The sequence below is a fragment of the Photinus pyralis genome, unplaced genomic scaffold, assembly GCF_008802855.1.
Source record: "Photinus pyralis isolate 1611_PpyrPB1 unplaced genomic scaffold, Ppyr1.3 Ppyr1.4_LG2, whole genome shotgun sequence".
In the NCBI taxonomy this organism is placed as follows: domain Eukaryota; kingdom Metazoa; phylum Arthropoda; class Insecta; order Coleoptera; family Lampyridae; genus Photinus; species Photinus pyralis.
In genome coordinates this window covers 12,272,248-12,415,792 of record NW_022170403.1, presented here as the reverse complement: position 1 = coordinate 12,415,792, position 143,545 = coordinate 12,272,248, and the positions used below count along the sequence as shown (strand labels likewise).

Genomic DNA, 143,545 nt, shown 5'->3' with positions numbered 1-143,545 from the left:
AGTATGAAGAAGCACTTACGAGTATTTACTTTGAATTTTGCAAGTATAAGCATTTGCTTACCTTTATTCATACGGGCCAATGTTCCGCTTTCAGTTATGCATCTGAATTGTGTTAAAATATATTATTACTAGCCTGGCCCTCCTAATATAAATAAGTATAGTTAGTATAGGTAATAAATAGCAGTTAAGAATCTAGAATGTAAGTAGTTAACAAAGGACCTATTCTCGTCTAAGCATTTTATATTTTTCGTTAAGAGTCTTCTGTACCCACTGCACCCAATGTAAATTTCCATAAGAGCGCCCGCCATAAAAACTCTAGTTGTTTTTAAAAAAAAAATTTTTTTAAAGAACTATTTTATAAATTTAGACCTTTATCTACAAAATGTTCGGACTATTTTTTTTAAAAAGTGTATAGCAACTGAATATCAATTTTTTAAAGATTAGCTGTTTTGCACCGATTATTGCGCTAATCTGTTTCATTTTTTTACTCGCGATCAAGACGATTTTTGGAAAAAGTAAACCGACAGTTTTTTAGATAAGTTAATTCTAAACATGACCCCAAAAAATGAAATCATATTTTTTGTAAATAAAGTCTGTATCTTGGCGGGCGGTAAATCAACAATTTCAGTGTAACAAGTGGCGCCGCTGCTCAGTGTCGGCGGAAACTAACTAAGGACCAAGACAGGAGTTGACAAAGCAAAAATACCATCTTGTCTCTTGCAACTATAATCGTCTATATACTATAATGTAAAAAAGTTGCGCTTGGGTAAAGAAGACTCTTAAGGGTAATTTAACTAAGAAGAGTGGTAATGTGCTTACATTCCTGAACTGTCCGGTATAAATGGCTTTGTGACCTCACTCCGTCCAACTTCATACTCCACATTCTAATGCAGTGACGTGAATTTTTGTGGGAAGTTGATCTGTTATATTTATATTTCCAATTGCTGATGAAAATACTTTTCGACGTCTAACTGCAAAACTAGCTTGTTCAGATATTCTGTCAAAAATCGGAGATTACTTTCGTCCCGGCCAGTTGGGTTTTGCAACTAAAAGAAGATGTGCTGTTCACGCTGCAAGGACTTATTTAAAATTAAACTGTAACTCTGAAAAGATCTTTCAAAAAGTTGACTTCAAAAACGCATTTAACTCAGTGGAGCGAGACGTTTTACTTCATGAAGTCAGAGAGAAGACACCAGCTCTCTCCTCTATTATGGCAATCCTATTCATCTCCTACTTTACTGTTCTATGGAAAGGATGCTCTACTTTCGAGAGTTGGCGAGAGATGACGGAACGTTGGGAGAAAATCCTGAATCAGTATTAAAGGATTTCCAGAATATTATTGATAAATCCATAAACTTGGTCTCTTTCCAAATGCGAACTACACTTTTGCTCTGATATGGAACCTCGAGTGTTAACAAATTTTTTCAAGAACTGTCCCAGGGAATCAAGGTCGTTTCAGAAAATCTAAATTTGGTAGGATCCCCTTTAACCTTGAAGGCTTCCGACATACGTTGGAGGAGAAACTAGAAGAACTAAAAACGACGTTCATTTTAAAACTGTTTCGCATCCCATAACTCACATACTTGCTTCGTACGACTCCTTCGTGGATACTACCTAAAACTATACTACAGTTTGATGAAATCATCAAGATTACTTTGGAAGAGATTTTGAACACTAAACTTGAAGAGAACAAATTTATTCTTGCTTTTTTGCCAACGCACTACGGTGGAATCGGCATACGACAAATTGCGGATATCGATTTGCCCGCGTTTTTATCTTCGGTAAATGGCACTTTTGCTCTTGTCTGTGACATGTTACCCCTCTCTCTAACAGACATAAGCATGATTGCATTTTACAAAGATGCTTTAGCGCAATGGACTATAGTCTTTGTCCTGATTACATGGAACCCGAGGTACCCCAATACCAGAAATATTGGGACAATCTAAATATAGTTCGGGTTATTTCAAACCTGCCTTTGGAGTTACAATCGAACAAAGCAAAGTTCCTTGCTTCAAGAACACCAGAAGCTTTGAATATAAAATTAGCAGAAGCAAGTGCATGGCTCACTGCAATTCCATCAAGGACAATAGGAACCATGTTAGACAACAATACGTTCCGAATTGCAGTTGATCTCCGTTTAGGATGCAAGTGTGTCCCTCATCAATGCAGATGTGGAGACAATGTTGATCGTACCGGAGTACATGGATTAAGTTGCCAGATGAGTGCAGGTAGATTTGGTCGCCACGCAGCTTTAAACGATCTGATAAGGGCTTTGTGTTAGTAATAGAAGGTTGGCAATATGATGTTGGTAAGATTGGGAGTAACAAAAAGGATGTAATGTAACCTCATGTATCATCGTGTTTAGAATATTATTAAATATAGTTTATCCAAACTCATCCACATTTATTTCATTGGTTATGGGCCCAGACACCTACAAGTAAAGTACGATGGATATGGAAAAAGCAACGATTAGTGTAAATAAGTTAGAAGGAGCCACTAATTGGAACGTGTGGAAATTTCAACTACGAGTACTATTTAAGGGTCAGGGACTGTTTGAAGTTGTGGATGGTACGGTACAAAAGCCGGAAGGCGATGAAGAGAAAAAGAAATGGATCGAAAATGATGCAAAAGCTCAAAGTATTATCGTGAACCGTTTGTCAGAAAGTGCGATGCTGCATGTAATAACATGTGAGTCGGCATGTGAGATGTGGAAGCAGTTGTTAAGTATATATGAAAAACGATCGACGGTGAGTGTACACTTAGTACAGCAACGTTTCTTTGCATTCAAATATGGTGGAGAATCCATGTCTGTTCACGTAGCGAAGTTACAAGAAATTAGTAACGAATTAAAGCAATTAGGTCAAGAAGTACCGGAACAAATGCTTATGACAAAACTGTTAATGTCACTACCACAGGAATACAAATATTTCGTTTCTGCATGGGAGTCCGTAGCAGAAGACAACCAGAAACTTGACGAGCTGATTGCAAGACTCCTGATGGAGGAGGATCGAATGAAGAACCAAGAGGAATGCACAACATCTGCGTTGGCTGCAAAAAGTCTGCAAAAGGAATTACGGTGCCATCACTGCGGCAAAAGAGGGGCACATTAAGAAATTCTGTAGAAGCGGGAATTCAGAGGGTAAAACAACATTGTCGTGTTACTACTGTAAAAAACCCGGACATAAAATCAGTGAATGTCGATACCGAATTTTGAAGGACAAGGGGTGCGATAACGGTAGGGTTGTACGTAGATGTTTTACTAATTTTTGGAACTGATCAAAAGGAAGTTAGTGAGCTTAAAGTTATTTTAAATAGGAATTTTAAAATAAGAGATTTAGGTTTCATATCAAATTATTTAGGAATTAATGTAAAACAGCATATTGAGAAAGGAATTGTTGAAATCTCACAAGAAGCATAATATCTAATGGAAGTTCTTAAACGTTTTCAAATGTATGATTGTAAACCAATGTTAACACCAATGGAAAAAAATTTTAAATTAGAAATGAGTGACAAAATCCCAAATGAGAATTTAGTAAGACAATGTAGAAAATTAATTGGTTGTTTAGTTTACGCAGTTTGCGGCACCAGACCAGATCTGTGTGCTAGTTTATCGTATCTGAGTCGTTCTCAAAGTTGTGCTAATGATGAATTGTATAAAGCCTTGAAATGAGTGCTTCGATATATAAAGGCCACAATTGATCTAAAATTAGTATATAAATGTAAAGATTTAGGTTTGTTAGGGTATGTTGATGCTGATTGGGGTGGGGATTGTAAAGATCGGAAATCAACAACGGGATACTTTTTTAAGCTGTGCGACTGCACTGTGTCGTGGTGTTCCAAGAAACAGCCGAGTGTAGCGTTATCGTCAACCGAAGCCGAGTACGTTGCACTTAGCATGGCAGTAAGCGAAGCGTGTTGGCTCAGCAATTTAATTGCAGACTTTAAATGTGGGTTATCAAATAAACCGATAGAAATTTTTGAGGACAATCAATCAGCAATTAAGATAGCAAAAAACTCGGAGAGTCATAGTCGACTAAAACATGTAGACATAAGGTATCATTTTGTAAAAGATAAAGTTGCTGAAGGTCTTATTAAATTAAGTTATATCATTGAATAAAAACACTATAAGAAGCCTAACCCCGTGGAAATAAAGCGCGACAGAGTTTGAACTGAGAATATAATGGGAACACTGTCAATAGAGTCGATTCTTGAACATAGTGTTTTTATTCAATGGTTATATTAAAACGGAAGATCAAGCAGCAGATTTGTTTACTAAACCGTTAGGAAAAGAGTTATTTTGTAAATTTAGAAATAAGTTGGGCTTAAGCACATATTAAAGTTTTATTTTTTTTCTTTCTTGTATTGTTCATAGTATAAGAATCATCACATTGAGGGGGTGTGTTAGTAATAGAAGGTTGGCAATATGATGTTGGTAAGATTGGGAGTAACAAAAAGATGTAATGTAACCTCATGTATCATCGTGTTTAGAATATTATTAAATATAGTTTATCCAAACTCATCGACATTTATTTCATTCTTTGGCATCTGCGTATATCCCTACTGTTCTCGAGCCAACAGGTTTATCAAGAACCGACGAAAAGCGACCTGATAGAATGCCACCACTGACCTCTTAAAAAAATTGACTGCCAATCACCATAATGATGATATCATAAAAATGTCCAACCAGTCCAACACATCTTACAATAGACGCCATCGCCTGCTTTTTTAAATTGGTAGTGACTGATTCTAATCAGCTTTATGTTGGTATAACTTGCAAAACTAAACTAACCTAGTTTATTTACTTAAAATTGTTGTTTATTAGAGAATACAGCATCTTCTGAATACTGATGATTAGCACTTGTTTTTAATTACTGACAGTCCCTATTTCATACAATTAAAAACAAATACATAACCAAACTTCTTTTAGTGGCATTTATTTGTATCTACCTATCAATTATCTAAAATTTATAGGTCATAAATTACCTACCTACTACCTGTACTTTAATTAATTTTAAGTTAATTTTGCAAGTTTGCCAATATAATAGTTATTTATATAACAAGAGCGCGAAGTTCAATTTCGCGCATTGAGACTGAAGGTATTTTGACGAGGCGAAGCCGAGTAAAATATCAGTCAAATGTGCGAAATAACTTCGCGCTAGCGTTATATACAATATTTTTTCTACAACTGAACCGATTGTTAATTAAATTTGCTGTTTAAGTTCAACTTTGTCACGTGCGCGAAATACTTTTTTTCACTGTTGACAATTTCGCGCACGTTGTCAATGGCAACCTTACTTATTAATTAACCGTTTCAAAATCTAGTACTTCGCGTTTCGAAATTCGTCAGAAAATGACAGGTTTTTTTGACAGTTGTAGAAAAAATTAATTAATGTCTGTCACTCTCAACTTAAAAAAACACGCGATGGCGTCTATCACATATTAGTGCTTGGTTACAATGAACGTATACGTAAGAAATACATAAAACGTATAGAAACATACGAAGGGGTTTATAATGAACGTAATTTTTACGTACGAGACGTAAGCGATATGTCAGTTTTGTGCATAGTCGCAAAAGTTGAAAATGGTTCAAAGTTACGTACGGTCAAACGTCATACTACTATGCAGTATGATCTTTGGTGTAAACAGCGAAGTAAATTTACGGAAACGATACGAATATTTACGAGTTTACGGTTTATGAAATATTTACGTTCATTGTAAACAAACACTTTGAGGGCTGATTATCCTTAGACCATACAGTACAATTAGCAGTCCATGTACTATATGGTCTAAGTACTCTAAGTGATTATCCCATCCTATTTTAAAAAAGGTTTTGCCCTGGCAATTTTTTCAAAAAGAATCGAAAATTTTTCCAGTAGATGGGGAGTAGTCTAAGGATCAACATCGTACATATATATCATGCCAAAGGGTGCTTCCACCCTAGAGGTGGTTGCCACCCCATCTCGGGAGTGGACATTCTTTATTGTAATTTGACCGCAGGAATAAATAGAAAAATGAATTGAATATATGACTTTTTCATAGAAAGAATCAATGTTTTTAATTGGTTATTCGCGAAACACTCGAAAAGTAGACATTTTATTTTTAAAAACTGCAGAACGATTTTCGTAACTACTAAAAAAACAAAGAAAATTATTTTTTTATTATTGCTGTATGATCAATACGAACCGAGTTATGGCTTGTTAAAGGTTAGCTCTTGTTCGTCAAACGCTAAATTACAGGGCTTCAAAGTCAAAGAACGGCAAAACTGTGCATTTTTCGAGAAAAACTTGTAGAATCCTTTTTAAAGTGTTTAAAAAAACCTTTCTCCTTTTTTTAAAGACAAAGAAAATAAGGTAGATCCGAGGGGAGATCTCTATTTTTTTCGACGAAAACAACACCCTAATTAAACTTAGTCTTCCCCCTTTTCCAGTTTTCTCTAATTACGTATTATTAATAGATTATAGAAGTGTGACTAGTTTAGAATACATACTTAATTTTGAAATAATTGAAGCGAAAAGTGAAAACACCTTCTCAAGAAATGCAGCGAACAAAACATACTGTGCGCTATGGCATTGGGACGCAGACATTAGGACGGGAACATTGGAACGTAGATATTGAGATGCGGATATTAGAACGCAACATGGGCTCTGTGAAGTAGGCAAGCACAGTTGAAGCACTAGACCTCGGGTATGGTCCATTCATTAGTGCTTCGTTAGTGCTTTCTAGTGCCTTATTAATTTTCTAGTCAAATAATAATAACAGTAAAACGTAATCCTAAGAATCACGATCTTAAAATCATGATCGCGAAGTAACCGAAAGAAAGCGCCTGATTACCAATAGGACGTTTAAGTTTTTGCGAAATGGACTAAATTTGATTCATTTAAATTAAGTATTTTGGAACATTGTGATCCCGATTTGAATTTGCAGTTACCCATCGAACTTTATTACTTTACTCTATTATTGAACGATATTATCGATGAGCAAGAGTTAGCTTTGATATAATAAATAAATATAAAATGTCCAAAATCATCTACTCTTTAACTCTTTAAGATCCCAACACTTTTGAACAAAAATTTTATTTTTTTTTCATTTTTAAAAAATGCGCTAAACATTTACTTCTGCGCACGTTGCTTTACATGTTCAATGTAATTGATCAATTTACTTTTATTAACTGGTGCTTATGTTTTGGTCCATAAATAAGAAATTTAACTATGCGCATGCGCGCACGCAGCATTTGAAACGTTAATATAATCAATAAATTTAATTTTATTAACAGGCGCTTCTGTTAAAATTTCAGAAAGAGGAATCCACAAATAATAGTTTATTATGCGCATGCGCGCGCGCAGGTTTTCACATGTTTAGTATAATCAAACGAATTGCCTTTATTAAAACTGTTCAAATTTCAGGATGATCGGCCTATAAATAACAAAGTTCCTTCTGCAGTCTATAAATTAATAGGTGTCATCTCCAGGCGGCAAGCAATACGCCTGCAAAAATTTAGGCAAATTACACAGGTATTTACCCATACATGGGTGCGGAAAAGAAATATAGTATGTCTTATGTGGTACCTAGTCCTCATTAATATTCTTACTCACTATTACTCGCAATAATTACTCTGTATTACTTTCCTATTGAACAAAATTACTCAACTATGACTCATATTACTCCAGCAATTTATCTCTTGGTGAAAAGTTTAATTGTTTACAAAAAGATTATGCGACATGTTTTTTTCCAAAAAAATGTTATCTGGATCACCATTTATTCGCACATAGAAGATAACTTCATAATTCTCTGATATTAATGGAATAACTCTTGAAAAAAAGGTGAGTGACTAAACTTTTGATTCGAAACTCAAAATTACAAAACAGTTTAGATTAGATTCAATTTTTATACAAATATTTAATTTTTTGGATTATTGATAACTTAAAATTCGATTGATCCAAATCAAGCAATTGATTGAAATCATCAGGTCAATCCTGATCGAGATCCTGATATTATGTCAATACAATACGTACCATATCATTGGGAATTATCTTAAGAGTTGGTATGCTGCAAATAGAATGCGAAGCTTTTACTAAAGTTCCCCGAAATTCGATTACCTGAAACAAGTACAAACAAAATGTAGCACAAATATTGATACCGATGAATACTTAACTTTGTCAAGCTCCATTCCGTTGGTGCATGTTGCTAAAAAGAATGTTAACGCCTTTAAACGTTTGTACGAATCGGTTCTTTTCTCTTAAGAAATATTTGGTGAGGCAAAAGCCTCGGGAGAGGAACTGGATAGTAGGGATAGGGAAAAAGTATGAGGTGGATAATGGAAACGAGTGATTTGAGACAGGATTTTATTCTGGTAAGGTATCACAGATTTTAGGATGGAGATGATTGTGTATGACAATTTTTTTTTATATTGCTATTCCATGATTTTTCTTGATGTAGTGAACACTTGAGATCTGACGTTTCTTAATTCTAAGCATAACCTAAACTGTATTAGAGATTTGTTATGTGCTGCAAAAATTTGAAGTACTCGTGATAAAAAACTCGGAAATTTTGTTGTGCGTTTGTAACAGATCGAGAATTTTGGAAATAATATTCGAGCGAATTATCTCTAATACGATTACAAATATGAGTAAATAAAATAATCAGTTAACACACAGTTTACACAATTGCGCATCACTACATATTGTTTCATTGGCATTAGTGGAAGACAAATTCGTATCTGCCCGAACACAATATGGTAGGATGACAATTTCTGCAAGTATACAATTTTCCCTTTTTGCAAAAAAATAAACTAATATATGCGAAATGTACAGATATTCCGAAAAACAAAATAAAAATAAATTTCCAATTCAACTGTAATCGTTCCAAACAATTGTATACTCGCCATCTGTACCTACACCTACATTTTTACACTGATTACATTTGTACTGCGATTAATAAAAATAAATGTCGTCATAAGACGTATTTTCTCTCAATTATATCTAGATGTTTGTACTTGCAAAATAGCATTTAAATTTTCACGTAATATGTAATTTCTAATTCTAGGTACTTTATGTTGATATACTGTGAACAGATTCAATATAAAAAGGAAAAAATATATTAGATGATAAGTCGTCTACTTCAATATTCCTATATCAGTACTTGCCAAAAGCTTTAGCATTAGGAATGAATATTAAAATAGACAAAATAAAGTTCCGATTGGGAAATTCCAAATTTAACTGCTAGTTTGTTATATAAATATCGAGCAACGAGTAATTACTCAACTTAAAGTTGACTTTCTAGATCGCATTATGAGCACCGCTCACGACAATATAAACTCAAATTTATACTCTTACAATTCGTAACATCAAACAAAATCACATTTAGAAAAGACTTATTTTAAGTATCTACTTTCTAAAGCAATCATTATTGGATTAACGATCGCATATCACCAGTGCGGCTGAACAGGACAATCTTCGTTCGTTACTATGAAATGCTGAATGCTTGCGAGATTGAAAAATATACTTTTCTAGATAAAAGTTTACTTACGTTAGGATAATTGTCGTGTTCACTCGCCAAAATTGACTTAAAATTAATTACAGAGTTTATGTTCACTCATCACATTAATAAAATGGTATCAAATATGTCCTGTCATATATATTGCAACTTTTTAAGATAGTTATTGATCAGGCCTGCACATTAAGCAAAACTTTTAACTGGTAGGCATCAGGTTGTGATGGTTTATCGGAACGAAAAACACATTTAACTGGAGATGTTGACATCCAATGAGGTGGTGGTCGTGGTAGAGCCGAAGGTAGCGGAGGCTCTGACCACTTACAACCTGCGTAATGCCCTGCTAGCACACCTGGAGACATACGTGGGCTCGTACCTGGACTACCTGCTGACGGCGGCGTCCTGGAGGGGCTCAGTCTTGAAAATACTTTGTCATCTACTTTCGGAGATGAATTATTAAAGTATACTGCATTGTGATTTTTTGGTGAACGAGATTTGCCCTGGCAGTCTCCTCCGTTTATTTCTTGATTTTTCCTTGCCATTTTGGTCGTGGCTACATTCACTTTCAATGAATTACACTCAATTTACAAAATGCGGACAGCAGATACTCGATGATTATTTCAAAAGTTATTTGGTCCGCAAAAAATATAATATTTAGGTGTATAAGAAAATGCTCTTGTATATCACAGACCTTGAACACAGAATTTTGCGTTAAAAACCTCTGCCTTAAGTACGGCGTAATTTTGCTTACACAAAATGGACGCGACCAATAACAAAACAAAGAACTGTAAAATTGTCCAACTTCACCATATGTATTTACTAATTTCCCACAATTGCACCGTTTCCATAACAATATTATACTAAATACCGTCCGTTCGCGTATAATGAAGGCCGATAAATTCGATGCTTTTGAACGCAAAATTCCCGAAGTCTCCAATAATAATAAAAACAAAATATCTCCTTCCTTATTCGTTCGACTTTCACACAACCACGTACAACTAGAAATTAGGGACAAAACAACTACTGCGCCGATGCTTCGCGTCAATCGATTTAGCTCTCACCTACTTCTACCAAATTGTACTATTTTTCTTCTCAAATTCCCATTCCTTATATACCCAAATAACGACAATATGATAGTGAGTGACGGAATTTTATCAAGTTTATCTCCAAAAACTCCGGTTACAACTGCTTTCGCTTTATACCACGGATACGAAAATATGATAAAAATTAAGTAGGCGTTGCATAGTAACTAAGCTACGAGTAAAAAATAACTCGTATATTGTAACTAAGTATGAATTGTGCATAATGTATGTACAATGTGAACACAAGGGTTTTTTTTAATTTTTAATATCCGACCGTTTACCGACCTACTCAAACAGTATTATGAATTTTTAGACGCGCCGTAATGAAATAATGGGCGATAATTGAAGCAGCAATGTTTCGTTCTTAGCTGTATAATACCGCAGACAAAAGCAGTATAAACCTTGATTTATGGTAGTCACCCCGAGCATTGATTGTGTAACGGGTGATCAAAAATGAGTTGCTGTCGAGTGGCCTTTGGAAGTTCAAGTTAAATACGATTTCCCATGTAAACAAAAATTCCAAAGGTGACTCGACAGCAACTCATGTTTGATCGCATGGTATAATCAAATTATCAAATGCCAAGAATTTGACAGTCACGAACTTATAAATTTAAGTTCGTGTTGACAGTATTCCTAATAAAGTTGGTTAGTTATTGCACTCATGAAGTTGGCTACTACACTGTGATAATCCTGATCCACCCTTATGGTTAGGCAACACACCTTTACATCGAAAACAAAAATATGATATGCTGTATACCGGGTGGTGCCTAGCACGACGCAGCATAGGGTTTTCAATAGTAATTTCTTTATAGTTATTTATGGTTATTTACTAGCTCCCCTAGTTATTTTAGAGCAAAAATCTAAATACGCATTTTTTTAGAGAAAAAAATACTGCATCTGTTCATACTATTAGTTATAATTTTCCGTTTTTCAAAGTCGTAGAAATCGACAAATTAAAAAGGTTCATTTTACAATAAATCAAATATGCCTTGGAATTTCCTTAAAAAAAATCACGTTTCATTATTTGCCTTTGACGTATATTAAATTTATACTTGTTTATAAATTAGTTAAAGAACTGCAAGAACAATAACGTTCAAAATGTCCGTCAAAACCATCAGGAAAACGACAATACATTCAACGTTTTGGCTGCAGTAGCGGAAAATCCGAATATAAGTTTAAGAACAATTCTTCTTCAAATCAGTTTTTTTTCTTCGTTTATGTAGGTACTCTGGTTCGAAAAATGATAAACAAATAGTATCTGATGCAGATGCAGCATACATTCTCTAAAAAAACATTACCCTAAGATGCCCACAAAACGGTAACGGCACGAATTGACGCGCGCGATATATCGCGCCGCATCCGCTGAGTGCTCGCCCACTACGCCGCAATCTTGCGAATCTGTTTAGATTAATATTCCGTGTTGCCAGATCGACTTTAGTCAGTTGGTGCTGTAAGCTTTGAAGTGATGGATCGAAGGAAATTAATTTTATTAGCGATGGTTTTACGTAGGCGCCGAAGAAGGCAAGCTAGACTCAAAGGCCATATTGAGTCCATCCTATTTTGAGGGTCAGATATGTGGAAGGGGCGTTTTATCAGGGGCTCGGACCGGACCGAAAAAGAACCGAAAACCGGACCGAAACCAGTATTTTTTTCTGGACCGAAAACCGAACCGAAACCATTATTCCTTCAGAAATGGAAACGTATTGAGAACCGGAACCCATATTACTTTTTTCGGTTCTTTTCGGTTTTTTACAGTTCTTAACAGATGATTGAAAGTTGAAGGACGCACCGGCAACCACGTCCTGAAAATTGATAAAATATTACCCTATGATTGCCATCGATGGATTATAAATTTTTAATAAGGTGTGGAAATTGAAGGCATTACGGGTGGCGGTGGCGCCAATTTAGCCAGTAGGTACTTAAAAAAAAATAAAAAAGGAGGGGCAAGGTTTTAGAAAATAAAACTTTCTGTTTTTTAGTAATAAATTAAGTGTAAACACATATTTCCCTCTTCATCCTTTATTCCCCTTGTCGTTATAGTTTAGCTACTCTGACGATACGTCACGTTTTGGTATTCATGACTTTTCTTCACACCTATTAATTAACAAATCACGTTGTTATAATGAATTTTTTTAATGCCATACTTTCTGAAAAACTAGAACCGAAAATAACCGTTATGGACCGAAGAAAACGCGCAGAACCGAACCGTTATTTCTTTTTAGAACCGAAACCGGACCGGAACCGTTATGGATATTTTCGCTTAAATATAAACAGAACCGGAACCGATATTTCATTTGGGTCCGGATCCCTGCGTTTTATACATTATTTATAGACAGCACGCACCAAATGACAACACAGTACTAAATATATCGTTGACAATTTCGACATGTCGGCTAGAAATCATTTAACCCTATTGGCGTTCAAAAGTCGGGCGACACGAATTTGCGCGCTTTTTGACAGCCAAATCGCGGGTGTGTGCGGTAACGTCCGGCCGCGACGGTTTTAAATATCGTCGCGACATTTTTTAACCAATGGGCGACCACTGCATTTATGATATGACAAATTTATGAATTTTGGTCGTTGCGATATCGAGTACGATTTATCGCGCGCGTCAAATCGTGCCGTTACCGTCCTGTGGGCAAACGCCCTAAGATGCCTTTTATTGCGTCGGTTAGTTGAAACAGAATTAAATATGAAAATCGTTCGACGTCAAACAAGATAACCTATTGTAGATGCGATGCGCTTCTAGTTTGTTGAAAGATTCCAAAGCATCACTGATTTATAAAAAATGTAATTTTTTATTTTCTCGATTTCTACGGTTTTGAAAAATGGAAAATTATAACTAATAGTCTGAACAGATGCAGTATTTTTTTCTCTAAAAAAACGTATTTAGACTTTTGCTCTAAAATAATTTGGGGAGCTAGTAATTGACTAGGTATAAAGAAATTATCATGTAATTCCTATGCTGCGTTGTGCTAGGCACCACCCTGTATAACCAATCGACCGTTTTGCGCAGATGCCGAATACTACGGGATTTTCGTAATGAAACTAGGGAAATGTTCTGTGAGGGAAATGAATATGGCGACGAGGTCGACGGAAGGCACAGGCTTTTCCGTTTTTTTTTATTCTTGATTATTTTTTGTGGTGGTGTTCTGAAGGTGAAGGTATATTTACAGGTAGTAAAACTAGTAACCATTTTATTTTTTCTTGTACTAGCTATTTAATCATTGAATTTCTTGCCACAATTTGATATTATTTACATTTTGCTGATTTTGCATAAACTACGTATCTGAATCATGGCGTACTCCATGCCTTTGTTTTGAGTAAGTACCGTTAAATGAATCATGTTTGTTTGTTATACTGTACAGGTGATTATGCCATTGTTTTGTTTAATTAAGTATTTATTTCTGTATTCACGAGGAGTTTATTATCAGTGCGATGTTGCTCTGTCCGAATCATCCGTAACTATTGCGTGAGGGAAGTACCTAATACAGTTGGATTGTTTGGCTGTATGTATCTGTTACTTTCTGATTCGTGGCGCGCTGCAGTTCTTGTGCGTTAGCTATACGAAGGGGGGTTCTTTTATTTGTTGTTTCGATGTTTGTGTGTGCGAGTGGGTCATTCTGTCTCCGTGGAGTAGCTGCCTAATGCAGTTCGATTTTTCGCTGTATGTGTATCTGTTGCCTACTCGTCTCGTGCGGATTGTAGTTCTTAACATCTTAGCAATATGAGTTTTGTTTTGTTTGAGCGATAATCTATTTTCACATGAATACTTGCTATTGGCCAATGGCATTCTCACATGTACTTTTCGTGGTAAATTAAATTATATTAACGGAAGGCTGGAGTAGAGCCATACCATTTACATGTTTCCTATGTACATGCAATTTATTATTTTACGAGTTGTGTATCTCAATTGATCGTACAGGTATTTTGAAGTGTTTGTGTACTGAATTGATTTATCATGTTTTCCACTGCACTGCATTTATGATGTCTTGTGTATTTTGATTTTATGAATTTGTTTAATTGCATTTCAATTGATTATCTGATTTTTATCATACAATTTGAGATGTTTTATTTATGTGTATTTTTCTCTTGCATTTTATTGCTGTAGGTGATTTATTTCATGTATTTGTGTGGCCTATGCCAGGGTTTTAGTCCCGTAGAAGGTTTCCCTGGCATGGTCTTGTTGTGTGCGTTAATATATTTACTTATTTGTTCTTGTCATTTCTTACGCACCACAGTTCTGTATTTTATTTAATTCCCTTCCCGATTATGTCTCACGTCCCAACACATAAAAGAACCGATTACACAACGTTAGGAATCCATTCGTGCCACCCATATCGAGCCGACTCCAAATTCAAAAGTGCCGCGAAACGTACGTCCATCGTTTCGACTTTGAAAGGTAGGTGGCTCTGCTTGTAGTTTCTTGCCAGAATTGCCAACGGTACGGTAAGTATAGGGTAAGTCAACGTTTTCAGTGTCGGCTTGGTAGACCCCATAGGAACATTACAACACGACAGCCCTTCAAGTTTAGATCATTGTCTAGCCTTCAAGGCTTTCTTTCGTTTTACCCGTTTTGTTTCCTACTTCACTTCAGTGCAATCAGTTCAAAACCAACGCGACCGACCGACAGAGAAACAAGTGAGAAACGTTTTAGCGGTTTGCATTGAAAAAGCGGTTTGAAAACGTATGTAAAAAACGAATGTTTGAGGTTAGAATTTGAAACTGATGTACTACAAAGCTTAGAGTAGGAATCATATATGGTAGAAATAATTAATAAAGATAGGCCACGCATACGCTATATTAACACGAACGTTTGTTTTGATCACACAGTTGTATATATGTAGTAAATAGAGAAGCAGTACATAGGACCTGCGCGTGGAAAAATAACTCCAACTACTTAGTAACGAGCAATCAAAAATGAGTTGCTGTCGAGTCGCCTTTGGAAGTTCAAGTTAAATACGATTATTTCATACTATCCGGTATGTATGTTCGATTACACTATCATTTTGAGTCCGGTAGGTGAGTTATTACAGCATCAGAGTCGGTAAGTGTCGCTAAGCAACACTTACTGTTATTTGTATACATCAAATTTGACATCTTCACACAATTAATTAAAAACCCCAACATTGGCTGTAATTCTTTATTTCAAACATTAACATTGATTGTAATGAAACAATTTGTATTGCCCTCAACACTAACGCCTGGGTTATTACTGGATGTCCAGTTAGTAATGTTTGATCCCTTCTGCTGTAGAACTTCAATGAAATTTTCGCCGCCTTGTATAAGTTGTATCATACGGACAATCTTAACTTTTCCTTCTACCGAGCCGAGAACATGTATTTTTCTGCCGTCGATGAGCTTTTCCATGCCCCATGACGCTTTAACACCGAAACCCACGCAGAAAAATCTCAATTCAAAAACTTTACTGCATCCAAAAAGTATGCCAACATGACTTTTTCCTCTACTTGTTTCGCCCCATGTTCGTTCCTCCATTGGCAAAACTTAGTACCTACTCTTTTTCATACCTTGCGGCCGACTTCTTAGGAGCCAACTTTTCGGTTGCTTCATGAGATTTCAACAGGATTGTATCGGGAACAGTGGAACATCCCACAACGTTTATAGCGTCCATTTTTGGTGAAAACAATTCAATGTAAACTAACTACAAACTATAGCAACGGCCGTTGCCACAGAAACAAGGTAATGCGATTTTTACAATATAATGAAATTTTGTAATCTTTGAAATGAAATAATTGATACAGAACAGACTTACAGTATGAAATAATAGTATATTTCATTACGAGTCCGGAAAGCAGGCTTTTTCCGTGCGCGCGTGACAAATTCCCGTGTGAGGCGTAGCCGAACACGGGAAGTCATGCAAGCACGGAAAAAGCATTTCTGGACATGTAATGAACGATATTTTTTATTATACTTCTTTTAAATCGATAACAAAAAACAACAAACTCGCCAACACTTTTATTTTGTAACAGTTATAGAAAATGCGTTTTCATGGTTACTCTCCTGGAAAAGGCCAGATACCATTATTTCTAATACAGGTGTAAATAAGGTGATTTCAATGAAGTATAATAAAAAATACGTTACGATATACGTCCGGTGGTACTTGTAACAGTACTCGTTTAAGACATTCTTGACTCGGCTCCTGACGTCGCCTTGTCCATAATGTCTAACTCGTACTGTTACTAGTAGTAGGGGAGCTAGCACGAAATCCACTGAACGAGAATGATCAAAATTTTAACCGATGCAGTTCCATTTTGCCCTATCAGAGTATGCTAAAATCGATCGTCTGCCGCCTCAGGTCATATGACTTAAGGCGCTGCGGGTACTTCTTGCGGTACCAATTCTGAAAGATGGTTTTTCGAGAAAATAAGTTATACACCAAATGAAAACGTTGATAATAGCTCTTAACAAAATATTTAAAAAAATCGCGCGCATTTGATAACTCCGTAAAAAAACAATTCTTAGTCGGTTTTTCACGAACTTTCTACGGATATAACTAGGTTACAATTGGACGAATGAAGCTGATTTTTTTTACAGACTGATGATAGGTACTACTAATGACTTAACGGTGTTTCGTTTTTAAATTTTTTCTCTAATTATAAGATTGTCTTATTATCTTAACATTATAAGATATCTTATAATTAGAGAAAAAACTTAAAAAAGAAACACTGTCATAATCATTGGCTGTACCTATCATTAGTCTGTAAAAAAAATTAGCTTCATTCATCCAACGGTAACCTAGTTATATCCGTAGAAAGTTCGTGAAAAACCGACTAAGAATTGTTCTTTTACGGAGTTATCAAATGTTCGCGATTTTTTTAAATATTTTTTTAAGAGCTATTATCAACGTTTTCATTTGGTGTATAACTTATTTTTTCGAAAAACAACCTTTTAGAATTGGTACCACAAGAAGTACCCGCAGCGCCTTAAGTCGTATGACCTGAGGCGGCAGACGATCGATTTTAGCATACTCTGATAGGGCAAAATGGAACTCCATCGGTTAAAATTTTGATCATTCTCGTTCAGTGGATTTCGTGCTAGCTCCCCTAGTATAGTAACCTACCGGACTTATAACGTAAATAACTATTTTCCATGTAAACAAAAATTTCAAAGGCGACTCGACAGCAACTCATTTTTGATCGCATAGTACTTATACATACAGTGAATTTTTTTAAAATGCGAACATAGGAGTTTACATGCAATGTAATTTCCCTATGTTCGATTTTAAAAAAAAACACATCAATCTATTGAGTAGTTCAAATGAGTAGTAGATACAATTGACAGCTGTCACATTTTTAAAAATACCGCCGTCCAATTTAATTACGAAATCGGTTAGGTTATTGTTTAGATTGTCAAGGAGGACACTTCGAACATTTATTGTAATTGTTTTCGGTATTTATTTTCTTATTTATGTATTGAATGGATCAAATTAGTAGAATACCAGGTGCACATGACCTACAAATAATTGAAGGTTGGTTCACAATCAGTTGTCGTGTCAGTGCGTGGTCTGTGAGGTCAAGTTATCGTATCTTAAAGTTGCTATGGCTTCACATGGTTTCTTTAAAAAAATCTTACAGAGTGCTTTTCATCATAAAGACTATAGAGTTGCTGTTCATAGTCACACAAGTTGCGCGATTTGGGAATGTGAACCGCGCACACCTGATAGATTGATGTGTTTTTTTTAAAATCGAACATAGGGAAATTACATTGCATGCAAACTCCTATGTTCGCATTTTGTAAGGTAACAATGTACCCGTGCCTTTATTTATGGAGCGTGTAGACGCTCCTTTACAAATGCACTACATTGACATCAATAGATGTCGCTAACTAATCACAAATGATAACCTAACCAAGTGTCATTTCCACTTCCTAGACGTAGTCCTAATCATGGCTGTATAAAAGGAGGATCCCTTGATTTTAGAAGGACTTCTATCCTGGCATTTGATGACCGAAAACCTGAATCCAGACCTGAAACTGATAATCATTCATCCGATTTCCCGTTTGCATTCGATACCGTTTCCGTTCCGCTTATATCCTTAACCCACCTGTCCCTGCACCCTTAACCTCGCCATTCATTAGAAATCATCCAGCCCTTGAAAGACGAACCCTCAAACACCCGGAAGTTCGATACCTGTGGGGCCTGTGACCCGCATGTAGCCAGCTCCCGCTTGCTTGATTTAGTCGTAAGGTTGTGAACGTTAAGCGGAGGTAGTGGCCGTGTCACATCTTGCTTTTCGTTACCATACTGTCACCAGTCCCTTAGATACGAGGCGAGTCAAAGTACGGGAACTGGGAACTGTGGGGCCTTCGACCTGCATTCCTCCAGTTTGCGACCGTTGATTCCGCTTCAACCTAGAGCGTGGTGTACGGGGGTAGTGGCCGTGTCACATCCTGTGTACCACCTCTAGCATAAGTACCATACCGCACTGACGGGCCGAGTATTCGGAAGTGCTGGTGTCATTCACCTGGAATAGAACCCGGCGGCACCAATCATTCGCACCCCGATTCATCGATAGCTTACCAACTCCCGGATAAAAACCCGCTAATCGATAAACTTACAGCTACCGGCCAAATTAGAGTACCGCTGAGCCGAGGCGATCAGCTCCGACATCTCGATACCTGAGATCGTGCCTGAGATCGCCGCCATTGCCCTTTTGCCGCAACCCGAGGCAACGGCATAGCAGAATACTACCGTATCGACAACACCAGGGATACCAACTAAATAATAATTCTGTATTCTGTGGTGTAGATACACGGTGTCCAAAAATAAAAGGAAACTGGTGTGTAAATAAGTTTTATTTAGAAACCCTGGGGCACGACTGCAGCTACCCGCGTGCCCACCGAAAAACCCTTACAATTTAAAAAAAACCCACTGTATAAGCCGTTCTTTAACCGTAAAGATCAATGTAGTCCAGGGAATAGAGGGTTTTAACTTGCAAAATGAGAAGTAGTTCCGATTTCTTTTGCATGTCATAGACAGTCATCTGGTGGTTAAGAATCTAAGTTTTCGACCTCCCACCTCTTGTGTTTCCCCCGTACCACCCCCAAAACCTCTGAAATTTGGTTGGTTGCTTAGTCTTTCAATCATATCTTTTTAATGGTTCACTTTAGAAAAAAATATTGTTATCAGAAATTGTAGACCATAAAATTCTACACAACTTTGATATATACTTTTTTATGAAATGTTTAGTAAAAAAGATGCAGAGCTGGAGAGTTGGTTATATTTTTAAGAATTCTGAAATTTCTATGTACTCGTAGATGTTTTAACCAAATTTTATACTTTATCTCCATAATTAGAAGCGTGTTATGAGAAAATACCTTGAATTTATCGTGGTATAAATCACCCTACCCTGCATCCTTACCAAAGGGGAGGCATAATAATGAAACTTGCTACCCTTGTTAGTGAGGATATTTGAATCACTGTGAGATTGCAGCGCTTTCTAATACTATACCATTGAATTTACTATACGTTTGAAATTAAAAAAATTGTCTCACTTCTGTTCAGCTTTTAAACGCTCTTGTGGCGATTGATAAGTTAGTCAGAAAGTCACATAATTTTCCAATCCTCATTTAAATATCTATTCCTACCGTGAGAGGGGGGGGGGGGGTAGAAGGATGAAGCTGAACTGAAGTGGGATCACGTTGAGAAATTAATTAATTAAAAGACAAATTAGGTCTTTTATTTAATTAATTTCTCAACGTAATCACATAAACTACGATAGAGAACTTCATACCACGAATGAAGTGAGATCATTTTTGTTTCAAACGTATATTAGAAAGCGCTACAATCTGACAGTGATTTAAATATCCCCACTAGCATGGGTTGAAAGTTGAATTATTATGCAGCCCCTTTGGTAAGGGTGTAGGGTAGGGGGATTTATACCACGATAAGTTCAAGATATTTTCTCATAAAACTCTTAATTATAGAGATAAAGTATAAAATTTGGTTAAAACATCTCCATACAAATTTTAGAATTCTTAAAAATATAAGCAAATCTTAAACTCTATATCGTTGTTAATAAACATTTCACAAAAAAAGTAGTGTATATCAAAGTAGTGTAGAATTTTATAGTCTACAATTTCTGATAACAATATTTGTTTGTAAAGTGAACCTATAAAAAGATACGATTGAAAAAATAAAAAAACCAACCAAATTTCTTTGGTTCTAAGGGTGGTACGGGGGAAGCACAAGGGGTGGGAGGTCGAAAACTTGGATTCTTAACCACCAGATATTCTCCCATGACATGAAAAAAAATTGGAACTATTTCTCGTTTTGCAGGAAATGGTCCATTTTCAGTCTCTATCTCCCGGACTAATGGTAAGGATAGATAAAGTGATCACTTTAACCGTAAGCGTAGATAAAGCGAAACAGATGACTGTGTATTCTAATGACATCTGTCATTCTTATTTCAAATGCATGATATAAAATGACGTTCAGAACATAATGACAATTCTGTTTCTATGGAAACGATCTTGCTATTTTTGACGTCTCCAAATTAGTTTGCTGTTCAGTTGATTGAATGTAGTTTTGGCTGCTGGTGAATGATACCGCTGCCATCTTGCTCTGGCTTTCCTTTTCTCTATAATCAGTTTTTTTTATTTCGAATGAAATGTTGGGAGATCTTCCTTGGGTTTTCGATTTTGGTGTAGCATGCGAGCAGCTGCTACTTGAAGCAGTGAAATTAGCTGAATAAAAAGTTAAATAACAAACGGCAAAATAAAAACAAACATCAATTGAGCTTTTGATCTACGTGGCCACCGTTTTTTCAACACATAATACCATCCTCTGATGAACTCCGTTGATACTCGCCTGTCGAATTCCTACTCCATTTCATTAAAAGTTCATCTCGCCATAACTTCTAGTTTTTCACGAGAAACAACTGGTGTAAAATAAACTTTGTTTTTTATATGACCCCACCCCCACACATAAATGTCCAGTATAGTTATATCTGGAGCCCTAAAAGACCAATACCGCCGATTTGTATAGGCTTAAAAGAGTGGCGTTAAGCATTTCTGGGAATTCATCCATACTAAGCGAAGCAATTCTAGGATTGCAACACGTATGCACACGACTGGCTGCGTCTTTTCAACGCCGCAGGAGATTGTTGACGGTTTTGCTGATAATTTTGCAAGCACTTACCAGTCCTGCCATACTAGTGGCAACTATAACATCAACTGCCATGGAAATATGCCGTGTATTTCTATAACTAATATTACTGAAACAGAAATAACTGATGCGATAAAATAAGCTGCCTAATAAATATACTGCTGGTCATGACCAAGTTCCAAGTTTCTTAGTTAAAGCAAAGAGTATCCATAATAAGAGATACAGCGCAATGGTATAAACGCGTGTTGGCTATAAGAACCGCCTCTTTAAATATTGGCGCGAATTGAAAATTTACAGAATTCTTTATAGAATTTCGGTTTAAAATATTTGCGCGGTTGTCACATTTAATTTTCTTTCTTATTGGCTGTATAAAATGTGGACATGATATAATTAGAAAACATTACTTAAGTATAAAAGAAATCAGCAACGATTCAGTACCTATTGTTAATTACATTGGTATTTTCCTATTTAGTTGGCGTCTATTGAATAGACAGTAATTACTATTTAATTTAATAACCAATAACAGGTACAATTGTAAAAATGTAAATTAAATTTGTTATTATCCATCCTTTTTAGATCGTCTACTACAATCAAATTAAAGTAGACAACATATTTCATAAAATTGGATTTTATGATGAGCGTAGCGATTATTTTACAGGAAATTTAGTTTGCTTTAATTTTGTATAGATGCCTACATACGCTGAGTTGTTTAATCATTAACAATCAATCATTACAATGCAATAATCCTTATGTCCTCAGAAAAAAAACATCAGTCTAATCCAATAATCAGTCAAAATATATAGTGCAGTTAAATAATAAATTAATAAATCTGCACCCGTCGAATAAATTTAATTAAATATTTACACGTTATTCTCATTTAAACAATTTAATTAAAAAAATACTCTCGACCCGCATTTTAAGCTGCAGTACTAGCGCGCATCGGTCTCCTAGCAACTAAGCTTCGTACACATGTTTTTCAGTCACCATTGGCTAGCGGAGAAAACACAAGTATATGTATTTAAATTTGCCGCTCAACTTGAGCCACCGCGCATTCTGCTAGTGATTCATCCATCTAAACGATTGATAATGAAGTGTATGTTTTTATTTTTGAAAACAAAATTATCTTCCACTTCAAATATAGGGTTTCTGGAGTAGTAATTGACCTGTAATTGGATGTATTTATATCTGTCGGTCAATAAACATTATTATTATGGTCGGTGTTTCTTGTGAGAACTCAGGTCTAGCCTGGTTAACTAATCGCACGGATTAAAATCAAGTAACGATTAGTGTCTGTGTCTGTGTCTGGTGAAGTTATGTAGGGTCCTTAAAAAAAAAAAAAAAAATCACACACGTACATTGGACATCTAGGGATAATGTAATTCGTACTTACCAACATACCTATTGATGGGCACAATAGCCAACGCTATCAGGAAAGAGGAAAACAAAACAAAAAAAAAAAATCATTATAATAATTCCTGTAATTTTATTAAATGGAGTTTATTGTGTAAGTGTTTCTTTGGCTTTGCGTTTGGGTTGAATACGAGTGGGTTGTGATAACGTGGTGTGTTTCTGTGAAGAAGGAGTTTTGTGTTTTTTATTTGTATTTATGGTGTTTCTTTGTTCCTGAGGTCGTATTTGTGAGGTTGCTTGGGTTTTTGGTGGAGATATTGCAGTATTTTGTGAGCCTGTGATGCTGTTAAGGTTTTTGAGCTTCGGTTGTATACGAGTGGGTTGTTTCTGAGAAGAAGGAGTATTGTGTTTTTTAAGTGTGCTAGGGCGTGTAACTTTATTGGGTGGACCTGTCTTTGTGGTGCATGTTGTGTTACTTGTATTTATCGTGGTTCTTTGTTTTTGAGGTTGTATTTGTGAGGTTGCTTGGGTGTTTGGTGGAGATATTCCAGTATGTTGTGAGCCTGTAGTGCTGTTAAGGTTTTTGCGTTTCGGTTGAATACGAGTGGGTTGCTTCTGAGAAGTAGAAGTATTGTGTTTTTTAACTGTGCTAGCGCGTGTAACTTTATTGGGTGGACCTGTCTTTGTAGTGCATGTTGCGTTACTTGTATTTATTGTGTTTCTTTGTTCTTGAGGTTGTATTTGTGTGTTTGCTTGGGTTATTGGTGGAGACGTTACAGTATTTTGTGAGCCTGTAGTGCTGTTAAGGTTTTTGCGTTTGGATTGAATACGAGTGGGTTGTGATAACGTGGTGTGTTTCCGAGAAGAAAGAGTATTGTGTTTTTTAGCTGTGCTAAGCCGTGTAACTTTATTGGGTGAGGACGTCTTTGTAGTGCATGTTGCGTTACTTGTATTTATTGCGTTTGTTTGTTCAGGAAGTTGTGTTTGTGTGGTTGGTTGAGTTAAGGGTGGAGATATTACAGTATGTTGTGTGTCATGTTGTGAGTCTAAAGTGCTGTTTAGGTTTTTGCGTTTGGGTTGAATACTAATGGGTCGCGATAATGTGGTTTGCTTCAGAGGTGAATCTCTGATTGTAGTATAATGTTGTATCATTTGTTGTACTTGTTTGTTCGGTAAGTTGTATTTGTGTGTATGTTTGGGTTAGAGGTGGAGATATTACAGTATGTTGTGTACCGTGTTGTGAGCGAGTACTGTTGTTTACATGTATACGTTGTGGATCATTTGTGTATGTAGTATCTTGTGTTATGTTTAGAAATTTACGAACAATATGGCATGTGTTGATAATGACTGCTTTTTGTAAATATTTGTATTTGTTTTTGTCCAAACCTAATAGTTGTAAATTGTGGTGTATTGTCTTTGGTATAACTCCGGTAGCACTAAGAATAATGGGAACTATAACAGTAGATTTCATTCTCCATTGCGTCTTAAGCTCGATAGCTATATCGGTGTATTTGCGGTGTTTTTCTGCATGTGTTTTAGTTAAGTTGTTAGTGTTGGGTATGGCAATGTCTATAATACAAATGGATTTTTGTGTTTTATCTATAAGTGTAATATCTGGTCTATTATTGTGGATAGTTTTGTCTGTGAGTAGTGTCCTGTCCCAATATAATTTGTGTGTGTTGTTTTCAAGTATGATCTGTGGCGTGTATTTGTAGTATGGTGTCTTATCTGTTATGAGATTGTGTTTAAGTGCTAATTTTTGATGTATGATTTTAGCTACCTGATCGTGTCGATGTTTGTATTCAGTTTGTGCAAGTCGTGTGCATGCCGATATTATATGTTGGATTGTTTCTGATGTTTGTGAACAGAGTCGACAAGAATCATTTGTCACTGTTTTGTCTTTATGTATGTGTTTTTTATAGTTACGTGTATTAATGACCTGGTCTTGTATTGCTAACATGAAACCCTCAGTCTCCGGGAAGACATCACATTCAGACAACCAACTGTGCGTTGCTATAGAATCAACACAATCCTGGCTAACCTCTTGTGGAAATCGTCCATGTAAAGGCTTTTGGTTCCATGTTTGTATGTTATTTGTGATGTATGTAATTTTGGATGTGGGTGGGAGTATATTAGTTTCGTGTAGGTTAAGTGGGGTGTAAGATTTGTCTGCATATGTTACTGTTTTGTGTAAGACTGAAGTATCTGATTTGTTATAAAAGTATTGTCGTAAATTGTGTATTTGTGTTTGGTGTAATAGTTTTATATCTGTAAGTCCTCTACCTCCTTCCGAACGAGGAAGGTAAAGTCGTATAGTGGAGGAGTGAGGGTGATGTATATGGTGTTTTGTTAATAGTGTACGTGTGTTTCTCTGTATTTGTTCTAAATCTGTATTTGTCCAACGTATAATCCCAAAAGAGTATGTAAGCACTGGTGTGGCATAAGTGTTAATAGCTTTGATTGTATTTCTACCGTGTAATTTTGTTTTAAGTATACTGCGTACTCTTTGTAGGTATTGTGTGATAAGTGTTTGTTTTATACTCGTATGTTTAATGTGTGTGTTTTGCTGAAATCCAAGATACTTATAAGTTTCATTCTCGTCCATGGAATTTATTAAATTACCCTGTTCGAGCTCATAATCTAAAAGTTGTCTTTTACCAGCTGTGATGTGTTGTGTTTTACATTTATCGATTCCAAAGTCCATTTGTATGTCACGTGAAAATGTTTCCGTGATGTGTAGAAGGTGATTAAGTTTTATGCTTGTGGAAGAGTATAATTTCAGATCGTCCATGTAAAACATTATTATTATTATTATTATTATTATTATGATCGGTGTTTCTTGTGAGAACTCAGGTCTAGCCTGGTTAACTAATCGCACGGATTAAAATCAAGTAACGATTAGTGTCTGTGTCTGTGTCTGGTGAAGTTATGTAGGGGCCTTAAAAAAAAAAAAAAAAAAAACTAATCGCACGGATTAAAATCAGAGACATGGAGAGAGGAGATCGGTGATCGACGAGTGCGCATCCAAGAAAGGGTGCGACCTCATGGGCGCTGCCATTTTTACACCCTTTGTGTCATGTTGTGTTTATAGTGGTGTTATTTTAGCGTGTGTTCGTGTTTAGGAGAGCTTTTTTCGAGGTTTAAGTGTTTATTTTGTAACGTCAACGTCACTGGCATTTTCTTTTGTTCATTTGGATTGAGATATTAGTTTCTTCCTACGGAGCTGCTGCCGAATAGAGTGTAGTGTATGAAGATTGCGTTAGATGTCTCTGGGTTGCGTCAGTAAACCTTTATAGTCCTGTTCAAATTTCGCGCTTCAATGGGTGTCAAAATGGCAGCCCCCTTGTTTTGTAACTTCGCGCAGGTTCATGCGTTATCTCCTCTCTCCATGTCTCTGATTAAAATCAAGTAACGATTAGTATCTGTGTCTGTGTCTGGTGCAGTGTTATGTAGGGTGCATTGGCAATCTAGGGATAGTATGTAATTCATACTTACCAACATAGGTATTGATGGGCACAATAGCCACCGCTATCAAAAAAGAGGAAAACAAAACAAAACAAAACAGAATCATTATAATAATTCCTGTAATTTTATTAAATGGAGTTTATTGTGTAAGTGTTTCTTTGGCTTTGCGTTTGGGTTGAATACGAGTGGGTTGTGATAACGTGGTGTGTTTCTGTGAAGAAGGAGTTTTGTGTTTTTTAACTGTGCTAGGACGTGTAACTTTATTTGGTGGACCTGTCTTTGTGGTGCATGTTGCGTTACTTGTATTTATGGTGTTTCTTTGTTCTTGAGGTTGTATTTGTGTGGTTGCTTGCTTGGGTTTTTGGTGGGGATATTACAGTATGTTGTGAGCTAGTAGTGCTGTTTAGGTTTTTGCGCTTCGGTTGAATACTTATTATTATTATTATTATTGTCGGTGTATCTTGTGAGAACTCAGGTCGCTAGCCTGGTTAACTAATCGCAGGGATTAAAATCAAGTAACGATTAGTGTCTGTGTCTGTGTCTGGTGAAGTTATGTAGGGTCCTAAAAAAATAAAATAAATAAATATAATAAAAATAAAAATTCACACACTCACATTGGAAATCTAGAGATAGTATGTAATTCATACTTACCAACATAGCTATTAATGGCCACAATAGTCAACGCTATCAGGAAAGAAGAAAACAAAACAAAAATATCATTATAATAATTCCTGTACTTTTATTAAATAGAGTTTATTGTGTAATTATTATTATTATTATGGTCGGTGTTTCTTGTGAGAACTCAGGTCTAGCCTGGTTAACTAATCGCACGGATTAAAATCAAGTAACGATTAGTGTCTGTGTCTGTGTCTGGTGGTTATGTAGGGTCCTTAAAAAAAAAAAAAATCACACGTACATTGGACATCTAGGGATAGTATGTAATTCGTACTTACCAACATACCTATTGATGGGCACAATAGCCAACGCTATCAGGAAAGAGGAAAACAAAACAAAAAAAAATCATTAGGTATAATAATTCCTGTAATTTTATTAAATGGAGTTTATTGTGTAAGTGTTTCTTTGGCTTTGCGTTTGGGTTGAATACGAGTGGGTTGTGATAACGTGGTGTGTTTCTGTGAAGAAGGAGTTTTGTGTTTTTTAATTGTATTTATGGTGTTTCTCTGTTCCTGAGGTCGTATTTGTGAGGTTGCTTGGGTTTTTGGTGGAGATATTGCAGTATTTTGTGAGCCTGTGGTGCTGTTAAGGTTTTTGCGTTTCGGTTGTATACGAGTGGGTTGTTTCTGAGAAGAAGGAGTATTGTGTTTTTTAACTGTGCTAGGGCGTGTAACTTTATTGGATGGACCTGTCTTTGTAGTACATGTTGCGTTACTTGTGTTTATGGTGTTTCTTTGTTCTTGAAGTTGTATTTGTGAGGTTGCTTGGGTTATTGATGGAGATATTACAGTATTTTGTGAGCTAGTAGTGCTGTATAGGTTTTTGCGTTTGGGTTGAATACGAGTGGGTTGTGATAACGTGGTGTGCTTCGGTGAAGAAGGAGTTATGTGTTTTTTAACTGTGCTAGGGCGTGTAATTTTATTGGGTGGTCCTGTCTTTGTAGTGCATGTTGCGTTAGTTATATTTATGGCGTTTCTTTGTTCTTGAGGTTGTATTTGAGAGGTTGCTTGGGTTTTTGCTGGAGATATTTTAGTATGTTGTGAGCCTGTAGTTCTGTTAAGGTTTTTGCGTTTCGGTTGAATACGAGTGGGTTGTGAAAATGTGGTGCGTTTCTGTGAAGAAGGAGTTTTGTGTTTTTTAAATGTGCTAGGGCGTGTAACTTTATTGGATGGACCTGTCTTTGTAGTGCATGTTGCGTTACTTGTATTTATGGTGTTTCTTTGTTCTTGAAGTTGTATTTCTGTTGTTGCATGGGTTACTGGTGGAGACATTACAGTATTTTGTGAGCCTGTAGTGCTGTTAAGGTTGTTGCGTTTGGGTTGAGTACGAGTGGGTTGTGTTTGTGATAACGTGGTGAGTTTCTGAGAAGAAAGAGTATTGTGTTTTTTAGCTGTGCTAGGCCGTGTGGGTGAGGGCGTCTTTGTAGTGCGTGTTGCGTTACTTGTATTTATTGCGTTTGTTTGTTCAGGAAGTTGTGTTTGTGTGGTTGGTTGAGTTAAGGGTGGAGATATTACAGTATGTTGTGTGTCATGTTGTGAGTCTAAAGTGCTGTTTAGGCTTTTGCGTTTGGGTTGAATACTAATGGGTGGTGATAATGTGGTTTGCTTCAGAGGTGAATCTCTGATTGTAGTATATGTTGTATCATTTGTTGTACTTGTTTGTTCGGTAAGTTGTATTTGTGTGTTTGTTTGGGTTAGAGGTGGAGATATTACAGTATGTTGTGTACCGTGTTGTGAGCGAGTACTGTTGTTTACATGTATACGTTGTGGATCATTTCTGTATGTAGTATCTTGTGTTATGTTTAGAAATTTACGAACAATATGGCATGTGTTGATAATGACTGCTTTTTGTAAATGTTTGTATGTGTTTTTGTCTAAACCTAATAGTTGTAAATTGTGGTGTATTGTCTTTGGTATAACTCCAGTAGCACTAAGAATAATGGGAACTATAACAGTAGATTTCATTCTCCATTGCGTCTTAAGCTCGATAGCTATATCGGTGTATTTGCGGTGTTTTTCTGCATGTGTTTTAGTTAAGTTGTTAGTGTTGGGGATGGCAATGTCTATAATACAAATGGATTTTTGTGTTTTATCTATAAGTGTAATGTCTGGTCTATTATTGTGGATAGTTTTATCTGTGAGTAGTGTCCTGTCCCAATATAATTTGTGTGTGTTGTTTTCGAGTATGATCTGTGGCGTGTATTTGTAGTATGGTGTCGTATCTGTTATGAGATTGTGTTTAAGTGCTAATTTTTGATGTATGATTTTAGCTACCTGATCGTGTCGATGTTTGTATTCAGTTTGTGCAAGTCGTGTGCATGCCGATATTATATGTTGGATTGTTTCTGATGTTTGTGAACAAAGTCGACAAGAATCATTTGTCACTGTTTTATCTTTATGTATGTGTTTTTTATAGTTGCGTGTGTTAATGACCTGGTCTTGTATTGCTAACATGAAACCCTCAGTCTCCGGGAAGACATCACATTCAGTATTATTATTATTATTATTATTATTATTAATCCACCCGACTTCGAAAATGTTCAAAAACATATAAAAAAACATATATGGGTAGAATGAGCCGGCGCTCCGTCAAGTTGAAACCAGTAGTTTTCTCCATATGTTTCCAAGAGTGGTACAAATGACATCTACTAAGACATAACAGTCACAATTTTAGAAAATCTAAAATAAATCGAAAAGCATTCCAGAAAGGTATAGGGAATCTATAAATAATAATTGATCGATGTGGAATTTTTTTCGACATTTGAAAGTGCAAAAAAATAAAGCATGTTTCATTTGAAAAAATCAACTTTTTAAGGTTTGAAGTTATTAAACCCTGGAGAAGGGAAATTTAAATTTAATATATTCTCATGTAGCATAAAGTCAGCATTGTTCATTGGAAGTAGTCCAACTTCAAAAATTTTGAAAAATCTTGAATAACTTGAAAACCTTTAGGCATAGGGAAATATGGTATCAAAGGACGTAAATTTTTATGCAGATTTCGAAAATGCTATAAAATACAAGGTGTTCTATTTAAAATAAGAAAGTTGCTATCCATATCCGGTAAAACCGGAAGTGAAAGGATCGTGATAATATTTTCTTTTGACAGATAATGAAAAACCATTTTTTTCACTACTAGCGTCTGATCACATGATTATTAACCTTTTTTCCACTTGTAAAGTAGGCTTTCTCGGCATTTGTTCAAAGTGGTTAATAATTTTTTATTATTAACTAGTAGTCAATAATGAGAACTGTCACGCTGTCACTTTTAGAAAACACAACCCGAAATTTCGCTCAATGAACGTTTAGACAAGTTCTCTAAAACGAATAATTGCCACCATTCGCAATTTCCAGAGAAATTACATACCTAAAATTATCACATTTTGAAAAAATTCGAACGAAATTACTCTTTGAAAAATCTCAATGACAGAACAAAATACGGCCTGTTTGACTTGTACTTCCACGTACTTGATTGACATGTTAAATTAAGAAACAAACAATTCTGTCCAACCGTTAACTCTCTTATCAATATAATATGTTAATTTAGAGGATTTCAAGTGCTAGTAGTGAAAAAAATAGTATATATACCACGGTAGAGAAGTCTATTATTGCCTTCGCACCTTACATCCCTCGGCGCAAGCGCCTCGAGATGTAATCTTGGTGCTCAGGCAATAATAGTGGACTTCTCTACCTTGATATATAATGTACTATTTCAGATTCAAATTATCAATGAGAGTCTGAATACTTTCAGGTGACGGTTAATGGAACACAAGATTTTTGCGTGGCAATGTATGGAAGGGTGGGGACGATTTAAATAAAATAAAAATGGTTGGCGAGGGTCAAATACGATGTCCTTTTTTTTATGCTCTTTTCGCATGCACTGTGAATGGATCATTTAGATTTAAAAAAATCAAGTTTATTTAAGGTGCGTTCTGATCACCCTTTTTGTTCTAAAGCGTTGGTTTGGTGCACCAGAAAATAGTTGACACTGTATAGTAATGTCCAAGAATGCTGTATAGGTAAAATAATAAGTTTTCCGTTGCACGTCATTAATTTTCTGACGTCGATCTTATGCAGCGTTGCCAAACATTTAGTATACTATAGAACTATTTTCAAATCATTGTATCTACTTTTTGCACATTTGACCTACTAAGCATGTAGTATCAACAATTTTAGAATCGCTTTTACGTGCCTGAAATTACCTTTAAATTGCCGCCATAAAACCACACGTTTTTTTATAGTACCCCACCCAGTACCTACTCATAATGAATCTACAACCTATACAATCTTCAAAACTGGAATCAAATAAACATTAACACAAGAAAATTATACAAAAATAAACCCACCAGACAACCTGTATACGTTACAATTCTTAACTCTATATTCAGTTGTCATGAAGTACAAGATATCTACGTGTACAGAAATGTAACGATTATCAATTGCTTACAGGCGATCGACTTTTTAATGTTGGAGATTTATGTAAGGATTAACACTTTGTAGTAGGTACATATCGGGAAGTTAAGAACCGACAGCAATTTCGATAAATTCATTAATTAACTTTTCTACATGGTTTAAAGGCTTCATGTAAATTATTTACATGTCATACTTGACCATCAAAGCCAGGGGATAGTATTTTGCAGTAATAAGTCACTTTTATGTAATTATTTTATAATCTTACAATGTAAATAAGTACAAATTACTTAATTTGCAAATTAACAAGAATCTTCTGTGTCACTCTCACTATCTTCCCCTAAATTTATTATAATTGGCAGTATATCTTGCATATCTAACATTTTTTCTCTTTCATACCATTTCATTATTTCACCTTCAGTGTGTTTGATTGAATTTTTCCGGTGTCACGACATTAACTGCTTCTTGCCACATATTTAAACAATCAACCTCTGTTCTCCCATCTCTAACAATACCTCTATGTTTATTATAAGTGCTATCCAAATTCTTCGTCATCGTAATAAATAACACTTCACAGTACGACAAAAAGTTGTTCTGAAAAGAACAGTTTGGTTTGTGGAATTGAGAAGCTTGATAAAAAGGCACGAAACTACGATAAACTAGACGTTTCGAAACACACGCAAGGTGACAGAATGGGTGACAGATAGCAACATACCCTTAAATGCATAGTACAGAGTCGCGCCAACGTCGCATTTCTGTACCAACCGTATAATTTCAAATAAACTGTTTTTAAATTATAACAACACATCCCATTTAAATATTTAGGTTGGTATGTGAAATTATTCCAGTAATGACGTGCAACGGAATATAATATATAATATGGAATAGAGTGTATTCCGCACGAGTGGAAAGTTCGTCACACGAGCCGAAGGCGAGTGTGACGGTTCCACGAGCGTTGAATACCTATTCCTTACAAGTAATAGACATAATTTTTTCTACTACTACGACGAATTTTTGCAAAATATGTATAAAACAAGCAGGGTTAACGATAGACAATTCACACATTAGTAGGTACGTCTATGTACGGTGGGTTGGTATAGCAGATCCCTGTGGCATATTTGACAGATTCTAAATGGCTGTATAAACAATTTTCTCGACAATTTCTCTTCGCTCATTATTATCCCAGAAAAGGGATACTAACTTTTCTGTGATATTAATTACAAATGTGCACATTTGTTGAATGTGTCCTGTCCTGCGCAGTGTATGAATCGGCGTGGATCATTTAGATTTAGATAAACGTAAACGATAAACGTATTCGATGTGTGCGACCGGTATGTAATTCATGATGTGCATTCAAATACAAAATGCTACAAAGAGGACGTTATGGATGCAAATCAGAAATAAACTCGAAAAAGTTGTATGTAAGTATCTACCGAGTGTAGGTAACATTTTAGTGAGCATTATATTTTAGGTTAGTTTTAAAACTTCCTGGAGGAAATGTGTTCTGGATGACCAACAATGTTAACTGTTTGGATCTGGATGTTCTTTTTGTATAGTGCAGTGAGGTATATTAATTCATTGTAGCAATATGCAACTTGATGTTTGGTTGTAGGTATACCAACGTGGGTCCCCCGTAATTGTAAACTTTCATTGTACGTTAGTTTTACGTATTGGGTATTCTAATTACAGTTCTACAGTTCCACCTAAGTCTTGTATGTGGTCGATTTTTATGTTCCACGAACACGATTCGTGCTTACGACAAGCACCACTAATGCCAACTATAAGAGCAACCTTTAAATGTAAAATAGATATGATGTAACGAGTAACGATTTGAATGTGTAATGTTATAGTAGATATAAACTGTCGAGGGGGCTTTTTGAATAAACATTTTTACTTTGCTCGTTGATAGAATTTTTGAGCCGCTGGATTGCATTTTTAAGGCCTGCAACTTAGCATGCATAGCTGCTTATATCTACATAAATTGTTCAAAAGTATCGTAGACCTCACCATGGAATACGTTTTCCACAATGTGAATGCTTTAATTTCCTGTGATAGTTCGCTAAAGTAAATTAGCACTACGTTCTCTGAAAATGAGTTGGTTTGTTCTTGATCCTCCACTCCAAAAATTTGCTGTATGTATTTTCCTACACTTTTGGTTTGTCAGGAAGTAAATTTTTTTGCGTGTTCTGCTTCCGCGGTGATTTCCGGGGGAGTATTTGAAAGTTCCATTAAATCCTCACTGGCCACTGCTATTCATTTTCGTGCTACCGGCCCTTAAAATTCAAAATCTGCCGCAAGCGTAATTAAAATTTTGACAGTTTAAGAATTGTGCTTTAGGATGTCCTGTATTAGATGTCGCCACATGTGCTCATTCCATCACAAGAGCTTGAATGAAATTATTCCACTTTACTAGCAGAGAATAGGCGATATTCTGTTGTTCAAAATGAAGCAAGTATGACGTCATTCTAAGGTAGTAGTAGAAAAAACTTATTATTTTACCTATACAATCACAGCCGTCTATAATTACAAGCCGTGCTGAGAATTATGGCAACACTGCATGGTAGGCCGATTTCCTAATTCAACTTGACAGATTTCAGGTGTATTTTATGTGTGTTTTGGGTGTAATATTCCTTTTTACCTGTTTTAACAGAGCGAGATTGCGACAATTTGTGTTACTCTGTACGGAATGAACAGAAATTATTATTCAGGTTAAGTTGCTAAACGAAATATATCGATTTATTGTCATAACCTCTAAAGCAGGCTACTCCTTAGTGGACCTTTTACAAGCACTTGTATTTGTTCAAAGTACCTGTACAAACTCAAATATGACCTACACACTACGTGGTACGTAAATACGGTAAGTGTTTATCGTGAAAGAATACAATAATTATTTTATTAGTGTTGGTATTTCAGATATTCTAGCACGGACATGTCAAGTCGATTTTCTGAAGGAACCTTCCGACTTATTCCCAGGAGTTCACGGTACGGGAATTTGAAGTCTACGGGGCTCCCCTCTTTAAAAACTTCGTACCTAGACCTACTGGAGTACCGACTGGCTTAAAATCTGCCATTCCGAATCACACCTGGTCATTGATAAAACCTCGCTGATGCACATCGATTTACTGTCCTTTTGCCGAAATTAAGTGCCCAAGCATGTGCTTCACCTCGACCTCTTTCGACAGAAGTTCACCAATTTCGAAGATCTCGATGGAAAACACATTATGATGCAGTTACCAATTTACAGCGTTCCGAATTTTAACGTCAAATAAAAATGTTATTATCCATTTTTGTAAATAAATTAAATATATGTACAATTGTAAGCTGCTTAAGTATCTTTCTTCTGTATTAAAACCACCAAGGCGAAACACAGGAGAGAGGAAAATGCAATTTTTCAAGAGCAACAAGACTATTAAAATTATATCGCCCCACCGATTGACTTTCGGACAACGTTGCCAAACTTCTCACCATGGCTTCTAATTATAGACGGCTGTGGTACAATACAGCATCCTAGGTATCTGTCAATGTTATTGTGTAGCAAATTCCCCTATACTGAAGGAAGAGTGTTCAATACTGCACAACAATCCACTTTGAATAATGGGTTGTTTATAACTTTTTGTAGTCAAACTTGAGCGGTCTACTAAATATTTTTTTGTGCTTCCGTCTCTAGTTATATGCATGACTGACAACGTCAAATGTAAGGCTCCAACTACATTAGAGTACTGGTTGCTATTAACAGCAGACATTACAATCTTGTTACTTACATGCCGAGGAAAATAATGACTTATCTGTCACATTTGACATTTGCACAATAATTCATCTCCCGCAATTCCCTTAATAACGCGAAAAATGTAATAAGCAACATGGAATGTAGTTGCTTATTAAATAAATATTAATACCCCTCTGTATTTTTGTAATGAATAGTATTCCCGTTTATTAAAAATCCCCAGTTGAATTTATTCCATGGGAACGTACAGTTTTGAGAATACCCTATCCAATGACCTCACCTCGCTCGCTTGCTCAATGTCCACTGTTCAATGTTACCTTTTGTGCTGGAGTTGGTATTGTGTAGTAAGATGTTATTAGGTGTATAAACTGATTTCACAATTAAGAAAAAGTTTAATAGAAATTTGAGCTTCCATCTTGCGTAAAGTGCTTTCCGAGCTTAAAATAAGTGCAAATTATAAAAATAGTTGTGATGTAGTACTCTTGATCTACAACAGTGTAAAAATTCCTTTCCTTAGTTTTTGTTTTGTGAATGTGCACTCCTACTGGATCAATAGTGTAGTACTACAAATATAAAATTTATTCCACTTGCTCAATAGGGAGTTTGTGTGTGTGTGTGTGCGCCTATGAGCCAAGGTTATTTGTGTTTAAAGCTGTTGATTACCTTTTTTCAACAAAGGTTTATTTTAGGAAGGTTTATGATGAATTCCAACAATCATGGCCCGCCTCGAAGAAATTCTTCGTCCTTCAATCGGCACACTAATAATCATCACTCCACTCGTGCAACTCACGGGCACAGATGGCCGAATCGGTATACAAAAGAATTTGGAAGAGATTATGATAACAATTTTAACAGAGGGTAATGTCAAGGCTAAAAATATACTACCCGCAATTATTATCTAAAAGGTTATGTCATCTTTCAGAGAGTGTTCCGTCAATAACACCCTGCCAAAGGAACAAAATTATGTGCATCCCAAATCGCAACTTAGCCCACCAATTCGTAATAATCACGTGCATTTTGTTGGAAACGAACCTTCGGGTGAGTTGCATTTTTACTTTTTCACTTTCATTGCGGCATCTAGTGCATTGGTCTATCTACATGCTAATTTGCTAATTAATTTGTTATTGGATGTATAATTTTGGTGACAAATGCAATCAACTACTAAGTATTTTAAAAACGATTTGTGACTAATAAGTATAGGCCCCATACACTCTGCATATGTTAACAATGACAAGATTATTATCATTGAAGTACTAATTGTTGATTAATTATCAGTTCATCAAGATCGTCGTCACATGCCTAACTCCATGGATCGTAGAATAAACCAAGGGTATCAACAGAATGGTGAAAGGAGGCATCATTTAGGTCTGTCGGATAGAAGACACATATCCCCGCCTTTACATATAAATGTTTGTGAAAATTCTTCACCGATTTTGAATGGTTCACAAAATGAGGGCTTACAAAGAACTCTTATAGATTTTTCAAATTCACAAAGAAGACATGGACGTGGTATGTATTCGTTGTTTTGTAGTTATATAATCGCTAGGGATAAATCCATTTTATAAGCAACATGTTTTTCATTCTATTCAAATTCACTTCAAAATCATTTATTTAATATGTGTTTGTTGTGCTTATTATAGGATTGCAATTGTTCTTTAAGTGGTTATGTTGAAAATCAATTAAGACACAATTGAATGCTGAAATAATGTGGTAAGTCTCTTGTAAGCATCAAGTTCACAACCAGTCTTGAAACAGAATCAGAGATTGGGATAATGAGACTTATGGTACTGGTTGATACTGGGCCGAATTATTTTACTCACTGGTCCACTTCAGCGTCACAATGATGACGTCTTGTTTGTAATTCCTTTAAAACAGTTTTCTCTGGTTTATTTTATATTCATTTTATACAGGGTGTTCCAGGTAAAAGTAACTATATGAGGATTTCGGAAACGGTAAGACATATAATTTGGTTAAATGAGAGAAAGATGTTATTCTGAGCCCAATTGTATCCTGTATAAAAATTTAAAATATTTACAGGGGTTTTCAAAATATCGAACAAAAGCAAAAATTGTGTTTTTTGAAAAATTGAAATGTTGACATCTTGTAACCAAATTTAATAGTTTTGTTTAGCGACTACAGCCAATTGAATGATGTCTAGACCTAGGTTTTTTTGGAACCATAGCCAACTTATTATTCCTTATGGCCGCTATATTGGATGGATTGATAAATAAGAGGCTGTTCAACCATGTATAACAAGCCAATTTTTGGTTGATGAATAATGTAAATTTATCAAAAAACATTGTTTTTTAACTTACTTAGCTGTAAAACAAATGCTGTAATCGTGTTTGTTGTAATTATTGGTCAAAACTTGTTATTTATTAAGAAGACCTTTATTTTCTAACTTTATGGTAAAAAAATAATTCTTAAAAATTATATTTTATTAGAGATACCTAAAGTTAATGATGCCCTATATCCAATAGGGCGGAAATAAGAAATAACAAAGTTGGCTATGATTGCAAAAAAAAACTCTAGAAAAAACTATAAGGTTTAGAAAAAAAAATTAAATTTATTTTCAAAATAGCTACAATATTTCAATCTTTGGAAAAATGCAATTTTTAGTTTTTGTTCAATAACTAATTTGAAAATCCTTGTAGGTAGATAATAATTTATAATTGGGCTCAGAATAGCATAATTCGAGGCATAATTTTTTCCCATTTTACCAAAATTTTCGTTTTCGAAATCCCTATATAGTAACTTTCTATCTGAGACACCCTGTATTTCTATTTATAAGTATTTTTGAAGCAGTTTCTATTCCAATTTTTCGTATTTTTTGAAGATTAAGTCAATGATGTTCATTTTTGAAACACAGGCGTGAAACTATCATCCAAAATCTATCCGATAAAGGATAACTCTGTCGCTTTTCTTAATTAGTCATAAACATCAATTTGATTCGTTTTAGTATATTTATCTGGCAGTGTCACACTCGGAGCAATAAATAAAAAAGGACGCATTTGTTATAATAACTCAAAACGTTTGTTTTGCAGTCTGTTTTGCATCAACATAACCCCAAAGTTTGACAGTGAGAGGACGAAAGGTATAAACAACATTAGTAAGTAACTGCACTAATACCACAAACAGTACACTCTTTCCCAATTTCAAAGGGTGCAGGTAAATTATTAATAATAATAATGGCGTTGTGACACACTGATCATCATAAATTTTCTTATTAAGTTGTTTAATTTCAACTTATAATTGTTTGTTCTTGATAACTCATCTAAGTAAATATTTAGAAATCCATTTATTCCAAATATATGTATGTATTGTTGGCCTGTGTGACGCAATTGAGTTGATACTATTCAACGGTACTAAGTGTCCTGGTTCGAATCCGAGTTCGGGCATGGATATTTGTAAATGTATAGGGGTTGGATTGGTAGAGCAGCCTTCGCTGAAACTCCGCTCACTCGAAAATAAAGGTAAAACTGTCCGTTTGTTCCCCATCTAACGAGAACGAAAAGATATAGCGATGTCAAAGTTCCGTGAATCGATTTCTACAAGTTCAAGGATCAGTGCTATTGAATATGAGCCGGATTAAAAGTCTGGTTTCCAAATACGAGCTGACTGGCAAAAAATTTCCCTACTGAAAATCGTATGCGATTCTTCGTATCTTTTTCATTCTTATTTCTTAGTATCGGTTTAATTGGGACATAATGAATTTAGCATATGACACTGTCAGATCAACGTACTAAAAGGAATCAAATTAATTTTTATAAGTGTAACTGAGAAGTCAACCAACACTGGATGAAAAAAGTAGCAGAGAAATTATTTTGCAGATAGCTCTTGGGTTATTACGGAAATTACTGAACGGTTTAGCATGTTGAATCAATGTTAATTCACTATCATTAATGAAATGTAAAATTTAATTATAATCTATTTTTTCAATTGTATAGTGTATAGAATGCAGGCAGACAACTTGCAATAAAGGACATCTGATTCGTCCGCCATATTGGAGTCAGACCTAAAGCAAAATTTAAATGAAGAAGGATGTAAGGCAAAATAGTACTTTTTGAAAAAATCGATTAACAGATATATAGGACACCTCAGATCTAGTGGGAGAAATAGCAATTAGGTTAAACGGTCGAAAGTTTTGCAGCTTTGTCTGCTGTTTAAAGCGTTGTGATGATATGCAAATATCTGTAACCGCCACCTTGAATTTCATTTTGATATCATTTTTGAGTTTGTTCTGTAGCAGTGAAAACATTTTTTTAAATAACTTTTGTAGTTATGGAGATATGTAGTTAGTTTTTTTGTTTTTAAAAATAATTTATAAACAGACTTGGTTTTTTGAATATTCTAAACGAAATTTTAGTAAGCACACAAAACTGCCGAATTTATCTTAATCGTTATCTTCAGCAATTACAAACTTTTCTAACGATTTCCATTTAGTATTGGTAGGTACCTAGTAAAAGCTATTCAGTGAGAGTTAAAAGGTTGTGTTCTTTATATAGTTGCTATAGAATGAATAAAAGACTTTTGACACTTCTGTAATTGACATGTTTACATTTGAAGTAAGCAGGTAGTCAAGAAGACCCATGTGTTACCAAAACTTCCCTTGAGGGGTATAATTGGTAGGCTTCAAATTTGTATGCACTTTAAAACATTAAACAAATTAAAACACTTAAAAAAAAACCACTTGTCGTCAACCTCGTCATCAACAGAACACAGAATCTGTACTAAAAAGCTAAAAATAAAATGTTTGTTGAAAAAGTGTTGGGATTTTAAGAATAGATTGAGAAATATCTATATTGAAAAGATTCTAACACTTTTTCAACGAACATTTTATTTTTGACGTTTTCTATTCTGGTGATGAAATGTTTTTTTTATTCTTTTTATTTTTTGCATTTTTAGTATTTTTTATTCTGTCACTCAAAAGGGAAATAGTATATTAAAACATAAGTTGCAGAAGGTCGCCTATTTTAGCACAAGTTCAAGTTTCGAACCTGAGTCGCCCTTCTTTTACAATTTTACAATAGATTAGCCTGTGCAACAACATTGGTGAATTTTATCTTCCTCATAATCATGAATTTACATTGATATTTAAAATATCGTGCCACCATGTTTCACGAAAATGAATATTTTTTTTTACCTATGACTGTTGTGTAACGAAACTCAACATTCACCACCGAGGACTCACGGTACGAAGAACATGGGTAGAGCTCAGGTGCCTGTCATTTTGGCCAGGAAATAACCTGTCTCATTGTAATAATATATAGGGGTATGTTCAGGGTTTGTGTTCTGTTGGGCTAGGACATGACCTGTCTCATCGTAATATAGAGTTAGGGGTTCGAGATCCATTCCATAACAGTTTTCATACAACATATTCAGGATGAAAAATATCACATTTGGTACATATGCAAAATAAGATGGTGGAAAAATACCAATATGTGCAAACAATAAGTATATTATACCCCCACATAAAACAAACAAAACCCTCGACCGTTCTGCCCCCTCAGGCGAAACGTCCCCACGCGACCAATAGCCTTGCGCAATTTGAACTATGCACTTCCCGTGAAAACATTTCCAGTGGCGTAGCGTGCGTTTTTCTACTTTAATGAAATGCACAAAAGCGGAAATGATTCAAATTTCAAAACTGCCAGGATATGTTACATAATAATAATAATAATAATAACGGCTTTATTTAGGCGGGGTGTCAGCCAAAGGCTGCTATTAATCCCAACCTTGATACAAAAAAAAGTACAGAAACATGATGGAGTATTTAAAACAATTTATGGTAATTTATAAGGTGAGAACAAGTAAGCATACAAGTAAAGCAAAAAAAAAAAAAATAATAAAAATAAAAAATATATGATTCAGTGATAAAGAAGTACTCTAAGGTGTTTTTTGAAACCGTTTGGACTTAATAATTTAAGAAAGTTCGGAACGTTATTGTAAATGAGTGGTGCAAAATAAGTAAATGCACCATGAAACTGGGTTTTATGGTGCTTTGGTATGTCAAGAAAGAATGGGTTACGGAGATTACGATCGTGAATACTACTTCGAAATTTTAACTTATTATACAAATATAAAGGTTCACCAGATACTAATATTTTGTGAACCAGACATGCAAGATGTAAATGACGTCTTTCGCCCATCACAGGTTCTTACTTGGACTAACCAGAATCTATATGCCAAGTTTTAAGACCATCCATACGTTCGGTTTGAGAGTGTGCACACTGCACAGTTATCTTAGAGATAGTTACCTTATTTATCGATGACACTCTGCCACTTTACTTTTGAAATTCTCCCATGCTTGTTGATGGGCTTTGGAGCAGAGTACTTTCAAGTTCAGTGGTGTCATTTTACTGACGAGTTTTGTATTACATTTTTCCTGAAATTGCCTTTTTTTAATGTAAAATATAATATAAAATTCCGATTGTCATACAGAATTAAGCGCGATTCATACTATACATACAGACACCGTCACGTCACCGTACTGGTAACGTAAAACATAAAATGTTCTTGATGTGACGGTGTAGTCTGAATATGTCTATAGCTTTCAATGTAAGGATATTTGAAGGTGCAGTGACGAAACGGTGACGGAGCAGTGTCTGTACGTATATACGGTATTCATTTTAAGAAGGTAGCGGTAGAAAGCATAGGGACAGTTTGACCTTCACTGTGATTGGTTAAAACACGAGTCAGTATTTCTCTGAAAAATAAAACGAGTGACGAATTCTGTCTTTTAGAAGTTTCAGTTACGAACTAAACTGTTGAATTGTCATTAGCTGTCAATTTCAAAGATCCAAGCGTGATATCGTTTGATTTATATGTATATTTTTCAAATTTTGTGCCGTTTTATATTTTTCCTGTGTGTGTCGATCTTCAAACACAGCGCCATCTACTACCTTCTTATAATGAATGCAGTATAGTATGAATCGCGCTTTAATATGAATGTGTCGGTGATGAAAGGAGTAATCAGACATTACCAATGTGACAGGCGGCAGGAAAAGTAGTAAGAAAAAGTGTTACCGCCACTGTCATTGAAACTAAAATTTTCTGAGTTAAAGTAGGCATTAAATTGATAGTCTTAAGCCTAGTTCTCATGGCGTCCGACGTTCGACGGCTTAAGAGCTAGTCAGAAGGTCGTATTCTGTGAGCGAGTCTGCATTCATTATAAGAAGGTAGTAGATGGCGCTGAGTGTGGCACCAAATGATTGTAAAGTAGACATATCCAAAACTGCGAATAGAAATATTACGCTTGGATCTTTGAAATTAACAGCTAATGACAGTTCAACAGTTTAGCTGGCAACAGAACCTAGCAGCTTACAAAATTCGTCGCTCCTTTTTTTCAGCATAATACTGACCCGTGTTTTAACAAATCACAGTGAAGGTTGAAGTTTCCATATGCTTCTTTCTTAAAATAAACAGATATATACTGTATTCATTTTAAGAAGATAGCGCTAGAACGCATATGGAAGCTTTGACCTTCACTGTGATTGGATAAAGCACGAGTCAGTGTTACGCTGAAACATAAAACGACTGGCGAATTTTGTAAGCTGGTAGTTTATGTTGCCAATTAAATTGACGAAGTGTCATTGGCTGTTAATGTCAAACATTTATTTCTGTTCGCAGTGCTGGATATTTCTACTTTACAATAATTTGGTGCCGTTTTATGTTTTTACTGTGTGTATTTATCTTCAAACATAGCGCCATCTACTACCTTTTTATAATGAATGCATTTTTATGATTGATGATATTAGGATATAAGGTAGTTACGTCATTACGTGTATGGTAATAACATATCCGAGCGTCTCTCAGCAATTTCGCGGATGATGCGGCGGTGATAGGCGGTCGAAAAGGTTTAAAAATTGGAAAATTCAAACAGTTTTATTATTAATGAATTTTTTTATGCATTAGTTTTTAAATTACATTCGTTGATTTGGCGGACCCACAATCCTCTTCGTATGTGTTGCTGTGAAAGCTTTTTTTGTCATTATTGTATGTATAAAAAAATATGCGCGCGTCCGGGTTTCGAGCCCACGACGTCGCATTCAAAGTCGGCGATGTAGTCATGTGAACCCATCGGATGGCAATGATATAAATAAAATAAACCAAGGTTCAATAATAAAACTGTTTGAATTTTCAAAATCTTCGCACACCCACCACCGCCGCGCCATATGCGAAATTGCTGGCAGGCGCTCGGATATGTTATTAGCATATACAAAACTACCTTATATCCAAATATAATCCAAATAAAAAAATTATATAATCCATGAACTTTTAAAAAACTCTTTTTTCTAAATATTTTGTGACATTTTATTTACTCATAACTTGTACTTATGTCATGATTTGTTTATATTATTTTTATTGATTTTTTAAAAAATGTATTGCCATGATATCTTTTTAGAAGTTCGCGTAAGTCCAGTGCACTTTCAACAGCACTCCCCTCAGTTCTATAGGCAAAATAGTGATGAAAGTATTAAAAGTGAAAGTCCGTCCCGTAAACGAAGACGCTTATCACGATCGGGTCATCACATTGAGCTAAATACGCAACCTGCATCTCCACCAAGAAGATCTCCTAGACAGCACCATCTATCAGCTTCCCATCACAATCTTCAGGTAACGTGCTACTCGTCTAAAATGATGAAAGCAATAGACTAACCACATTTTTCTTTTAGCCCTTTCATATGCAAGGAAGTCCTCCAATTCGTCGTCCCCGTTATAGAGACAGAAATGATTTCCAACACCCTCATCATCAACCTTTCTTACCCAGTCCCCCACCTACGACGCATCCCCATCCTCATCAGTCAACGGTAATGATGGATCTAAACCAGGTGACTTCTAGTATTTAATTTGGAATTACTCAGTATTTTGTTTAGGTATCGGTGCCCATACCTGTCAACCATGAAGCAGTCTGGAGTTATACACCGCCTCATATTTCACTTTGCTCAGCTCCGCCTGGTGCTCCACCTCACATGCACAGCTGCCACGTACATAACATTTACCCGCCTCCCCATCAATTAATACCTCAACAGTATCCCAATTGTTTCCCACCTCAGGGATATGGAGGATTTACGAATACTCCTAATGCGTTACCTGTTTCAAATCAACATTATCCGCATTCACATCAACATTTACCCCCACAGGTAAGTTCTTTTACTCAAATTGTTGTTTGGACCCTTACGCCTTAATTAATACTAACAGAATCGTCAATTATTTTGCCGTTAAATAATTAAAGACGATTTTAGGGTTTTGCGGATCTATGTTTATATGAACTTTTAGTCATAAAATATGCCAAAGAATTAGCCTCTACTGTATTTACATCATATTTAGGACCACCCTGCAAAACACTATGCGTCACCTGGTATCCTTGAAACAGAAATGAAGTTTTGACATTTTCTTAATATTCACATGCAACTCTCTTCCTTTACCCTGATGTGATAAAATAGGAAAAATGAATAAATAATGATAGTGTATTATGCATCAAATGCTAAACTATTTTTCAAAGAATTTTAAGTGATTGTCTGAGAAAAATGACCTTTTGACGAGGTTCGTATACGATTTTATTCACGATCATCATTGTAATCATTTTCTTAACAAACATTAAATAATGTTAAGCGCCATCTGTAACATTGCCCTAGTTAAACTGTTTGTCGATAATACAGATTTGGATATTACCTATAATTAATATTGAAAGTTTGAAAATTTTAGGTTTAAAAATGTCCCATCCCATAGTGAAGAATTTCAATCTACGCCCTCTGAAGTAAGGGAAAGTGCAGTACAAAATTTACTCCTTGAAAAAAGCATAAAACCCACATATTTTTGATGTGTATAAAGAGTGATGCGCAGGAAAGGGTATAGATGCTTATTTTAATGAGCTGAGAAGCCGTCAACGTCAACATGATCAACATTAAATATTAATTATTGTGTCAGTTTTATCCCCCCTAATACTAAAACGTATAGCGATCTTTTTGGGTTACAGGTGTAAATTGGGTGACAATAGTGTGACAGTATTATAATCGGTGTAAAGATGTCAATAATGAAAGATTTGTTTTCCAAATGCAGTTAGGTAAAGTGACTAAACAGCCATTAGGTGTAATACTATAGCAATCCTTAAAAAATATTATCCGTCAAAGATAAAGTCAATTTCTACTCCCCCCCCCCCCCCCCCCCCCCCTCTGATCTCGAAAAGGAGTCGCACAGAAAAGTTATAGTTTGTACAAAACAATTCATTTGAATGACACCTTCCATTAGAATAGAACATTAGAATTGATTAGTTTAGTAACGCTTCCTTAAAAACGACTTACTTCAGGCACCTTAGCACACGCGTTGAGACTGTACCCTCTTTCTTCGCAGAAAAGTTGAAATTGTGCCCATACTGAAATCTCGGACCATTTTCAGCACACCGAAATAAGAAAAATACAACGTTTTACAATGCTTGTTAATTTTGTTTATTAGCCTTTTATTATCATGGCAACTACATTACTTGTATATAATTTGTATATAATACCTTTGTATTCTTTAATTTTCTCGTTGAATTGTCTAGTCAAATACATCTTGAGATCCGAAAATTTTGCTTTAGAAAATCGACACGATTTTCGTCGCATCAAATACTGGTATCTGCAGTATGCAAAAATTACCAACAATTTTCGAATCTCTTGTTGCATTATATATGATTATTATTGCTTTCTGCCATAATTGAGAATCCCAATAAACTATAATAATTCTCATGATGAAATAACCCAACACATACCCAGGCAGGAATTTCACTTTACCACTGAGGAATCTAAACAGTAATGATCACTCCAATCTAACAATTAATTTCATTAACTCAAGTTTGAGTTTTATATAACGTGTCCAGTGGAAGTTTTTCAACTTCAAAAATCAATGTAAAAAAAAACTACATGGTTTTTACTTATTTTTATTTCAATAAAGTATAGCATTATAAAGCGGATGTCAAACAGTTGCGAGCGCCATCCATTAGTATATCAGCAACTAAAATGAGGTTAGTAATGAAATATTACTAACCTTGAGAATCTACTTCACTCCCTCCTGGAGAAACAAGTGTTGTAATATGTAACTTTCTCATCCTTTAAAATGACAATTATGAGACAGTATGATCGTGAATAAAAGAATTTTTTGTTTGCCATTCTAATTTGGGCCCAGTGGTGTAGCGAAGGGAGGGGGGCGGAGTTATCTACGTTGCGCCACTGTTTGAACCATTATCTTACATCCCGCCACTTTTAGAAGTATAATTAAATGTTGGGAGATTTTTGCAGAAAGTTCTCATCAAGGGAGCCACGATTCTGCCTTGGTTTTACTTGTTTTTTTGAGTTGAGGTACGTTTTTTCGACTCATTTTTTATGAAGAAAATGTCAGTTATGTTTAACAAGTTGTATTAAAATGTCTCAATATGGTTTGTTTGTAGCTAACGATGGACAAATTGCTAATTTGCTGAATGAAAATTTAAATATCATATTCCCTTCAGATAAAAATTGTCACATCTAAAACTACCTTGTTTGAATATCAGGAAATAAATTCGATTTGTTGTACATACTATTAAACACGTCTGAGGAAGGAACTCTAACTTATTTTTATTTTTTCCAGCGACCAGATTCATTAGAAATGGAACTATTAAATGACCACCACCCCCACACTCATACAAGTTTACATCCCACTCCATCTCTTCATGTCCCCTCCTTACAAATGTCTCCGCCTGCGTCAATATTTATGCCAGCTGACTCTCGTGGTAACCAACTCGAGCTTCTTCATATGCGCACTCGGCAGCATCGCAATGCAAGATTACCTCCGCCACGAACACGTTGGCATCATAATGGTCCATTGATGCCTACAACTGCACAGTATTCGGGCTTCCTTTTACATTTTCTGTAAGTAATTTGTTATAGGAACGCTGTATGGCCCATCATTTCGTTTTAGTCATTTATTGATGGACAAAAACCAAGCAGATTAAAATAAATTTTTGGAAAGGTTAATTGATTGAATGTTATTATACCTACATATTATTATTATTTCTGTCTAATTTACTCAGTGTATCAACCAGGGCAATGTTTTCCAACCCGCCGATGTCTCCATTCAGTCAAACAGATCTAAGCAGTTCCGATTCGACAGAGACAGAAAATTATGAAGCGTTGCTCAATTTGGCAGAGCGATTGGGCGAGGCCAAACCACGTGGCTTGGGAAAATTGGAAATTGAACAGCTTGTTAGTTACAAATTTAACGCTGACACCCATCAAGGCGATCAAACGTCGTGCGTTGTTTGTATGTGCGATTTTGAAGCTCGTCAACTGCTTCGTGTATTGCCATGCTCACATGAATTCCATGCTAAATGCATTGATAAATGGTTGCGGGTATGTATTTTTTTATCTTAATCTTTTGAATGTTTATACTTATTTAGAATTGTATTGAGTGGGTACATTGTTCAACTTCTGATATATTTATAGATTTTATGTTTGGGGTTGAAGTTCTGTTTGCCAAAATGTTTAACGTTTGTGGAAAAGGGTGTTGGGTGTTGTTGCATTACCGTTAGGTAATTCCGGATTAATTTGCTATATGCCATAAAGCCATAAAGAATTTGATTGGGCTCAAAGGACCAATGACTTTTAACTGTGTGATCTACGGGCGTCCTAAAAATCTGTAATTGGTCTTAAGATTTAAATTAAGACTGCTTCTTTTGAGGCCTCATGTCTTAATCGGATGCTATTTTCTGCATCTCATTTAATCATCTATCGGTAATTACATTTGCCTAATTTGCCGAATAATATTTCTAAATTCATCATTTAATTAACACCCATCTTTTGGAATTTCTAAGGTCGACCAAAGGTCTCTTATCAAACTGATACCAGAGTAAATTTGCATGGCCTTGCAGCGTTAATGCACATTTTAAAATTAACATAAGAAATTAAAACCGTCTAATAAGACTTGACAGAGCTGAAATTCTAAATTCGCCTCATCTTCTGAATGACAAGAGCTTTTGGATGCAATAAAAAGAAAGGCAAATGAAATATCTTGACGTGAATGGTTGCAAACGGCGAATTAATTACAGCTTTTGTTTGCCGTAACGGCGTGTGAAACTCTAGAAATTAAATAAATTACTTTTACCTTCTACCTTTACCTCCTAGAACCAACATAAATACTGGGTGTTCACGTACCAGGTGGTCATGAAAGTATTGCAAACTTCAAGGCGGAAAATAGGTGCTTTGTTACAATTTATGACATTGGTTTACAAGAGGCGATGGTGTTTAAATTTTTTGAAAAAACAAATTTTAGTTTTTACTCGATTTTAAAAAACCCCTGTAGATATTTATTAAGTTCACTACAGTTTAACTGTAGGAATAGCGCAACTCTTTTCCCATTTAACTAAAATTCTATCTTTTTACCGTCTCTCAAATCCCCATGTTACTAAATGTAGTAACCTTTATCTAAAAATCTATAAAAAAAGGGTAAAAGATGCAGTTTTGGTTAAATTAAAAGTTCTGGGGCATTGGGTAAAAAGTAACATTTCTGTTTTTTTTAATAGAAACATTGTCGCCATTATGAAATTTGGTAGTTTCATATTAGTGACTGCGCCCATTCGAATGACGTTAACGAATTTTTTTAGGCCTTTTGGCAAGTGAAATCTATAAATATCCATGTAGTTACTTTTATCTGGGACACCTTGTATCGTCTCTGCTTGCATTTCACCTCAATCCTTTCTCATTTACTTTATACTGTACAAAAAGTTGAATTCAGCAAATTGAATACACATTCAAGAATTTGGATTGTGTATGTGTAACACGTAACTAATCCATGTTGATTACTTACTTTGCTAAAACTAGCAATTTGAAACGCAAATCATAGCACCAGTTACCACAATGTTAAGGTGGTGGATCTTCTAATTTACTTGTTTCTGGATATCCATCCTATAGCTTCCATAGCTTAACACTCGAAATTATAATATCTATAATAGCCCACTTTGTTTTTATACAGTTGAAATATTACAGATGTCATAGCATAGTGGATTGTTTTCAATAGTTTGCAATATTCGTATATAAAAGAAACGCTCGTGCAAATATATGTGTTTATTTTGTAGCTTTGGTGGCGAAAGGTAGTCAACACGAGACGATGGCCTCTCTTATCAACCTCTTTAAATCCAGATCGAGCTGAAGTGAATTTTAATTTTATCTTTTGTTAACAGTCCAACAGAACATGCCCAATATGTCGTGGGAACGCCTCAGAATATTTCAACAATGCGGAGTAGTGCGGCCACAAGGAAATTTAGTAATACTATACTTGGTAGCTGTAAATTTATTACAATATTAATTCTACAAATCTTAAGAGTTTTGTGCAGTGCCATTAGTTGCCAGTAATAGCTTTAAATTGTCGCCAATAAATGTTTCAATGGTTTTCTTTTTATCTTAATAATAGTCATTATGGTAGATAATTAAGCTTTGTACTTGGTTTTATAAATAATTGCAACACATTTCGTGCGTCAATGTGCACCCGTACTTTTTAAGTGTATCTACCTCCAAAGGCGTTACATTAGCTTTACACCAACTTTATTTTAAGACTAATAAGTGTGCTTGGATGTTCTAATTAAAAAAGTTGGTATGAAATTGTTTTGTTTTATTTTTTATTTGGTGAATGTGTAATGCTTGCCCTTTCCGCATTATTAGTGTGAATGTATTTGTTATGGATTGTTATTAGTTTTAATTATTTGATTCTCCTTATTGTTAATCAATTATTGTTATCGGTATTGCAGATTAGGTCTATTGAGTTACTATTCCATTCAGATAACGGAAACTAGCCTGGAAATGTCAATGAATTATAAGTGCAGTAGTAACTCATTTTCAATGTTAGCAATTGAAATATGTGTTAACTGCCAATAGTTACACTCTATTTTTTAAACTAAAGTTAGGTTTATTTGCTTTGTAATTAGCATACTTTCTGTTGTATATTATTTACACTAAATGTTTACCTAACGTAATGCGTTTCTAGATTTTCCAATTAGTCTGTCTCATCCATCCGTACACAACTTTTTCCCAAATACAAATCGTATTTTAAATATAAATACTTATATATGTATACAGAAAGTATTTTAAATTGAATTTAATGAATGTAATAGGTGTGCCTTTGTAGTGTACAATTCATTATTAAAGAGTGTACTATTTCAGTTTTGCTATAAGCAAATAGTCAAAAATCTATTTTCTATTCATTGCCTCACTTAATTGAAGAAGCTCTTATAAACAATGAAGTTGTACAATTTCAAATGCTTTTATTCGAAATTGTTCTTTGGTGTTTATGAAATAAGTTTTGCTCCAAAGGGTAAATCAATAATAATGAGATTTTCACTAGTTTATTATACAATTACAAAAACACCAAAAAAAGTGTGCAATGTACAAAATGGCCTTGTATTTGCTTATTGTTTTTTGTCTGTGTACCTCTACCTTAATGTCAACTACTCAAAAATTGTTTTTATTTGGAATTTAAAATTTTGTTTAATGCAAATTTGTTACAAATGTTATTATCCTTGCCATTGTTAATTGTCATTTGACATATCTACAGTCACAAAGTGCAATATAACACGTAACATTAATGTTTTCATCAGAAATAGCAATATTAACTCTTAAGACATTCACTTTAGTAATTGCAGCAGTAATCAAACTTTACAGTGTATTTTGTGTATGTGAACACCTACGTGATACTTTTTGCTTTTAGTGAAATTTAATATTTATGTATTTATAGGAGCTTGTAGTGCTATAAACTAGTTCTTATTTCAAATAAAATGTTCAACACAACTTTTGACACATTGACCATAGAGAACCAACTGTAATTGCAACATTGGGCATTATTATTATTATTGTTACTTGGAACCATATACATTGTACCCAAGATAAGAATGTCAGGATTTCGGAAATCATAGAAGATACAACCATGGTCAAATTAAAGAAAAGTTGCGCAACTAAAGTTATTATCATGTTTTAAAAAAAACTGAAAAATTCCGATTCAGAAAATAGAAAAACGGAAATTTGCCGTTTTCGTTTTTATTTTTTCCTGGTATTTGCGCAGTTGCAGAAAAATAAGAAAAAACTTTCTCATTGCCACTTTTTGAATTTTACAAGACAGCGTTGAAAGATTTTTAATATAACGTTTTGTGTCGAAGAAATCATCGTCAACTTACTTTATTAAGTCCGGTAAAAAAAATACAGACTGTATTTAGTAGCATTTTGTACTACAAATACAATGATATATGACACACACACACAAAACAACAGTTTGAAACTATTGGTTTCAATATGATGGTGCACAATTAAGGCTCATCCTGGTGAACTAACAGAATTGCCAACTTTTGATTTTTTTGTGTGCTGTACATTGTTATATTGGTAATAAAAAATGCTACTCAATACAGTGTACTTTTTTACAGCCCACATAAACAAATAAAGTTGATTTCTCGGAAATGAAACATTATATTAAAAATATAAAAACTGTGTTTTGTAGAGCTCAAAAGTTAGCAATGAGAAAGTGATTTTTATTTTTATTTAGCTGCTCAAACAACAGGGAAAAAATAAAAACCAAATCGTCAAATTTTGCTTTTTCTGACATGTCTCAAAGAAAGGAACCGTTTCCGATCAACTACTGCCCTTCTATCTGTCCTCTTATCAAAGTACGGGATGGAGGGGGAGTGGAACTAGTTTTATACTTCATGGTACTCTAAGATCGGATTGTCGGAAGAGGGTACAAAGGGCGATTGAGACGTCTGCAAGAAATATATCCACTGATGATGTCAAAACAAAAGCTATTTCGGTTTAAAAAAATGCACAAGTTTACGACCAATAGAAATGCAGCATCACGGGTTCACGACGCATAATTTATGAAAATCAAAGTTTCCATAACAATGACAGATCTAATATTTATTAGTTTTGACAGCTGCTGGGCTGGGTGATTCGTTTTCTTGGTGAATTAATCCAAAGAGTATACTTTGATTAATCATAGGATTCCAATCATATATTTCTCTTATATTAATATATGATTCCAATCTGCGATCATCTTGAATAAATTTGACAGTGACACTCCGCTGGAACGTGTTACCATGACTGCGCATGCTTTGAGGTCGCTGACTTCGTTACCTGCACACAATAAAACCCATCGCCTCATAGGCGTAGAGAAAATAGTGTATGAAACTCGCATTTAATGGCTATGAAGACATATTCGTTACGAAACTCCCCAAGGCTCGTTTCGTAATTCTCGGCGCTATGGCATTGAGCCGAAAAACATTAGAACACAAGCGTCACCTTACAAAGCAGAGATTAAGTCGCAGGTAGCACAATAAAAAAGGTATACTTAACTAAATTAAACCAATGTTATTTTAATTATTTTATCTGTGTATGCGCCCTAACGTCTAGTCCTAGCCTAGGACATTATGTTTCACTTTACCGTCAATGCCAATTAATTGTCAAAAATCGACCATGATCCCAACAAGCGTAAGTTATATCCTTTATTCATTGGTTATATCATTGGCCCGTATGAATAAAAGTAAGCAAATGCTTATACTTGCAAAATTCAAAGTCAATACTCGTAACTGCCCCTTCATACACTTACGAGTATATTTACTTTGAATTTTGCAAGTATTAAGCATTTGCTTACTTTTATTCATACGGCCCATTGTATAGTGTAACCACGAACTTATAAATTAAGATGGACTGCTGATCAAACAGTTGCATAGCAGAGACTTGCTATAACACAAGTCTCTGTTGCATAGAGGTAGAAATGGCCCTAGTATGGATGGGCGCCGCCATGATGTACACATTTTAGTTATTTTCTAGGGGAATTTTCCTAGTGCTCAAGTTTTGAGACTATTGCAGCCTTGGAAAATGACATGTGTCACAGTAATTTATTTAGAAAACGTGAGGTTAATGCTTGCTTATTAGTTGATTTGAATTTCGCGCCAAGTGAGTGCACATCATGGCGGTCCCCCACCGTTCCCCGGCGTTATTTGTTAATTCTCTTATATACATGGTTAATTCAGCATTAGCAGTCCATCTCAATTTATAAGTTCGTGTATGTAACCCTCCTTCCTTAGTCTTTTATTTCAATGGTAAGGATAGATAAAGTGATTACTTTAACCGTAAGGGTAATAACGTCACAGATGAGTGTGCATTCTGATGACATCTGTCAATCTTTTTCAAATGCACGATATGAAATGACGTCCTGAACATATATATGACAATTCTGTTTCTATAGCAACGATCGCGACGGCAGAACCTAAGCTTGCTTTTTGACGTCGCTAAATTAAATTCAGAATAGCCAGGGTCAACATTTTTTTTATTGTACCTAACTGAAATCGAGAGATTTTGTTATTAAAAAACGATTAGAAAAGAATTGGGTGCAAAATATTGATATTTACGTCCGCTGTAAGCACATTAAAATCAAAGGGTCGGCGCGAAACAAGGAGTTGCTTTCGAGTCGCCTTTGGAAGTTCAAGTTAAATACAGTTTCCCATGTAAACAAAAATTTCAAAGGTGACTCGACAGCAACTCATTTTTGATCGTATAGTATAGGAATGTTTCTGGCTACTGACGTCACGCGGGGTAGTCTCGCGCACAGGTACCTTTACTTGCTTCGCGCCGACTCTTGATTTTAAAGTGCTTACAGCGGACGTAAATATCAATATATTTTGCACCCAATTCTTTTCTGACCTTATTTTAACAAAATCTCACGATTTCTGTTAAAATAAAACATACCAAAAATGTCGAACCTCCCTATTGTCAGAAGCTTTAGATTTATAGGTCTTTTGCTATAAAATAAAGTTTTGATGTTTATTATACACGACGATAAAAGTAAACTAACCATCCCGTGAAAGTTAAAATCACTCATCTTTCGCTCAATGGTTAAAATATCCCCTTATATATCGTCTTGTACAATAAATAACAAAATAATTCCCCTGTCACAGAGGATAACTGTACGGGAAGTCAAGCTGTTTATCTATATGGTCATGATAATACATTTCCTCTTTATACCGTAACATAGAACGTTAACCTTTTGTGCATTTAAATTGATGACACTATTTACTGTTATTGACTATAATGAAATTTCAGTTCTTAAACCCACTACATTTCCTTATGACCCATGTAAATCTTATTTCTGGTTTCAATAGGTAAATAGCTTGATTACACATTACCACCCATCATGCATGACATTCCTGTGTAAAAGAGAAACAAGATACATAACAAACAAATAATATATTTAATATGTTTACATAACAGTCTCCTGTTTCATACAAATAAATAGTCTCACTATTACAGGTAATGACTAATAATATATGGCTATTCACAAAGGTGTATAATGAAGAGGTTTCCTCGGTACTCATACCCAATTAAATCTCGCTTATTCAATAATTCCTCTTCATCTTCATAACTTTAGCCATAGACAAATTTGAATTTCATAACATTTTTATACTGAATTTGATGAAAGTAAAGCCACTACAATAAATTGAAAGATGATTATTACATTCAAATGCATAGGTATCAACAACGCTATGTGAAACAGAAATGTGTGTATTGTGAGCGATTATGGAAACAATGAATTAGTTTTGAGTACAAACATATAGTGCTCGAGTAGATGCGATTACGCAAAAGCCTTCAAATTGAGCTGCTAAGTGTCTTCAAGTATATTTTAATTTGATGCGAACATAGTACATTTTTAAGAAAAACATCAGTAAATGATATCATATCAAAATTGCATGCTTTAACGACAAAATTGGGATAATTGACAAAATTTATTCGTTAAGTTATTTATCACAGTACAGACGCGTAATACTAATTGTAATTAAAAAAACATAGCTATCGTGCATTAAACCACAATGTCTATATACTTGTACTCTTTTTGTAAAATTTTGATTTCAGATGGAAAATGGTTTATTGTGCTTGGCAATTTTTCTCTAAAATAACAACTGATTTTGCAGACTTCACAGAATAAGTTAGTGTCATACATATATTACTTTATAATTAACAAAAAATATCAATATTCATACAACCTAATATTTTACGAGTGATACATACACAATAATTACTATAGCAAGGTTTGTACCAAATACAATAACTTTGACCACATGATCAGATACAAGACAACATAACCTTATATGATTAGCAACACGAGGACTTGGCAGGTTCCGCTTCTATTAAATTAAAATCCATACCGTTAGGTCTAGTAAAACCAGTTTTGATGCCGTCCCAACCGTCTTCAACTTTGTATTCTCCAGATTGTATTCGATTATAAACCTCTTGTGTAACAGATCTAAAGGCCTCTTCGACATTGGTGCCTTTTCTTGCTGAAGTTTCTATGTGATGTAATCCGTTTTGATCGGCAAATGCTTTGGCTTCCTCTTTTGAGACTTCCCGATGACCCCCATTGCTTACGAGATCTAATTTACAACCTACGAGAGCAAAGATGGGACGATGCGGTTCAATGTGTCTCTTAGCCTCCGCCATCCACAAGGGGATGTGTTCGAAGCTCGCTCGATTACATATGTCGTACACCAACAAAGCGCCCACCGAATTTCTGTAGTAGGATTTAGTTATCGATCGAAATCGTTCTTGCCCGGCAGTATCCCACAATTGTAATTTAACACGAGTTCCATCCTTTACCTCAATTAACCTAGCAAAGAAGTCAACACCGACAGTGGGATCAGACAGCTAAAACAGAGGGGGGAAATTAGTGGGCTGCCTTTGTTTTGTTGACATTACCTCTGCAAATTTGCCATCCGTAAAGTATTTGAGCAGAGAACTTTTTCCTACAGTACTGTCGCCTATTAAAATTAGACGGAATTGGTAATCGAATATAGGCTCTACCATTTTAAACCCTCATTCCGTAAGAGAAATTATTCCTATTATAACAATTCTTTAAAAACGAAATCAACACTCGACACTGAAAAAATTGACAATTACGACATTGGCGGAGTGTGAAGGGAGGGAGATATCATGTGTTTATCTGCTTGTCGGTAATGTAGGCAATGTTTAAACCCATACAACTTGTCCGGGAAATTTTAAATATTTAGGGGTGGTTTGATGCTGCCCCGCCCTTCTATTTATACGATACAATTTTTGTGATGGGTAATGATTTGGGTTTGTGCGATAAAATAGGCAATAAACTTTCAGAATTAGGAAAATGGTAAGTCAGTTCCCATTTATAATTTTTAATTTACTTTACCCTACACTTTCAGGAAAGTATGGCAGAATGTAATTTTAGGTCAAGTCTTAGCTTTGCTACTGTGTGCAATAAATACACTATCTCATCTCATTAATTCAAGTGCCATGTTGGTCTTACCTACTGGCCAAAGTTTCCCTCATTACATGCTTCTGTTTGTCATTTATACTAGCTGGCTTGCATTTCGTAAAGGTGATCGAGGCTTGATATCAATATTAAAAGCACGAGGATGGCGATACATACTGCTTTGCTTAATAGATGTGCAGGCAAATACCCTTATGAATACGGCTCACCAGTTCACCACCTTATCAAGTATACAGGTTGGAGAAAAAGATTTATTACTGCATCTATAAATAAAATATATACCTTTCAGTTACTCGGGTGCGTAGCAATACCTGTAGCATTGGCACTAAGCTGCTTAGTGCTTGGTGTTCGTTATCGCATGGTGCACATATTGGCTATATCTGTTTGCCTTATGGGAATTGGCTGCCTTGTTTGGGCTAATACAACTGATACATCATTTACCGGTACTTTATTCGTACTCTCTCTCCCATTGAATCTAAATAGGGGAATTTCTGGTGTGCTGTTATACAATTCATTCACCATAAAGCAGTTGTTCATAGCCCACTAACCCAATCTTATACAGGATGTAATAAATAAGAAAACCCACTAAGCAAAGTTAGGTACAGTACGTTTTTAAATGGAATTGTAAGTTATGAGTTTAATAACAGCAAAGTAGGTGTCAGTTTGTGGTACCTACTAGTTAGATCTGCGCCCCGTTTAAATTACATTTGCAAAATCGACTTCTCAAGTTTTACACAGTTTTTTTTTTAAACTTATACAATCAAAATTGAAAAATTATTGTATGCAATAATGAAGTTTGACACATAGCAATCTAGATACGAGTATGTTTCAATTTAAAATGTCATTATTAAGATTAACGCAGAAATTATTTTTTACTTTCCTCATTAGAAAGGCAAATCACGTTTCCTTCACACTTTTTAGAATCGAAAATAGTTGTTTCTAAAGTAGTTTCAGAAGAACAATCATACACTGCCGACAATGTTAATTTTGAGAATTGAACATCTTTTGTTTCATCATGGCACACTTAGGTTCAGAAAACAACGTTTTTTTTCGACTTGGTTTTTCCTAGGGTTTTTCTCTGAAATTTTTTTATGGAATGTGTAAGTTTGTTTATGTCAGTGGAAAATTTGTAGTTTTGGCTACCCAAAAGGTATAATTTGTTTAGGGGGGTGCCATTTCAAATTTTTAAAAAATGTGCCATTTGGCGAAAATCAATCAAAAATTTTATTTTCTCGATAAAGTACCTAAAAAAATTATGAGACTGTGAAAGAGGTGTTAATTAAAGTTAGGGGTATTTCTGGTTGTGTGTAACTTGCATAGAAAACCTAACCTTAGGTTCTATGGGAACTTATAGGTGACCGACGCGCACATGGCAAGTCTAACCACGTACGTACTATTGGTTGCATATCCATAACAAGTTTCACAAAAAAGTGGCACAAGTTTGCGAAAAGCACAAGTCTATGTTTAAAAACAGCTGACATATATACAGTACGGTCTCAACCAAAATAGGGCACATGGTACATACGCAGACTAAAAAAACGTAAAACAAATACCTACTGTGCATGTCCAGACCCTGCACATACTTTATTTGTGAACCAATCCTTTTGAAATTTTAGGGTGGGATTCTTCTTATCTTTGAAACGAAAATGAGTTTCGAAGTTTTTTGTTGGGACATTTAAAAACAAAATTTAAAAGTTTTGACCGTTAGAATTAAAGTAGGCACTAATCAGTAAAAACACGGAAGAGGTAGGCCATCAGAAGTTCCCCTGTCGGCACGTTGCTAAATCACCTGTTATTGTACTAGGTACCTATACATACGTACAACCTATGTGCTATATAATTATGTTTTTTAGGTAAAAATCAATTAGTGGGAGATATGTTGTGTTTAGGAGGAGCAGTTTTATTTGCAATTGTTACAGTTTTACAAGAATTAGCAGTAAAGAAAACTGACGTTGTGGAATTTTTAGGATTGTTGGGACTATTTGGGAGCATTGTCAGCGGATTACAAATGTAAGTACATAAATAATGGGCGATCAAAAATGAGTGGCGGTCGAGTCGCCATTATGGAAGTTCAAGTTAAGTATGATTTCCCATGTAAACAAAAATTTGAAAGGTGACTCGACCGCAACTCATTTTCGATCGCATAGTATAACGGGCGTTCAATAATTGTTATGGTCAGATCGCCTGTGTTTGTCAGTTTTGTCACAAAAAAACGTGTTTAACCGATCTATCTTAATTTGTTCATATAGAAATCAAAAACAAACGAAAATATCACTTATTTGTGGCTATGGGAAAGAAAGAATAATTTAATTTGCAGTCAGCTACCTCTGTGGCAATCTTGGGATAGTGAAAATTAATTTATTGATTTAGATCCAAAATGGATAGACACTAGCCGAAAGAGTAGAAATTCTTGTAATTTATGGTGCCATTTTCCCTAACTCAAAGTTGTCACAAAGGTAACTGACAGCAAATTAAATTCTTTCTTTCCCATAGCAACAAATAAGTGATATTTTCATTTGTTTTTGCTTTCTATCTGAACAAATTAAGATAGATCGATTAAATCAATTAAATAAAAAGTTTTCTAATTTTCTCGAAAACGAATTGACCGATTTCAAAAAATCACACTTCGAAATAAAGGACTTCAAAAGACCTTTCAAACAAGCTACCTATTACTCGATACCAATTGTCGTTTAATATTTCTAAGGGAATAATCCCTGGGGGGGTAGAGGGTGAAAAGAGATGAAGTAGTTTTTGGCTGGTTTCGGCGTTTTTTCCTTTAATCAGTGATAAATCCGTGTTGGGAAGTTTTGAAATGAACACCCTGTATATGAATGCCTCACTCTTGCTACTGTATGATGATGACAGCGTTTTCGTCGAAACGCATTCGGTTTATTAAATTAATTGTGATTTTTGCGGTTTGTTTCAAATGATAATTTGAGCATCTGTACTATAGACTTTCTATAGGAAACTTATGGTGGGTTTATACAATCATTATCATTAGTTGACTATTAATAGATCATTAAGAAATAGCCAATAGAATCAAAGGTTTATTGTGCATCGCTAACCAACGAAACCATATACCTATATATTGGCTATTTCTTAATGATTTATTGATAGTGAATGATAATGGTTGTGTAAACCCACCATTAATGTTAAGTTTATCATTTCATGTTTATTTTTTAAGGGTAATTTTGGAAAAACAAGAATTACTAACCGATTCGTGGAAACAATATATAAATATTTTGACAACATTTTCTATTTCACAATTCGTATTTTGCATTTTATCATGCATATTCTTACAAAATATGGGAACCACTGCCTTACATTTATCACTACTTTCTGGAAACTTCTATACACTGGTGACTGGTACCGTACTTTTAAACTACAAGGTAAGTACAAATTGTGTGTTAAGGTTTACAAAAATAATCATGATGTATTGTTCTGTAGTGCCACGCGCTTTATTTCTTATCCTATTTACTAACAATGATTGGTGTTTATATTTACGTAATCAAGCCGACACCGTTTGCTGCTCAGTACTTGCCTTCCGATTCTCAAAGAACTCGAAATATTTCCAGCAGGTATAAGAACCGTAGATAGTAAGACCTCAAGTACCTCAAGCTGTAGCAGAACTGTTTTCTTTTTTCTATAGCCTGCAATTTCAAAATTATTTCCCTATACATTTTAGGCCAGAGTGTCAAATCAGAGAACATCATATGTCCCTGAGTCCAGATCACAATGGTCATATGCTTTCCACGTTTGGGACAATCAACAGTATGGATACGTTACCGATTACCATAAGCACAAATACCACCTTTACATCTTTTTATGGTAGTCACGATGTTCTCAACAATAAATTGTCTACAAGTACCGCTTAGGATTAAATTAAACTTTTGTACATTGTAAATAGGTGCATGTATAGCGGCGTACTAGAAGTTTGTATACTTAATTATTTATTACTGTTTTTACTAAAGGTATTATTAAATTATTGCAACCGTCCGGACGGATTTTCTTGAATTAGAATTTATATTCTGTAGTACCCTCCTCCTCCCCGGGTCCCACATAACTTTATTTCTGACCTTCGATCAGAACTATAATACCCTAAGAATAAAAACAAGTGTAAATTGTGCACAGGTCTTGTACAGATAAAGCACATTTTTTTAAACCGAAATAGCTTTTGTTTTGACATCACCAATGAATATATTTCTTGCAGACGTCTCAATCGCCCTTTGTGAGTACCCTCTTCCGACAATCCGTTCTAGATGTACTATGCGATCAAAAATGAGCTGTTGTCGAGTCACCTTTGGAATTTTTGTTTACATGGAAAATCGTACTTAACTTGAACTTCCCAAGGGCGACTCGACAGCATCTCATTTTTGATCGCCCGTTATAAGGGAATATACCCGATCACGATATGGAGGTCGAGGAGGAGGGCTATGGTTGGTAGAAATTAGTTGAGTTCCTTTTGTTGAGACCTTTCATTAGAATACCTACCATGAAGGAAAAAACTAGTTCCACTCTCCCCCCTCCACCCCGTACTTTGAGAAGAGGAAAAGGAATAATTTTTATTTGTTACGACACTGGCAGGTGTGCCTTGGTGACAAATTGTCACAGTTTTATTGAAAGTATTACCTGTCCTCTCTCTTTCCTAGTCTAAGAATAATTCAGCATCTATAGATCTGCGTTGCGTTGAGTGGCGTCAGAGCCGTTGCGTCAGGTAAGTATGTTCCTGCCTAGGCCTGCTGGACTTTAGATGCGGCCGGTCAGCATTGCTTTGATTTCAGCAAAGCCATGCGGTGTAGAATTTGCAAGTGCATATGGGGATGTATCATTAGCTCATAGGAGATGAGCAACAAGACGTAAGACTTCCGTTGGGAGACGGTGGGTTGTGGTCTGCGATGATCCATAGCTCGGCGACAGGAGTGCACCTTTCAATAAAATGCTTGACGAGAGCATGTCGTCTAGAACGTCCTCAGTGAAAGTTGGATATAAGTCGCTCGTGGCGTTTCGGTGTTTCTTGGTGGTGGTTTCCAGGTGGTCTATCCCATCACCGACGACGGAAGCTGCGGATGGCGCCTGGGTGCATTTCGTGGGGAGCGGTGCGCCGATGGAATCGTTCCGGTGGTGGCGGTAGACGTTGCTGGTGGTTTGTTTTTCCACGGTAGGGACACTTCGTGTAGTTTATATATGGAGACAGCACCGTATAAAGATTCATGGCAATTATACTGATGTTTCCCAAGTCCAAACGGCTATTCTCAGCCTTTTGCTTGGGGTATGGAAGACTTTCCCAAACTTAAGAGTACCTAATTATATACCTACTCTTTGTCCAAACTTAAGAGTTTTTCGGACCTGCTGTTAGGGTAGTAATCCAATATTTTAACACTGTCCCTTTCAACATGAAATAGTTTAACCCAGAGACTTGCTATAACTAGACTGCGCTTAACGTATCTAAGGTGTTGTCGACACAGTATGCAACACACAATGCACCGCGGGGCAAAAATCGCTGAGATGATATGCAATATAATGAAATAAGCTGTTATTTTAGATGTTCCGTTCATTAATCATTCTCGTGATTAGCTCGAATTAGTGAACAGATAAATTTCTTTTGCGAATAAACCAATGAACTTAGGTTAACTCGTGCGTATCAACATGTACTCTGTCGATAAAATTTTAAATAATATGCAGATTTTCAACGGATAAAAGTTTAAAGGGCCAATGGATTAGATTCGAAGAGAAAAATTTACTCCCACCATAGTGCATTTGCGGGGAATGAAGCCGATTTTAGAAAGGTACCGACGAAGGTGTTAAACAATAATGCAATACCGAGCGTTTTCGACTTTCCCATTCACTTAAAATAACGTAGAACTATTATTCGACATCCTTTACCAGCAAGATAACGGCAGTACCTATTTGCCTATTAGGTATAGACGTAACTAAGTACTTACTGGTACTAAGTATATTTCAGGTTTTGTTACAAGAAAAATAGCTAAGTCTGTTAAATGTTCCATATGTGCATTCGAGAGTCATTCAAAGCTTTTAACTAGAAAAAATCGTGGAGGATTGTTGCACGTATCAAGCGATGCATTAAAAATTTGCCAAATTGCTGAAAATGTGTTCAGGTTTTTCATTCAATCCACACCACACCGCGTTGTAAACAAAATGGTTATCAGCAGTCTAAGAAAAATAAATAACAGTTACAGCCCATTTGGGTTTTTGGATAGGCATATATTGAATCAAAATCCGCTAAATAATCATATCTTACTACTTACATCTTTAGTTTTAAGAGTATATTTTCCCATACGTGTTCACCACCAAAATACACATATAAATCAAATTAGGACTAGAGTAAGGCAGTTATATACCAATTTAGTTCAAATAAAATACCAATAAATTCGATTAAAACAGTTAACAGCTATATGTTATCTTTTTTTGCTACTAAAATTTAGAATAAACATGGCTAAAGCAAGCTGCAGAACGTACATACGTCTGCCCCGCGATGAACAGTTGGTTGCCTATCCTATCTTGACAACAGGCGTTTGTAGTAAAATCTACGTTACGCGCGGTCTAGTTATAACAAGTCTCTGGTTTAACCATAGACTAAATATACATTGGTCCATGGTCCAAGTAAATGGAGAAGTGCAGTGAAGGTTGGACGTAGTAGTAGCGAGCTTTCATTTCTCTCACATATTCTATGAAGGAAAGGTTCTTGTCAATTACGTAGAAAAATACTTGTCCAATCTACCTACTCTTTACAGACGCGTAAGGTCGGAGCAACCGAGCACCCTTTATATTATCGGTACATTTTTGGATTGCGGTGTGTCCTCAGACAAAACCAATGAATGGAAGGAGCATTAATCAAGTTGTATACCAGAGAGAGAGTGCGACGGAAGTCGGCCATTTGCAAAAGCCACTTATGAGTCATTTTTGTTGTGGCTGTTGCAGTGACATAAAAAGAATGGTTAGATTGTTTTCGTGTAATAGTTATTTACATATGAGTATGGTAAATCAAGGTTTACGTTAACGAGTGAGATGTGAGAGGAATTTCGAAACGAGTAACGTACGTAAACTGATTTGACATACAAATAATGTAAAACATTTTTTTCACTACTAGCGTCTGATGACATGATTATTAACCTTTTTTCCACTTGTAAAGTAGGCTTTCTCGACATTTGTTCAAAGTGGTTAATAATTTTTTATTATTAACTAGTAGTCAATAATGAGAACTGTCACGCTGTCACTTTTAGAAAACACAACCCGAAATTTCGCTCAATGAACGTTTAGACAAGTTCTCTAAAACGAATAATTGCCACCATTCGCAATTTCCAGAGAAATTACATACCTAAAATTATCACATTTTGAAAAAATTCGAACGAAATTACTCTTTGAAAAATCTCAATGACAGAACAAAATACGGCCTGTTTGACTTGTACTTCCACGTACTTGATTGACATGTTAAATTAAGAAACAAACAATTCTGTCCAACCGTTAACTCTCTTATCAATATAATATGTTAATTTAGAGGATTTCAAGTGCTAGTAGTGAAAAAAATAGTATATATACCACGGTAGAGAAGTCTATTATTGCCTTCGCACCTTACACCCCTCGGCGCAAGCGCCTCGAGATGTAATCTTGGTGCTCAGGCAATAATAGTGGACTTCTCTACCTTGATATATAATGTACTATTATTTCATACTGCTCTATTTCTATTAAAATACCATTTTGATTAGAATGTTGTAGGTACACGTTAAAATAAAAGCAAAAGTCGATCACTTGATTTGTTTGATCTGACAGTGGTTGGACAAATATCAATGCATACGTTTAGATGGATGTCAGTTGCGGTTGCTAGGCAAAATTTCCAGTCTGGTAAAAATTTTCAGTCTGGTAAAATACGATTTACCAGACTCAAATCAGTCTGGGAAAGCGGCGATTACTAGATAGTATGAAATAAAATTCTTTTTAGTCGATAGCCGGAAAAATGGCATATTATTGTTTTGTTTATGTCATCACAAGGCAGGTGATTTCCGTACTGTCCGGGAATCTTCATTCCCGTACAGTACGGGAAAATATCTATACTCTTGTGAGCATGAAAAAGTAAAAGAACAGTTATACACACAAATGCATAGTTTATTTTCTATTAATATGTACATTAATAGTACAATTATTGCAGTTTCCAATCAAATTTGATAGTCCAGTTGACTCTACTTCATAATTAATTGAACAATTCTTGTTTTGGAGATGGTGAACCCCTACTTGCTTAAATCTTTTACCATTATGGTATTTGAAGAAAAACCTATTGCACTCAAAATTGGATGGTCGAACGGTTGCATATTTACGGTATGCTCCTAAATAAGTGCCGTTTACTATAAACGACCGTGGTTTATTGGCTGTGTTGCATGGAATCTTCACCAATAGTTGTGAACCCAAATCCTCAATGTCCGCAAGCTTTAAGTTACATAACTCCTCTCGCCGACAGGGGCCATAAATTCCGAAAATTACCACAACCTAAAAAAATTAAGTTATAATCTTCAGGCCTTTTAATTAAAATCTTACTTTAGCCATGAGGTAAGTATCATTTGGAGCGTTGATCATAAATTCTCCGATTTGTTCGTTGGTGAAGACTTTCGACTGCTCTTTACTTGATCTATATTCCATAAAACGTTGATAAGCATTTTCATACTTTTCCCTCGATTTAGTTGGCAACAGACTTAGAGTAGCTTCATTGACTGCTTCCAAAACTTCATCAGGTGGTGTTACACAAAATAAATCTTCATCAAAATCACCGTCGATATCCATTTTATACTACTAACTAATATTATAAATTCACACATTCACACAAACGAAAAAATTTTCGATTTGTTTACTTCATGTCCATGGTAACGTTCAAACAATGCATGCTCGGAAAACAAACTTGATGTTTGCATCTTTTAATTATTGTAAATAAAAAAAAGGCGCCGCCCGGGTTCGATCCGCGCACCTATCTCTACAAGCATAGACCAATGACATTATACCAAATGACAATTGGAGAAAATTAATTTAGTTTGAAATGGTATTTTTGGTGTTTAACTATTCGCTATCGACTAAAAAATAGTATGTATAACACGTAGGAAAAGTATATTCCTGGACTCTGATAGTTGTAAGCCTCGGCTAACGCCTCGGCTTACAATCACTATCATCGTCCAGGAATATGCAACTTTTCCTACTTGTCATACAATCTACTATTCTACGACTGTAAGGTAGGTACGCCACTGGAACAGGAAACAACTGTCCGCCATTTGCAAAAGCCATCCCGGTCCAGAGACATGGAGAGAGGAGATAGCGCATGAAACTGCGCGAAGTGACAAAACAAGGGGGCTGCCATTTTGACACCCATTGAAGCGCGAAATTTGAACAGGACTATAAAGGTTTACTGACGTAACCCAGAGACATCTAACGCAATCTTCATACACTACACTCTATTCGGCAGCAGCTCCGTAGGAAGAAACTAATATCTCAATCCAAATGAACAAAAGAAAATGCCAGTGACGTTGACGTTACAAAATAAACACTTAAACCTCGAAAAAAGCTCTCCTAAACACGAACACAATCTAAAATAACACCACTATAAACACAACATGACACAACGGGTGTAAAAATGGCAGCGCCCATGAGGTCGCACCCTTTCTTGGATGCGCACTCGTCGATCAGCGATCTCCTCTCTCCATGTCTCTGTCCCGGTCGCACGTATATTGTTGATATTCTCCTTCTGGTATTCTTTATTCATTGGACAAAACACAGAACTCCAAATTCTGTCTTCGCTGGCCCAGCCAGCCGGGTCTCAACTCACTTGCAGATGTGTTCCACACTGACTCCCTGTACTGCGCAAACGCAAGCGCGCTAAAATTTGAATTTGCTTTAACGTGCCACCGTTTGTTTTGTTTATAATACCAGTTCCTGCTGACCAAATGTCGCTGTATTTTCGGAAAGAATATGTTCTTCTTCTCGAATTAAAGCCTTCGGTCACTACTGTGAATTCCAGTTAAATACATTATAGCGCCAACTTGAAAGCAAACCTCTACTTTAGCTATCAGTCATGATCCTTGTAGTCTGGTTTACTGTGATTCGTTCAGCACCGAACTCTCTCTTTACCATAGGTCAATGTTGGTCTGTAACGTTATTGCTGTAAGTAAAAACTCTTTCTAATTAACTATTACCATTGAATAATAAATTCAGATTTATTATTCAATGCTATTACGGTACTTACCGAAGCAGTGTCCTAATATCGCCTTTGGCATATTCTATGACCATGCACTCCAAATGTAGATAACAACAAAATTCATTTTGATAACATGGCATTTTCATATACCTACTACATATAATAGGTAAGCAGGTAAGGTAAATTATCTTCAATTATAACGTTTGCAGGTTTACACTTGACAGCTGTACACAAATTCAAATTTTAGCGCGCTTGCGTTTGCGTAGTACAGGGAGTCAGTGTGGAACACATCTGCAAGTGTCTCAACTCCTCCTGCGTGACATTTTGTTAAATCTTCGAATCGTTAAACTTTTTGTGCCGTTGTGTGTTAATGTTACCGATTTTAGGACTTCAAAAGAATTTTTTTTATCTGCTAAACATGTCGGCAAAAGTTTCATTAGAAAACGTAAAACGACAGGCAAATGAAGCCCAAAAAACCATTACCCAATTAAAGGATGAGGTTAGTTTAATAAGGTATAGAGTATAATTAGATCATTGTGGAATATTCTATCTAGTTGCAGATAATCACGGAAGCATACAACACTTTAAGATGCCATCAATTGCGAGAAGAAAATAAAAAACTTTTATTGGCAGTAGAAGCTACGAAAAAAAATTTGGTGAATTTGGAAATTAAAAATGGTGTGAAGCAAGTGGGGATTGTCCTCAACAAATCCGCAAAGATCAGCGACACCTGTAAAGAGATACCCAAGCAGCAAGCTGCTGTTGCAGAGAAAAATGAAAAGAAAAGTGCAAGTAAGAAGAAGACCGAGCAGGTTGCAAAACCAAAGAATGACAATGCCAAAGATTCCGAAGAAATTATTGATGTTGGTCGTTTGGACTTGAGGATAGGCAAAATTGAGCATGTCAAGAAACATCCCGATGCAGACAGCTTGTACGTTTTAAAAATTAGCTGCGGTGAAGATCAGCCAAGGACTGTATGTTCAGGTCTCGTTAAATTTGTACCAATTGAACAGTTGGAGAATAAAAGCGTGATGCTGTTATGTAACTTAAAGCCTGCAAAGGTACTATGGTTGGGAGCTTATGTTTTTTTTAATCACTTGTATTGTAGATGCGTGGTGTCACATCAGAAGCTATGATCATGTGTGCATCGTGCTCAGAAGCAATCGAAGTTTTGTCTCCGCCACCTGGTTGTATCGCCGGCGAAGCGGTACATTGTGAAGGATATACTAGAAATCCAGACCTGATTATGAATCCTAAAAAGAAAATATTCGAAGCTATTGTGCCTGATTTAGCCACAAATGAGACTTTGGAAGCTTGTTACAAGGGTGCCCCTTTCTATGTTCCTGGCAAAGGAAAGTTTTTGTCACTCACTCTTAAAAATTGTCCTGTAAAGTAAACTGAAATGTAACTTATTAAGGGGAAATCATAATTGGAAAATTGTTTTGTTTTTGTTCTGTAAAACCATTTTTCCAGCATAATTATTAAAAGTCTATTTGGGCTGTGTGATTCAAGAGTAATGCAGTTTTGAAAGTCAACAGAATAATTTGAAATGTGATTGAAAAATAAGATTGTATTACGGCTAAGCAAAAGTTTAACTACCTAATCAAATGTTGCTACACATCTTCAAAGGAATAGTTCCCTAATGATTTATTTATGAACATTCAATCTGGCTCAAATGACGCCTTTAGGATTTAAAGCTTCTTTATGATATACTTTCAGGTATTTGCCTGTCAGTCTATATGGCCTTGTTAACTTGATAATTTAATACTCATAGCGGAAGATTTTTTAAGTAGTTTAGGTCTGTTGTTTGATGAGCGCAATATGCTAAAAACGAACGCCCATGAACATAGGCGCAACTAGACTTTAACTTTTGGGGGGGCTACAGCCCGGTGTACATTATAAAGCCCATTCCAAAAAACCATCCAATTTTTATCTCTTTTCCTTAGCATTCCCATTCTACTAAGTTGAACATTTTCTGAATTCTGAGCATCACATTCACTTTATTAAAGACATTACCAAATGTAAATTTATCAAATTATTTTATTATTATTATTTTGCGGTGCCTGTCCGTCCGTTAGCACGATATCTCGTAAACGAATGGACCGATTACGATGAAATTTTGCAGGTGGATTCTTTATCATATTTGTAGATCGAAGTTCGTGAATTGGCAATGTAGGCCAAAAAGTAAAGAAGTCCCTTTTGACATCTCCGTTAGTTATGAACCGAATTGCATAAAATTCATTATGAGCATGGCTTTAGTCATATAAGACGCAATTCCAAAAGTTGAGCCTAATCGATCAGCATTCCCAGTGCCCTCTTCGCATCTCGACCATTTATAAATCGAATTGCTAACTTTCTTATTTATGAAGGTATTTAAATGAAATTTGATACATAACCACTTGGAATAAAAGCAAATTTAACGCTAGTTTCAAAATTTGGTTTTCCACATGCTATAGGAATACCCAGAAGCTCGTTTTCTATATTTTTTTACACGTTTATTATTATAAAAAAATACAAGAAGTAAATTTGATTGATGTTACTACAGGCCAGGGTATTTTACTAGTTTTTTTTGCAAATTTATTAACAATTTGTTCGGAATCGACGGAAACGCTTCTTTCTATATATCAAAGAGAAATATTAGAGAAACGGTCTTGAGCCATTGTTGTTTTTAACCAGCTCATAAATTTTGCATAGCCGAAAATGACCTTTCACAGGTTGCTGAAGAAACTGGCAATATGATTGCTCTGTCCATTTAGCAGCTAAAGTGTAAAAAAAAAAACAGCAAGCATTTGATGTGATGTCGGGGATACAGTCGTCGGTCGGTCTCATTTGCACAACCGACAGATGACAACGTTTGCCGGTGTGGGTATGAGTTTTATTATAACAGGTAGTATTATGTAAATGTAATAACATTGTCAGTTCCAGCAGGCCTAGTGTTAACGAATCTGGGGAGGTAAAAGTGACCATTAGGAATGTATGTGACATTGTTAATTTTTTAATAAACAAATGTACATTTTCAAGCTTAACATATGAAGACAAATTATTGATGCGCCCCGTTCCCGATTTAGGTAAATCGTCAATTAACGTAAGTGGAAAATCAAACGGAGCCTTTAACAACACCTGGTATGAGAAATATGATTGGCTCACAGGAAGTGTAGAGTTAAAAATAGTATATTAAGTATGGAGAACGGTAAGGGATTTTTACCGTTCGAAGACAATTGTTTGGAGGAGGAGCGAAGCGACGACTCCAATTATTGTCTGAGAACGGTAACCCTTAACGTTCGACGTGCTTATAACATTTTTTGCGAGATCGAAATTAAAATTATGCAACCAATATAAATATTCACTAAGAAATTAACGAGCAGAATAAATCGAAATGATCGAAGTGGTATGGTGTACATCACTAGGTAACCAGTTTATTTGTCAAAATTGAAATTAATAATTTCATAAAAATGTGCATGTGTCTGATGTAGTTTACTAGCTTTGCACTTTCTTTATGACTTTATGAGCGTCTTACTATAGGAAACAACAGCACAAATTGTACGTTTAATGTACCTAACAGTAATTAAAGATTAAATGTAATGTAAGACTGTTGATTTTTAAAAAGGCGTCGGTAAGTATTTTTGCTGTTCTGTTTTTAGATCGGTAAGTAATTTTGGCGTCGTCGTAATCATAGCAACTGGTAAATAGTCAGAAATGACCGATCGCGCAAAAAATTATTTTTAGGCTATCATCACAAAAACGTTGATTTTGTGGTCGCTTTTGCGGCCATAAAGTTTCACTTTATTGTACGCTTCTGTCAAACTTTACTTTATTGTACACATCTGTCAAACTGTACTTATTTGAAACTGATGTGTGGTGTGAGAACCAGTAATCTGTTTGATAGAAAGCGTCTATCTGGTCTGTCCTCATCAAGGATTGGGTCCATCCACGTGCGTTTTTTTCATTTTCAGACTTGTAGGAATGTTTCACACTATTTTGCGTAATCACAATGTTCACATTTAAAATTATAGTTTGACGTTTCAATCTTTGCTGCTTGCAGAGACCTTTTTGAAGTGTAGAACCAAAACATGAGGAAGATGTTATTGCTTACATTATTATACGAAGAATCACCAGCAATTAACCGAGAACACAAGTACCTACCTATACCTACCATCAAAGTAGGTAATCAGGTTTCTAATAATTGTACGTTAACTATAAGGTCTTGGAAGCCACAGTTACGAAGGACCTATTGCATTTGACATTATTAAAATCTTGTGCAACCGAGGAAGTTGCGATTGTACTTTTACTCTCAAACGCCTGCTTTTATATCATATATGACTTAGGGTCGCAAGCGCAACGCTTGCAGCTTCCAAAATTTCATTTGGGGTATCTGAACTGTCGCTATCACCCATTTTGATACGCACAAAACACACGCAAAGATGCTAATTATAATTACATATGACAGGAAATGCTTTGTTTTTAATTGTCTAAGATAACTATGATTTTCAGAAAAAATATGTTTATGAGCAAATTTTTGAATTCTTTTTTGATGATCGCCTAAAAAATGTTGTGTGCACCTTGGCCAAAAGTGATTTGTTAGGCCTCATCTGAATTGCGGCCTCGGCTACCGCCTCGGCCACAAACAGCAGCTTCGGCCAAAAAAGATCACTTTTACGGCCTTGGTACACAAATAACTATTGCTGGCCTCTTGTACAGTAGTTCCAATTATCGTACAAAAACCATAATTATCGTACATCTGGTAACACTGATCTGACAGTAGTTTGACACAGTTTAGATGGATATCAGTTGATGTTGCTAGGCAACATTTCCAGTTTGGTAATAGTAGATTACATACCGAGCTGGAGCTGGGAAGTGGCCTAAGCCTAAGGCTTAAGGTAGAAGGTACATGAGGTATAAGCGCGAGACGTTGGTTATGAACCACTGACCATCGAGGTTTGTATACTATTTTATTCAAAATTTGTATTAAATAGGTAGTATACCTAACAAATGCCATCAGTGTCAGTGTAACATTGAAATCTAGTCGGCATTGGCGAGCAAGTTGGGATCGGGAAGTACTTTGCCGACCTCGACAAGGTTCGCAAAAGATGTCAAATTGCTCACTTCAAAACAGTTGGTAATTGACATATTACATACTGGGTGAATACTTTCAAACCAAACATAGGGAATTAACATGGGAAAACCGTTTTTCGCAGATTGTTGCTCACCAAATTAACTTGGAGAGTTCATAATGCCACCATTGGAAAGAAGATTTTTTTCCGCGTTTTATGATATGCAAATTATTAACGTCTAGTTGCACGTTTAATTATTATTTTGCGAAATTAGGTAGTCAAAAGTGTACTTTTAAAAAATCAGGGTAGTCATGAAAACAAGGTACGATAACTGTCAATCATTTTAATTTGTAATTACCCAGAACAAAAAACTAATTACCACAAAACTTACGATGTATTCCATTGTGGAAAAAGTGTTTATGGTAAAAAACGTTTACGGCGGTAATAGTTGCCGCAGAGTGCGAGATTTATTTTCCGTGGAATTTAATCAAACTTCTATTCCGTCAAAATCGACAATTTGACAGATAGTTATTCAATTTGACAATTCCGGATGCTTAAATCTTATATGGGTCATGGCTACATGATTTTCAGAGTTAATTTTATTTTGCGAATTTTTGATAAAATAATGAGAAAATACAAATAAAACTTAACTAATTCGCATTTAGTTAGATGAGAAAAAAATCTTCTTTCCAGTGGTGCCATTATGAACCCTCTAAGTTAATTTGGGGAGCAACAGCGAAAAACTGTTTTCCCATGTTAATTCCCTATGTTCGGTTTCAGAGTATTCACCCGGTATATGATTGTGAATAATAATTATTCACATAAGTCAGGAAAATGACATATTACTGGCGAGGAAAGATTAAAGTGCGAGGCCCTCTTTCACTCAATGGTTAAAATATCCCTTTATCGTCTTGTATAATAAATAAATATTATATACCTGAATCACATCTCCGTTTTGAACACTCGAATGCGCACGAAATCGGGCCTCTAAAAGACAAGCTTTATAGTTGGTAAGTAATGTTACTTCAAATATGACTTATGAAACAATTTGTAACTGGATCTGTAATTATAAGAAGGTAGTAGATGGCACCATCTTTGAAGATGAACACACACCAGAAAAATATAAAACGTTACCAAATTATTGTAAAATAAAAATATCCAGCACTACGAACAGAAATAAATTAAACGATTTCACGCTTGGATCTTTGACATTAACAGCTAATGACAGTTTAGTTGACAACAGAAACTATCGCCTTACAAAATTTTATATGCACCCTTAGACCATAGTATATGGACTACTAATTGTAACGAAAGGGCATCACCTGGGTATGTGAGTTTCAGCGTAAACGAGTCTGTCCGATTAGATATGATTTGAGACTGTCAACCTATAAATTAACAAACGTCAATTAATTAATCGCCTAGATATGTAAAAAAAGCAAACCTATTCTTTTTTGTGGACGTATAGCAAATAATGAAGAGTATTTAAAGCTTCCCGTACTATGCGGTTACTATAAAAGCGACTCTTTATGCGATCCGAGTGGTGTTTACATGACTTTATAGTTTACCCTGAGATTCACATACCCAAGACTACAGTGCCCTCTATCCGTGACCACCCATTTTGTATTGAAAGCATAGGGCTAATAGCAGTCCATGTACTATATGGTCTAAGTATGCACCTTATTATACAGTACTTAAAATTATGTAACTTACTGTAGCTATCTCTCTAATCTGCATCGCTTAAAAAATAATTTCTTCATTTGAACTCAAAAAATCTTTTTCATATAGCATTACCACTGTCTACAATGCCATTCCATCGAATATTAAAAAGCTTACAGTGTCCAGGTTTAAATCAGCACTACGTCACATTCTTTTGAACGAGTAAAGTGTCCCATTCTCAAGTTACTTATTAATTAACTTTTTTTTTTCACAGTATTGTCTTTTTGTGTGTGTGTGTGTGCTATCTCTTTGTCACCCGTCCATCGAAATTGTAAACATTTAAATTGAAGTTATGTTATGGGTTAAGTGGAAGAACACTTGGTGGCGATGTTGCCCCTAGGTGAACTTCGCCCTTTAGATCGTCATCTAATAAAGACCTTATTATTATTATTATTATTAAAAATTGTTCCAGGATCTACTTATACCTAAGAATAACCAATAATTTAATTAAAAAAAGCATTAAAAGTATCGAATGTTTATTTTTCAAAAATCAACTTACTTAGCCTTCATATTCCTAAATTTTACAATTATAGACAGCAAAATTTAAATAATTACCCAATACTATTTATTCACTGTAAATCAAATGTGTAGAATAAAACCTGTAGAATAATTTATCTAGCACGCAATAAAAAAATACGTATAATAATGTTCCCCCATAAAAATTAATACTCTATTAGTCTATTATAATTCATCATGAATTTCGTGCTCACTATCTGTCATTGATTCTCTGCAAGCTGCTGGTGTTGTAAAATCAAACTGGTATTCACATTTATTAGGTTCAGTGACCGCTGTCACTTTATTTTCACTACCGCACACAACTCGTACTTTTGTCGATCGCTCTGGACCGTTCCAGCACGACTGACCACCGGTGAAGTGCATGACTGAATATTTATTTTCTACTCCTATCCATTCGCCCCATTTTCCTAAATGAGTTTCGAGAGAACTCGACTTTGGTTGCTGAATGACTTTGTTAAACGGACATAATTTGTAAATATACTCGTGATCTGTATATTCAAAGCATTCACTTTCCAAAATGGCAAATTCGTCGTCTACTCCGAAGTCAGTTTTCAAATACTGTTCAACGTCGTTTATCTCCGATTTAATTTTTGATGCAGCATCGTTGGCGGAGTGATATTCTGTTCGAGCATTACTGGCCGCATCCACTATTTTTTGCGTTTCATCATCATATTTTGGAGAAGGAGGTGGAGGAGGTTTTGCTTCCTCGGCAACATGTCCTTCTTCCTCCTCTTCGTCATCAGCATCACCTTCTGACTCTTCCTTGTCATCTGCATCTAAAGTGAATTATCACCAAACAAGTTTAAGCGAAAAGTTCAGCGTATGTGTCTCTGCATCATTGATTTGTGAATTAATTTCAGACAAATTTTGCACAGATTTCGCACATTTGTTACAAATGGTCCTGTGTGCAAGGTCACAGAATGCTGACTAAATTATACATCTGCTTCTATAATCTTACAACACATGTAAATATATCTACTACAGATAGCTCATCCAATGTTATATAAGTACAATAGTTACTCTAATTTAGATCTAAGATAACGTGAGTTAAATCCAAGGTATGGTTTTTGTACTCACTAATGCGATTTATTATACATGAGTGGGTCTCTGTGGAATAGGTAGAAAGTGTTAGTACCTTAGAAGACAAAAAGCTTTGGAATCGATCACAGAAATTTGATCTAAACACATTTCCAACCTCCATTTTTTAGATAGGTAAATTTGTCAACACGTTACAAAACAAACACGCAACGCAGGCAGGTTAAGGAACTGTAGAATACTATCTGCTGACGATGGTGGCGTTGCAAACTCTTCGAGCTTTAAGTGACTAGGATTGGTTAAACGAAGGTTTATCCCGTTAAAGTTCGTAGCATCAGTGCCATATTCACAGAGGGGCTAACAGAGCGGCAAAAAATTACAACAGAAAGAAAAATCCTGTAATGTCAATTTATTAAAAAGTCGAATAGAGGCGCGTTTGCCTGTTCCGTGATTGTATATGTAACTGCCACTTGAGCTCGACGTCTTGATTGCGATTTGAGCGCGTCGTCGTCTCCTATACTGCATTGATTATAAGAAGGTAGTAGATGGCGCTGTGTTTGAAGATAAACACACACAGGAAAAATATAAAACGGCACCAAATTATTGTAAAGTAGAAATATTCAGCACTGCAAACAGAAATAAATCCTTCACAATAACAACTAATGACACTTCGGCAGTTTAGTTGGCAACATAAACTACCATCTTACAAAATTAAATGAATACAGTATAGCAGTCTGTTTATTTGCGCCTTCAGTACTCACCATAGATTTAGAAGACTAATGGAGGGAATATAATGGTAGAGGGGGTAAGAATTTTTGTAGACGGAAGTTGCCACATCCAGAGGCCACTCTCGTGGATAGGTTCCCGTGTAGGTACATTTTGGCCAAATGCGAGTATCTCCGAAACGCATCAATAGAATTTAAAAAGCAAAGCAGATTAGTAATCACGATTAAATTGGCTTTCAAATAATGTGCCATTTGCCATAGGATTCCATTTAAAATTTTAGGGGTTAAGCTCCCTACGTAGAGGGGTGAAGACTTGGGTTCGTGATTTGTACTCCAAAAGTTGTCCCCCTCGAATACAAAATTGACGTGTTCGAGGATTTTTCGAAATTTATAAATTGAATACCCTAAAAGCCCTCTGTATACTTCTCGTTGGGCCACATATCTCAAGAACAGCTCTCAAAATATGCGTTTGTGCTCTCAATGTTGGTGTGGCTATAGTAAACTGGCCTTAATTATACTACTGGAACACCTCAATGTATATTTAGATTTGTAGTCAATGATTATATTAAATCTGCATACTTTCCCATCCTTGTCTATTTTGTTTACTTTACCATGAGCATGTATTTTACTCTTTCTATACATTTTTAGCGCATTTTTGAAAAAAATACGCTAATATATTCGTTATGGCTGGCTCTGGATGGCCGGCTGTCCGGGTGAGATCTCAGCAACTACAATAGCTATAGAGACTTCATATTTTCACTAAAAGCTTTCTGTTAGAGTGTAGATGTGCAGGCTCTAGTCTATTTTGAGTTAGATTACTCATGAGATGAGATCGATAATTTAAGAAAATAATTTCGATATGGTTTTAGGAGGTGCTATAATTTTACCTTTAGATAGCGCTACCAGTATAAAAACTTAGTTATTTACTTTGTGATTTGTTTTACAAAATAAAGACGTACAATCAATTGAAATTAAGTAAAATTAATTATTTAACGCAGCCAAAATTACTAGTGAGATCGATAATTTTAAACTTCGCTAATAAAATACTGATCTGTATTACCAAAGATGCGCTTTAATCATGCATATGCTGATTTACAACTTGTTTTGTTATTATTAGTGGAAAGAAAATTATATCTCTACGTCACTGAAGTGAGACGCTAATGATAACGGAAGTGGTGTGGTATTTTATTCACAGCCAGAGGCCACTTTTGGATCCCGTGGTCTATGTCTGGGCCAGGATTTGATTCCCTCCATTAGTTTTCTAACTCAATGGTACTCACACTCAGCATAGCATTGAATGTTTAATGAACAGAGCAGTTAGTATGTTTGTGTTTTCGACTTATCCTACAAGTATTAGGTAGGTACAAGGTGCTACACATACAGGGTGCCCGTCAGTGGTGGCTCTGGGGCGACGCCCTCCCTACAAAAACCAGTAAATCACTTCGGAAGGCATATTTCGCATTTTATAAATTTTTGTCATTTAAGACAAATACTATTTTCAAAAATTACACAATTCCGAATTGTTTAGATAAAAATATAGGAGCAATCAGTGATCTGCATGAATGGAGCGCGCGGTCAAGGGGCTATTTATCGTCCGCCCGAAATCCACTGATGTTCGCTAGCCCACAGACGCTATCGCGCCGGCGCGGATGTAGTTTCCATGGGAATGATGCGCGCTTACATCTTTAATGCTGGCGGAAACTGCAGAACCCAGTTGCTCCATATACACGATCAGTTTGTGATACAATTTTTTTGATTCTGCAATCGCAGTTGTAGGTAGTTGTAAATTTGCATCAAAAGCGAAGGAAATGAAGGTTTTAAATTTTAATAATGATAAACTGAGAATTGAAAGGTGTTTCTCTGTAGTAAAATTAATTAACACTTATCTGAGGAGTACAATGATCGAAAAGAGATTGCCAACGTTAACGATGTTATGAGTTGATTATTTCCATCTTATAATAAAAAACCTCGTAAAAAACTAATTAGAATTACGATGGTTCCCCCGTCCATATATTTCAGTGATCATTTGCAAACGTCAATATGTATGTGTTGCGTAATTCAATATTTATTCAGGAAATAAACATGCAGAATATCCCACGTGCTTAAAAATAGCCTGACTAAATTTTGTCGTTTTTTATCAAATTGTTTTGGTAAGAAGAAATACTTTTCAGCAATTTTCCACCCAAAATGTTTTTGTTACGTGTTATGTGGCAAAATAACTCTACGTATTTCAAAGTCAAAAGTTTCACACGTCAAAATTCAATGGGCTATTTCTATGCAATTGGGATATTACTGTTGAAAAAACTTCAGAACATTCCTGACTTTAAAGAAAAAGTCATTGGAAAATTCATAGAAGGATAGAATTTGGTTTCAAAAAGTAACAAAATTGTAAGCATGTAAAAATAAACTCTTGTTCTTTAGACATGTCGAAATGTTACTCAGCGTCCCCCCCCAAATAGAAGGCCCACCAGCCGTCACTGGTGCCCGTTTTTTGAACTCCAACATGGGATCTCGGTTATTTGAAGAGATGCAATGCAGTTTAAATCGCGGCAAATTTGCGTATTTTGGTGCCCAATAATATGCCGTTACGAAAATTCGGATGTCTACAGAGGTTGTCGAGATTTTTGAAAAAAAACAGAAATTTTCAATTTTAGATTTGCCTTTTATTTCGAAAACAACAAAAAATGGACGTTCTAAACTAAAACATTATTAAAGCCCTTTTTTATGTGAGGAATCCAAATATGTTATGGAAAAATTCAAGGCATAATATTTCTTATGGCAGCCATATAGAATTCTATCATTTTTGAATGAAGCTTGTTTTCCTGATTACAATGATGTATAATAATTATTCTATGTTTCAACTTTAAGATTCTGTCAAAGTATGGAAAAACCGTTTTTGCGAAAAGTAAATGACCAGAGCTGGGTTGAGTGTTCTAAAAAACCGCTCGACAGACAAGCTCTCTAATTGTCTTAAAAATGCTCACGAGCATCGAGTTGTTTTGCAAAGCGAAACTGATTGCGAGTTCCAAGCACTCCAAAATTGCTTGAGCAGTTTATCACGAGCGCTCGGGAAAAGTGCTCGTGAGCAGAAAAAACGCTCAAGAGTGGAAAAACGCTCAAGAGTGGAAAAACGCTCGCGAGCGGCGCTTACTCCTTCAGCGCTTAACGACAGTTAAATGCGCTCACGAGTGAAAAAAAACGCTCAGGAACGGAAAAAAAGCTTGCAAGTGGAAAAAACTGCTCGCGGGCAGAAAAAAGCGTTCGAGTACTTTAAGTAAACGCTCGAGTATCGAACACCAAACGACCGCTCCAAAAAGTCGCTCGTAAGCACTTTTTCAAGCAAACGCTCACAAGCAGTACCCAGCTCATTCATTGACTGTATATGTAACTAAATCAAATTTAAAAAAATATTAATGAAAATTACATTGCAGGCCATATGAGGACGGCTTGCGGCCCGGCTGGTTGCCGACCGCAGCTTTAAAGTATGATAATAATTTTTTAATTGCACATCTTTTTCTAATTTGACCATCCTCATATCTTCTATGGTTTCGGAGATCCCCATGATAGACATCCTTATCTTGGACACTGTGTATATTATATTTTTCCTGTAGTTTATTTTTTATTTATTTATGTTGGAACCAAAAATTACTAAAGCCGCATAACCAGAACCCTTAAAAATAATTTTCCCTAAATAGTGCGGAACCGGAACTTACATTTTACATGGAATTCATATTTTCAAGGAATTTTTATGACTTAATTGCCAGAACGGTCACTCAGATCTAATAAGAACTTTTGTCACTGACCTCTATAACTGGACTAGTAATTGGAACACGGGTGAAATCTAATAATTGACAAGTTGCACTAGCTACAAGAGTCAATTTCCCAAATTCCTCATGAGCTATCTGTAGTATACCTACATCTGTGCTCTCACCTTCTGGTGGTTCCAGATCACTAGCATCAGTTTCATCACCGTGTTCTTCTTCTTTATCACCTGCGTCACCAACAGGGGGCTTAAATATTGATTCTTCTACCATTAAGAACGGTTTGATGAGAGACCATGCTGTCGTTACAAAAGTTTCTTCATCTACGCTACTTTGCTCATCTAAAAAGTACTTGGCTTCCTCCTCAGAAACTAAAATAATCAGGTATGATCATTTTAATTACATGTAACACAAGAATCTCACCTTCCCCATTACGGTCCTTATCAAAAGTGGAGTGGGCTTGAATTTCCATAACATCGACTAAACCATCTTGATTTGTATCAAACTTTCTGAATGTGTCGATCGCTTCAGGTCTTGTGCTAGCCAATTCTTCCTCTAGCTTTTGCTTTCTATTTTCCTCTTCAATCTTTCTGTACTGCTCAAGCACTTGATTTTCTAAATCTTCCGCCTCTTTTTTAAGCGCCTCCTTTTCTTGAACTATGTGTTGCGCTTCTGCATCTTGTTTTAATAAATCACTTAATTTATCCTTTTTCTCTTGCTTTAATTGTATACCTTAACAAAAAAGGTATAAAAAAATATGCCTAGACAAAGCACCTTACCTTTTTGACTGAACTCTAATCGTATTTGACTGCCAATTTTTAACAATTCAGCCTGTCTTTGTGCTTCCTCCCTAGCAGATTGACCTAGTTCGAAACAGTTATTCACACATTTCACGTGTTTGTGTAAATATTCATCTGTTCCGTCGCAACAATCACATACCCCATCGTTCACTCTAGACGAATGTAGATTTAGGGGTTTGTGACCCCCGTTTGTGCAGTGGAAAACTCCATTAGGACATGCCGCGGTTCCTGGTTCATCACTACCATCTGGGCAATCACAATAATCATCATTTATTTGTGTAAAGGGAATGATTAAGCTTCCATCAAAACACTTGAAATCCTTTTCAGGGTTATATAAAGATGCTCTGGAAAGCGAAACACCTCTAGGCCTAGGAACTTCAGATGATAAAATTTGACTTATTACTATAAATACAATAAATAAATAACTACGTATAAAAGGTGTTAGTAATTGAGATATTCTCATTGTTACATTTACCGGTACAAGAACGTACACTGTGCAAGTGTTTAATGAAGTTTGGATGGACACGTCAGTGTCAAATGTCAAGATATATTTCTACTACCAACTGTTATAACGCTAATTTCCCTAGACAAATATTAAACTACAAGGCGTTTATGAAAAATTGTATAATAAAATGATGATATCATAGGCGCTTTCTTTCGGCTACTTCCCGATCATGATTCCAAGATCGTGATTCGTAGGATCACGTTTTACGAAAGAACGCGCGAAGTTTAATCAAAGCATGGTTAAGTTTTATGTAGTACACATTTGCGTTCGAATTAGGTATTTTTTGTTTGGATTATGAAAATAATTTAAATACAAGTGGAAGTACTTGTACGATTATGCTCCTCTTCTGTTACAAATATTGACTAACCTAATATTTGAGCAGAAATATCATTGCATTTATAGGTTAGGAATTCGTGATCATAAAACTTTTATGTTCAGTTTGTTCACGATTTTAGCAATCATGTTCATAAGATCATACTTCGAAAGAACGTGATTTGACAATCCAAAAAAGCGCCTCATTGTACAATTGCGTCCCGATAATGTTTGACGCCTATACGGATCAGCATTTTCCTCTTAAGATCTTTTATGGCATACTGTTGTAGTTATGCAATTTAGAATATATAATGTATGTTGCCATGTAAATGAATAGTTTTGTTAATGAGAAAAAATATAATTGTCTGTCAAACGCGCTGTAATTTTTAATTAAAAAAATTACTTCTCAATTATTCATTATCCATCACAAACGGTGCTTCCCAAACAATCTTCACAGGTTATGGGCCTAGACACAGATTGTGCGTGATTAGATATATTTTTGTTCGGATTCATTGAGAAGTGTTGAGCACATCAGCAAGCATAGAATAATAATAATAATAATCGTCCTCACACTTATTATTAGGAAAGAATCGTCCTCAGTGTCCACAATGTGGTGAACTATTAAGTGTACGACATGTCCTACAAGAATGTCAAACTCTGCAAACGTATAGACAGGACTGTGACGTGGGCGGTGGACTCGACGAGTTAGTAAATAAAAGTACGTTTGAAAAAGTAATTAAATACCTAGAGACTATAAACATTGCACGAGAAATCTGACCCCCGAAAACAAATCTTGACCATCGCTGCATGGACATTCAATGATCTAAGTTGTCGAAAATGTCCATGTGGGGATACTAATAAGTGTAAATAAAAAAAAAATAAAAATAATAATAATAATAATAATAACCTCAAGAACAAAGAAACATCATAAATACAAGTAACGCAACATGCACTACAAAGACAGGTCCACCCAATAAAGTTACACGCCCTAGCACAATTAAAAAACACATAACTCCTTCACCGAAGCACACCACGTTATCACAACCCACTCGTATTCAACCCAAACGCAAAAACCTATACAGCACTACTAGCTCACAAAATACTGTAATATCTCCATCAATAACCCAAGCAACCTCACAAATACAACCTCAAGAACAAAGAAACACCATAAACACAAGTAACGCAACATGTACTACAAAGACAGGTCCATCCAATAAAGTTACACGCCCTAGCACAGTTAAAAAACACAATACTCCTTCTTCTCAGAAACAACCCACTCGTATACAACCGAAACGCAAAAACCTTAACAGCACCACAGGCTCACAAAATACTGCAATATCTCCACCAAAAACCCAAGCAACCTCACAAATACGACCTCAGGAACAAAGAAACACCATAAATACAATTAAAAAACACAAAACTCCTTCTTCACAGAAACACACCACGTTATCACAACCCACTCGTATTCAACCCAAACGCAAAGCCAAAGAAACACTTACACAATAAACTCCATTTAATAAAATTACAGGAATTATTATAATGATTTTTTTTTGTTTTGTTTTCCTCTTTCCTGATAGCGTTGGCTATTGTGCCCATCAATAGGTATGTTGGTAAGTACGAATTACATTATCCCTAGATGTCCAATGTACGTGTGTGATTTTTTTTTTTTTTTTTTTAAGGACCCTACATAACTTCACCAGACACAGACACAGACACTAATCGTTACTTGATTTTTATCCGTGCGATTAGTTAACCAGGCTAGACCTGAGTTCTCACAAGAAACACCGATAATAATAATAATAATAATAATAAATGTCTTTAATAAGTACCTAGGTTAAATTACATAGAAATGTGTACAAAGGGCGAGATTCAGTAATGGAATGCGGAATAAGGTGAGAAATTAAGGCGCTATGGCAATGGGCGGCAAGAACGGGATTCATGTGCGCAGAACCTAATAGGCGACCTCCAGAACTAGGTGAAAAGGATTTATTCTGTATTATTGGTTATGGTTACTGATGCTTCATGTTACAACACACCAAAGAATTTCTGCATATCATGGTATAATAAAAACGGTATCGCAACGCGCATCGTGACCCCTTTCCCCACGCCTGTATGACGTCAGGCATAGGCATAGGGAAGAGGTTACAGAAACGCACTATTATTTGTGTATCTGTCGGCGCAATTTAGGTTTATTTGAGTAATTACATACACAAATGCAAGCTCGCACAAAAACGTTACAATGAAATGCAAAGCAGATGAAATGTAGGTAGAGGCATTGTTCAAATGGTGCGCCAAGCGCGTGTAAGAGAATGGAAAACGAAGATCGTGTAGGTCTTCATTTTTTAAACAGTTTGAAAATATAGTACACTAGGGCTTATAATTAATCAAAATGTACCTATTTAATAATTTTATATACTCACGTATGTATATCTAAGTGGTCGAAGCAATAAAAGTATTTCCGCGTACTGTAAATATCCTAGTTTACCTACATCGTATTAATCAGATTAATTATATTAAATAAATTGCTTTCAGCTTATTTTTTTAATTTTTGCATGCAATTTTGTACTAACATTTTCAAAACTAGACAACACTAAAATGTAAATTTGAATTTCACCAGAAAACACAGAAAATTACTAAAATAATTTTTGTGGTGAACTTGAAAAATAGAACAAGCTCTAAATAAAAAAATTGTATGCTGTTTAAAATCGCATACAATTTTGTTTTGCGCGTGGCCTATTAGACGATAGGTACATTATTTTAAAAATTACATTAAAAAAATTTTTTTGCCGAATAATTGTAACGTCTCAATTAAGCTTTTATTCTTCTATTCTAAGAAGTATCTACGTTATTAATCGACTCGGCCACAGCGGCTCCTCGTATGATAACGGATGCCCCAAATTTATGTTTAGTCTACAAATTTTTTCGCATACGTATCTTCACGTCCGAAGTATTTAATATCTTAACCCTTCGTTTTTCGTGAATAATTATTACATTTTGCACTCGCGCAACCAGGTATTATCGTTTAAACGTTTATTCGGTATCCTCGCGGTGTAATAAAAGCAGAAATAAAATGTAGCTGCTATTATAAGAAGCAAAAATTCGAGTGTTCGCATTTTCGCAATGCAGACTATCAAGTACACATATGCATAGGCCCTTCCTGTACGTACGATAAATATAATTAGCTCCACAATGCAGATTATACTTCGAAAACGAGGCCCACCATTGAATCTTTATGGGTTTACGCGCCAGATGTAACTAGAGTGACTGGGCACCCGATGCATATAATTAATTCATGTAACAATCAGTCAAAATTTGGCCTCATCCATTATCCGTCATTCCAAAAATGCATTTCGATGAAGTGTTTTCAAACTCCAAGTAGATGTACAACTTCATTATATCTTGCCTTTAAATATTGGACCATTTTTTGAATTGTGCCAGTTTTTGGAAACTTTGAATACAATATGCCATTGATTATATAATGCCTTGTTGCACCAACCACAATTTAACGGTGGATTAACATTAAACCTAGATTAACTAGCGATCTACGTTGCACGACTTTTTAAACTGCGTCTAATATTACTTAAACTTAGTTTATCTAAAACCGTCCTTGTTGGGAGTTTAAGCGAAGGTTTAGTAAAACCCGTTCCAATGCGCATGACGAATAATTATTTTTCTTTGTTTATTTGCAACATAACCCAATACCTAGACTTGCATTAAAATTTGAATATTCCAATTAACTACGTTTGTATAATGGATGATCAGTATGAGGATATATTTGATGATGATCTTCATATTTTGGAAGTTATAGAAGAAGGATTTCCAAGGCGTATTCATTTACGTAAAAATTATTTTGAAGAAATGAGTGACTTCACATTTTTTAGAAAGTTTCGGCTCTACAAGAATACAGTTTTAAATGTTCTAGAGCAAATAGAACCTGCGCTGGAGTATCCCAATGATGTGTAAATAATGTAATACATAACAATATTATATTCCTAAATTAAATGTGTTACAGAAATAACAGTGTGTCGCCAATTAATCAATTGTTAATGGCGTTGCGCTTTTATGCCACTGGGGGACACTTGAACGTATTGGCAGACTTTGGAGGTATGGATACATCCACCATATCAAGGATTATAGTGAGAGTTTCTGAAGCCCTGGCCAGACTTTATCCTCGACATGTGAAAATGCCTGAAGACGTTGTAGGTGAGCAAGTTCGATTTTATGACATTGCTCGATTTCCACGAGCGATAGGAGCGGTCGACGGAACCCACATAAAAATAAAAAATCCAGGTTTGTGAACTGTATATATTAGAAAGTGCTAACTGCTTTTATTAGGAGGGGACGATGGAGAAATATTTAGAAACCGAAAAGGATATTTTTCCATAAATACACAAGTAATTTGTGATGCCGACATGAAATTTTCAGACGTTGTTGCTAGGTGGCCAGGATCTGCCCACGACGCTACCATATTTATGAATAGTAGAATTTGTGCTCGACTAGAAAAAGCTTATCATAAATAAAACCACCTAATTAATAATATTATGTAGTATTTATTGGTTATGTGCACAAAACAAACACATAACACGTTTGACAAGCAATAGTGCATGTTGTGAAGATAGCCGCATTAGAAAATCCCTAGATTTTGGCGGTTTACTTAACAGGCGCATAATTTCGGGTTGTGCAACGCACACGGACATAATCTTCAATTAACTATTAATCTAAGTTTTAATAAACCTTCGTTAACAAAAGGTTTGGTGCAACAAGCCATAAGTGTATATAATCAATGAATATCCGTATACATTTGTATTTCGAAAGCAGAACCACAGCCGAGATAGATACATACTGTTAGCAGAACCACAGACCGAAAAAGTAACCAAGCAATTCTAACCTAAAATTTGCGTTGTGTTTATAGTTTGGTTTTGTGTGGGATTTCGTAGGTAGAATAAAACATGCACGACGAAGTACAAAGACATTCCGTTCACACTTTGGTGTTTAGATCGTTAAAAAGATCGCATGACATGTTTCTTGCTAACCAGGGATTGCTGCCCACTGTTGATGATGTTGCGTATGTATTTGTTTTACACTTCTATTAATTAATAGTAAATTTTTTTAGCGAAAATGTGAGAAAGGGTATTAAAGCTAGAGACAACTATGGTTTAGTATTTGACGATGTAAAAAAGATGCAAGCTATGAAGCAGTTACAGATCATAGAAAACGGACCCAATCCTCCGCCTCCGGGGACTGCATTTCCAACTGAAACAGATAATTTGGTTGCAAATACTAGCGCTGTAGTGCCTTTCAGTGAGAACAGTTTAATTCAACGCAATATTTCGTCTAGTCAACCGAATCAATTGAATAATTTAATGAGGAAGGCGCCATCAATGCCCAAACCGAAATGGCATGCACCCTGGAAATTGTATAGAGTTATAGCGGGACATTTAGGTTGGGTTAGATGTGTTACAGTGGAACCTGGAAACGAGTGGTTTGCAACAGGTTCTGCTGATAGAATCATTAAAATATGGGACTTGGCGACTGGACAATTAAAAGTATCTTTAACTGGTCATGTTAGTACAGTGAGAGGATTAGCCGTAAGCAGCCGTCATCCATATTTGTTCAGTTGTGGCGAGGATCGACAAGTTAAATGCTGGGATCTTGAATACAACAAAGTAATTCGTCACTACCACGGTCATCTTTCAGCTGTATACACGTTAGCATTGCATCCGACGATAGATGTATTGGTAACTGCAGGACGAGATTCTACAGCTCGCATTTGGGATATGCGAACGAAAGCCAATGTGCACACATTTCAGGGGCATACCCATACAGTCGCAAGCGTTATATGCCAAGCTTCCGAACCTCAAATCATAACGGGCTCGCACGATACCACAATACGACTATGGGATTTAGCGGCCGGAAAATCAGTTTGTTCCTTAACTAATCACAAAAAGAGTGTGCGAAGTCTTATTTTCCATCCGACATTAAACATGTTCGCATCAGGTTCACCAGATAATATAAAACAATGGAAATGCCCCGACGGGAAATTTATCCAAAATTTATCTGGACATAATGCAATAGTGAACTGCTTAGCTGTGAACCCGGAGGGAGCTTTGGTATCAGGAGGTGATAATGGCACATTGTTTTTCTGGGACTGGAGGACGGGTTATAATTTTCAGAGACTGCAGGTAATCACATTTTTAAAATTTGGATGAAAACTACTATACAGGGTGTTAAAATTTGTAAAATCACATGTAGTTATGAGATGGAATTTGAGGTGGAATTAGCCAAAAATCAAAGAGTTACTTATAATGCTTTGTAGCGCTCAATCCAATTCTACCTACCTATCCTTTTAAATGGACTAGAGCAAAGCATTAGAAAATTTAAACAACTAAAATAACATCTATTTATTAATGGCATGTGTAAATTTTAATTATAGTTGACATTTTGAGTGCAATATTTATAAATGCTAAAATCTAAAAGTCTACAAATGAACAAAACAATTCGTTGAGAAGCTTGTGAGCAAAAGGCGAAGACTGCACTTACAAATTTGCTTTTCGATTTTATAGACATTTCACCAATACCAAGTCTGTAAGTAATGTAGTTCCGGAACCTTTGCCAGTCAGACAGGTAGACAGACATCAAAAGCCCAAACACTTTTATTTTTGGAAAGTGAAAGTGCACTCAAAATGTTGGTGAACTGGTATGATAATGTGGTTAATGGTTTCAGAGATCTGGTCCATTTAAAAGGATACATAGGTAAGTTGTACATATGTATTCTCTTAAAAGAATCTCTGACTAATTAATACATACAGCAAGCATGGGTAACCCACGGCCCGCCAATAAGTTTGGTCCGGCCTGCTAATATAAGTCATAGTTAATACTTCATACGGCCCGCCAAGTTATAATAAAAATTTGAATTAATTAATTGATTATGATTATGTTACACGTGCAGCATCTGGTGCAAATTCAAGGTGCCAAACCGAAATTGGAAGACGAAACCTTAAAATTTCAAATGAGAATTAGATTTTGACTATTCTTTATTGCAAGTTGTACAGATACTGCCTTCGCTCGGAAAACGGGCTTCTAATCGCAAAACTGCGCGTAGCACAAAATCATTTGTGGCGGGGAAAATACAAAATTTTCACCATTTTCCGGCCGCCTTGAAATGACAAAATTTAAAGCATAACATGAAAAACATAATCTCGAACAAAATCAACATTCATGTACAGTAACAGAAAATAATGTCTCAAAACAATAAAAATAAATCTTCACTTTGCTGTGTATTGTAAGCTGGATACGCAATTCACAATAAGTAAATTGTTTAAAATGTCTGTAAAACACATTAAATCAACTAGAAGGTTTCTTGGTTCATGGGCAGCACGCACAGCTGATGTGTTGCGCGTTTCACACAGTTTCCTCCTGGTAATCTTACAAGGACTACCCTGATGATGCCATCTTTTCCGGGGTAAACTTCTTTAACGCGACCCAGAGGCCATTGAAATGGTGGAAGGTTATTATTGGAGAGTAGAACCAGAGAACCAATGTCTATTTGTCCATGACCCATAGACTGCCATTTGGTACGTTTCTGTAGCTCTGGTAGCACTTCCTTTGACCAACGCCGCCAGAAGTGGGTGATGATTTGCTGCCGATGCTGATATTGCTCTAGTCGAGAAACAGGTACAGCGTCTAGTTGTGGCTCTGGAATTGATGTTCCAGATCTCCCCGTAAGAAGGTGAAAAGGAGTAAGAGGGTGGAAATCATCTGGGCTTGTAGATAAAGGCGACAAAGGACGTGCATTCATTATACCTTCAACTTGAATTAAAATTGTATTAAACGATTCGTAGGTCAATTTGGTGTCACATAAAATCTTAAACAGATGACTTTTCATTGATTTAATATTTGATTCGTATAAACCTCCAAAATGAGGTGATCCAGGCGGATTAAAGTGCCACTTTATTGCTGCATTAGTAGTAAAATCTAAAATTTTATTTTGGTAATTTTGGTCAAGGTAAGACGCATAAAACTCTTTCATGGTACTCGCAGCTAAAACAAAATTGCCCCCATTGTCAGAAAAAAATTGCGATGGCTTTCCTCTCCGCGCTATAAAACGTTTTAGTGCCTCTAAAAAGGCGTCCGCACTTAAACTGGTGAGGAGCTCTAAATGTACAGCTTTTGAGGTAGCGCAAATAAAGATACAAATGTACGCCTTGATTAATTGAGCTTTTCTGGAGTAACCATTTTTAATGTAAAAGTGCCCTGTAAAGTCGCAACCGGTAAAAGTAAAGCATGGGACGAATGGTTTCAGTCTACATTGCGGCAAATCTCCCATTTTTGGGGCAGAAAGCACGGGCTTGTAACGAAAACATTTGACACATTTTCGAACCACTTGCTTGCATACAGATTTCCTTGAGATTATCCAAAATTTTTCACGAATAATTGAAAGTAATTGTTGCGCTCCACAATGTAAATGTTGCAGATGATAATATCGCACTAAAGACCAAACAAATGTCAAATGTGTGATTTTTTGGTAACAGGAGGGGATGGATTTTTTCATATAATAAATTAGAGTGACAAATCCGACCTCCAACGCGCAACAGCCCGTGGTCGTCCAAAAACACACTCAATTGAGAAAAAATGTAACTTTTAATTTTGAGCGGCAGATTTTGCCTTAGCTTTTTAATCTCTACGGAGAAAAATTCATGCTGAACGAAACTTACAATGGTTTGTAAAGCGCGAGCAAGTTCAAAAGTGCTTAAAATGGTCAAGCGTCTATCGACAATTTCGTGCTTAATATTATGTATAAACCGCAACATATAGGCGGTGACCCGTAACATTGTTGAGTAATATGAATATTTGTTTATTATGTAACATATGGGATGTCCGTCAGAGCTGGTAATTACCACATGAGTAGACAATGCTAACTTTGTTTCGGGAAGCTGTTCATGATGCTTTGTTTCGGGAAGCTGTTCATGATGGTTAGGCTCTCCTTGCTTGTGAGGCCAATTTTCAAATGAACTGGTTAAAAAGGTAGGGCCGTAAAACCATAATGAGTTGTCCTGTAGTTGCTGAACTGTGGCTCCCCTGGAACGAATATCCGCAGGATTTGATGCACTAGATATATGGTTCCAGTCCTCAACCCTTGTTAGCTCTTGGATAACTGCAATGCGATTTGCGACAAATAATTTGTATTTATCCGGAGGCGAACGTAACCACGCTAATGCTATTGTAGAATCAGACCAGAGAAATGTTCTACTAAAATGCAAATGTAGCAAAGAAGTTACTGAGTGAATTAGTTGCGCCAATAGAACGTTAGCACAAAGTTCTAATCGCGGTATAGTTGCTGTAGTCTTTATAGGAGCAACTCGTGATTTGGAACACAGTAAATTAACGAATACTCCTGTTGGTGTAGCACACCGTATATAAACACATGCATCATATGCAAAAGTACTTGCGTCGGCAAATCCATGTAATTGAACATCAAAGTGATCAGGTAATACCACAGAGCGAGGTATTGTAATTGTAGATATTTTATGAAATTCTTTAATTATGGAAATATAATCGTTCTCTAGATCTACTGGCTCTGGCTCATCCCATTGAAGTTGGGCCGTCCAGAGTTTTTGAATTAGCACTTTTCCCCTTATAATTAAAGGAGTTAATAAACCCAGTGGGTCAAATAGCTTAGAAATGTTTGAAAGAACCGATCGTTTAGTAACGGTGGCTGAACAAAATGGATGAGTATATTGATACGATAAGCTATCACGAAGTGGATCCTATCGTACACCCAAAGCTTTAGCGTGGTCGTTAGGACCTAATGGAAGTGTGAAATATGCATCTTGATGTTGATTTCTTCGCGATCGTTTGGAAGCCTCTTTGAAGATGCATTTCCTGTCTCACAGATATCACCAGGTATTTTCCAGAATTTTGGTCGCGATATATACCGGGTGGGGCAATAAAACGATACATGGTTTGGGATTCAGCAACATTTTTAAGCCATAGATTATTGCAACAAATCTTAAGAGCATAAATGAAAATTGGGATACAAGCTGAATATGGGGATTTTTTAAATATACTTTTATTTAGATTTTCAACTTTGGCCCATGGCGCATGTGAAAAATGTTATTTTGGCACCTTGGAAAAAAAGGTTGCCTATGCTTGACATACAGGGTGCCCACTGCCCATTATATATGGAATAAGGTCTTGGTAAATAATGACTGTATAAAAAGTTGTTTACCATTTTATTTCTCATAATAAGGCAGCATTCCATTGTTGTTATTTCAGAAAATCATCGAGTAACGAAAAATAACTGCATTTTATTAAATAGCAAATAAAAAAGTTGCATTTTGCGCATGCGCAGTACGAATTTTGAAAAGTGCGTTTTATTTGATTTTGCTAGAGGGGCCTAACACCAAAGTTTCGTGCAAATCGCTCCATAAATAAGAACGTTGCGTTTTGCGCATGCGCAGTAGTATTGTTGAAAAGTGCATTTTATTTGCTTTTGCTAGAAGGACCTATCATCAATGTTTCGTACAAATCGCTCCATAAATAAGAGTGTTGCGTTTTGCGCATGCGCAGTAGGATTTTTGAAAAGCGCTTTTTATTTGCTTTTTTCTAGAGGGACCTATCAGCAAAGTTTCGTGCAAATCGCTCCATAAATAAGAACGTTCGGTTTTGCGCATGCGCAGTAGAATTTTTGAAAAGCGCTTTTTATTTGTTTTTTTCTAGAGGGACCTGTCACCAAAGTTTCGTGCAAATCGCTCCATAAATAAGAACGTTGGGTTTTGCGCATGCGCAGTAGAAATTTTGAAAAGCGCTTTTTATTTGTTTTTTTCTAGAGGGACCTATCACCAAAGTTTCGTGCAAATCGCTCCATAAATAAGAACGTTGGGTTTTGCGCATGCGCAGTAGAATTTTTGAAAAGCGCTTTTTATTTGTTTTTTTCTAGAGGGACCTGTCACCAAAGTTTCGTGCAAATCGCTCCATAAATAAGAACGTTGGGTTTTGCGCATGCGCAGTAGAATTTTTGAAAAGCGCTTTTTATTTGTTTTTTTCTAGAGGGACCTGTCACCAAAGTTTCGTGCAAATCGCTCCATAAATAAGAACTTTGCGTTTTGCGCATGCGTTGTAGGATTTTTGAAAAGCGCATTTTATTGGTTTTTGCTAGAGGGGCCTATCACCACAGTTTTGTGCAGAACGCTCTGTAAATATGAAAGTTGCGTTTTGCACATTATACGCTGGGACCAATATTAATGACGTACATCTGAATCGCAAATATACCCCTAATAACATGTTACGTCATCGCAAAAATCACTATCAAATGAACCTAATAAAAGGGTGCATTGCTATTTAAAAAAATGTAATTGTTTTTCGTAAGTCAATTGTGTGCAGAAATAAAAAAACTCAATGCTGCCTCTTATGGGAAATAAAATGTACAAGGTACTACAATAGTGCGTCGGTCTTTTCTAGTTCATAGCTGGTAAAAAATTTTAACATTTTTTGTGCAAATGTCAACCATAGGTGGTTGCGCATCTACAGAAATTATTTTTGAATGTACAGGGTGTTCCATTTTTATAGTTTCAATAGACAACTGATTTTTTTAATTAACACCCTGTATATTTCTAGTTGTTTCGATGCCATTTTTTAACCTCTGCATGAAAACCTATTCACTTTTTGGTTTTTGTCAATGTTACCAAATTATTAATTTTTTTCAGAATGATTCCCCTAAGCACTTTGATAAATCGTAGCGACCTTGATTTTAAAGTGAAGAAATACATTTGATCAATAACGATAATCTGAATAAAAGGAAACACTTTGTTAATGAGAAAGTTGGATTTAGTGAAACAGGGTATTCACAAAAAATAGTAAAATATTTCCAAATTTCAAAGTGTCGTAACTATTTTTTTTCAAATTGATCTACCACTATTTTATTTCTCTATTCGATAGTCTTGGGTGCTCTTTAATTTGTATAGAGGGTATCCCGCTCCTAAACCCCGTAGTTTTAGGTTAGTCAATATTTTTCACAAAAATAGTTACACATTAATTAATTACATGTTTATAATCGGCTTTGTAGTTCAATGGTAGAGCGTTGGGCTATAAAGCCGGAGGTCGGGTGTTCGAACCTGGCCTAAGGTAAGAATTTTTCATCTGTAACCTTTTTTTAGTCACAAAAGGGGCACCTTGAGAATTTGAAATATTCATTTAAAATATTTCATTTAAGGGATTCTTTGAATAAACTTTGTACAAGTTTGGAAAAAAGATTATCGCAGGTCGGACTTTTAACAAGCTAGAAAGGAACCCAATAAGCATTATATGAGTGCGAAGTGAGAAATTAAAAGTGCTGATGCCATTCATGCTTCTTTTGAGTAGGCTAGTATCAATGACACTCATATAATGCTTATTGTGTTTCTTTCTAGCTTAAGTTATAATCTCTTTCCATACCTGTACACATTTTAAATGAAAGAATTTTTCTGTATACAGGGTGTTACATACAAGTATGTAAAAAAAAATTGGGTGGAAGAGGGGATCAAAACAAAAACTTTTTCCAAATAAACCGAGGGTCCAATGTCTTCCGTTTGGAAGCCACCCCCACAAAAGTGATGAAATTTGCATTTCTTCTTTAATTTTTTTCTCAGTAACCATAAGTGTTAGAAAGATTGGTGGCACGTCTTTGGATAGGTTTTCGGGTATGCTCTTTTTGATTTTGCAAATTTTTTTTATTACCACGAAGGGTGTACTCCGAAGTAAGGATGCGAAAAAAATTCTGATTTCTCCGAAATTTGGTATCTGGGGGTTTTTGAACATGAAAATCACGAATATTAAATTTTAATGCAATTTTTGGTCGGACAACAAAAATGGAGGAATTCCACGAAATTCGTTGTGTACACACTTGAGTAGACGGGGGACACTTTCTGACCCGAATGCCCCATCTTCAAATGAGTATCTTTTGTTTGAAAAGTGATTTTAAAAAATTGTTCGACAATTCTGTTCCTTAACTTATCATTCATCAAGTTTTGAAGCATTTCCACCACATTTCTCCAGAAGCGCTAGAATCGTTAAAACAGCTCAAAGCCTTATAAAATTAAATTTGTCCTGGCAAGATTGAATTAGAAGTGTAAATATTCGTACGGTTATATATATATTATATACTCATATACACAACTATTTTCGTGATATTCTCTCCATTTTCTTTGTCCAACCAAGAATTGCAGTGAAATTTTTTTTAGAATTTTTAAAAATCAATTTCAGATTGGTGATTTTCATGTTTAAAAACCTCCCGATACCAAATTTCGTCGAGATCAGAATTTTTTCGCACCTCCATTTAGGGATGCGCCCCTTCGTGGTAGCAATTTTGAAAAACGGAAAGGGCATACCCCAAAAACTATTCAAAAACGTGCCACCAGTCGTTCTTATGGTTGCCGAGAAAAAATTAAAGAAGAAATACAAATTTCAACACTTATGGGGATGGCTCCCAAACAAAACATGTTGGACCCTCAATTTATTTCGAAAAATTGCTTGTTTTGACCCCTCTACCACCCAATTTTTTTTACATACTTATATGTAACACCCTGTATACTAATTCATGTTGAGTCTTTAAATCTATTATCAAATGCATTTTTTAATTATGAAAAATAATCTTCTAAGAGATGCATATGAACAATGTATATAGCCACTATACTCTTTTAGGCACCTGTACAACCAGGCTCAATGGATAGTGAAGCTGGTATCTTTTCAATGATATTCGATCATTCTGGATCACGGCTAATTACCACCGAGGCAGACAAAACAATCAAAATATACAAAGAAGATGAAACTGCTAGTGAAGAGTCGCACCCCATCAACTGGAAACCAGATATTCTCAAACGAAGAAAATACTAAAACATGCCATAATTTATTTTAAAAATTCACTGCAAATGGTTATAATTTAAGCGTTAAATGAAAATAAATAGTTAATAACGAGGAATGTCATCTTTATATTTCGTCTAGATCGTAAGATTCTTCTGGGAAATCTCCGCATACAACATTTTGAGGTTTCACAAATGCTCCATAATTTGGTGGGCACTTGAAATATTCTTTTCCTTTATACCTACAAATGAATGGAGTGAAATTGTGAATGGGAAAATTCCAAACATTTCTTACGTTCCATCATTTTTTCCAAGAGGTTCGTCATATTTCACACCGACCCATTGACCAGCAAGACCTTCTATTAACCCCTTGTATAACACAGCGCCTAACTTTGTAGGGCCATTGCTTACATTTACTTTACATCTAGATCCAATTTCAACAGTATTTATTAACTCTTTTTCTTCTTCTTCGGCTTTTTCTTTATTTTTGTAATACTCTTCATTGTACTGGCCTGCAACATTCAATTTTTGCTTCTCGAGATAGAAAGTTTATTAGTATATACCTATTTTGTTTTTGACTAAAAATGCCTTCACCGTGTCTGTACGTTTTGCATACATTTCCGGTGCCATTTCATATTTTTCAACATTTTCGAATTCTAATTGATTTTTAATCGCAAAGTTATCCACAATATATAAACGCATCCCATTTTCAAGCGGAAACGAGCCAAGCAAAGCATTATCGTCGACTAAAGAACAAACAAATTTATTGTCTTTGTCATACGCTTGTATCTGCATTGTGGAACAGCTACCACCAGTAATTAACTCCAGCTTTGCCTACAGATGTGTTTCATTTTAAATTGCTGAGGTATTCATTTCGTTACTTACTTTTAAGTTCGATATTGTGATGTCTTTTGGAAAACGTCTTTCGTTGAATGATAAGTCATGACCTGATGTTGATATTTGAAGATTTACGAAATCCGACGTTATTACCTTGTAATCAGCCATTATACACAGAAATTAATTGATATCTACTTGTTAGAAATTATTTTGATTATTTTGCTGGCTACCAAATTTGATGTAAATAAAAATCTGTCATGTCATCTCTGCTCTGTCAAACAAACAAAGCGTGACGACGTTGAGATAAAAGGCCTAAACTCCGTACAATCTGCGCATGCGAAAGAAACGTCAAAGTTGCAATGAATAAGAATAAAAGGAAGGAGCATATCAACTATAGAAAGGGGACTGACAATATCCTATCCAGCGCAATGCTGCGCGGTGAAACCTGAGGCGGCCATATTTTCGGAGCCAAAGTTTGTTTACTTTTTGCTAATTGCGTGGGTGTATTTGCATTTTCGTGTTTATGCGGTCCTTAAATCTCTAAGTGTGCATTTAAAAACATTAGTGGACAATGGTACATTGTAGTGCACGGAAGTGCGGAAGTGATAGCCAAAAAACTCACAAGGAATATCCTTTCACAGGATAGGTTACTTTAATGTGAGTTGCTTTAAACTGGTCGTAGATCAATATGTGTAGTATTAGTCGGCTGTGTGGTGAGATCTTAGACTATGAAAGAGAGGGGACCCGTAATAGAGAGCGCGCGCGTGAAGCAAATTGCGATCATACTGCCACCACCAGTGGCGCCCGCTCGGGTATTACATTAGGAAATTACAATTTATTTATACTGCCATCATGGTACGATTAACCTGTGTGTAGGTTCTTATTTGAATAGAGAGACAAAAAACGCGATAAACGTAAACATACGACTCGACTTTGATCGTTTTGGAAACTAGGTGCGCGATATAAACGCAATATTAATTGAAAGTATACTTACTATACATAAGTATGTAGATATTACCACATATACCTTTAGTAAAATTCTGCACACCCCGTTTTTGAAGCGATCAAAACTGAAAAAGGGTAAATTATAAATGCACACATCTTTCTCGTGAGGAACCCTGCAACGTATTTAACAATTTTTTCAATATTGCAGAGTTCATGCTTTTTGAACAATCATTTATTGCATATCTTCCACTTCTATTTCATTGTTCCAATTAATTGAAGCATTAATAATTTGTTCGTTGCTTTCTTGCGACGGACAAGTTATATAGAATATGGATTGTATCCAGAGGAATACAACTCTCCACCCCACTATCTCACAACTCTGTTGTAATCAGCAAGCGTTTGTAGGTATATGCACTTTCAAACTGCCTTGAGGTGGGGTTGTTATTCTATCCATCCCTTGATCTTTTGGAAGAAGAAAATAATTCCAGATGGTCCTGGCTTAGTTTAGGATCCTTCGCAAAAAATACATTGTCGTTTCCCTATGGTGCATACTACCTGGGACACATTGAATCTTTTTCTTCCCGATATATCTGCTTGCTTAATTGTGAATGGCAGTTAGCGCTTCTGATGTGAATCCTGGGGAACAATTGCTTGATTTATAGGTACAATTTGCCGATGGTGCACACCAGTATCATACACTGTTCTGACATAATTTTCCCCTTTTGGAGACAGATCATTAGCTTATACACTGTTTGCGGCTAAGTGCGGAGAACCAGGTGATCATGCACCAACAAAGTACATAATGAACTGTACTTGATTGATACACTTCTTATCAGTTTGGTTGTTATCATGAAGGAAAATAAAGTACAACGTTAGTAAATAATTCTTATATTGAAAACTGTACAAATAAAATAAATGTACCTATATTCTTTTCCGAGTGAATCTTGAGGGCAAACGCAGCTGATGGTTTCAGAATGGGAAATTATTTCTAAACAAAATAGCAACCATAAAATAGAATAAATGAATTGGAATACTCACAATTATACAACAGGCTTTGGCAATAAAGCCCTAAGCAGTTTCTTGTACTTCAGTAATAAGCTGTTGATACTATAGCAAACCGTTGACGATGACGACGGTGATAATATTGAATTGAGATGTCTTCTCCCCTAACGGGTTTAATCATAACGATCTTCCTTCAGGATATCTTGTCTTTATCGAATGTGGCGGCGATCGATGTGTATTGTTTCGAACATCCATCGATGACCTCTCTCTTTTTAAGACCAAATCCTATCTGTCGTACTACATGTAAGTACAAAGGCAACATACACTATAGTTAAACTACTCTATACAAAGTAATCAGTCGCCTAAGGGTTAGGCATCCAAACATGTACATATCTGTTACGTCATGTAACTAGATAGTCACGCCGCCACTGGAATATCACTTGCTTACTGTAATCGAGAAATTATCAATGAAAAGAAGTATAAAGCAGTATTTTATTGATGCACAAAAATATAGGACAATTGTAAGATTATGAAAATGAAGACCTTAAAAGTGTTTTATTAACTACCATGAAGATTTAATTAAATTTAGCCAAACCAGACAACGTGCCGTTTTTTATCTTGCCTATGAAATGATATTCCTGCTGGACAACGACCACTGCAACTTTTACAGTTGTACGCAGAACAATTCACCACGTTTATATCACACAGTTTTGCACACACAAACTTTATCAATAATGAAGAAATGTCAATAAATTCACACTGCCACCGCGCTTTGACTGCCACCGAAAATATGGCGGTCGTCTCGAAATTCGCGTCAAATTCACACATGCCTTGGATGCGGTATTACGGGTCCCCTCTCTTTCCTTGTCTTAAGGTAAGTTCATAGCTCTCCGTTCATACGTTTCCGTTTGTCCGTTAGCCAATCACAAGATAGCAAATTTTTAAATCGTACGTCGTCCGACGGAAAAGTTGGTTGAAGTTGAACATTTACGTTTCCGTTGGTCCGTTTTTAACAAGAGTGAGGTTACGTTTGGTACGTTAACAGTGTTCGCCTATTCGTTCTTTACGGTAATAATCAGATCGCAGCGTGTTCTTACTATCGTACCATTTTTACATACTGAAAATCACGGAGGGTATAGTACTAAATAAAATTTAGGTTATGGTTATACGTTGCAAATGTACAATGTGGACGGATTGCTATAAACCTTAACAAAATGTACTATCCGTTTGACGGATCAACGCAACGGATGAACGGAGAGCTATGAACCCACCTTTAGGGTGAGATCACTTGTCACTTGTCAAACTTTGTAAAATCAGACACACACACAAATATTGAATACCTACATATAAACAGGCATTTATTACTTACAGACATACATTGTGTTCTTAAGTTTTAGTTGAAGTGTTCAGTTTTACTTTGTTACATAAATAAATGTTAATTCGGTCTACCTCATATTCCCACATTGGCGACGAGGATGGGATTATTACTTGCAGCGTTTTGAATTGGAGTTGGAAATACGTGGACTAATGGGAAATGATTCGGCGGAGGTAAGACGAAATTTGCTGCTATCAAAGGTAGGTGCAGACGTTTTTAAAATTTTATTTGATCACTTTAAACCCGAAAAGTTGATCGAAAAGACTTATATACAACTCACAACAGTGCTAAATAAAATTTACGGTAAAAAGGTTTACATTTTTGCTGAAAGAATAAACTTTGCGGGCTGTTTTAGGAATGAAAATGAAAGTGTCACTAACTATATGCGTGCATTAGCTGGAGACTGCAGTTTTGGTGCTGGCTTAAACGAACGAATGCGTGATCAGTTAATTTTCGGCATAAACAACCGCGAATGGCAAGAAAAAATTATTCAAAAACATTCAACAAACGATAGGTACTACTTCCGACGAAGTAGAAGCGACGTCTCTCATTTTAGAACAAGCGTGCATTCAGTCAAAGCAGTTAAACAGTTTACAAATCAATCAGATTTCGGACAATAATTATGTGAACCGCGTAAGTAAACCGGGAACTTCAAAACAAAAATTTAAAAGTGACAAACATTTGCCAAAAGAAAATAAACCAAAAATTATTGACTTAAATCCACAAACAGACTGTTTATTTTGCGGTGATTCCAAACACAGGCAAAAATATTGTTCGGCCTATGGGAAAGTGTGTAGCAGTTGCGGAGAAAAAAATCATTTCGCTCGTGTTTGTGTAATTTCGGGACGTGCAGTAATAAAACAAGGTACTAAATCAAACGCATACGAGGGACGTTCAAAGCATTCTACGCGCTATGTTCGTGACGATAGTGATAGTGAACAAACTTCATCTGAATCTGAAAGCAAACAGAATCGGACGATGAAATGAAGAACAAGGCTATACGTAACGTGAGAAAAGACGGCCCTGCCACAAAAGTACTTTTGCCGGTCTACATAAACAAAATTATGGTCGTTTTTAAATAAATACATGGTCATCACGGATTGCCAGCACGGCTTTCGTCCAGGATATTCGACGGCATCCGCAAACTATGAATTTACCCAGTATCTTTTTCGGGAACTAGACAAAAAGAATATTATTGTGGCACTTCAATTTGACCTATCGAGTGCATTCGACAGCGTCAATAAGCAAATTGTGTGTGCAAAATTGGAAAGGTACGGATTAAGGGGCACGATAAACGAATGGCTCTACTCCTACCTGTCAAACCGTTCAATCGTTGTAAAGGTGAATGGAAATATGTCCGACAAATTCAATCTCGAGATAGGGACCCCGCAAGGGAGTGTACTTGGCCCACTGATCTTCCTTCTATTCATAAATGACCTCCCAGAATACATTTCTAGCGGTAAATTATTTATGTACGCCGACGATACCACTGTTGTGGTGAGTGGAAATACTACACAGGATATCGTCCATAATGTCGAGATAGTACTAAATCAATTTGAGTCATGGTGTGGGAAGAATGGGCTAGCTGTCAACTACAACAAATCTGCGTTCATTGAAATTCATTCCAAATACTGTGATACGAACACATTCAACTTTAAAATGAACAACCATGTAATACCAAGTGCACGGAGGACAACATTCTTAGGCATACGCCTTGATGATACGTTGTCTTGGTCTACCCAGGTGTCTGATGTCTGCTGCAAGCTTAACAAGATTTACTACCTAATGGTGAAGCTCAAAAACTCATTTGGACCTGGAGTTTTAGTAAGTGTGTACTATGCATTAGCATACTCAGCGATTAGTTATAATATTGCCGTATGGGGAGCCAGCATTTACTGTGACAGAGTGTTTGTATTGCAAAAAAGACTACTCCGATTAATTTTCAATATTAAATACTATCATTCGTGCCGAGGGGTTTTCCGCAGCCATCGAATTCTCACCTTGTTTTCCATATACATATGTACTCCACTGTGTGACTCACATACATATGCACAAGAATACCTATTTGCTCAATAAAGATATGCACACTTACGATACTAGACACAAAGATAATCTCCGACTAAGTAAACCACGACATTCTTTTTTTAAGAAGTCGCCTGAGTATAAGAGCGCTTTATATTATAACTCGTTGCCTAGTGCCTTCAAAAACTTGACAAAACCACAGTTTAAAAGAAAAGTTAAAGAGTTTTTGTCATTAGGAGTTTTTTATAATGAAAAAGAATATTTAAATAGATAGATGAAGTACCTCACCAATATGTGTTTAAATTGTGTGTGTGTGTGTGTGTGTGTGAGAGAGAGGGTGTGTACGTTTCCCGATATTTATGGCAACATTGTGTGTGAATATGCCTGAACTGTGGCAGCTTCAAAAATTGTGGCAGCATACACGCGCTGTCACAATTTTAAAGGTGCTATTCGCTTGCCCTACATCATATAGGAAACAGTGACAAGGACCATATTATACGCCAAGCGATTCTACGTCACATATCCCTCCATTACCAACTACAAATTAAAATTAAAAATGTAACATGGACATTTCTCAAAGTTGCCACAATTGGGGTATATTCACATAGCACACACACCAATATTTATGGCAACTTAAAGCTGCATTAATTAGTGCTGCCCTCTACAATAATTGGCAGTGTTGCCACATTTATTTATACGATTTTATGTACGATGTGTTGCATAATCCATCGAGTTCTCGTTTTTGGATTATATCATGCCAATGTAATGTTTGTTGCCTACAAATATTATTCCTGTTTAAATTGTGCTTATATTTTAAAACGTAGTAGAAAACTTAAATTAATTAATTAACTCTTAAGTACACGAGTAGAAATGTAACTTAGAAACATCGAGAAAGTAGGAAATCCACCGTAGCTCTCTCACGAAAGATGCGTTTGGTACACCAATTGTTTGAATCAAACTTTCTTCACTCTTCAGGAACGCCGCGCTGGATATCCCAGAAAAACATTCTCGAAGCAAATTCTTTAACTTTAGATTTACGATCCATTTTACCAAAGATAATAATACATGCTATTATAGATAGCACCTTAAATGGAAAAGTTGTGAACTGCTTATTAACGAGCTCCTATCGATTTTATTATTTTGCTGTGTCTGTCCGTCCGTTAGCATGATATGGATTCTTTATCAAATTTGTAGAGACTTATAGCTTAAGTCATATACAATACGCAATGCCAAAAGTTCAGTCTAATCGATGCAACATTGACAGTGTCCTTTTCTCATCTCTACCATTTATGAACCGAATCGCAAACGTTTTTATTTATGAAGGAATTTAAATGAAAGCACAAAAGCACTTCGGATGAAAGCAAATGTAACGGCACTTGAAAAATTTGGTTTTGCGCATGGGCGGGCCAACTTTCATTTTATGAAAGTATTTAAATGAAATTTGATATACAGTGCTATTTATTTAGAAGTAGACATATGGATTTACGTGTATTATTTTTCCCTATGTCTACTTTTAAATGACAAAATCTCTTCTGAAGGGCACCTAATTTTATACGCATCCAAAATATCTTCTTAAAACAAATAAAGATCTGGATGTCATATTAATTAATTTGAATATTGTTTGCACATATTTTTTCTTCAGTTGAATACATCACACACGAACGAAAAAAAAATACGGAAGGCAAAACAACAATATTCCAATTAATTTGTATGACAGTCAGAAGTCAATATACGTAAATCCCTATGTCTACTTCTTAATAAATAGCACTATATGCATTTGAAATAAAAGCAAATGTAAGGGCAGTTTAAAAATTTGGTTTTACGAATGCGCAGTGCCAACTTTCTTATTTACGAAATCATTTAAATGAAATTTGATACTTAGGCATTTGGAATAAAAGCAAATATAACACAAGGTTCAAAAATTTGGTTTTTCGCATGCTAAAGCTATGCCCAGGTGCTCGTTTGCTCTATTTGTTTACACGTATATTTAATTCCCCAAAGAGGTTATACTGTGCTATTTTGGTTTTTAATATTATTGAGCGATGTGTAAAAAATAAAAAAAATATCATGAGTGCTTTCGAACTGTTCAATACCGTTAAGCGTAACGCGAATTCTTAACGTAAGAAAATACATAAATGGTCGTTTACGTTTAAAAAATGTATGCATTTTTCATGACCTAGTTCACATTCCTTTACTTATTTACGTAGATCAAATCACATTTAGGGGAAAGGCAAAAATACGTACCTATAGGCCGCTGAGAATTTACGTCGTTAGCGAATGAGATGGAATTACATCGTATCGTGGATTTCTATTCTTAATTACATTAAATTCAATGTATGTTTTAGGGGAATTTTCCTTTTATGTGATGGTTTTGTCCGTCTGTTCCTTGTCTAACTCGAGAACGAAAACAGACACCGACGTGAAACCTTTATTCGAATTCTACGCGTTCAAGGATCAGTACCTACTATTGAATATGAGCCGGATAAAAAGTCGTGTTTCCAAACGAGAGCTGATTTAATCGGGTTTGAACGGTGCACAACCAATTTATTGCGCGGTGATTATCTTATTTGCGGAGCAATCCTTATGAATTTCCGCTGGTAGGGTCAAAAATTCATATGCGAATAACTTGAGAACGGAGTGTCTCAAGTCGGTACGCACAAAGGGAAAGTGATAGGTTTCCCTGAGACGCAACTAGCGGTACCACAGTTGACCGGGCCGGGGTACTGACAACCGAGATATGATATATGTTGGAGAACGAAGGGTCGTAACAGAATAGGTACTAACAAAGTGGAAATTAAAGTTTTTTGCGAGATGCATGCGCGAAAATTTGAATTCGAATATCTCAAGAACTATTTGGTGTAATGAAGTTGTTTGTTTTGAATATCGTGTTAACGTGATTAGCCTGTTTTTACTATGTATTGTTATTTTGAATTTCAATTTACAGATTAAGATCTCCCTAAATTGAACTTCTTCATACTTAAACAAGGCAAGAGTCTTATATATCTTAAGTTCCTCAAATTGTCTCAAGTTCTCAAATCTTTCCTCCATTGCTATATGACAACATTTTCACTTCTGAATCAGTCTCCTTGTGTTCACTGAGTACAATGGTCTTCGCCAATTAGTACACAAAATGGTGTAAGTTTGGTATAAAAAGGTTTAATTGGGGGGAGGGGGGGGCTACGGATCTTCCTGCACAAACCACAAACATATTCAAGGTTTTTGCAAAAAAAGTATATACTTATGCACAGAAAACTATAATATACTTTTTGTGCAAGCGTTTGACAGTTATCGTGTTCACGGACAGACGGACACCATCGATTCCCCTACAAAGATCGCTTTGCTCTGCGGCTTAATAATCATCATCTTTTTCATTCAACGATCTAAGTCTAACTAGTACACTTTTGCACTCTTGATGTCTGTCTGTCTCTCTGTCTAAAGTCACAATTGCTCAGGAACCATCTACTTACAGACTTGGTATTGGTGTCATTCGATCAGAAATTAAAAATTATTTCATGTATGTATTCTCGCAAAGGCATGAAATATCCATAAGGGCTATTAAAATCGAAAAAAACAAATTTGAAAGTGCACTTTTTGCCTCTTGCTCACTATAATGGGTTTGCTGTTGAAAAAGTTTTGACCTTCATTTTCGAAAGAAAATTTCTTTTTGTAACTTCTAGCAATAAAAATAACAGAAATCATTCTTGGCGCACGTGAATCATCCATAACGAATAAATAGGTATAATATTTCCGGGCGCATTTTGCTGACCTACAGTCTACCTCAAGACCTCTCGTTAGAATACCTACCGTCGAAATCTTTATGTAGGTACCTTAACCTAGGTATTTGCGAAAACGGTGGCTAATAACAATCTTCCAATTTTCATTTTCAAAAACATGATACTGTCAATATTTTCGCCGCAAGTCCAAGTTTTCACAGTCGATACTACTATCAAATTGCAAAAAGAAACAACAGGTCATATCATATCACTTTTTTGTAATTTGTTTGTAGGACGAGTTATTAAAATGTGGGTAGAATCGTAGAATGCAGCGGTGTGATTTGCCTTGTATTATTGACCTTGACCGGTGATATTAATACACGAACAGCTGATTACCACTGCCTGCGTTTGCTACGTCTGCGGTGCAAATTTTAATGCGAGTTTATTTTCTTTTTATACACATACAAATTTTTAAGTATTCTAATTCTAATATACGAGTAAAAAATAAGCTCGTAGGTTCTAATCTAATTAAGTATAAAGTGACATGTTTAGTGCACTTACAATAAATAAAAAGCGCACTTTTTCGCTCTTGATGTCTGTCTGTCTGTCTGAGTCACAAAGGCTCCGGAACTACACCACTTACAGACTTGGTAGTGGTGTCATTCGATCAGAAATTAAAAATTATTTCATGTTTGTATTCTCGTTAAGTCATGAACTGTCGATAAGGGCTATTAAAATCGCAAAATTAAATTTGAAAGTGGTCTCTTCGCCTCTTGCTTACAAGGGCCTTAACGAATTTTTTTAGTTTGAAACCACTACGCATTTACATTTACCTATACTTATACCATCTGTGTCCCATAAACTTTGATAGAACTGATAACTTAGCCAATTTTTATTGTTTATAAACAAACATAAAATTACCAAACTTAAGGCTATAGAAGTGTAGACCGGTACACTACTAACCGGCAATGACCAAACCGGCGACGACTAGCCGGCGGTACATCAAACCGGCGCTATCGCAAGTACCTCACAAAGTTATCGCAAATGATTTATTGAAATGGAATGAAGACCATTCGTCCTCGTGTGTATCTGTCTATAAAATTCCCATTTCTCCATAAATTGGGAACGCATACCTACCGGCGCGCATTATTTCATAGGATCTTCCTTCAACATTCATCTAATGCATGGCCTGATACCTCTTATTAGGCCATTGTACCGTGCAAACTTATGATTGTAAAACATTTTGAATCTAAAGGGTATGGTCATGTGGCAATCATCTTCAAATTCAAGAAAACATCATCTTTTACAGCACAAAACGTTTGAGCCAAAAATATTATTAATGATTTCTCCTTCTGTCGTTTTAAAATGATTTTTTAAGTAAGTTGGACAACTTTAGTTTTTTGGATAATTCAAAAAACGACACCCATCGTTCGAGAAAACTACAATACACCGAAATCTTATTATACAAACTTGTACAACCTAAAAGGGCGCGTCTGTTTTGAATCCCCCAAATTTCGTTTTTGTCATTTTGGGTTCCCGCTATATCGCCTGGGAACCCAAGATATTTTACCTACGAGTTTGGTGACACTTTGTCGTAGAAAAATCTGCATAATAGGAATTCTGTCATTTTAAAATGATTTTTTAAGTAAGTTGGACAACTTTAGTTTTTTGGATAATTCAAAAAACGGCACCCATCGTTCGAGAAAACTACAATACACCGAAATCTTATTATACAAACTTGTACAACCTAAAAGGGCACGTCTGCTTTGAATCACCAAAATTTCGTTTTTGTCATTTTGAGTTCCCGCTATATCGCCTGGGAGATCAAGATATTTTACCTCGAGTTTGGTGACACTTTGTCGAAGAAAAATCTGCCTAATAGGAATTCTGTTATTTTAAAATGATTTTTTAAGTAAGTTGGACAACTTTAGTTTTTTTAATAATTCAAAAAACGACAAGAAAACTTACACCGAAATATTATACAAACTTGTACAACCTTCTTTTTGAATAATTTCGTTTTTGTCAATATCGCCTGGGAAACCTCGAGTTTGGTGACACTTTGTCGAAGAAAAATCTGCATAATAGGAATTCGTCATTTTAAAATGATTTTTTAAGTAAGTTGGACAACTTTAGTTTTTTTAATAATTCAAAAACGACGCCCATCGTCCGAGAAAACTACAGTACACCGAAATCTTATTATACAAACTTGTGCAACCTAAAAAGGCGCGTCTGTTTTGAACCCACTCAAATTTCGTTTTTGTCATTTTGGGTTCCCGCTATATCGCCTGGGAACCTAAAATATTTTACCTACGAGTTTGGTAACACTGTGTCGTAGAAAAATCTGCATAATAGGAATTCTGTCATTTTAAAATGATTTTTTAAGTAAGTTGGACAACTTTAGTTTTTTGGATAATTCAAAAAACGACACCCATCGTTCGAGAAAACTACAATACACCGAAATCTTATTATACAAACTTGTACAACCTAAAAGGACGCGTCTGTTTTGAATCCTCCAAATTTCGTTTTTGTCATTTTGGGTTCCCGCTATATCGCCTGGGAACCCAAGATATTTTACCTACGAGTTTGGTGATACTTTGTCGTAGAAAATTCTGCATAATAGGAATTCTGTCATTTTAAAATGATTTTTTAAGTAAGTTGGACAACTTTAGTTTTTTGGATAATTCAAAAAACGGCACCCATCGTTCGAGAAAACTGCAATACACCGAAATCTTATTATACAAACTTGTACAACCTAAAAGGGCACGTCTGCTTTGAATCACCAAAATTTCGTTTTTGTCATTTTGAGTTCCCGCTATATCGCCTGGGAGATCAAGATATTTTACCTCGAGTTTGGTGACACTTTGTCGAAGAAAAATCTGCCTAATGGGAATTCTATTATTTTAAAATGATTTTTTAAGTAAGTTGGACAACTTTAGTTTTTTTAATAATTCAAAAAACGACGCCCATCGTCCGAGAAAACTACAGTACACCGAAATCTTATTATACAAACTTGTGCAACCTAAAAAGGCGCGTCTGTTTTGAACCCACTCAAATTTCGTTTTTGTCATTTTGGGTTCCCGCTATATCGCCTGGGAACCTAAAATATTTTACCTACGAGTTTGGTGACACTTTGTCGAAGAAAAATTTGCCTAATAGGAATTCTGTCATTTTAAAATGATTTTTTACGTAAGTTGGACAACTTTAGTTTTTTTAATAATTCAAAAAACAATTTTGCCATTTTGCCGTCAGTCAAATTTATTTTGTAAATATTTAATATTTCAAGCTCTAGCTAGTTCGGTACGTAATAGAACGCCATCCGCCCGTTTTTCACAAGATGATAATGGGACATAATGGTAAAAGCAAAGATCATATTATGATCTTTGGTAAAAGGTTAATCTCTTTATCGTCTTGTTAATTAAATATAAGTAATAAGCATTGAGTAACTATAGCATTGCTAATCCAATAGTCAATCATATAAGAAATTTAGAAACAAGAACCCATCGTCCGTGCCCCGTGGTAGGTATGATTTTCAATTTGCAATGAAGTAAAATGGTGAATAAATAAATGAGTTTTTTTTGTGCCAAATTGTACAGTTTTGCAAGTATACAGTATACACATCTTCGTTTCATTGTTTTTGTAAATAAAATTATAAGTGTAGGAAATAAAATTGTAAGTGTAGGCTTTCAGATTGGAATTTCCGTTGGCCTTGGCAGAAAGTGCATCGCATCACAGATAAGACGAACGTTCTCAGCTTCATTTTACAATTTTTCCTTCATTCGGGTCTTTGGCGGGGAGTTGTGTTGTGGCGTACTTACGTAACGTAATGTAATTGACATTGGATGATAAGTGGTAATTAATATCTAAAGGACTGTAAGGTAGGTGAAGACATAAAGTTACTACGAACTACGATTACGATGTGCTTTCGATACAGGAGCCCCATTAAAAGTTTATGCGGAAGTATACAGGGTGTAGAATTGGTTTATGCACCATAGGCATATCGATGGTAATTCCTTTATATCCAAACATTTTTTTCCCTAAATATTTTACACTGAAGTTGTAAATACCGTTTTTGTCGATTATAAATTTCTGCGTCTATTGATGTGCCCATTTGTAATTTGTTGTTGTGGTAAATCGGAGAAATTAAGGAAGTTATAAATTAAAAGGATAATAATTGGAAATTTAATTTTTGTTTCAATGATTTCACGGCACGAGTGATGTTAGTGATAAATCATTCGTCCATTGAAAGTATTGAATACTAAAATTAGTTTTTTAGGCAAATACATACTAATTCTCATTTATATATTTTTTCCGGTTTCCCGATTTTAAAAATAATAAATGAGGGCATGAGCAGACGCAGAATTTATTGTTCAAGCGACAAGAAACCTTTTTACAACTTTGCTCTAAATTAATTAGGGGAGAAAATATTTCGATATAAAGAAATAAATATGTCCCTACGGATGCATAACCTGTTCAACACCGGACACCCTCTATAATGACAGATTTAAAGTTTAATTTGGTTATGACCATTCCATTGTAATGATTCGTTTTTTAAATTTAGCTTCCCCATAATGTTATAATTATCACCAATTCCAATGCAAATTTTAATTATAATTTTTGCAGTATTTTTTTGGAACAATGCCGAGAAGATCAGTTAGAATTTTGTCGATGCTCAAAAATCCCGTCCATCCGTAAGACAGCATCCAGGATGAATATGATCTTCAAGACATCGAACGTTGTCAAGGTAAATATTTCCGAATTCATTTGTGTCCTAAAATTTCCCTGGTCCTGGAATTTTTTACTATAAAATTTCGCTGTCTAAAGGGGGGGGGGGGGCATGAATTATTTCCTGAGATGCTGTTTTTGATAGTAAAACGTGCATAACTTAAAGGTATCATTCAAATAGATTGCTTTGTACATACTTATAACTTCCCCGCGCGACTCTTTTTCGTTATCAGTGGGGGATGGGGCCGGCGGTTGTGGGGGGGGGGGAGTTAGAAATTAATTAATTAATTTTGTCTTTCATGGTATTCTAATTAAAGGTCTCAACGAAAGGAACCGCTTTCTACCAACTACTGCCCTGCTCTCTGTCCTCTTATCAAAAGACAGTGGTGGGGAAGGGGGGGGGGAGTGGAACTGGTTTTATCCTTCATGGTACTTTAATGAAAGGTATCAACGAAAGGAATTAATTTCTACCAACCATAGACCTCCTCCTCGACCTCTTATCGTAATCGGATATATTCCCTTATATCTTCAGAACGGATTGTCGGAAGAGGGTTCTCACAAAGGGCGATTGGAACGTCTGCAAGAAATATATCCATTGGTGATGTCTAAACTTTAAGAGCGAATGTCTCGAAAACTGTTTGTCGGAGGAAAGTACTCTCAAAGGAAAAATCTGCAGAATAGAGTGTCGGAGGATTTTGAATGTATGCCAGGCGGTCTTTAAATGTTTGTGTATAAAGAGCCATACCGCCTTCTCCCCTTAGAACCCTATTTCGGTCTAAAAAAATGAGCTTTATCTGCACATCTCCATTATAAAAACAAATAACCTTCCTCATAGGCACATCCTCAATTTTATATTTTTCTGTGAACCTAGAAAAAGTACATACTGTATCGAGTAGCATTTTGTATGGCGAATACAATAAGTATGGGACAATATGTCATTTAAAGGACCCATAAATGAATTATTTTGACATGTTGTCAATGACCTACTACACCAACATAATAAAAGTTGTTTATTATTTATGTCAGAAAAAATGCTTGTTAAAAATATTGTTATTAATATTATGTGTTAACATTTTGGTGTAGTAGGGGTTGACAAAATGTCAAAATAATTCATTGATGGTTCTTCTGAATGATAATTGTCCCATACTTCATTGTATTCTCCATAAAAAATGCTACTCGAACAGTATGTACTTTCAGGTTCACATAAAAATATCAAGTTCATGATATGCCTATGAGGAAGGTTATTTGTTTTTTGATATCTTTTTAAACAGGACCAGACAAAAATAAAAACGAATACGGCTAATTTCGGTTTCTGTCGAATACCTTTGGAACTGATCAGATATCTGAATTTTAAAAACATCTTACTAAGCCCTAAAATACTCGACTTTTTCTAATTAACCGACTGTGTATCTCTTATGGTTTCCAATTTTCCCATGCTGTTCATCCTTACCTTGGTCACTGTGTATATGATTTGCATCCTTTTCGTGGATGTATGTGATTGCGCGATAGTATATTTATATCATATGTGTCTTACAGATGCCCTAAATCCTGAAGAAAACCGAATCGCACCAATACAGACTACAGGGGAAATTATGGAGGAGATAGATTTGATAAAACCAAATACAAAAGGTAAAATTATATATAACTATCGCCAGGAAAGATTGCCCGTCACAGCACACCTTGTCTATGTTTTTCTTAAGATGCGAGCAACTTCCGGAATAGGATCGTGCCAATGTTGAACGAAAAGTCTTTTTGTTCAACATTGACACGATACTATCCCGGAAGTCGCTTACATTTTTAGAAAAACCTCGATTGTAGACCCAGCTCAAGTGTTTTGTGACCGGCAATCTTTCCTGACGAGAGGTTTATTTTCATCATTTTACTATTTCATTATTTGATTCTGGTGAGATACAAATGTTAAATTTTATCTAACATCATGTTAATGTTACAGGTAAACTCCAGCATAAATCTCTAGTAGCGCGCCATATGGTCTTCAGAAGAAAAATCAGCTGTCTTAGGTTTTTTCAACCAAGAAATTAAAAAAAGATCTAGTACCCGGAGAAGCTCAATGTGAAAAGTGCTTAGAAGAACATGATGTTTTGCCCACAAGATCATGGACCGACGTAAAATTCTGCATTAAAAACCATCTAGACAAGAGAAAAGATGAGTGCCTTTACTCATACAAAGTTAAAAACTGCCTTTGTTGTACTATAGTGTGACATTTTACACGTTTAATCTATTTCTTATTACTAAAAAATGTACAGGTACTAGGTAGCTTTACTGAAAGCATTGAATTTATAGATAGTTATCAATTCAATGCTGAAAGTACCATTGCTGTACTAATTAAGATTATTGTAGTTTTCTGAAACATTTTTAATTTTTCTGTTGTTCATTGGGATTTATAAAATTCCTTCTGTATTTGTGTATAGCCAACTGAATAAAGATTTCTAAGCAAAATTGTGTTTTGTACCTGGGTTAATTTTTTCTAAACGGTAGGTACTATATGTGGATCTCGCGGTAAAGGTAAATTAATTTGGTAAGAACAGAGAGATAATCTGGGGAGTGGATATCCCAAGGATGAATTTTGTTTGTAAGAAATCTACTAGAGATACTTTTAATACATAAACTGCTTCAGGACATTTGTAAAGCGTTGCTTGATTCAGCTTATGTCTTTGATGGCTGTTAACTTTTGGTCATTGAATAAATTTTTATTCAATGTTTTGGTCCAGGTGCCATTTGCACTTTAGTCCACCACTGCTCTAGATTCTAGACTAGCGCAACTACCTACCACTATTTAGGTACCTAAAATTGACTACGTACCTACCTAACTTGTATGGCAACCATGATTTTGTCATCAATTTTGTCTATTTTGCAAAATGACATTATCTTAGGCGTTTCTATCGGTTTCATAGCGTAGCGTGAATGAGGTTAGGCAACACATCGAACTCCCACACCAGTTGAATAATATTGCTTTCATGGGAGTTTTCGTTTCGAAGAACTTATGTAACCCTCCCCCTTTATACTAATGTACATATTCAGAGGAAATATCCTCTTCAGCAATCGTTATCTATAAGAAAAACAGAGAGTGAAAACTTGGCAACACTGCATTTTCACACAAATTTGGAAATGCAATGTTTATGACATCTTTCTTTAACACACTGCACAAAATGGCATATTACTGGCAGCCCACACACTAAAATCTTGTTTCATAATAATTGTGGCAAATGATGCCATAATACTTAACACAGTACAGTTTCCTTCCTATGGAAGGTATCTTGGATACCCTCGGTTTTTCATGATCCGCACAAGATGGCGCTACCTCTTATGTATGTTTAAACGAAATCGCCACAATTTGGGTTTATTCTCATGTTGCCATAAATATTACGAGGCGGGTAAGGGGGTGGGTGTATGTATGTGGTTCGTTTTTTGTGACCACGATAACTAAAAAACCCCTGAACAGATTTGGACGAAATTTGGGGTGCATATAGGGTCGTAGGGAATCGAAAACGTCCTATTTTGGTTTTAATCCGGAACCATCTTCATGGTTGTTGAGAATATTTAAAAGTTTAAAAGAGCTATAACGGCTTGAAAAAATTTTTTTACATACACTGTCCAAAATGGTTTAAAAACCTGTACAAAAAAGTTCATTGCAATTTTTTTGTGAGTTCCTTTGTTTTTGAGAAGTTTTGAATTGAAAAGTTAAAATAGTTATTTTATTTTTGTAAATTTGCATTTTTCTCTAAAAGTAAGCATCAGAGTGAAAAATGTTAATTATAAGAAAGATGTGTCTTGATGGGATCTACAAAAAAGGGTTCACACTTTTTGCGCCTGGTGCAAAATAAAAGCGCTAGATGACATTTTCTAAATGTTATACTATGACCAAAGATAATTGCAATGACTTTATTAAAAGTAGTCGGAAAGTCAGGAGTTTACCTGACAACTAGTTTGTTTGATCTAGTCTCTACGCAGTTCAAAGTTTAAAAAAATAGTGTTGATGATTTACAGAATCAGCTTCAAATGCGTGACAATCTTCAACGGTTTACTTGAACTTAACTTGACTTCAAGTCAAGTAACTTGCCTATCCAGTCAACTGTCTAGGACTGTACTGTAGGTAGTCATTCAGTCAACGAAAGAATTTATGATCTCGAAACCTTGCGAGTATAATGAGGGTGAATGAGTCAGGAAAATGATGCATTACTGGCGAGGAAATATTGAAGTGCGAGGCCCCTTTGGGGCCGAGTACTTTAATTTCCGAGTCAGGTAATATCATTTTACTAACGAGTTTTGTATTAAATTTTACCCGAAATCGTATTTTAATATAAAATTTGAATTTATATATAGAACTTTTGATTAACGTCAATCTGTCAGTGATGACAGGAGTCATTATAGACATTTGGAAATGTCACAAATGCGGCCGGTAAAGTGACGGTGTGGCCGGTAAAGTGACAGGTGCGGTCAGTAAAGTGACAAGCGGTAGGAAACGTAGTCTCTGCGCCTGTCATGGAAACTAAAATTTCCTGACAGAAAGTAGACCTGAAAATGAAGGTTTCGGGAAGATTTTGGGTAAATATCAATCACTGGTCTGACTAAAAACTAATTCGCTCCTTTCGGACATGGGAACTCTCCTACCGTACAGTTTTCAACTTTTGGTCTTGGATTCTAAAGGAAGAGGAACCCAGCGCCTATACTCGTGGAGATAAAAGCCGTGATATCGTTAAGAACGACCTTACGGAACGAAAACTCCTGTTCTAATGTGGTATTACATTATCTACAATGACTACAGAGCAGGCGTAACACATTCAAATTTATTTTCTAGTTGGCTTATGCAAATATAACCCGGTGTTATTTGAGAATCGATTCTTTCCCTTATTTTATTGTAGCTCCGTTATTTTTAACGACATAAGCGACGATCATCATTTTTAACTTCTGAAGCACTTTTGAAGTTTCGAAGTTATTTACTATACGCCATTTAGGAACAACGTGAATCTTTTTTTGTTTTATGTGATATGTTTTCTTGAAATGATTTTAATAGTGTCACAAAGGAGTCGAAAAAGAAGGAAAGTTATAAATTAGTTCCAGCGTAAAACACACGCACATTTATTTACAGGATGCTTTTATGGATTTGTGAATGCGCAGAAATAAATGATGGGCAATAAATTTTTACAAACTTCAAACTGCTACGGTTTCGCAGATGTTTACGTGTAGGTGGTGAAATGAAGTTTATGGTTGCTTTTACCCACTCTATCGCTTTCAATAGATTACTAATATCGGACGCATTGGCAAACATTTTAGGTTCAATTTGAATGGACGACTTTTATTTATTACGTAAATTCTGGTACGCTAGGCCCGATGATTAATATTGTAGTGCATTGAAATTAAAAGTAGGTATATTCGTTGTTCTGGAATATCGTATTAAATTACAATTACCTCAAAAAACCTAATTGAATTTCAAATTTCCATTTAAGAAAATAAAATTATTTTTAAATTACTAATCAAATCGTCGTTCCACTCGCATTCCTTTATTGATTGTGCCACGGGTTTTGCTCGAAAGTAATTCAATTCATATTTTGCTGGAGATCGCACCCTTTCCGACAGTAAAACATAAAGTTACACTTGGATCCTTTGAATAAATCAGAATCCATTAGAACCGGGTCCAGATACACATAAAACTTATACCATAACTATGGTAAAAGGGGAGGGTCAAAGAGAAAAGTAATATAATTTAAAAATTTAAGAGGGGAAAAACATGAACAAAGAGACGTCGACCGTCGATGTAGCAGTGGACATTAAAAATGCTTGCTACTACGGGGGTTAACATACTCGTAGTGTAGTAGGAAGACGCAAGGGCTAAAGGATAATCACTTTCAGATTGCACCGGCTCGTTGACTTCATTCATATTTCTTGTGAAAGTATAATGCAACTGCAGTTTTCCAGTTCATGTCGTTTTGAAGCACATTCGTAGATCTTTTGAAATAGTAGGTACGGAATATGTAAATGATCTCGTTTTCACTCTGCGATATTAATTAGGCGGGGAACAATTTATCATGACTTTAGTGTCGCACGTCATGTAAAACCTAATCTTTTCGTTAATGTAAATACGGTTTTTACGACTACCTTGAAAATGCACAAAAACAAACGTGCATTCATGTTAAAGTTATTTTTCTAAATATTTTTCTAAATGCACACGCTGTTTGAAAGTACTTATAGCTAAGTTAACGAATAGTTTTTGCTATTTGCATCCAGGCTATATATTTTGAAAAAAAGAAAAGGAAAAATTAGTTCCCGATATAAGCTGAGTTTTTTATTTTTGGTTTTTTATTTTCATTTCTAAAAAAAACGCCCAGGTACCTGAAATTTGGAGGGAACACTGTTTTTTATTCGTAAAAAGAATTTTTTCAGTCCGGTAATTTTTCGAATCGAAGAAAACATCTTTTTTCAGGGTGTTCAAGCATTATTTTTTTTGATCGTACAGAGCGGAGTGGGGTAGCAACATTTTCCTATAAACTTATATTTTAATATTCAAACATAAAAAAATATTATTCCGATAGAAATATTTCGAGAAATCCCTAAAAACTGAAAAAAAAACGATTTTTTCATATATACGTTTTTTAACATAATAAATAGGTTTTTTTAGAACTAAATCAACGTGTTTGATCCGCGATAATAAAGATTTCCCCTCTTCTACTTAATGTTGCTAAAATATTCTCTTTTGCTTCCTTATGCTTTCAATTAAAGCGATCAATACTTTTATTCTTTTTTTGTTGGATAATTTCTATAAATAATAGGACATACAATAGCCCAAGTTAAATATATCCGCCAACTAAACGAAACTAAAAAAGCATACTACAAAAAAATTATCGATAGTTCGAGTAATAAATCCAAAACCGTTTGGAAAATTATTAACTCGAATAGTAACACCAAAGTAGTATCGGACAATCAATTTGCGTTCGACAATCCTACTACAATAGTAAACGAACTCAACAACCACTTCATTTTCTCGGTGGATAGAAATGGGCTACCATCAAACACATGCCAAAGCAGCATTGACAAAACTTACTTATCTTTCCCTACTATTCAACAATCTTTGTTCCTATATCCTGTTGATAAAACGGAATTGATTGACATTATTAGCAACATGCGAAATAAACATTGTACTGGGCAAGATGGTATCTCCGTACAAATGCTGCTGAAGATTCTTCCGGCTATTAGCTATCCCTTACTTACGCTTCTTAACCGATCGCTAAGTGATGGGATATTTCCAACCGTTCTTAAAATTGCAGTCGTCAAACCGCTACATAAAAAGGGAGATCGCAATTCTGTGAACAATTATCGTCCAATCAGTCAGCTAAGTACCTTTAGCAAAATAATTGAATCAGTCTTATATAATCGACTGTTAAAATTCTTTAAGTCACGAGTCACTTTCAATGCGTTCCAACATGGTTTTCTATCAGGGAAAAGTACAGATACAGCGTTGTTCGAAATTACAAACTCCGTGATACAGGCCCTAGATAAAGGTAAAATAGCATGTGGCCTATTTTTAGACTTGTCCAAGGCTTTCGATAGCGTTAAACATACAATACTGTTAAATAAATTGGAAAATTATGGTGTAAGAGGAGTGGCCCTGAAGTTGTTCCAAAGTTACCTCTCTAATCGTCAGCAGTACGTTCAAATACAGCAGAATAACATCTGTTTCACATCTTTACCCCTCGAAATTATTTTAGGAATACCACAAGGAAGCAAATTAGCTCCACTGCTGTTTGTCATTTTTATAAACGATTTACAATCGGGTTCAATGTCAAATAACAACTGTTCACTCATTAACTATGCAGATGATACAAATGTTATAATGACTGGATCAGATATTTCTAATCTGACACACTGTCACGGAACTCAGGTACTTCAACTAAGTAAATGGTTTGAAAATAACGGCCTCCAATTAAACATAGACAAAACTCAGTCTATTATATTTAAAACAAAACAATCTAAAATGATAACTCCCAAGTCACTAACATTCTCGTCCAACAAAGCACAAATGGAAGTAACGACAGTTAATCATTTAAAGGTACTGGGAATCCGCTTAGATCAGCATCTTGATTTTTCGGAGCATTTCAGTATGATACGTCCGAAACTAAATGCTGCCTGTTACAGTCTCCGCATCATGGCACAGCTGCTTGAGATACAAGATAGGTTACGCATATACCACTCAAATTTTGTATCAATACTTAAATATGGACTATGGTATAATCATTTGGGGAGGCTCCTCACAAATGCAGCGACTATTTAAAATACAAAAGACGGCCATTAGAGTAACCTTCAAGCTAAATAATAGACAAAGCTGCAGAAACATCTTTAAGCACAACAGGCTCTTAACCATATACGGATTATACATCTATGAATGTATAATATTTCTATTTAAAAATTCTCAATACTTTAGAACTAATTCCCTAAACCATCAGTACCTTACGAGAAATAATAATAATAAAATAAATTATGGAATACCTGAATACCACCTGTCATTGTTTAGAAGGGGCACCTACTACAATTCAATGAAATTCTTTAACCATCTCCCAGAAAGTATTAAACTGATTAGGGATATTAACGAATTTAAAAGAAGACTAAAACAGTTTTTAATAAACATGGAACCCTATTCGATTAACGAATTTTTAGAATAGTAGGTAAATGTAATACATTAGGACGTATTTCTTCTTATGCATTGAAAAGACTTCATTTGTATATAGTAAGAAATAAAGAAGTATTATTATTATTATTATTATTAATAAAATTTAGCGTAAGAATTAATAAATGAATTCAGAACGAATAAATAGGTATGCCAGATCCATCAGCGAATTCTAAACCAAAGTGCAAGTTTTGCGACTTCTCACAGTAGCACATCCAATTTTTATTCGTGATTGTACTATATGAGGAGTTCCAATTCTCAAATAAACGTTTACTCAATCTTCTCAAGAGAGTTCTAAACTTATATTCAAGAAATTCACCAACAAAAATTTCCAATGGAGTGAAGGAAGCATGGCGTCGCTGACCAGCTTCTAGGTATTTCCTTTTTTCTCCATCTCCTCCTCCAATCAAATTGTTTTCTAATATTAAACCACTTTTATCTCAGCTAGTCTGGAAGGTAAAAGTACAAAAGGTAGGTCTAAAAGTACTACAACAAAAAATAATAACGAAGAAACTTCTAAGGATGCTCCTGTCTTTTTAACACAGTTTTGAATACAGGGTTTCTGAAATATAAGTAAGTACGTCGTCGCAGTTTTGTGAACATACAATTACATGAAAAGACATTGTTTGTTTTATTTATTTTTTCGTCTGTGGGTTTTGATAAAATAAAAATAGGGTTTAATTTCAGATCTGAGGTTGTTGTGTAATTACTTTCAAATGCTGTCACGTGTGGTTAAGAGCTCAGTAAGTTTCGAGTCTTGTGTAATTTGGGCAATACAAGTGTATGATTAAAAAATTGTGACTCTATTCTATTCACTGGGGAGCCCAACCAGGCAACACTTAGGCAAAATATCTTCCCTTCCTTCAGATTTCGGGGATATACCCTAAAGCCAAGGAAGCTCTAAAGAAGTGCAACCTGCACTCTTAAATGGCCTGAACGTGTTGACGGCCCATGTCAGAAGTCCTTCAGTAACCACCCGGAGAACTACTTTCCAGTCGATCGGCCTTGCTATGATCCGGGTAGCTCCTTTTAGTGGATCCGAAGTTACGTAGTCCTCAGATCCTGGAAACTGTGTTTCCAGGAGACATGTGAGAGCCTCACCAGCGGTAAACGTATATCTGCCGCATGAAAGCCTCAGTGTCCCCTGTTTTTGTTCTTCATGAATGCCCTCCATGTTACTCCATGATCCTCGTTCAGACCTTCGAATATGGTGCTTATATCTGCGCTGAGCAGCTTAAATTCGCATGGAAAAAGCATTATGCGGGTCACTCTGTAATTGGGCGTAAGCCTGTTGAGGGCCTAAAACAAGAGGGAGAATAAATAAATAAATAAATAATTAAATGGATCTATTAAAAAGCCTACTAACCTCCTTACGAACCATTTCAAGGTCTGAGTTCCACCAACGAAAGGTCAGTTCACATGACGCTGTTATGGCATCGATTACTAATGTAACAGACCTGCCCTACTTTCCGATAGAGCAAGTGCGACCCATTCAACCGCTCTGACAGTTTCTCCACAAAGCAGTCTCAGTCAGTGGATCGTGGATCCTGAAGCCTACGAGGGATCCCAGGTTTAGTTGGAAAAGAATGTGCCTCAAGCAAATCCATCAGGTTGAGACGCTGTAGATATAACGTAAAGTAAAAATGCTTTCGCACCACTGCTTCGCTTAACTTGTTCCTCTCCTAACAACTCCCAAGGTACGATATCTTCCCGTTGACTTCTTCTTAAGGGTATGGGGCAGAGATATAAATTCCATCCGAATTCTCGGGAGTTTTTAACCGTTCCCGTTCTTTTTCCTTCCTAGACTTGTTGCCGAAATACTCGTAGGTAGTGACCTTTCCGTTTGATAAAAGCAGGTTTGAGTTTTTTTTTGGCCCTTCAACATAAGTTCATAAGCCAGCAGCTCGTGTGTTTAGTTTGGACCTAGTCTAAACCTGTACACCTCTTGAGAAATGATTTGAGGGACCGGAAAGGAGTGGAATAGGATGTACTCTTCACACCCAGGGGTCTCTCAGAGTGGCTAACGGACAGTTGTAGGTCTTCTGAAGATTCAAAGACGGGACTGCGCATTCTACATCCTGGCCTTGCCTGGACGCATCTGTATGTGGGTATATTCACTATTTTTAAAAAGAACGCAGTTAAGAATTGTTCTATTAATAGAAACGTTTTCCACATATGGGGGAACTTCGATATTTTTTATGGCTAAATAATAAAAAAAATCTATGATTTCAGGCTCAGTAGGTTCACGCAGGAATTTACTTATGACTATCATATTTCTAAATGCCTCACATAATAACGGGGAGGGTCTCTTGGCCCAGAATTTTAAGGTTAGATCTAAGTCATTTATTTCAAGTGAGTTTGAGTTGCGTAAGCTTCCATATAAGCATTTTTGTGCGTCGTCAAGTCCTTGCAACAATGAATGGTCGAACTATTTTGTTTTAAAAGTGCAATGAAAATTATTATCAACAAATAAGGAAAATTCACCAATAAGAATCACACTTGTATGTACGCAGTAAGTGATTTTTTCTATTTTCGCCTATGGTATTTGATGAATATTAAATTTGTTTTTGGTACCTAGGTATAGTTTAGGTAGTATTGCGCAAAGTTAGGGTTTAATTTTACATTTAACATGTTTATAATTTGTATTTGAAAATTTGATCGCGTGTGCTTATGAACCCAGTAAATTTTGAATCTCTTATTAATTTGGGCAAGCCGAGCGGTTATTTGTATTATCAACATCTAAGGTTTGGGAAAATAAAGCAATTAAATTTTGTTTTAGAATCTAGTGGGCGATACACAAAACCAACTAAATAAACAAACCACAGCTATTCACGTTGCGATATGTTTGCAAAGTTCTACGCATCGCGATGAATTTTGGTTTATTTACTGTAACAAACATACTATTTATAGAAAATGGGAATGAAATTGTTTCTTGCGCCACTTTAATTAATTTTTTTCGGTTAAGTCAAGCTTGGAAATGATATTTGAATTGAAAACATCAATACCTAACCTCTGGCGTATCCTATACCATCAGGAATGCCTTTAAAGGTATACAAACAAACAAGGAATAGATAAACTTGAACATGCGAAGACTCATGTATAAAAAAGCAACTTCAAAAAAGACACGAAAAAATGTTCATTTAAATTTAAAAGGAGTGCATATATTGTAATATCTTCTTTCAGCTTTTTACACCTAAAAAACTCTTTTGATGTATTTTCCCTTTGTAGGCTACAGATAGCATGAATCGCAATTCGAGTATCATTAATATTATACCCTTACTTTTGCACGCCCTAATACGTTTTCTATTATCCTTGCTAAGCACCTAAGGATATATAGGTAAGGCGTACACATATAGCCTAGCTACTTCGCGTCATTCAGTGGCCCTTTTTTAAATCTTTTCATCGCCGTGTTTCTTTTTTTCCTTCAGAAAATTACCCTTTGGCAAATACTGAATGTTGCTCAAATAAAATTACGTTCTCGAAGTAGTAAATCGTAAATAATGGGGATGAAGACGTTGAAATAATTCACATTAATAATATTACTGGCATTGTATTTAAGGTGAAATGTTGTGGTCGCCTATAATCAAAACTTCATTGGCTAAAAATGCTATATCTTTTAATTCGTGAAAGCGCTAGAAACTACGTACATACCTACACTAAGTTTTCTATGCAAAAAAAAGGTATTTTAACAATATTAAAAATTGTGATATGCATATTATGCAGCTCAGTGGTAGAGCGTTGGGCTACAAAGCCGGAGGGCAGGGTGTTCGAACCTTGGCTGAGGTAAAAATTTTTTATCTGTGCTGTGGTAGAGATGGGAATTTCCTTAGATCAGTTTCCAGCATTCTGCCGGCTACTTCGAATTAGGTTTTTCTGCAGTTTTCCTAATTCGTAAAGTAGTATAGAACTAATTAAGACCTTCTGCAAGGGCACCTCTAAAAAGCATTATGCCTATTGAGGGCCCAGAACAAGAGGGACAATAAATAACAACAACAACAAGGTCCAACACTGAGGAGGTCCTACAATTAATTGTTTCCAACAACTGCTTATGATTACCTTATTACACCGTTGAATAGGAATAAGCAAAGCCAAATTGCTGTAATTATAAAACCGTGCCAAAGGTGTTTCACAATTTTGTTTGCTTTATTAACTCTACCAATAAGTGAATTTACAAAATGGCGCCTGCAGAGGTTGCGGTTATTAAGCCGAAATAAACCGCGTTGGGGTTGGAACGGAATACTGTTGACATGAAAATGATAAAATTGGAAATGGGAATGAATAATGAGCCGGGGGTTTCGCCAAGAAAGAATTTTCCGCAAGTCGATGGAAGGAAACTAATTTTCTGGATTTTATTCAATATTTATTTTAGCTATAGCCGCAACAGAGAAGCCACACGATATCATCATAATGGGGTTTTATACAAGATTAATAACGTAAAACTTGTTATATTACCATCCAAAGCGCTATTTACAAACTTTCATTTAATAATCTTATTCTCCGAATTTAATAAGGACTTTAAAGGAGTTTTCGCGTATGAAGATGAATAGGAATTCATTTCCAAGTTTTAACCGTTTACAATCGACAATTTCTTTTAAGTTATGGCTTTTATCTCATACCACACGTCATTAAAATTATTTAGTGTCCTTTAAAGCGGCCGAAATTTTTTATGGGGAGATGATATTATTCATTGTCATCGTTCGTATATATCACCTAGATTGCCTCTCTCGAATATTTGTACGTACAAATGTTGGGTTATTAAGCAATTATTCTGTATCATGCACATCACTTAACGTAGTTATATTACCCTCTGGGGGACGTTCGTAATGAATCCTAGCCCACGTCTACCGGAAATGAATTTTTTATTTTTCGAGATAAAACGTCTCCAATGCGACATTATACCATTCACTAAATTCCAACAACCCAATAAAAAGATGTAACCAAGGGAAGGTTGTGTAATTTTCCTCTGTGTATCGCGATATTCCTTTTCAAATTTCAACTCATTTGTTACGTTCGAGATTTGCGAATTTTAAAATGAGTAGACTTATCTTTGTACGACACGCCGGCATTAATTTTTCGGCATAATGAAAATGTCGTTAACCGAAAGAATTTTTTTCTTATAATGGCTAGTCACGAGTGGCCTTAAAGACAGCCTATGATTTATGATAATTAATATCGATTTCGCTTTAATATCGGGTTCGTTGCTTTTTGGGGGGGATGAAATTTAAATACTGTTGGCGTACGTGTCACCCTTTTACGTTTATTATACAATTACTCCTCCACGTTTTCTAGATATTAGAGAAAATTAGATTAGAATAACCAAAAGCGTATATAGGTACGCGAAATTAATTTTCGGGAAAATCTAACTTGACACAGTTCATTAGGGACCATAAATCCCTCTACCTGGTTTTATACTCCACTAAACTTATTCACGATCGTTTTGAGTAACGTACGATAGTATACGTGATGAATCTCAAATTATATTCCATACCTACGAAAAAAGTTACCCTTTGAAATCCTCGCTGGTATTCAATTATTCATTTTTACTTTTTATGTATAGGTCCTGTAAGGATAGTGCGTCAAGTTTAATTCCCGAGTGGTTCAAATGGTAGTCCTTTCAATGAATGATCTTCGAAGAAAGCTTGTTACAAATTCCGCCGCGTCGAGAGGCATTTGTAACAGTTTCGTGTATGTGTAAATGCAATACCACCACCACAACTTTTCCTCCTTTAGGTTTACACGTTTTCTCATTTGTTGAAAAACGTTATATACGTTTTATCAGACGATAACCAAACCGACACTTTCCAAAATTTGTCTGTGCTTGTTCAAACCGTGGAAAGCAGAACGAACTAACGTCTACAAAAGGCATCTGTATCTGCGCCACTTGTGAATTAACATCTTTCACTCAATGGTTAAAATATCCCTTTATCGTCTTGTATAATAATAGTTATTTATTAACTTTCCATAGAAATAGAATTGTCATATGTTCTGAACGTCATTTTATATCTTGCATTTGAAATAAGAATGACAGATGTCATTAGAGTGCACAATCATTTGTTTCACTTTATCTACCCTTGTGGTTAAAGTGATCACTTTATCTACCCTTACGGTTAAAGAACGGCTTACTCATTCTAAACCTATTTAAATGTCAATTTAACATACCTATGCTATAAAATAAATAACTATTAACTGAACTTTAATGAGGTGTAGGAGAATACTTGCTCCAAGTCATAAAAGCAATCGCCAGCGGATGCACCAGAATGCTTATTTTTCACTTTTATTAACATTGGAAATGTTTACGATTTCATATAGTTATGTGGTATAATATGCATACAAAGTTTCGAGTTTCGTTCAAGCAGAAAAGACAACGGTGTCGCATTAAGTGACGATTGTACCGTACTCGACCGCGATCGGTAGGTGAACAAAAAGTCGCGGATACTGTCGATACGGTAGTTACTTAAGAGTGCTCAATTGTCACGTTACGACGCTTATTATCAGAGATCAATGCAGCGCTGTTTAATGTGAAGTCCGCAGGTTTATTTAACCTACCAGAATTGACGATACGGATACTACAGGCGAGTGTGACGGGCAATGAAGTCAAAAATAAGTAAAAATGAACAGATCTGACGAGAAGTATAATAAATGAAATAAATGAAAAGTAGAATTAGGTTTTTGGTCAGTTACAGTAATCTCGGGAAAAAGTGTCCCGGTGAAATACAAATTCAGTCAAGAGTCAAGAGGTGATATTATGAAGGGACTTAACTTTCAAAGGGAGGTATCATGTAACGTAGGTGTTTTACAATGTCTACGTTACAGATTAATCAATTGATTATACAGTATTAACTTAAAATTACTTACATCCCTGTGTATCCATATGGTGGATGAAATTTAAATAGGTATTCAATTTCAGTGTTTTTATACGAGCGCGCCTTTCCATAATCCGAGCTACACGTGTGCCATTTTGTTTACGCTACCTGTACAACTTTTAAACTAATTAAATTTTCATTACATTTTTAAGCGAAAAAGTTTTCATATAAAAATCCTTCGCCTTCGCCTTTCGTTAAAAAAACGCACCAGAAGAACAGAAACTAACCTTAAATGCATAGGTATATAAAATGGAAACTTTTTTCAAATCCGTTCGACTAAATTGTTATTTATTTTCTCGACATAACAATCCCTTTAGCGTTGTCCACGAGGTTTGTGATTTAGAAACCGTGATTAATCCAATTTTCGCCCGAGATGCAAAGTGGCGCTACCTTCGACGACGTCATAAGTGGGTAGGAAAAAGTTCTGGAGGCAATTTAAAGATAGAATTTCATTTTCGTATTCAAATTATGCGACGAACCCTTCTTAAATTGAAACAGGCATTATGGGTAACAAATTTATTTGAAAGGTGTATTTTGGGGAGTTAAGGTAATCGCATTTGTGCAGGAGCTACTTAATAAGGATGTATCGCTCGGGGCTGTTTACAAATCTTCTTTTCGGAACCTCCAATTATAAGCAAACTATATGCATTCGGTGTACTTTCCTAATGATATTTGCATAACAATTCTAATAAGGTACCTACGCAACTTTCCAAAATAAATAAATAAAGTTGATCGGTAAATTGAACCACCGAAATGCAAAATTGGGTAAGCATTATTTTCCTTCCTTCTTTAAGGTCATTCAAATATGAACGTTTAGGGACTAGCAATAAAAATTTGTGTTTACAAAGAGGTTAACAATGAGACAAAACTGCACTAAATTAACGGGTATAGGCAAAAACGTCGAATGTCTGAACGTCCGGTTGTTCATCTGTCCGTCCGCTCGCAGAACTGAAACACGCTTCCATATACAGCTGAAATTCGGTATACAGACTTAGGGAAGAGATTATTACATTTTAAGCTTCGCAAGTTAACCCTCTAATGTGGTTTACCGTAATTTGTTATATTTTCCTCAAATTTTCCATAATAAAACTCTCTGAATTTATGAAATCTTCACACCTGTAGCTATTGAGTTTGCCACACACTTCCATTAGGTCTTTTACTTCGATAAATTCCTGAAGATGCAAATAAATTTGAGGAAGTGAATTGAAAATCTCGTGGATTCTCATAGATAGTAGCTTTCGCCATTGTAAAGGGAGCCCCCTAGACTGTCTAAATTTTATCGAATTATTATCGACAAAGTACCTTGACATCAGGGAAGCTGATACCATATAGTAAGGCAAATTCCATTCCACGAAAACTTTTACCTAGGGGAGTCCAGTATCGAGATAACTGCTATGGAATCGAGGCAACCTTAGGAGAAAGTAATATTCAGTTTCTCCATTGTATTTCAATCGCCGAGAATTGAATAATTTATTGGTGTATCAATTATTTTTGATTTTCTTTTATTGATTTAAACAGTTTGATTTTCAAATAAAGATTCCTCAAGATATTACGACCACTTGTAAATTTTGCATTAATTAACAGTTTTATTTTAGGTGTATTGCAATAAAACTTAACTGGGAAGGTAAATTTTGAATTAGTTAGATTAATTATTGGACATCAATTTGGAGTCTTTACAGTTACAGGATCCTTCCCATTTAAGTGTACAGGGTGGCCAAATAAGAATGCGATGTACTGTATCTGGGAACCTGTCCATCGTATAGGCTTGCGGTAAAAAATTTATTACTAAAACGGCTACGAGAAAAACATGGAAAATATTTTTAAGTTTCTGCAATGGCCGCTAGCTGGCGTAACTGCAATATGGAATCTAAAAGTGATTTTTCTGTGGATTCCGCTATATTAACCTAACAAAAAAATGTCCGGTCTTTGAAGTTGAATATAACGGGCTTTTTTCGACAAATGGTTAATTTTCTCAAAAAAAATTTTTTTTCATGAAAAAGTAGCTAAATGATGCCTAAACAAGCTCGCGAAAACCGCATCTCGATATCTTGTTCCTAACCTAAAATTTAGGCCAAAGAAAATTTTATACCCTCAAAATTTTATTTTTTTAAGCTAATTTTTCCGGAATTATTTTTATTATATAATTTGTAGCTCTAAGGTGGATCGATTTAAAAAAGAAAGCTTTTAATGCCGCCGTAAATGCTCGAAATGCTGGCCATCACGATATAAAAATATATATAGGTACATATATATCTCAAGATATCGAGATGCGGTTTTCGCGAGCTTGTTTAGGCATCATTTAGCTACTTTTTCATGAGAAAAAATCGAACCAATGCATTCAATTTTTTTGAGAAAATTAACCATATCTGTCGAAATGTCGAAAAAGGCCCTCAAGTGGTGATATGTGAAACTAACAAAACTTCAAATAAGTATAACTCTATCAAAAAATGGTAATTAATGCAGTATTTATTTTATCGAAATCGAATAGAAATAAACAAATGAACTGACAATCTTTATATCGGCAGCAATTTGTGCCGATATCAAATATCGCCAAAAGGTGCCGATATGCCGATACGAATATCGGTATCGGTCGATCCCTAAATATTATATTCGTAGCTGAAGAATAGCTCTTTTGAACTAACCCGAGTTTGTTTAAATCGGCTCAGCCGTTTCGAAGATACAGGGTGTTCTTTACGGAAACCTTTGAATACCCCCACCACTTCATTTTTAGAGATACATGAAAAATTGTCAAACAAAAATTGTTCAAATTATCGTCAACTTCAAAGACCGGTCATTTTTTGTTAGGTTAATATAGCGGAATTCACAGAAACATCACTTTTTTAGATTCCAGATTGCAGTTACGCCCCCTAGCGGTGATTTCAGAAACTTAAAAATATTTTCCAGGTTTTGCTCGTGGCCGTTTTAGTAATAAATTTTTTTACCACAAGCCTCTACGATGGATAGATTCTCAGATACAGTACCTCGCATTTTTAGTTGGCCACCCTGTACAAACGTGTAGCTGTAGATGTAATTTCCAATATGATCCATACAAAAGTAGGTACAAAAATGTGCAAATGTGACGCAAAGATTTTAATACAGAATTTACATTATTTTAACAATCACTTCTTCAAAATTTTACAAATTACCACTCGGCTTACCCACACTAACATGAAACTCAAATTCACTGTGTCTGTAAACGCTTGCAACACAGAATACAGAAAGCTGACGAGAATTAGGCGCACCAGGAAGCAATAATCGTCTCTTTGGATATTCAAAATGCTTTTAATTCAATGTCAATTAACTTATAGTGCAAGAACTTACTACCAACATACGTGAGAAGAGGGGAGAGGAGTTATTTCTCCGGTAGGAGAAACGGGGTGAAACTACCATCTGGGAATTTCAAGTGAGGGCGGGTGTCTGTACTGTGGAACCTGAAGGAGTGCTGCGGTTGAGCGTTCCGGCGGGAGGGGGTCCTGATGGCATATGGCTTATGCAGACGATCTTAATTTGGTGCCCGTAGATGGCATGATGCAGAATACAATATGTAAAGAGGAGGTATGGAGGAACAGGAATTGCAGTTGGTCGCAAAAAAAATTAAAAAAGGTTTTCGCCTTAAGCCGAGTAACTTTAGCACATTTTCCATGACTTCATCAGCACTTCTCGAGTGGTCAGCGGACTGTTTATGTGTACAAAGGAAAATAATTTATGGCACAAATATCCTTATAAATAAGAAACTTAGCATTGCGCACTGCATACCTGATGTTTAAAATATACGATATGTTTGTATTTACTGGAAGCATCTGTGGTTCACAAAAATATCACCTTAAATGAAAAAGTTGACATTGCGCAGCTTGCTCTTGCGCACATCTGAATTATGTAATATGTGATATACTTGTCGTCCCTAAAAGCATTTGCTTGAAATTTCAAAAAAAATATGCATAATGGTTTGCGCATGCGCACATCTGACTTTCACAACGTGTGAAGTAGCCATAAGCCATAAGGTACCGAATTCAAAAGAAACGAACTAAATATATTGAAAACTGTAGCAGTAGTTAAAGCATAAATTAATCCTTTGAGTATATTAAAACAAGCTGATTCAAAAATGTCTACTTTGATTTAATCTCATGCTTAGTAAGAAATGTGACTTTATATAAGTCCTATTAAAAAGGACCTAATTTGACACAACACGCAGGTTTCGAGGCACTTCCAGTCATTAAAGAACAAAGTCCTATTGAAAACCAACTGAATAAAATTACGGTCATCCCACATTTTCACTATGACAAATCTACGATACGACCGTTTTAAGGTAAAAAAAGATGTATGTTATTTTGTCGGAAAGTAAAACTGTTGTCAATCATTTACGGCCTCCTGGTTTAATGCAAAACAAAGCTGCATAAGGGTAAAGAAATAAATTTCTGTTTTTACACATTCCATAATAAGAATTACCTAAAATTTGAAACGAAACTGTTAAACAATTAACATCTGTTGGAATTTAAAACGCAATGGCAAGGTAGACTTAATCCTAAGAGAGGAATGTAGCCAAAATTAACCCTTATAATGAGAAAATCTATACACCGTTAGCGCGTAAGCACCCTCAAGATGAGATGCACGTTAATAAGTAGTAATGAATTGAAGTAATTTAAATAATTTCTTATTCTGCTGTTGCTAAAGTTTATAATCCTCTTTAGACTGAGGATGAGTGGCCAAGATTAACATCCGGATTTAAATACTATCTCTTTGGCTTAGTCACTTTGTGCACGTTCTTATCGTAGAAATTTTAGACTAAAAAGCGATCTAGTCCTTAATTAAGTAATCTCTTCGTTAATGAATTATATGATGATTTTTCTGTTGCAGGTATGTTTAATCCATCTTCTATCATCAAGCGAGTAAGTCATTACATTTTTAAGATACTCGTATAGGGTTAAACTCCGCCACTAATTAAGTGCTTTCGTGTTTTAAACGGAAGGATGTGAACTCCTTGGAGCTACATGAAACGAAATTCGACGTAACCAATTTATCACTACGTGTACATCTAGACACTCCTTCGCTATTATCGGTATCTTGAGGTTTTTAAGCAAGATAAGGCTGCAGAAGCTAATTGGTTACCATGTAAGCAATAAACATCCTTGGCGTAGTTAATTAATATACGACTCGACGTACTACCGACCTTACAAAAAGGTGCCGTCGTCGTCGCACACAATTAACCGAAACTTACCAGGCTGAGCTGCCGTATGGCATTATAAATGCGAAATAATGGCATAATAAACAATCGTTAGTTTTACTCAGGAGATGCAATCGGGTCACATTGTATTTTTTTATTGAGTTCTTCGTTATTAAAACTTTAGATATGAATTTATTCACGGTGGAAGTTTTGTTTACTGCATTTTCGATTAAATTTAAATTGTGGCGTTGCTATAGGTTATCGATTACCTACTTTAAAACTACATCTTGTTTGTATCACATAAAGGATCCATTACATGTTACAGGTAAATTTAAAGTTAGGCCTTGTCTTTGAGTTATTTTTTGTTTTTCGACGACTGTTTAGCGTTCTCTATCCCAATCGCTCAAATTAGGTAAGAAGTTAACGCCAATTCATAGTTTTAAGTATTTCAATTCACTGATTAAGCATTTTACAATCACATTTTATAACACTTAATTTATAACAACGCCACCTTCCATCAAACCAATACTACACTTTAAGTACCTATAAATGGAACTATAAGTGACTTTCGTCCTATCATGTCATTACCAATGCCAGTACTTGCACATGTTTTCAAAGAAGAAGCAATTAGCGGTCTTGCAACACGGTTGCATAGTTCCTAGGGGGTTGAAACAATAAACCAATACACAATCATCCCCGAAGAATCTATAAAGCATATCATATTCACAGACAGAATGTGTTTTCAACTCAAATAAATAGGCGTGTGAATTTAGTTGATAATGTATTAAGTAACACAAAAGGGATCAAATTCCGTGTTTCTTTCCACGTTGGTTGAATTAAAATACAAACAAAAGATGCAATACCTGTCTCGTGACACGTGTGAATTTTTGATTCTTATTTGAAATTCATCTTTACCATATAAATGACCGGTACCTTCTCCTACACAAACTATACACACACCTCTCAACGCTAAACAAAATTTTAATCCAACCAAAGGAATGGTGCCACTGAAATTGAATGCAATTTTCCAATCAATGAAACAGAATACTACATCCTCGGTTTCGGTTCCATTCTTGTAAATAAATACAATACAAAATCAGTTTCATGCAAATATTTTGCCCGGGTCGATTCCTCTAGGAGTATTAAAATTAATCTGCACATTTCAAAAAATAATGGACCGCTATTTTATACAAATAAAAAAAAAATTACTTACAGTTATTTACGTAATATTTTGTTCTGGTAACACTTCCTTGGAAAATGCGGTTTGCTTTAAAAGTATGGACACAGATCGCTTCGATTATACCGTTGACTTTCTGCAACTCCCTGTGTTGGATGGAACAAATTAGTGGACTTTAGGATACAAGTAAACCGGCTTTAAATTCTTGAAACTAATACTCGAGATCGTGATTATGCACAATAACGAAATGCTAATGTTCCGCTGAATTGATATTAATTTTTCCTAATTTGTTAACTAGATTTAGTTGCACCGATTAATTGTCTTTTAAATTTCCTGCCGTCTGCCGATGTATACCCAATTTTATGTATCGCACAATGCAATATCCAACTTTGAGGAACTGGTTTTTAACTATAGTCATTACTATGAGCGACTCGGAAAAAATAAATTCTTTGCTCATCACAATGAGTTTTAATATCCGTTAATTTAATCCCGTTTTTATTTGCAACCGCTTCGCTGACTCGAAAATGTTCCCTCGCAACATTTTTCGTACTAACTCGTAACTACTCGTCTGCCAAAAACCCCCCTTACAATCTGTTCTACCTAATGTTTATCTCAAGAACAGGTTGCGTCCTTACCCAAATTCATACGTTGTTATCGCTCTTATTCGAGACATACTTTTGTTCACGTTGGCTATGAAGCGGTATATGTGAAAAAAAACAAAATTCAAATTTCAAAATAAATCTTTTGTAATTTTAAGGCGAGAATACATTACAGGTAGTATTGAAAATCATTCACCATTTCTTTACTCAAAGCTGAACGTTATTTTTTGGAATAGATTGATTCCTATAGTTTCTCGATTAAGGAAAGATAGATGCTAGATAGATTTTTGAAGTGCAATTCGTATGCTTCGTAGCAACTGTATTGCGGCCAAAAATTCTAGAAAATATCGACATAAACTTATGTCTTGCGAAAAAATGACATCTGTTAAATAATTTATCATAATCAGTTCCTAATTCCATATTTTCTGGAATAAAAGTGCTCACTGTAGAAAACGTTACAATAATCTTTTATTTCATTGACATGCCAACGGGTATGGTTAATGTTAACACGTATTTTGTTAATTAAAAAGTAGCTGAATACTTACGTTGGCAGGTGAGGGAAAGGCAGACGACGATATTTTGTCGAACAGCAAACAACTTTCAGATAAACGTCGCTCTTCATTAAAGAAAAAGTTACAAATAAGTGGAGGGACGGACTGACGGATAATGAAATTTGAGATCAACTTTCAAGAAAATGGGGGACATACAAATGGAGGTATTTTGCTGTCTATTAATAGCACTCTTCTGTAAAGAAAATGGTCTGAGGAACAGTTGCACGTCTTTTGGGAAAATGCACTAAATGGTTCCGAGATTATGGAGCAATTTCGATTTTGGAGTTCAGGAGTAGGATGACTATCGTACTGTCCTGCGGTAGTATTACCTAAGGACGGTCAAAAAAGGTTAAAGCGTGTATAAAATGATACCTGGTTGTACAGGGTGATTCAAATTCGTGACTCACCGTTGAAAGAAATTCATTTAAATGCGTCGACATCATAAGACATGTTTATTCAGCAAGATCTTGTTACCCGTGGATATTCTGTTGGGAAATGACTGTAAAACTGTGAAATTGTGATAACAGATTCAGATTCTCCGAAAAAAATGACCGAAAATGACCGATAAACAGATCGGCAGACTGAAAAAAGCGCTACTGCTAATGCTCCTCAAACGATTGCTGTCACTTTACAGTGAGTACCTATACTGAAACCAAACCTTGCTTTGGGACATGCAAAGTTTATCCTTTTGGTAGATAATTAGTGAGAACCTTTATACATAAACATTTTCAGACCGCCTGGCACACAATTGAAAACCTACGCTATATAATGCAAGAAAATTTAAAAGCTCTTAGAGAATATTGAATTAACCCCCGACGCGACGATTTTTAAGGTATTCACAATTGGGTCTTCGCATCGCCAGTAGATATGTATTGTCTAGACGTCCCGACCACCATTTGAAAGTACCTTCTTCTCGATACTCCATTCTCTAATGTATGATGAACTATAACCGAATGAGACCTTTCATTAAAATACCATATGACATGAAGGGTCGAAAATGTGTTGACCACAGTTTCCCAAGCAAACAAAGAAAATTTTAAGGAAAGGCGAACAAATCTTCACGAAACAAGTACAAAACAATTGCATATGATATGTTTCAAGGCACTCTGAGAATAAGAGGCGTTGCATTAAATTGCAACCTCCAACAGTAATTTTAATTTGCTTCAACACAAAGGGGCCCAAAACCTTGGAATCGTCCCACATATTAGAGCGAAATAGTACAAAATATGATATTGGTGTTTAGCATTAGGTTGGAGAAAATTTTTACTTTCTCTGAAACGAAGAGCGCACAAGACAAATAGACGTGTTTTTGGAATTTTTGATTCTTATTAAATTACAATTGGTGGTTCATTTTAAAATGAAAGTCATGTATGTAAATTATCTTGTCTTATCTTGTACATCTTGTCCCTCAGAGCAGGTAAGGTTTGCCGCAGATAACATGATTTAAATCGTATCTGTACGCCGACGCCGTTCAGATACAGCATCAAATATATGGAAAACATTATTTGGAAGCCGCCACACATTTCATAATGCTATGTTTTTACGCACATTAGCAGAAACGCCATCGTTAAATTTTCAAGTTATAACAAAACGCGCCGTTTCTGAGTTACTAATCACCGAAGCTTTGTCAAGTAATACCGCAATACTCTTGGACCCTTTCAAATTAGCACATATATAGATTTAATCATTGAATAAGTAATACTTATTCAATGATTTAATGCAGTATTTAAGTGGCAATGGAGCATTTTTTTATAAAGGTATATCGGTTCTGTAACCACCAATTGAACTTTTAATCTTCCGCCTTACGCCTATTTTAATTAAATGTCAACACTTTGGCATACACTACGTAAAAAGCTTTACAAATGTGAAACAGTTCAATCAAGCACTCCCCGAGTAGCTTCGGGAAACGACAAAAATTATTATAAAAGGAAAATTGTACATTGATTGGTACCGTCAGAACAGAACACTTTGGTAGTTTGCACACTTTGCGTTCTTATCTAAATTATAGGGCAGCGGAAAAAATTAATGTAGTAGGCAAAGCGTCGCACCGAAAAGACAAATACATGTGGTAATGCTTAAAATGGAATTTAAACTTAATATCCGGTTTTATGTTGACAAAGCTTAAGTAATGTTAGTAATTAAAGTTTAAAATATTGAGTATTACACGAAGGTTTACATCCCACATTTTTTAATCCTTAAAATTCTTTTAGAAGAGCTTTTAAATTTTATCATTTTCGGTGTATGAAACGAAGTTTTAATTTAGCTCAGGGCAATTTTCTCTTATTTTCAGTAGAAAAATACACAACCTATTGCGATATTTGCCTTTGTTCGTTGCGGTTTTTTTAAGTGCAAGAATGACGGTGAAGAGGCTGCTAGTATAAACACCTCATTTCAATCAACCATGGCATAGCCACAAAGTAAAAAACTGAAGTTAACTTTTTTTAATGGACTCACCAACATTGGCGCCATTTTTGATAAACTTAATACTACTATATAAATACACTATATAACACTGAAATCCTATAAGTATTATACTGGTGAAACTTATCCATTACGGATTTATCGAAAACCAATGATTAAAGGAAAACGCCGAGACACGATTTCAAAATATTTGCCGAGGTGGAGCAACTTTAACCAAAAAACTATTTCAACTCCTTCACCTCTACCCCTCAGGGGCATTCTCTAAAAATTTTACATAACAAGTGGAATCGGTAATAGGCTTGCTTGAAGGTCTTTCGAAGTTCTTTATTTTGAACGTTTGATTTCTTAATGGGTCCATTCGTTTTCGAGAAAATTAGAAAAATCTTTATTTAATTAAATTTGACGACCTACTTTAATAGGGAATATGCATGTAATTTTTTAAATTTTTTAATCGCTTTTTTTACATCGTTCTAACATAGTAACAAGTGTAAACACTGTTAGAACAATTCAATTTAACTTGTAAAGTAATATTTAAAATGTTGATTCGATGTGTTTAAACCCCGCCACATTTTCAGCCGGCCTTGGATGACGTCACAAGCCACCAGTATTTGTTTACTTTTACTGTTGATTTATTTAAACAGATTTTCAGTTGTAATAGCGATTCAGACCATGGAAAAAGCTAAAAAACCATTTTATAGGTATTGTCTTGTACAAAAGTGCAACAACACTAATAGAAATATTCCCGATATTTTGCAGTTCCAAATGACGACTCCCAGAGCGTTCTCAATTTTTTTACAGTTAGTGAACTCTAAAACAATATTTTTCAACAATTGTGCCGTTGATTCTTGCAAATCGACGGACTATGCAATTTTTTTTCAAAATCCGATTAATTTTCTTAGTTAACAAATGGAATAAGTTCCAAAATATCACAAGAAATGTAAATCTATAGTAGGCGAAAGGAAAGCTCTCAGAGAGACCTACATTAAAAAAAATACGTCCAAATCCGAGTTCACGAGAAATCAGCTTTTGACTTCGGATTCTTAAAGGTGCGTTTTCCTCGAAGCGGCTAGCATTAGCGGCCGCGACTCAGCAATCATTGCTTGGTAGTACGTTTGAGTGTTTTCCTCCAAGCGATTGCGTTGCTTGCAGCGGCGATTATTATCAACTATATTTTCGCAGTTGTTAGACATGAACGCACTTAGTTATCTTTTGTTAGGGGAAGAAGACTATATTACAGTAAATTGTTTTAAACAAAAGGCGCACTACTCATCCCATTTTTAAAGAGAGATCCCGCAAAATTGTAAATAAATTGGCAAATAAGCAGTTTTGTGCAGTTAAATTCAGTATTAAAATAAAATGCTAATTATCACAATATTGAACAAAAAAGTACCTTCAGCCTAACTTAGAACTCATAAAAACCTCACCTGTACTGCAGCACAAAAAGGTGAACTTCTAAAGTGCCTCAAAAATCATAGTACATTTTTAACGAAAAAAGTTCAACTATTATTTTAACAATAACTTCTCCGTTATGCGTGTCATTAATAAAGTAAACAGATTCGTCCTCTTGGTCGACAAATTCCTCAGTCCCGACTCCCGCAAATCCCGCGGGATCCCGCCCCATTTATGTGCGGGATTAATCCCGCAAAAATGCTGGGAGATTCCGGTATTTCGGGATCCCGCGATCCCGGTATTGAATTCCCTATAGTAATAACCAATTGATCATCTTCGGGATTGCTTTTTTATATTTTTCCATAAAAAACAATAACATTTGAAAATGAACGTTTCATACCCACTGTATCTTATAGAAAATTCAATTCTAAGCCAATTCATTTCTCTTTATTTTTTCCCTTAGAGTATAGTTAACGAGATAATTGAAGTCAAATGCGAAAAGAAACGACATCTTGCCATTTTTTCTTCGTTTTTTGTTTATACGTAACAATATATTCCGAGAGTTTTCGGCTAGGGGGACTATGATTTTCGGATTCAGCGGATCTTTTTACATAGAAGACAATTGATTTCGTTGAGTGAAATGACAACACCCAGCCCAATCTGCCCAAACTGTAATTTGACTGCACTAAGTACTTATGAATATTGACACAACAAAATGCGATCGCGTGGCATTTGACGTCACTTTCAATCTTCCAATAGTGAAGCGTTTTGCAATTTGAATTTCATTCGCTTATTTTACACTTTTGAATTAACATTTTTTGCAATTACAAACAAACTAAATAAGAAACTAATGGTTTAAGTATGTCAGGACAATAAATATTCGCTGGAGAAAGAATCAAGTAAATTTAAACCACATGCATATTCCCTATTTGTTCAGATAGAAAACTTTCCCGGAAGTAAAGTGGAAGTCTAACTTAAGTAATATCTATGAATTCCACCCATATAATAAATGATTTATTTTTGAAAACTATACCCACCCTGTATCTCAAAAGTTAAGACTTTTAGGACATAAGTTCATATGAAGTTTTCTTTTTAAAATGGACGCAAAAATGTCCCCCTCAAATATTGACATTCAATTATGAAACACCCTGTATTTTGCTATTGTAAAGCCATCCTGTACGATTTTGACTCTCAATGTTTTGTATGAGTGAATAGCAACTTATTACTACCACCTTCTAGTTTAAGAAAGCAATAATTAGGAACTTTTTCTCTCTGTTCTAAATAATTAAAATCACAACCGCTGAACTTTAACTACCTTTAAACACCTTTAAATACCTTAAATTACACGCTTTTTATTCTGTCGGTGAATTTTTAAATGCGGAATGGCACCTGTAACTATTAATAATTTTTTTCTTTTGTAGGTAGTACATGTTTTTGTTTTGTTTCTTAAGCGTTCGTGTTATCTACTTGGCGAATCTGATATACTCGCAGCACTATCATAGAGTAGGTATTTACATTATTTAAAAAAAATGACCTCACTGTAACACATTTACCCCCGATCTTGCTATGTATACCTAATGTATTACAGTAACTCATACACGAAACACGTTCGAGGTTAATGCTTAGATTGAATATAAGAACATCACGTCATATTCTATACATTGTTCTGTTCACTGAGCTTAACCAACGAAGTGTTGAAACCATGTAAAGTTCTCATCTTTGCGAAATCGATTTAACAAACCGGTTTTAATCAAATTCGTTTTTGTTCTCTTGTTTATGAACGTGCTTCTGAACTGTTATTTCATATCTACGACATGCACTCATATGAGAGGCGTGGAGCTTTGAGGATTAAGCTTTATTATCACATACTGTGGCAGAAGTGGTATTTTTCAGCTCACCAAACTACATAGAAGTTGCTCGCACAGTTACGTTTTTCATTCGCTGATATGTTTTAGATTTAATCATAATGTGGACGTCGATTTTTAATATAGATAAAGTGACTTTGCGTTACGTTTTATGTTGCTTTGTGGATTCTTGCAATTCACTTTGAGAAATGAAAGGAAACTACGAAAAAATGATCTGCTCGGCCTTTGTTACAGCTTTCTTTCGAAAAAATAAAAGCAATGTTGATTAATATGGTCCAGTATAAATTGAATGTCAAAAAGTCAGAGGTCATCTTGGAGAACGTACTAATGGAAACAGGTCGCAATTCCTCAAACTTTATCGTGAGAAAATTGGCGACAATTTGTATTCTCATATGGTTATAATAAACTTCCAAATTTAGGTTGTGGTTAGCACACATTGCTTTACAATAATTGATATGGCTTCTGCTATAAAATAAAATTTTCTAGTATACACGACGATAAATGGAACTAGCCATCACGTGAAAGTTAATTCACTCGTGGTTGCGCCACTCGTGTATTTCACTCAATGTTTAAAATATCCCTTTATCGTTTACCGTTTATATAATAAATAACAATTATTTTCTAGCTTTCTATACCTAAAGGATTAATTAATTGATGTTTGGTCATTTAAACTTTGACAGTCTCACATCGTGTTTCATCGGACAACTCTATATTATACTGTATGGTCTAAGATGCAATTTCAAAGGATGTCAGGCGACATCTAACGGAGGAATTTTACAACACTTGTTACAGGGTGTTAACAAATACAATTTTTACGTCACCCATTCTTGATTTTTGTTACAAGAGAAAGTATGAAATGCATTTCGATAGACAATATGATAAGATCCATAATGTTGCCATAAATACGACTAATTTCAAGATGCATATTGGATAAAACAGAAAGCCACGGCCGAGGAATAACACAAATAGAAATAACCAACTTAGAAAGCCGAGAGAACCAAGTGAGTTACCCATTTCTGAGAAATTTCGGAGAATAGTCACTGTTACACTTAACGAAAGAGAGACCTACTGTTCGTGGAAAAAGCAGCGCATATACGCGTTCGTTTTTTCTTTCCATTTATTAGCGTCACATACGCGTAGGTCAGACGATTTCTCTATAGTAGTCTTGTAAAATTTGTGTTTTTTTCCGCAGAGATTTCCGCCATTGAGTAAACGTAATTGTAATATGAATCGTACGTAATAGCGTTGAGTGAACTCCTTCACTCAACAATATAAGGATTACACAGACCCCATGAATCCGGCTCTATTGATGTTATATGTGGATGTTATGTAGAGATTTCACGGTAGGCAGTTTCATAACGTACTAATGATCGTATAACAAAAAATTCCCAACTCGAGCGTAAAGGACTGATCTGCGCCATTTATATGTGAGACTTTTCGCAACTTATAATTGTTCCTTATTATTCGTGACGTTTTAAAAGTGCTAATTTCTTAATATCTCGACCAATAGCATTAAAGTAGTAGAAAGGAAAGTCATCTTCTCGCACAATTTAGCAATAAATAAAATCGTTTAGACTCCATTCTAATGATTTTTATGATGAAACCCTTTGCACCGTTGGAGGATAAAGATAAGTAAGGAAATGGAAGAAAAGGAATCCAATTTGAAAGGGAATCAATTCTAACTGTTGCTGTAAGTAAACGACTGTGAACAAAATGCAGAATCGATAATCATTTTGTATTATTGAGCTTGGTTTCCACTGCAAATCTGCGTACAAAATCATAAAGATGTTGTGTACTAATTTTTCATTGCCCGCTTAAACGAAATGGAATTGCTAGAGAACTTATTACACATTTTTGGAAGTGTAATGGAATAAAAACAAAACTGTATTTAGAAAGTAAACATACGTAATAGGACTTTTATCAGCGAAAGTAAATTTTATTTAATTAATATTTCCCGCGAATTTTTTGTAAAGTCAGTTGTTTTAAGGAAATTTCTTCTTCTCTTAAGTAATTACTTTTGTTTTCCCAGGTGCACTTTGTTCCACAGCAATTCTTGTGAGTGAGATGGAGGGTGCTCATTATTAACACGCAAATGCTTTGGCAGATAATTTTCTGTAAGTAAACACGAATGCAGTATCTAATCAGTAGGCAGCAGTTAATATTACTGTTTGAAATTTCCTGCTTTGGTGCATTCCGGAAAACGCCGTGATTACGAAAAGCGCATCTGTATAGATTACACCTACCTATCTGCAGCGCACAAATTCGATAAAACTGCACCGAACTTCTGCTACACTGAATGCAATCAAGCTAACCTTATTAAATAATACAATAATTTTCAGTGAGGAAGCAACTTTTGTTGGAATAACTGAAAATTGGAATATAGGGAATTTGGCACACTGCGCTTATATGTAGATACGAAAAGCTTGAGGTAAAGTTTTTTCTCGAGTAGTTTTGTAACTGTATATCGTTTTTCGGTGTAATCCTGTCAGTGCCACTGCCGGATTAAATTGTTTAATCTTGTGTGATTTTATAGTAGATATATAAAGGAACAATATCCGGTGTGTCCAATACTGTAGCTAAATATTGCTCAATTGACTTTTAAATACGTAGTATAACAATTTGCTGTCCAATAGTATACAGAGTAAAACAATCAATCAGAGAAAATTGGGTGGTTGAAAACAAAAGCTTTTATTTAAGTAAATGAGAGATGCTTTGTTTGTGAGTCCCCAAAAAGTACAGTATCGTAAATTTAATTACGTGATTTATTTATTGCAAATTAACAATAAATGTATTTATAACAGTAAAAATTATTTATCACTTATACATACACAATTTATAATAGCGCGAATTATTTATTACTACAAAAGCTTTTATTTAAATAAATGAGAGATGCTTTGTTTGTGAGTCCCCAAAAAGTACAGTATCGTAAATTTAATTACGTGATTTATTTATTGCAAATTAACAATAAATGTATTTATAACAGTAAAAATTATTTATCACTTATACATACACAATTTATAATAGCGCGAATTATTTATTACTTTGGCGTTGAAATTGGAACTCTCTGAAACGCATTCCTGTTTGTTTATTAGCAAACCCCCTCTTTCTTGAAAGGATCTCGATCGCTTGCGAGCGCTCCCAAGTAATTCTAGAATGTTCTCGAACTGACACAAGTTTTCTCAATTAAATTCTATTGAATTACACATAATATATGGGAAACTTATCTAACTTATCCGAGGATTCCTGCACGATGTCGACTTTACCTAGGGTAAGGGTCGGCATTCTCGATGATTGTAGGCTTTTGAGAAGGTATTTAAACTGATTCCATCCAGGATAATAAATGGAAATCTAACTGGCTCCCAAATCAATTGACCCTTATAATCTTTAAATATTAACCACCATCTTCATCCGGTCGAAGATCTATAATCAATCCGTGGTACTGAACGGTAGGCGTAGGCCGACATCCAAGGTAAGCTCTTGAATACCGAAGGTCGTTACGGGCGTACCATTTGCTGCTGGAAAGTGTGTTGCTTGAGCGGTCTCTCTCGGGTAGTATTGTAAGAACAGAACCAGAATCAATGACGTAAGAGCCCCTTCTCACGAGGCGTTTTTGACGCGCTGCAGAGTGCAAGACAAGTTTGTTGCGTGGAAAGCGCACTTACCAGGTGGGGCCACCATTCTCTAAAAAAATGGGGTTTAGAGCGTCAATCTCGATGCACTGGAAGTGACAGCTATGGTATTTCACTTTACATTTTACCTATCCATTTTTCAAATGTGACCAATATGTTCAACCAGAATGGAAACGGATATGAAACACCGCAAATTCAGTTCTTTTTCACATAAACACTTCACCCACCCGATACAAAGAATTTACATGGTTTAGACATGAAAAAAATTTTCCAGTCTACGACTAGAACAATTTTTTTACTATGGTAACACCTGAAAATAATCATAAAAAAGGTAGAGAACAAAATTTAGCATCAAAGAAATACAATTTTGCTGACTTGATGAAATTTGGTACAAAAATATAAAGGCGGGAATATCTCAAAACTTTCATTTTCAACAATTTAGCAATTTATTAACTAATTTCACAATGAAATAGAAAATATGGACAGATTGTATAATAAGACTGAAATAATTATTTCTTAAGCAAAAGTTTGCATATAGCGACGGCTCTAATTTGAATGAAATAAATATACCGAAAATGAATTAAACATGAACTGTTCCAATTAAATTTAAATAAAATATTCATTTCAAGTTAACTGTCAAGTGTCCTTCGGATTTTTATTTCCCAATGACAAACACTTTTTCCCTTGAATATGCAAAATTGTCAACCCTACAAAAATGCATAAGCTTTTCACATTAATTACCATCCGCACCCGGCTACAGAATCTACTAATTTTCATTTTATGTGAAAATATATATTGGTATTTTTTAATTAAAATATCAAGGCGAACATTTTTCCAACTGTTTGTTTACAAAAATATATACAACGTATTATGAAATTTAACATGTTCCCAAAAGTTGATATACGTATTTAATTCACAAGGGTATTTTTTGCTTTCGTCCATTTCCTGTGTGCCGGGATATGATTAATCTAATATTTTCATTTGGCTTAGTTTATTTAATTTACATGCGAAATAACTGACTAATGAAACATAGTGGGCTAAATTCCATTTATGCTAAATTGAAAAGTGCATTTCGAGTTGCGGTTTAGCATTTTATTCTGACACCTTCTCGTCGTGAAACGGGGTTAAGTTAATAATAAATTTCAATTCAGTTTAATAGGTAATCCCATAGCCTTTTTAGCAAACCAAAGGTCCTTAGTCAGAAATTAATTATCTGTCGATTATTTAGTAGACAGATAAATAGTACTTATTAACGAAGGATATTTCATAATTTAATAATAATTAATAATCGTGCATATTGCTTGAGAAGGTTTCTGATTCAGATCCGGTTGTACAGTATGTCCTATTTTGGTTGATGCTGCAGTGTATCTCAGCTGTTTTTGAAAATAGAGACTTTGGTTTTCGCGACTACGTGTGTTTCTAAGATACAGGGTGAAAACGAACAGTTTTACTGTTGAGATGTTATCATAGCTTAGTACATAACCTACCCATAAATAAGCTATAAAAAAAAGGTAAAAACCGTTTTAGATGTTTTTACGTAGAATCCAATAGCGTAGT

At 35.5% G+C, this 143,545-nt stretch overlaps 10 protein-coding genes and 4 long non-coding RNA genes across 22 annotated transcripts; 8 read left to right on the top strand and 6 right to left on the bottom strand.

Annotated features, from left to right (window-relative positions):
* The first annotated feature begins 2,447 nt into the window (after positions 1-2,447).
* LOC116163825 lies at positions 2,448-3,110 on the top strand. Its single transcript, XM_031477956.1, has one exon. It carries the CDS (start codon positions 2,448-2,450, stop codon positions 3,108-3,110), a length of 663 nt encoding a protein of 220 aa, XP_031333816.1.
* A 28,887-nt stretch (positions 3,111-31,997) lies between these two features.
* LOC116164139 lies at positions 31,998-33,490 on the top strand. Its single transcript, XR_004143817.1, has 3 exons — positions 31,998-33,013; positions 33,064-33,157; positions 33,205-33,490. It is a non-coding gene; the product is annotated as an uncharacterized LOC116164139 (long non-coding RNA).
* A 2,100-nt stretch (positions 33,491-35,590) lies between these two features.
* LOC116163248 (RING finger protein 44) lies at positions 35,591-50,032 on the top strand. 5 transcript variants are annotated; one of them, XM_031477116.1, is made up of 10 exons: positions 35,591-35,951; positions 36,006-36,174; positions 36,239-36,354; positions 36,592-36,825; positions 43,724-43,932; positions 43,992-44,147; positions 44,193-44,459; positions 46,921-47,201; positions 47,363-47,681; positions 49,403-50,032. In XM_031477116.1, exons 1-10 carry the CDS (start codon positions 35,942-35,944, stop codon positions 49,502-49,504), a joined length of 1,863 nt encoding a protein of 620 aa, XP_031332976.1. In that variant the 5' UTR covers positions 35,591-35,941; the 3' UTR covers positions 49,505-50,032. The 5 variants fall into 5 exon arrangements, with proteins under 5 accessions (XP_031332976.1, XP_031332975.1, XP_031332977.1 ...); XM_031477115.1 differs by having other exon boundaries at positions 35,593-35,951; positions 43,721-43,932; XM_031477117.1 differs by having other exon boundaries at positions 35,594-35,951; positions 43,721-43,932; positions 47,375-47,681.
* A 4,815-nt stretch (positions 50,033-54,847) lies between these two features.
* Positions 54,848-56,285, bottom strand: LOC116163023 (ras-related protein Rab-39B). The gene is made up of 2 exons (XM_031476844.1): positions 56,052-56,285; positions 54,848-56,000 (listed from the first exon to the last, which is right to left on the bottom strand). The coding sequence occupies exons 1-2, from the start codon at positions 56,157-56,159 to the stop codon at positions 55,452-55,454; spliced, it is 657 nt and encodes a 218-aa protein (XP_031332704.1). The 5' UTR covers positions 56,160-56,285; the 3' UTR covers positions 54,848-55,451.
* Positions 56,286-56,337: 52 nt separating this feature from the next.
* On the top strand, positions 56,338-60,591 carry LOC116163021 (solute carrier family 35 member F1-like). 2 transcript variants are annotated; one of them, XM_031476841.1, is made up of 7 exons: positions 56,338-56,475; positions 56,528-56,831; positions 56,885-57,038; positions 58,449-58,605; positions 59,780-59,984; positions 60,043-60,173; positions 60,281-60,591. In XM_031476841.1, the coding sequence occupies exons 1-7, from the start codon at positions 56,414-56,416 to the stop codon at positions 60,468-60,470; spliced, it is 1,203 nt and encodes a 400-aa protein (XP_031332701.1). In that variant the 5' UTR covers positions 56,338-56,413; the 3' UTR covers positions 60,471-60,591. The 2 variants fall into 2 exon arrangements, with proteins under 2 accessions (XP_031332701.1, XP_031332702.1); XM_031476842.1 differs by lacking the exon at positions 60,043-60,173 and having other exon boundaries at positions 60,281-60,562.
* A 4,115-nt stretch (positions 60,592-64,706) lies between these two features.
* Positions 64,707-65,938, bottom strand: LOC116163024. 3 transcript variants are annotated; one of them, XM_031476846.1, is made up of 3 exons: positions 65,793-65,938; positions 65,143-65,572; positions 64,707-65,094 (listed from the first exon to the last, which is right to left on the bottom strand). In XM_031476846.1, exons 2-3 carry the CDS (start codon positions 65,383-65,385, stop codon positions 64,717-64,719), a joined length of 621 nt encoding a protein of 206 aa, XP_031332706.1. In that variant the 5' UTR covers positions 65,386-65,572; positions 65,793-65,938; the 3' UTR covers positions 64,707-64,716. The 3 variants fall into 3 exon arrangements, with proteins under 3 accessions (XP_031332706.1, XP_031332707.1, XP_031332705.1); XM_031476847.1 differs by having other exon boundaries at positions 65,802-65,871; XM_031476845.1 differs by having other exon boundaries at positions 65,143-65,938.
* Positions 65,939-66,235: 297 nt separating this feature from the next.
* LOC116163025 lies at positions 66,236-66,947 on the bottom strand. Its single transcript, XR_004143662.1, has 3 exons — positions 66,833-66,947; positions 66,517-66,748; positions 66,236-66,465 (listed from the first exon to the last, which is right to left on the bottom strand). It is a non-coding gene; the product is annotated as an uncharacterized LOC116163025 (long non-coding RNA).
* Positions 66,948-67,064: 117 nt separating this feature from the next.
* LOC116163022 (aminoacyl tRNA synthase complex-interacting multifunctional protein 1-like) lies at positions 67,065-68,295 on the top strand. The gene is made up of 3 exons (XM_031476843.1): positions 67,065-67,283; positions 67,339-67,845; positions 67,893-68,295. The coding sequence occupies exons 1-3, from the start codon at positions 67,155-67,157 to the stop codon at positions 68,178-68,180; spliced, it is 924 nt and encodes a 307-aa protein (XP_031332703.1). The 5' UTR covers positions 67,065-67,154; the 3' UTR covers positions 68,181-68,295.
* A 5,715-nt stretch (positions 68,296-74,010) lies between these two features.
* On the bottom strand, positions 74,011-80,921 carry LOC116163568 (glucosidase 2 subunit beta). Of its 2 annotated transcripts, none has more exons than XM_031477569.1 (4): positions 80,368-80,921; positions 80,012-80,320; positions 79,759-79,959; positions 74,011-74,837 (listed from the first exon to the last, which is right to left on the bottom strand). In XM_031477569.1, the coding sequence occupies exons 1-4, from the start codon at positions 80,849-80,851 to the stop codon at positions 74,233-74,235; spliced, it is 1,599 nt and encodes a 532-aa protein (XP_031333429.1). In that variant the 5' UTR covers positions 80,852-80,921; the 3' UTR covers positions 74,011-74,232. The 2 variants fall into 2 exon arrangements, with proteins under 2 accessions (XP_031333429.1, XP_031333428.1); XM_031477568.1 differs by having other exon boundaries at positions 74,011-74,843; positions 80,368-80,920.
* Positions 80,922-84,690: 3,769 nt separating this feature from the next.
* On the top strand, positions 84,691-85,754 carry LOC116163177 (putative nuclease HARBI1). Its single transcript, XM_031477030.1, has 3 exons — positions 84,691-85,164; positions 85,218-85,495; positions 85,541-85,754. Exons 1-3 carry the CDS (start codon positions 84,956-84,958, stop codon positions 85,723-85,725), a joined length of 672 nt encoding a protein of 223 aa, XP_031332890.1. The 5' UTR covers positions 84,691-84,955; the 3' UTR covers positions 85,726-85,754.
* A 300-nt stretch (positions 85,755-86,054) lies between these two features.
* LOC116163175 (pleiotropic regulator 1) lies at positions 86,055-95,159 on the top strand. The gene is made up of 3 exons (XM_031477028.1): positions 86,055-86,270; positions 86,319-87,387; positions 94,883-95,159. The coding sequence occupies exons 1-3, from the start codon at positions 86,155-86,157 to the stop codon at positions 95,072-95,074; spliced, it is 1,377 nt and encodes a 458-aa protein (XP_031332888.1). The 5' UTR covers positions 86,055-86,154; the 3' UTR covers positions 95,075-95,159.
* On the bottom strand, positions 95,069-96,181 carry LOC116163176 (tubulin-folding cofactor B-like). Its single transcript, XM_031477029.1, has 4 exons — positions 95,926-96,181; positions 95,604-95,874; positions 95,336-95,552; positions 95,069-95,282 (listed from the first exon to the last, which is right to left on the bottom strand). Exons 1-4 carry the CDS (start codon positions 96,043-96,045, stop codon positions 95,168-95,170), a joined length of 723 nt encoding a protein of 240 aa, XP_031332889.1. The 5' UTR covers positions 96,046-96,181; the 3' UTR covers positions 95,069-95,167.
* Positions 96,182-97,694: 1,513 nt separating this feature from the next.
* LOC116163178 lies at positions 97,695-98,113 on the bottom strand. The gene is made up of 2 exons (XR_004143687.1): positions 97,861-98,113; positions 97,695-97,810 (listed from the first exon to the last, which is right to left on the bottom strand). It is a non-coding gene; the product is annotated as an uncharacterized LOC116163178 (long non-coding RNA).
* Positions 98,114-108,313: 10,200 nt separating this feature from the next.
* LOC116164947 lies at positions 108,314-112,106 on the top strand. The gene is made up of 4 exons (XR_004144036.1): positions 108,314-108,809; positions 109,555-109,675; positions 111,193-111,285; positions 111,608-112,106. It is a non-coding gene; the product is annotated as an uncharacterized LOC116164947 (long non-coding RNA).
* Positions 112,107-143,545: the final 31,439 nt, after the last annotated feature.

What these genes read in the sequence shown, in the direction of transcription:
- LOC116163175 (XM_031477028.1), top strand. Translation starts at nt 86,155, where the DNA reads ATGCACGACGAAGTACAAAGACATTCCGTTCACACTTTGGTGTTTAGA. An exon ending in CCCACTGTTGATGATGTTGC is followed by an intron (nt 86,271 to 86,318) that starts GTATGTATTTGT and finishes AAATTTTTTTAG; the next exon opens with CGAAAATGTGAGAAAGGGTA. An exon ending in ATAATTTTCAGAGACTGCAG is followed by an intron (nt 87,388 to 94,882) that starts GTAATCACATTT and finishes ATACTCTTTTAG; the next exon opens with GCACCTGTACAACCAGGCTC.
- LOC116163176 (XM_031477029.1), bottom strand. Translation starts at nt 96,045, where the DNA reads ATGGCTGATTACAAGGTAATAACGTCGGATTTCGTAAATCTTCAAATA. An exon ending in TTTAGTCAAAAACAAAATAG is followed by an intron (nt 95,553 to 95,603) that starts GTATATACTAAT and finishes TGAATGTTGCAG; the next exon opens with GCCAGTACAATGAAGAGTAT. An exon ending in CTTGGAAAAAATGATGGAAC is followed by an intron (nt 95,283 to 95,335) that starts GTAAGAAATGTT and finishes ATTCATTTGTAG; the next exon opens with GTATAAAGGAAAAGAATATT.
- LOC116163023 (XM_031476844.1), bottom strand. Translation starts at nt 56,159, where the DNA reads ATGGTAGAGCCTATATTCGATTACCAATTCCGTCTAATTTTAATAGGC. An exon ending in CGGATGGCAAATTTGCAGAG is followed by an intron (nt 56,001 to 56,051) that starts GTAATGTCAACA and finishes CCTCTGTTTTAG; the next exon opens with CTGTCTGATCCCACTGTCGG.
- LOC116163024 (XM_031476845.1), bottom strand. Translation starts at nt 65,385, where the DNA reads ATGGATATCGACGGTGATTTTGATGAAGATTTATTTTGTGTAACACCA. An exon ending in ATACTTACCTCATGGCTAAA is followed by an intron (nt 65,095 to 65,142) that starts GTAAGATTTTAA and finishes TAATTTTTTTAG; the next exon opens with GTTGTGGTAATTTTCGGAAT.
- LOC116163022 (XM_031476843.1), top strand. Translation starts at nt 67,155, where the DNA reads ATGTTACCGATTTTAGGACTTCAAAAGAATTTTTTTTATCTGCTAAAC. An exon ending in TTACCCAATTAAAGGATGAG is followed by an intron (nt 67,284 to 67,338) that starts GTTAGTTTAATA and finishes TATTCTATCTAG; the next exon opens with TTGCAGATAATCACGGAAGC. An exon ending in GTAACTTAAAGCCTGCAAAG is followed by an intron (nt 67,846 to 67,892) that starts GTACTATGGTTG and finishes CTTGTATTGTAG; the next exon opens with ATGCGTGGTGTCACATCAGA.
- LOC116163177 (XM_031477030.1), top strand. Translation starts at nt 84,956, where the DNA reads ATGGATGATCAGTATGAGGATATATTTGATGATGATCTTCATATTTTG. An exon ending in CTGGAGTATCCCAATGATGT is followed by an intron (nt 85,165 to 85,217) that starts GTAAATAATGTA and finishes AATGTGTTACAG; the next exon opens with AAATAACAGTGTGTCGCCAA. An exon ending in CATAAAAATAAAAAATCCAG is followed by an intron (nt 85,496 to 85,540) that starts GTTTGTGAACTG and finishes TGCTTTTATTAG; the next exon opens with GAGGGGACGATGGAGAAATA.
- LOC116163021 (XM_031476841.1), top strand. Translation starts at nt 56,414, where the DNA reads ATGGGTAATGATTTGGGTTTGTGCGATAAAATAGGCAATAAACTTTCA. An exon ending in CCACCTTATCAAGTATACAG is followed by an intron (nt 56,832 to 56,884) that starts GTTGGAGAAAAA and finishes TATACCTTTCAG; the next exon opens with TTACTCGGGTGCGTAGCAAT. An exon ending in ATTGTCAGCGGATTACAAAT is followed by an intron (nt 58,606 to 59,779) that starts GTAAGTACATAA and finishes TTATTTTTTAAG; the next exon opens with GGTAATTTTGGAAAAACAAG.
- LOC116163248 (XM_031477115.1), top strand. An exon ending in CTTCCCATCACAATCTTCAG is followed by an intron (nt 43,933 to 43,991) that starts GTAACGTGCTAC and finishes TTTTTCTTTTAG; the next exon opens with CCCTTTCATATGCAAGGAAG. An exon ending in GCATTGATAAATGGTTGCGG is followed by an intron (nt 47,682 to 49,402) that starts GTATGTATTTTT and finishes TTTATTTTGTAG; the next exon opens with CTTTGGTGGCGAAAGGTAGT.
- LOC116163568 (XM_031477568.1), bottom strand. Translation starts at nt 80,851, where the DNA reads ATGAGAATATCTCAATTACTAACACCTTTTATACGTAGTTATTTATTT. An exon ending in ATTAGAGTTCAGTCAAAAAG is followed by an intron (nt 80,321 to 80,367) that starts GTAAGGTGCTTT and finishes TTTTTTGTTAAG; the next exon opens with GTATACAATTAAAGCAAGAG. An exon ending in TGATCTGGAACCACCAGAAG is followed by an intron (nt 74,844 to 79,758) that starts GTGAGAGCACAG and finishes AATTCACTTTAG; the next exon opens with ATGCAGATGACAAGGAAGAG.
- LOC116163825 (XM_031477956.1), top strand. Translation starts at nt 2,448, where the DNA reads ATGGATATGGAAAAAGCAACGATTAGTGTAAATAAGTTAGAAGGAGCC.